Here is a 141025-nt window from a genome sequence, read left to right as displayed (position 1 = left end):
TTACACCCACATTCCCTATGATCACGTTTTGTTTCTCTGCATCCTTCTGGTGGCTTTAAAAAAAGAACAAATAAATAAATAAATAAATGAATAAATAAATAAAAATAAAAAAAGAACAAGCACACACCTTTATTGAGGTAGAGTTCACATACCATACAATTCATGCAAAGTGTGTGATTTAATAGTATTTCAGTGTATTCACAGATACATGTAACCACCACAGTCAATTTTGGAACATTTTCATGACCTCCAAAAGAAACCCTTTACCCTTTAAGGATTCATACTCTCCCACCCCACACCCCCAGCCCTAAGCAACCACTAATTTACTTTCTGTCTCTACAGATTTACCTTTCTGGACATTTCATGTAAATGGAATCATATGATATATAATCTCTTATTATATATTAACATATATGAGACTGGCTTCTTTTACTTAACCTAAACTTTATACGGTTCATGCATGTTGTAGCACTTATCAGTACTTTTTCCTTTAAAAAATTTGTATTTTGATAAAATATATATAACATAAAATTTGCCATTTTAACTATTTTTAAGTGTGCAACTCGGTGGCCTTCATTGACATTTGAAATGTGCAATCATCACCACGATTTCCAAACTATTTTCATCACCTTAACAGAAACGCTGTGCCCATTAAACAATAATTCCCCATTCCTTCCTCCTCCCGAGCCCTGGTGACTTCCAACTTGCCTTGTATTTCTACGAATTTGCCTATGCTAGATAGTTCGTATAACAGAATCATACGCTATTATTGGTCCTTTTTGCCCGGCTTGTGTCACTCAGCATATTGTTTTCAAGGATCACCTGTATCATGGCATGCACCAGAACATTCCTTTTTATGGATGGATAATTTCCCATTTCATGTACCTTCCACATTTCGTTTGCCCATTTATCCGTTGATGGACGCTTCAGCTGTCTCCACCGTTTAGCCGTCGTGAATAACACTACAATGAGCATTGGCACACAAATGTCTGTTTGAGTCCCCATTTTCAACTCCTTGGGGGTATGCTTCTAGGAGTGGAATTGCTGGATCATTTTATGTTGATCTTTCGGAGGAATCCTCACATTTTTCCACAGTAGCTGCATCATTTTATGTTTCTGTCAGCAAGGCAAGAGTTTCAACGTCGCTACCCTCTTACCAATATTTGTGATTTTCTGCCTTTTTGATTATAGCCCTTGTCGCAGGTGTGCAGTGGTATCTCACTGTGGTTTTGATTTACATTTCCCTAATGACTAAGTATGTTGAGCATCTTTTCACGTGCTTGTTGGCCATTCGTGTATCTTTGGAGAAATACCTGTTCTTTACCCATTTTTACATTGTGTTGCGTCCTTTTGTTGACTTATAAGCGTTCTTTATAGATTTTAACTATTAAACCTTAATATATATATGATTTCGACATATTTTCTAGGTTGTCTTTTTCACTTTCCTGAATAAGGTCCTTTGATGCACAAAAGGTTTCATGTTGATACAGTGAAATGTATCAACTTGCTCTAATGTTTATTTATTTTTGATAGAGAGAGAGAGAGACAGAGCACGAGAAGGGGAGGAGCGGAGAGGGAGACACAGAATCCGAAGCAGGTTCCAGGCTCTGAGTTGTCAGCACAGAGCCCGACGTGGGGCTCGAACTCACGAGCTGCAAGATCATGACCTGAGCCGAAGTCGGGCGCCCCACGGACTGAGCCACTCAGGCGCCCCTCAAATGTATCAATTTTTCCTTTTGTTGCTCATGCTTTTGGCGTCATATCTCAGAGTCCACTGCCAAATCCAAGGTCATGAAGATTTAGTTCTATATTTTCTGCTGAGAGTTTTATAGTTTCAGCTCTTACATCTAGGTCGTTGATCCATTTTGAGTTAATTTTGTATATGGTGTGAAGCAGGAGTCCGGCTTCCTTCTCTGGCATGTGGAAATCCAGCTGCCTCAGCACGGTTTGTTGAATGGACCCGGCACCCTTGTTGAAAATCAATTGGCTGTAGATATATGGGTTTATTTCTGGACTCTCAGTTTTATTCCATTTGTCTGGATGTCTGTCTTCATGGCAATGCCACACTATTTGGATTACTGTAATCTCATAGTAAGTTTTGAAACTGGGAACTGTGCGTCCTCCAATTTTGTCCTTCTTTTGCAGGTTGTTCTGGCTGTTTGGGGCCTCTTGAAATTCTATGGGAATTTGAAGATTGGCTTTTCCATATCTGCAAAAAAGGCTGTTGGAATTTTGATATGGGTTATATTGAATTTGTTGATCGCTTTGGGGTGGTATTGATATTTTAATAATGTTAGGTCTTCCTATCTATGTGCCTAAGATGTCTTCCCATTTTTTTAGGTCTTCTTTAGTTTTTTCCAGCAATTTTTTTCAAGTTTATTTACTTTTGAGAGAGAGAGAGAGAGAGAACACAAGCAGGGGAGAGGCAGAGAGAGAGGGAGACAGAGAATCCCAAACAGGTTCCGCACCGATAGTGGGGATGCAGGGCTCGAACCCACCAACAATGAGATCACGACCTGAGCCGAAATCAAGAGTGGGCCACTTAACTGACTGAGCCACCCAGGTGCCCTTCCAGCAATGTTTTAAAGTTTGCAGCGTATAAATCTTTCACCTCCTTGGTGAAATTTATTCCTAACTTTTATTCTTTTAGATGCTATTGTAAATGGAACTGATTTCTTCATTTTCTTTTCAGATTATCCATTGTTGGTGTATAAAAACACAACTATTTTTGTGTGTTGATCTTGTACCCTGCAGCTATTAGCTCTAGTAGCCTTCTTGCGGGTTACTTGGGATTTCCTATACACAGGGTTATGTCATCTGTGAATAGAGGCAGTTTTACTGTTCATGGCTTTTATTTGTTTTTCTTGTCTAATTGCTCTGGCTAGAACTTCCAGTACAATGTTGCATAGCAAGGGTGAAAGCAGGCCTCCTTGCCTTTTTCCTGATCTTAGGGGGAAAGCTTCGGGGGAAAGATCATAGGTCTTGCACCTATGAGTGTGATGTTAGTTGCGGGTTTTTCTTTTTTTTTCTTTTTTTTTTTCTTTATTTTCTCTAATCATCAATGGCATTTTATTTTTTTTTTGTTTTTTTGTTTTTCAATATATGAAATTTATTGTCAAATTGGTTTCCATACAACACCCAGTGCTCATCCCAAAAGGTGCCCTCCTCACTACCCATCACCCACCCACCCCTCCCTCCCACCCCCCATCAACCCTCAGTTTGTTCTCAGTTTTTAAGAGGCTCTTATGCTTCGGCTCTCTCCCACTCTAACCTCTTTTTTTTTCCTTCCCCTCCCCCATGGGTTTCTGTTAAGTTTCTCAGGATCCACATAAGAGTGAAACCATGTGGTATCTGTCTTTCTCTGTATGGCTTATTTCACTTAGCATCACACTCTCCAGTTCCATCCACGTTGCTACAAAGGGCCATATTTCGTTCTTTCTCATTGCCATGTAGTACTCCATTGTGTATATAAACCACAATTTCTTTATCCATTCATCAGTTGATGGACATTTAGGCTCTTTCCACAATTTGGCTATTGTTGAGAGTGCTGCTATAAACATTGGGGTACAAGTGGCCCTATGCATCAGTACTCCTGTATCCCTTGGGTAAATTCCTAGCAGTGCTATTGCTGGGTCATAGGGTAGGTCTATTTTTAATTTTCTGAGAAACCTCCACACTGTTTTCCAGAGCGGCTGCACCAGTTTGCATTCCCACCAACAGTGCAAGAGGGTTCCCGTTTCTCTACATCCTCTCCAGCATCTATAGTCTCCTGATTTGTTCATTTTGGCCACTCTGACTGGCGTGAGGTGATACCTGAGTGTGGTTTTGATTTGTATTTCCCTGATGAGGAGTGACATTGAGCATCTTTTCATGTGCCTGTTGGCCATCTGGATGTCTTCTTTAGAGAAGTGTCTATTCATGTTTTCTGCCCATTTCTTCACTGGGTTATTTGTTTTTCGGGTGTGGAGTTTGGTGAGCTCTTTATAGATTTTGGATACCAGCCCTTTGTCCGATATGTCATTTGCAAATATCTTTTCCCATTCCGTTGGTCGCCTTTTAGTTTTGTTGGTTGTTTCCTTTGCTGTGCAGAAGCTTTTTATCTTCATAAGGTCCCAGTAATTCATTTTTGCTTTTAATTCCCTTGCCTTTGGGGATGAGTTGTGGGTTTTTCTTAAGTGTCCTTTAGAATGTTGAGTAAGTTCCTCTCTATGCCTAGTTTTCTGACTAGTTTTTTTTTTCACAAAGAGGTGTTGGATTTTGACAAATGTCTTTTCTCCATCAAGATGGTCACGTGGGTTTTTGAACCATTCTTTCTACTACTATGGTATGTTACATTGATGGATTTTTCATATGCTTAACTACCCTTGCGTTCCTGGGATAAATCTCAATTGGTTACACTGTATAATCTCTTTAATATGCTGTTATATTTACTTTGCTAATATTTTGTTGAGGATTTTGGTATGTATATTCATTCATAAGTTACGTCAGTCTATAATTTTCTTTTCTTGCAATATCTTTGTCTGGCTCTGGCGTTAGGATAATGGTGCCTTTGTAGAATAAGTGAGGGAGTGACTTCATTCCTTTTAATGGCTGAATAATGTCCCATTGTTTGAGTATGCCACATTTTGTTTATCCATTCATTAGTTGATCAATATTTGGGTAGCTTCTACTTTTTGGTTACTATAAATAATTCTGCTGTAAACATCCATATACAAATTTTTGTGTGGGCACACGTTTTCTCTTGGGTATATTGCTCATACTGGAATTGCTGGGTCATATGGTAACCACATGAGGACCTGGAAAACCGCTTTCCAACGTTGGCATGTTGTGTCTCTTCTTCGGAGAAAGGCCTATTCAGATCCTTTGCCCATTTTTAAATTGTTCACTATTATTATGTAGTTGTGAGAGCTTCCCGCATATTCTTTATACAGAACAGTATCTTCTACGGATGGACCCACACCTGCAAAGACTTCCAAAGACTGCCCTCGGGCTCCTGGACCCTGCTTAGCGCGGCACATTTTGCACACAGCCCGTGTGCCTTGCAGGTGTAAAATGCCCTCCAGCGTCTCCGTGTTACCAGCCAGAGGCTGACGCTGCTCTGCAATTACACCTTGGCCTCCTTGCCTTTCTGTCCTGATCGCCTTTTCGACAAATCACCCGCACCGGAGCCTCATCTCCAGGTTCTGCTTTTAGGGGAACTTGACCTCAGACGGAGCTTGGAGTGGCTGAGGAACTCAAAGGACGTCAGGGTTGCCACAATTCAGAGAGAATGTGGAGATTGGGGCACATGGCGAGGCTAGAGTGATAGGCAGAAGCCTGACCACACACAGCTTCGTGCAGCACAGCGAGGGCTGGGTTTACGTCCGGAGAGCCATGGGATGCCACTGGGCGGTGACATCGACGTTATCTTACGTTTTGTAAAGGTTCCTCTAGGTTCTGTGGCTCGGGAGGACCACGGAGGCTACGGTTACAGCCGTCCAGGGGAGAGAGGATGGAGGCTGGGAGGACGGTGGGGATGTGGAGGGAGACAGAAATGGAACATCAGAGAAGGATAGGCCGGCGGATTGCAGGGCCGTGGGGAAGTTCAAGGACAAGCTGCAGATTTCCAGCCTGAGCACCTGAATGCGTGGGCAGTGCACAGAGGAGGAGGCGGCGTTGGGACAGTAGAGCAGAGTTCCATGTGCAAGACGACCCCAGCTTGCCATCCGTTTGGGGCCCGACCCCCTCGTTTCACAGGTGGAGGAAGTGAGGCCTGAGGGGTGCAGTGGTTCCCCCGGGGCCCCCCACAATGCCCCAAACAGAAGGGACAGGACTTCAGGAATCCTGTTGCCCAGACAGAAGACTCACTCTCTGGGGGACCCACTGGCTCCAGCCTCAGAAAGCTAATTTGTCAGCTAGGAGAGGGCGGGGGTTTGAGCCAGACGGGTTTGTCCTGGGCTGGAAGCCAGTTCACAGCCCCCAGAGAACAGAATATCTCTGTTTTATGACAGCTGCCTGCGCCCTGACTCCAACCGGCTGCCCTGTCTGGGTCTGGTGTGGGTAACTTGACGGCAGGAGGGTGTGGGGCACCCCCTTCCGAGTGGCTGACAACTGAAGGCTTATCTGCGCCCCCAGATTTGGCGTTGACCAGAAGCGGGACAAGATTCTGGGCTTTCCCCTTCTTGCCCTGCGACCCCTTTCCTTGCAGTTTGACCTTGGGGACGTCACCTCCCCTCTCCGGTCTTCATTGCGTCTTCTCAACTGCAACACGGGGACATCCCAGAGTATGACTTCGGTGCCCTCGGGGTTGCAGTGACTCTCAGAGGAAAAAACCGACGGACAAAAAAAAAATACTTTGTAAACTGTGAAGTGCCTCAACTTCAATCTGGGCTCATCCTGCTTCTTGCCACGGCCCAGTGGATTCCTAAGGCTTTGCTCCTTGACACGACAGTCACCCCCCTGGAGAAGAAAAATGCTTGGTATGGAGCTCGGGGATCCGGAGATCTTATCGTGCTGGCCCGGGAGGCTTGATAAACCCATTGGAAGGTGGGGGAAACTGAGAGGCTGCCCTGCTCACAGCCGCCAGGCGGGTAAGCCTGGATTCAAAGGCAGGGCTCTCTGAGTCCAAAGGCAAGAAAAATCCTTATCCATTTAGTGATCTGATGGGACGGATAGGGCAAACTGAGGGCCAGAGGGGAAAGCAACCCGCCTGGGGTCCTGCAGGCGGTCTGCAACATGGTGCGTCACCTGAAGCCCCTGCCTCCCAGGCCGTGCTCCTCCTGCAACCCCTCAAGCACGAGAAAGGGGCTCCTGTCACCGTCATGTCACTGGCGGACTCGGGGTTCCTTAACGGTCCACCTTCCTCCCACCGGCACAGAGGGACCGCACCTTCGCCTCTGCGCAGCAGCCTCTTGGGGCTGAGGCTTTGCTGACACAAAGCTCTGTTGTCACTAGAGCGACATCTCTAGGGGGAGGCCACGCCACGCCCCCGCCACGGGTGGGTCAGGGCAGAAGTCAGTTAATCAGAAAATTAATTAAGAGATCCACACGATTCAAAGACCAAAAAATTCTTTGGGAATCTACTGGTGGCCTCTGGAGAAATGTCTCCCTTGGCTTGCTAGATAATGAAAGCAGGGACTGGCCGGGCCGGGGCTAAAGTATAATACAAGATACCCATTTAATGAGCACTTACTATGCTCCGGGCACCTTTCTAAGGACTTTCCACATACTAACTCATGTAACGCAGCAAGCCTCTGAGATCTGATTATTCTCTCGAGAAAGGAAACCATGGCACGGAAAGACCACACAACTTGGCCAAGGACTCACAGTTCACGAGCCGCGGAGCCTGGGCAGAAATCCAGTCTGTCCAACTCCAGAGCCACGTGACTGACCACACTGCCACACTGGCTCGCGCACTACCGGAGACCAGGTGTGAAGGGCCCAAAGGACCAAGCCTGGGCCAGCCTAGGCACACAGCTGGGCACACAGCAGCGGCCAAGCTCCACAGGACTTCCGAGGGGACAAAGCTGCGACCCCCGCGGAAGCAGCGATCGGCCCGGGCTTGTCCCGAGGTGAGTCCAAAGCATCAGCGTGTCATCAGGTCCTGGCTCTGCCACTCTCTGCGTGGCGCTTCTCGGAGTCTGTTTCCTCCTCAGTAAAACGGAGTGAAATTGGTATTGGCCTCACGTGACTGTCGCGAAAGATTCAGTGAGCCCTGTACAGCTTTTCAGGTGTTTAGCACCGAGCTAGGCAGGAAGAAAATGCAGAGTAAACGTCAGCTATTACATTATTATTTTATTCGTTATCATATTTCGTTTCGGCCTCCCCTCTCCATGGGCTACTGTGATGGGATTTGGCTCTCTTTAGAGAGCAGAGGGATGTGCAAGATGGCTTTGGGGAGCCCTCCCTTCCAAGAATTCCAGGACCATCCGTCCCCTTCCTCAGCCCCCCTCAACCCTCGCAGTGTCTGTATTCTCTTAGAAGTTACTTTGCATCCTTGCACCCCAGGTGCCCTGGCTCCCTGCCTGTGGTCCCCACTGGTCGGATGCTGTTGCTATAGCAACAGCATTTTAAGAGCCTTCGCCCCCCTGTCTGAGGCGACAGGCATGGATGGAGGGAGGCGGGCTTATCAAATGCCTCCTGTATCCTCAGGCCCGTCTGGACTGCAAGGCAGGAGAGTGGAATGCAAGAAACAGAGCTAGCCTGGGGTGGGGGGCCAGCTCAGACCCCAGCCCCAAGTGGTGCCCAGCAGCACCCCACCTCGCTGTGTCACATGGGAAACACCTGAGCGGTCGATTATAAATGCAGATTCCAGCCATGCCCTGGCCCCAAGGGCCTGATTTTAATTATCTGGGCGGGACCCCCTAGGAGGCTGCCTTTGATCAGCTCTGCTCGTGGTCCTAAGGCAGGCAGGCCACAGACCACACTTGCCAAAATCTTAAGTCCTAGAAGACTCCTGAAAGCCAACTTGGGCACTGAGGTTTGTGTTGCTTTCCCTGCTGAGCTGTCTCCGGAAAAACTCGCCTTGTCCTCCACACCAGTGCCGCCTCCCTCTCCTTCCACAGATGAGCTAAGGGCCCCACCCTCTGTCCGAAGCCAGGAAAATTCCAGGGCCGGGCTGCCAGGGGCCACCTTGGTAACGCACCGGAGGTGGAGACAGGGGTTCACAGTTTCTCAGCATCAGGACATTCCGGGGAGGTGCTGGCAGGGGTTACTCTGGGCCATGTGAAAGGCCGGCTGTCTTCTGGATACTCTGAGATCAGAGGTGTGAAGGCCTCCCCACCTTGACCCCCTGCTGGACGGGGATGTGGTTCCCCACTCTCACCCAGTCCCAACACCAGCAGAACCCCATGACGCTGTGCCTAAAGAGCATCCTGGGGTCGGGGGAGTGGACCCCACAGAGTCTGAGAAGACATGTGGGGAGGGGAAGCGGGTTCTCTCTGGAGGGCCAGGACAAGTGGGGTTCCTGGAAGGTGAGACAGAGGGCCCTCGCCGGTGGGAGGAGCAGAGCGGAGAGTGCATTCTTACTCCTTTGGGGTGTGCTAACTGGCTTCTAGAAGATGATTCTCTTCGCGGAGGCCAACGGCCCAGAGAATAAACAGCCGGCTGTGCAGGGATTTGCCGGACAACACACCCTTTATTCCCTTCCCAGATTCCCCTCTACTCCTCCACCAGAGGATCCTGAATTCACCGCCAGATAAACGGGCACTGGAATCCGTGTCTCAGATAAGAAGCCACTCCCGAGTCCCCCCGCTCACGACAAGGGTGCCCCACGGGGAAGCTTGTGCACCCCTGAACTCCAGGTGGTTGCCTCTGAGACTTCTGGAAGGGTCTGTACCAATTACTCTTTCCACGACGGGACCGGGGGTTATGCAGTCGGTCCCGGGGTCCCGGGCTCTACTCTGTCCTGCCCTGCCCTCCATACTCCCTATTTCTATGTGAGTCGGGTCTTCCTGGAGTTTCCTGGAGCTCAGAGCGGGTTCAGGCTCCTGCCCTCTCCTGGCGACACATACAGCAAGGGTCAGGAGCCACGTCCAGAGGGGTTCAGCCAGGGCTCCCGAACTGCCTCTTGTCGCTGGGCCCCTCCCCAGCCACCCCCTGGAGCCTGGTGTGAGTGGTGGGGGTCCTAGCTAGACAGATGCAGGGGACTTGTCTGGGTGAGTCCTCCAGAGACGTCTGTGAGTCTGTCCCCTCTGAGGAGAAGCTGCTTCCAGCGGGGTGGGGGGTGTGACTCTGCCTGGGGAGTCACTGCCAGGAGACGAGAGGGGCAAGGAGAGGCTCCGAGGCAGGATCAAAGGGCTCACGGGGACCTTTGCCTTCATCAGCCTCTACAGCCTGGCCAGCTTCCTGGGCCAGAAGGCCGGCCTGGAAACTTCCATTCTGCCCCTCTCGGGGGGCCCGAGGCCAATAGGAATTTGGCGGTCGATCCAGGCCCAGGGAGTCCCCGAGGGGCAGGCCCCGCCTTCCCCTTCCCCTAGAAGCGACCGCTGCATTCAGACCCCGACCCTCGGCCGCTGCCTTTCTTAGTTCTGGGTGTGCCGAGTGGGCGGCGGGCCCCGCTGGGCACGGACAGTGGGCCAGTGCCCTCTTCAGGAGGGTCTGGATCTCCTCGTGTCTCACCCGGGCCTCCTCCCACAGGGCCTGGCCGGGGCCCTCCTGGCTCAGAGAGGCCACCTGCAGCCCCATGGCGGTGAGCTTCTCGGCAGGGAACTCGGATGCCAGTCGCCGCAGGTAGCGGTGGACGAGGCGCTGGTCTCCGGGGCTGGCCCTTTGGGTCTTGCCCAGCCTGAGCTGCCTCATCAGGTCCTGACAGTCCACGTGAAACCAGGTTATCTGGGGGCGAGAAGAGAGGGATGTGGGGTTCAGGCTGGGAGGGGGGCCGTGGGGCTCCACGAGGACGGGATGTGCATCTCCGAGCAGAAAACACGGACTGCCGGGTTGAATTCTTAAGACGTTGCCCAGTCGATGCCCCGGCCTCCTCTGTGGGGTCATGAGAGTCTCTGCCGCCAGCCAAGGCCACGGTTTCGCTCTCGCCCCTGAGGTCAACACACCTGCGACCAGCAAACAGCCCCCGGCCCCCTGGGGATCCTCAGGCATGACCTGGGGGCCAGCCAAGCCTCACCCCTCTCGGGGGGCGATCCAGAGCGGGCCATTCGGCTCCTCGGGTTGTCCTAACGACTGCATTCACCCCTCACGACTGGCGCAGAGGGAGGCGTCGCCCTGATGTTTATCGAGCACCTTCGGCTGGCCAGGCTCTGTGCGTCTCACGCGCGATCCCACTGAACCGCACCCCGCAGCCAGTTTTACGGAGGACGAATCTGAGGCTCAGAGACAGGAAATCACTTGCCCCGGGGTCACACTGCAGTTCAGTGTGGGATCTGAACTCAGATGTATCCAGTCTTTGACAGAGTATCTTGCAAGCACCTCCCTGCCCCGGGCGACACGGGCCCAGGCAGGGCTGCGTCCCCGAGCAGTCGCTGGAGAGACCATCAGCCAACCCGGCCAGGGGTGGGGGGGTGGGGGGGTGGGGGGGTGGGGGGGGGGGGGCCCTCCTCCCTCAGCCCGGCCTCTGCCCCACTGTGGGATTCTGCGTGTCCCTCTTTCACCCACAAAATGTCTGCAGGCTGCAAAGGAGCCAACACGTTTCCCAGCAGCTCGTGAAAAACATAATCTTTCTCTCCATTAATTTAGAACCGACAGCGAGCTGTTAGCTGTGGGGATTGGAGAACCGTTTTCTCCAAGGAAACCATCTTTGCGCGGATTAAGGGAACTTGTCTTTAGATAAATGGCTTCATATTCGCGGAAGCACACGGAGCTCATGGCTGGGAAAGGGCTCCATAAATCTCTGTTAGCGGCGCGATTGTGTTATTATTATTTAGTGCCAAAGCCGCCGCACGCGCGCTCTCTGCCCGGGGCTGGGCCCAGCACAGGGCTGTCCTGTCTGTCTGTCTGGCTGGCACTTGATCTTCCAGCCTGAGCTGGACAGGGACGGGGGCAGCCTGCCGAACCCTTCGTTGTGCGGATGAAGATGCGGGGCCGGAGAGGAACCGGGTCAAACAGCGAGAGGGCCACGCGCAGGGGGATTCAAGGTCAGGGTGCCACCTCCTGTAGGATTCCCAGGCCTGGGTGGGGCTCTATCTTCCCACATGCCCCCAACCTTCCTGCTCCCTCCTTCATCCACTTGGTCACTGACAACAGACAAGCAGGTGAGGAGGCGACAGGAAAATTCCAGATCACGGGGAGCACCGTGAAGTGAGAAAAACGGGGGGGGAGGGGAGAGGGAATCGGGGCCAGGGGGCCAGGAGGGGCCTCGGCGGGGAGGGGACATGTGAGCTGAGCGCTGAAGAAAGTTAAGAAGCCAGCCGGTCTTAGGGAAAAGCGTTCCCAACTGAAGGAAGGGCAAGTGAGAAGGCCCAGAGGTGCAGCAAGTGTGTTTTATGGGGCTGAGATCAGCCGGAGTCAGCACGCGAGGAGAGAAGGGGCCAGCTGCCCTTGACGCACGGGACTGCTGCTAATGATAATAATATTGGCGTTTATAATAATCATCCCAAATTTGAGTAAAGCCTGGGGGGGTTACTTACATTGAGCTTAATTCTCTCCCTACCCAGCAAGAGCCAGATGATCTGCGTTTTAATCTCAGCTCGGCCATTTCCCAAGCTGTGTGACCCTGGATGCGTTATTTGACCTCTCTGTGCTTCCTTGTGTGTAAATTGGGCATAATAACAGCACCTGCCTCAGAGCATGGGTGTGGCAATAAAATGATATGTGAAAATGACAGACAGGGCCTGCCACATAGTAAGAGCTACAGAAGCCTTGGTTATTATTACTATTTTGATCGTTATTATTGACGAGGAGCTGAGGCCCAGGGCAGTGAAGACCGTGGCTGCGGTCACACAGCCTGGGCGGGCAGGAGCCGCCCCTGGCTCTAAGCCTCAGGTTCTGCCACTGCCTGGCTCTCTTCTGTCAGCTGGGAGCGGGATCCCCTGGCTGCCACCGTCCCTATCCCTTGCCCGCTGCGCCTCAGAGGCAGAGAAAATGACCTGTCCTCCCAGCACCCCAGGGGGACTTGAGCAGAGTCCCTCTCGCTTCCCCTCTGAAGCATCCTGACTTCTCCATCCTTTGTGCGCTGAGCCAGCCTGACAGCTGGGAGGCTGCGGTCAGGCTCTTCCCCCGCTCTGTCCTCAGGGGCGAGTCTGGGGGTGCTGGGCCTGGACCAGAGCTGTGGGTTCTTGTCCCATCCAGGGTACAGCTCTCCCAGGCTGCTGTCGGTCCCCCTAGGCCTCAGTGCCCCCAGGAAAAAAGTGAGAGATTTGGTCAAATGGATCGGGGGGGTGGGGTCTCTTAAGTCAAATCCTGCTTGACCATCGGCCCTCTGGGGAACCTTGTGCAAGGCACATTCCTCAGTTTCCTCATCTGCAGAATGGAAACAATGTTTGCGCCCCTCCCCCATAAAGATACGGTGAGATTAGGGGAGCCTGGCTGGTTCAGTCAGTAGGGCATGTGACTCCTGATCTCAGGGTTGTGAGTTTGAGTTCTTCCACGGTGGGCATAGAGCCTACTTAAAAAAAAAAAAGAATTGAAAAAAAGAGAAAGATATGGTGAGATCAAATCAGGTAAGGTTTGTGAAGCACTTAGAAGAGTGTCCAACAGGGAGTCCACAGTCACGAATGCGGGCTACTCTCATCATAATCCTATCATCATCACACCTGATTGAACATGGGAACCTGTTACCATCCACCCCCCCCCCCACCTTTGGAGAAGAACACAGAGCAGGAACGCATCTGTGTTCAAATTCCAGCTCTTCTTTTCTGCAGCTGTGTGGCCTTGGGCAAGGCCCTTCTCTTCTTAGGGCCTCAGCATCCTCATCTGTAAAATGGGACCACTCTGCCTTGCCACACTGGATTGCCCAGAGACGACCGAGGCAAAGCAGCGGAGTTCGTCTCGCCTCCGACCCCAGCACTGCCCCCGATCCCCTCCCCCGGAGGAGCCCTGTCTTTTCCTCCCCACGGCTGGCCAACCTCTGGGCTCCTGGCCAGGACTAAGGCCTCTGTTCTGGGGGTGCTCAGAAAAGACTCCGGGCCCACCCTCCGCCAACTGTCCCCTCCTTCCCCAGCTCCCACCCACTGTGTAAGGCAAGGCGAGGCATGGAAAAGAGCACTACGATGGTGCCATGGGCTTCCCGTGTGACACTGGCTAAGTGTCAGTCCTTCTCTGATCCTGTTTCCCCAACTCTGCAGCGGAAGTTTCTTAGGCTGGTCTGGTCGCCTGAAGTTGTCTGCAGAGAGCTATGCGTAGAGAGGAAGTCTATGGCTTTGACTGGATTCTCGGAAATACCAGGTCCCCTTCCCCTAATCCCAACGTTTAAGAGGCAGATGATATCTGAGTGTCCTTTGAGAGCTGACTTCTAGGCTGCTGGGAGGCTGCCTGGTGTAATGGGACAAGCTGGGGTCCGAGATCGGCTGGGACTGACTTAAGGGGTCACCTATCCTCTCCAACCTTGCTTCTCTTCTGGAAAATGCAGGTGACAATAGAATGAATCCTCCAGAGAGCCTCGTGCTGTGTGTGGGCTGCTCCCTGCCCCCTCCCCCCTCCCCTCCCAGCTGGGCGAGGGTCTGTGCGGGCGGCCACAGGCTCACCTTCTTGCAGAAGTGGTGTAGACGGAGCAGCGTCTCCAGGTCCGTGCGCTGCCGCTCGGCCGCCATGTAGAAATGGGTCAGCTTGGCCTGGAAGGCCCGCTGGGTGGAGGTGAAGGCCACCAGTTCCGGGAGCTCTGCTCCTCCGGCTGCAGCTCCCAGCTGAGCTGCCTGCTTGGACAGCTCCAGGCCCCGGCGGTACTGGGCCTGAGCGGGAGAGGAGAGGTGTCCGTTCGGGTGCCATCTTAGCTGAGGCCTCCCTCAGAGGCCAGGAACCTCTGCCGCCCCACTGCTGGGTGGTCGGGCTTCCCAGACCTCTGTTGTGTCATCTACAAAATGGGCACCGGGCCTCCGCCTCAGCAGTCCATGCCTAGCTGGGACTCTGCTCGCTGTCACCTCCTTCGGGGAAACTTCCCTGACCCAGGGTCTGGGTTAGGGACGCCTGCCCTGTGTCCCCACATTTCTCCCTTTCTGTTTGTTGCCCTGTTTTTCTGGCACCCCTAGCCCCCACTGGCCTGGGAGCTCCCTGAGGGCTGAGAGGGGCTGAATCACCCGTGTCCTAGGCTCCCGTACGTCAAGGGTGCAAGTTCCTTGCCCCTGACCTGTGAGGCTGACTTAATAGGTCTCTGGCGGGACCCTGGAGTCTGCATTTTATAAAATCTTCCAGGGATTCTGAGATAGGTCTTCTTTTGGATGTGGTGATCCAGGAAGGCTTCCTGGAGGAGACAGCATCTAAGCGGAACCCTTTCCGATCCATGCTGGTCTCCTCACTGTCTCCGGACGTTTCCTTGCACTTTCCCACCTGCACACCTTTGCCCTAGCAGTGCCCCCCCCCCCCCACGGCCCTCTCCATTTGCTCTGATCCTGCTCCTCCGTCTTTAGGAACGCACCGCGGCCTGGAGAAAGAAGTCCTCAAACTCCGCGTGGGCTTTCTCCACAGTCTCCAAGCTTCTGTCTTTGGGGGTCAGCATTTGCAGGCACCGGCTCCCCTCCTGCTCCATCCAGTTGCTGACCTGGGGCAGGGGAGGGAGGTGCGGACATGAGGGGTGCCTGGGGAGACGTCCCTCGGCCAGCTCCCCGCTCCCTTGGAAGTGGGGATCGTGTCCTCACTGATTCGGTGGCGGGGCCTGCGCCCGTTGGCCTGGACCGAGACCCTCCCGGTTCTGGGCAGAAGGGACAGTTGGGGAGGGTGGGTGCATTGTCACGTTCTTCAAGTAGCTGAAGGGGACAGGCCTCTCCGAGTGGGACCCCAGGGGGCATCTGGCCCGGCCAGTGCCATGCACGAAGTAGGCCGTCCGTGCGCGCTTGTCTGAATGAAGTCTCACGGGGGCAAATTTGAGCTTACTCTAACCACTCAGCGCTGCTACTCAGAAAAGAGGCAGCCTTGAGAGTGATGAGCTCCTCATCCCCGGGGCTATGCAAACAGGAAATGCTGCCTTCTGTAGAGCAAGGTGCGTGGGCCCGCTGTGAACTAACTCACTGTGCGAACTGGGCAAGTCGCGTCCCCTTTCTGGGCCTTAGTTTATTCAGTGGCAAGGTGGGGTAGGCGTGAGGATTCGATGAGGGACAGAGGGGATAAAACGGCCCTCGAACCCAGGAGCAGAAGTCCCCTTCTTACCCTGGGATGCCTTAAAGAGTATGTACTCACTGCCTTTACCCTCGAAAAGCCCATTCGTGGCAGGCACTCCTGTTATCCCCCCATTTGACAGATGAGGAGACTGAGGCAATGAATAGTTAAATAACTTGTCTGGGGTCCGGGTCAGTGCTGGAGCCAGGACTAGAACCCAGGCCGTCCGTGTGCCCCCCAGCCCCCAGCACGAAGGGCTGCACTGGTTCTAGACGCCGGCAGTCGGGTGAGGTGATGCCGGGGGTGGGCTCCAAGATCAGATTCCCAGGTGTGTGACCACAGGCAGGTGACGTAATGTCTTCCGGCCTCAGTTTCCTCATCGATGAGTGGGAGCAGTCCTAGCATCTTCCCCCATCCCTGGTAGGCGGTAAGGTTGGAAAATCATTGTATACGCAAAGGCTCTGGCCCGGGGCTCGGCAGGATGAGAACAGCTTTCGGGGTTACGTCTTCACCCGCGCGGCACTTCCGTAGTGCCGTGTCATACGCCGTGTCACAGGCCGCCCGCCTGGCTCTTGAAGAACGGCCAGCCTCGTGTCCTTACACCAGAGCAGAGTGCCTGGCTGGGGCAGGGCCTGGAGCAGGGCCTTCCCCCACCCGGAGGCCAGCCTCCCCTTTCACCTGGTGGATGGCAGCCTCCAGGCGGCCGAGGCGGACGCGGAGCTCCAGCGCCCCCAGGAGGTGGTTAGAGGCAGTGACCAGAACATGCAGCTGTTCGTCCACGAGGCCGTACCAGGCGACAGCTTCGGCCAGATGGCTCCTGGGAGGTGGAAGAGGGTGCAAGAGGGCCCAAGATGCCCTCCCCACCAGTACGCCTGCCCCCCCCCCCCGACCCCCACCGGTTCCGTGGCTCCAGCCTGGGTATTCCAGCTGCCGACTTGCTGGGTGACCTTGGGCAGGTGCCTATACCTCTCTGGGCCTCAGACTCGGCCTTTCCTGGGACAGAGAAGGCCAGAGGCCACAGTGGGAAACACAAAGACCCTCCCCTTCCCTGGGAGATGCCCTGGGAATCCGAGTTGGACAGACCTGGGTTCAAATCTCAACACCCACCCTAAGCCAACTGAGTCAGGCTCTGAGTGCAGCCTGGACATTCGCACTTTCTAAAGCTTCTTAGATGGTTTCAGGGGGGCAGCAAGGGCTGAGCACCAGCCCTCACACATTCAAAACTCTTAACAGTATCCAACACCCACTGTTAGTGCTTATTATTCCTATTGTAATGATGGTGAGTGGCTGTGACCCGCCTTTCCACCACAGCCTCCATTTTACAGATGAGAAAACCGAGGCCCAGAGAGAGGAACTGACTCTCACGCATCGCATTCTGAATTGGAATCCAGTCTACAGCTTTTTTTGCACATAATTTAAAAAAAATAGTCAAAGCCGGCAAGACATAAGTGAAAGGGAGCAGACGGGAGTCAGGCACGGTGACACTCCGGTGAGGGGAGGACTCTCCGGAATCCCACCCCACCCTCCTCTGCCCTACAGGGTCTTATTTCAGATGGAAAAGGGAAAAAGGGACATGGAAGGAAAGCCTGCCATCTTTGCTCTGGGCCTCCCCCATCTGACTGCAGCTTCCCGCAGATCACTGCCTCTCCAGGAAGGGGTGAAGGCCCAGGGTCGGGGCGTGGAAAATGCCAGCCAGCCCGGCGGACACCGGGAGGAAGGGGTGGGCAGGCGGGAGCTGCAGGGACCCCTCTGCAGAACAAGCGCAGCGGCTCATGTGGGACCACACCGCCCCCTGGTGGAGCTGCTGGTGGCCAACAGTCTGGGGAGGCCTAGGGCCGACAGGGACAGTGAGGCGGGGTCACGCCGGGAAAGACAGTGCCAGGCTGTGTGACAAGCACCAGGACCCACATCAGTGCGAATCTGTCCGTGGACGCAGCTCAGGGCGGTGTGTTCGAGATTCTGGGCCAGGCTGCCTGGGTTAAGTCCTGACCCCCACACATCTCAGCTGTGTGACCCTGGGAAAGTCACTTAACCTCTCTCCGAGCCTCAGACCCCTCCACTGTAAAATGCGGATACTACGAGACTCCACCTGGTGGGAATTAGACATGTTAATATTTGCAAAGCCCTTAGCACAAGGCTATGCTCGTACTAAGCGCTATTCAGCCCAGTGTCTTAGAAAGTCAGAGAAAGTGCTTGGGGGTGACTGGAAACGAGCAGGGGCTGTCCTCTGATGCCCACTTTGGGCTGAAGATGGCCGGGGCTGAAGGAGGGGCAGCAGAGAAGGGACCTTACCAAAGGCTCAGCCCAGGATACGGACCCTGCAAATGCCCCCATGCTAGGCATCCCTAGGGCCCACCCTATGCGCTGCCAGCTCCCAGGCCAGTGGACAAAGCTTGGGGAGGAAAAACCTGGCTGTTCATACCTGACGTCAGGGTTGAAGTCCAGCCTACTGGCTTCCTGCCGTAGCCTGGCCAGAGTGGCTCCCCCTTCCCGCTGGAGGCCCAGCAGCCCTGGGTCCCTCAGCACGGTCTCCATCAGCTCCTTGGACTTGCTCAGACACCTGGAGGCTTCCTGCCAGTGTAGGGAGGTGGCCTGAGGCCCCATCCCCACTCTCCTTCTACAGCCTTCCAGGGCTCCCCACACCCGGATCATGCCTGACTCCCCCAGTTCGGCATTCAAGGTCCTGCACCAAGTCTATCCTTCCTATCGCTAAAACATCTCCTCGAGCCACGCCTCCTCTTGTCACCATGGCAACCTCACGGGAGCAACCCCCACCAACCCATCTACATCTCTTGTTAGGACACTCACCCCTGCCTCTTCACTGGTCTCCCGGCTGCTCTCTGGCTCCCCCTGCAGTCTGTTCCCCACATGGCAGCTGGCAGGATCTCAAAGCGGCTATGTGTTCGCCCTGCTGCTTAAAATTCTCCGGGGCCTTTCCTGCTGGCTTAGAGTCGAATCCCAACCCAAGTCCTTGATACAACCTCTTCTGGTTTCTTCTCTTCTGGTTCTTCTCTTCTCTTGCCCTGCTCCCACCGCTCTGTTCTACATTGGCCTCCGTGCTATTCTCGAACATACCAGAACCACCCCACCTCAGCACCTTGGTACGTATTTGTTCTCCAGGTGGAGCAGTCCCCCTCTGTTCCCATGGCCAGCTCCTTCTCATCTTCAACCGAAATGCCATCTCTTTAGGGAGGCCCTCCCTCCTTCCCCTTGTTCTCAATCTTATTTTCATAGCATTTGGAACTACACACTTGTTTCTTTGCTTATTTTCTTAATGACTACTCCTACCTCTGCACCCTAAACCCTATGAGGGCAGGGACAGGACAGTGTGCCCCAGGCTGGGTCTCCAGGATATGACATATAGCGAGTGTCCAGTAAATATTAGTCAAGTGAGCGGATAAAAAAAAAAAAAAAACAAAAACGGGATGATGACGCCCACCCCGGCTGCCCCCCTCACTGAGCCCTTGGTCCACGGAATCTGGGGTATAGTGAGGCTTCCCCACCCCATGCTCCTGGCTCACCTGCACCCCTCCAGGGAGGTCACTCTTCTCAAACTGCTTGATGGAAGCCTTTAGCAAGGAGGAGACCTGGTGCAGGTCAGCAAGGAAGGGGTCCAGCTTCTGCACGATGGAAAGCCAGAGTGCGAGTGTCAGCCCAGGCCAGTGAGGCCACCTGCCCACTCCAGGAGGACACAGGGCGGGCATTAGGCAGTGGTTCTCAAACTTCAGCTGCACCAGAATCACCTGGAGGTCTGGAGAAAATCCGGACTGCTGAGCCCTACTCCCGAGTCCCCGGTTTCATTCCTTTTGGGTGGGGCCTGAGAATGTGCACCTAACAAGTTCCCAAGTGATGCCGATGCTGCTGGTCCAGGGACCATACTTTGAGAACCACTGGTGCTGGGAATGAAAGGAGGAGGAGAAAGAAGCCCCCCAAGGGGATACTTTGGGGAAGGGGAAGGAGCAGATGGGGGAGGGCAGAGTTAGGGGGCGTCTTCTGCCGGGTCCCACTTCGGCCCAGCCTCCCCGCCGACTAGCTGTGAGACCTTGGGCCAATCGCCTAACCTCTTTGTGCCTCGGCATCCTCCTCTGCAAAATGGGATCCCAGTCGTTCCCACCTTAGAGGCTGGCGTGAGGATGGAACGTGTGCATTTGTGTGAGGTGCTCAGTGTATCCTATCAGCCAACATCATTATCAGTTTCACATTCTGGGTCTACAGGTTAGATGTCATTTCGAGGGAAGGTTTTAAAGTGAAAATACGGTTCAAAGGCCACTGGATTCACCAGAGGGGCGCTGGGGGGCGCCTGTGGGATGAGTAGGAAAGGAGACCACTCAATATATACCCTTTAGTACCATGTGAAGCTGTCACATACTGCCTGTTGAAAAACAGACACATGATAAGCGGGAGAGCACCGGGGCCGAAAACAAATAAACAAAGCACCACATTAGATTGTTAGTGGAGACGCGTGGCTCTCACTGGGGTGGGGGAGGGGGGGCGGATTTCGATCCCCAGGGGACAACAGGCAATGTCTGGAGATGTTTTTGCTTGTCATCATTTGTGAGGTGCTCCTGTCAGAGTGGGTAGTGGCCAGGGATGGTGCTAAGCACGCTGCAGTGCACAAGATCGCCCCCCAACAACAAAGAAGCAGCCAGTCCCAAACGTGACTGGTGCCGAAGGGGAGCAGCCCTGGTCTAGGGAAAGTCCAGGGCAGCACTTATGGGCACTGCTTTCTGTGCGAGCTAAGCCAGGAATCTTTCGTGTGTTCTTGTGCCAGCCACCCCTGTCCTGTGTGTCCTCATGTACTAAAGTGGGCATGAAATGCCCCCTCCAGGGTTGTGCGGAGAAGAGCCTGAGATCATAGGGAGAAGGAGTTTCCTTATTCCCTCCCTCTTTCAGGAGGGAACGAGTCTGCCTCCCTCACCAGACCCTGACCTCTCTGAGCTGCGTGGGTCCACAGAACGAATGTCCGTCAATTTCATTGGCACTTAGCGTAGACACAGCTCTTAGCGTGCGCCCGACACTCTTCTAAGCTCTTCGCCCACATGAACTCAATTAAACCTCACAACGGCCCCCTCGAGAGGTACTGCCATTACCCCCCATTTTGTAGTGGAGGAAGAGGGCTCAGAGAAGCTATGTGACTTCCCCAAGTCCTGGGACTGGAACCCAGGCAGTCTGGGTGCAGAGCTTGAGCTCCTCGTTACTGGACTCTGCACCCTCATCATAAATGTATGTTGGATGACTGTCTCTGGGCCTGACGGGGTCACGAGATCCAGGGGGCAGGAGAGTGAAGGGAGGAAGGGAAGGAGTTAGGGTGGGCGGTAAAGGCTTTGAGGGTAGGCACCTGGAAGAATTGCACCCACTCGCTGTGGCAGTAGGGGAAGGGGCCTTCCAGGGCTGTGGGCAGCTGCCCGGGGTCCACGTGGTGGCTGAGAGCTCTCAGTGAGGTCACCACCTCTACCTGCAGGTGAAAGAAGACAGTCAAGATGACCAGGGGGCTCAGCGTGGGCACACCTGTTTGAGAAGGGCCTGCCAGATCCCTGCCCCAACACCACTCCATCTGCCACAGGTAAGGCTGGCCCTGGCGTTAAGAGTTGCTTTTCCGGGCAAGGATCTTCTCTGGAAAGTCTGACAAATCAAAATTCAGAATGAGCCCCTGGCTAAGGAATGGTAAGTAAACAGCACTCCGACTGCCCCTTCCCCAGCACGTGCCCAAGGCAGACATCGTTAATCAATCACCGCACTGACTCCCTCTAAGCTGGGCTCTTTCCCAACACAGATCTCCAGGAAATCACACAAATGGATGAAAGCTGACCCTGGTCACGTAACTTCTTTGTTGTAATCCTTGTTCTGTTCTCCAGTGACCCACCAAGGTGCTGTCTCCTTCTTGGGGCTGAGAAAGGTCACCAAATCCTGACCGTATCCTCTAAGACATGGAGGAGGGACAAGGTGGCTGCTTCTCCCGGACGGTGAAGTTGGAGGTTTATGCTAGGAACAGCTCCAGATACCTAAGCTTGGGATTGGGCGGATTCTGTTTGTTTGGGCCCATCTGTTATCCTCGGTACTCAAAGTGTGGTCCACGGACCAGCAGCATCAACATCACCTAAGAGCATGTTAGAGATGCAGAATCCCAGGCCCCATCCAGGGCTACTTCATTAGAACCTGCGCTTTGACAAGATCCCCAAGGGATTCACTGGCACATAAACCCTTAAAAAGCACATCTCTAGGGGCGCCTGGGTGGCTCAGTCGGTTAAGCATCCAACTTTGCTTCAGGTCATGATCTCAGAGTCCGTGAATTCGGGCCCTGCATCGGGCTCTGTGCTGACAGCCCGGAGCCTGGAGCCTGTTTCAGATTCTGTGTCTCCCTCTCTCTCTGCCCCTCCCCCGTTCATGCTCTGTCTCAAAAATAAATCCACATTAAATTTTTTTTAAAAAAAAGCACATCTTGGGGCGCCTGGGTGGCGCAGTCGGTTAAGCGTCCGACTTCAGCCAGGTCGCGATCTCGCGGTCCGGGAGTTCGAGCCCCGCGTCGGGCTCTGGGCTGATGGCTCAGAGCCTGGAGCCTGTTTCCGATTCTGTGTCTCCCTCTCTCTCTGCCCCTCGCCTGTTCATGCTCTGTCTCTCTCTGTCCCAAAAATAAAATAAACGTTGAAAAAAAAAATTAATAAAAAAAAGCACATCTCTAGCTCCCAATGCGACTCTGCACCAACGAGGAGGAGGAAGGAGGCCTTGAAAATCCTTTCCCGAAGCAGGGCAGAGGGCAGGGGGCCCACGCTCATGAATGCGGTACACGGCGCTAATTAAAGAAAACTGTAGGGCTCTTTGCTGTAAAGTCCCAAATCATCTCAGCCTCTGAGCTGGCGATGGTGAGAGAGAAACCAGGGAGAGAAAGGCGGGAAGATCAAGGCCGCAATATGGAGAAGGCGTCTCTGCCTCTAGCTTACTCGGTGGCCTGGGGCCTCAGTTTCCCCATCTGAAAAGGAGGGAGGGGCCGAGGAGCTGAAACTTTAAAAATCGGTTTCATGCCACAGGCACCTCTCGGTCACGTGGTAGAGCCCACCAGGAGCTTCTGGGATTGCCAGAGAGCGAGCACTAGATGATTGATTTGGCCACACCTGCCACGGAGGCAGGGCTGACAATTGTAACGCCCAGCCTTGTATGTGTTGACCTCCACTAGGTCACTCCAGGCGGGTCCCAGCTGGTGAATTCTGCACCCCGGCTCAGCTCAGCCTCCCCCTCACCTGGACGTCAGGCAATGTTTCCAGCTGGAGGGCAGCCTCCTTCTCTCCCAGGTAGAACACAGCACGGATGGAGGCTGGGGCCAGGGCCTGTCAGAGAGAACCGTTTCAGAGGTGCTCTGTCTAGACCTTCACTGAGCCCCCTGCTAAGACTCAGGCAAACAGCTGGGGCGGGGTCGGGGGGGGGGTGCTCGGCTGGGACGTTTCTGTGGTATGTTTGGAAGATGAATGGTTGGAAGTCAATAGAGCACCAGGTCCAAGCCGAGTTGCAAGCTTCCTAGATGACCAGTCCCCTCTGAGCCTCAGTTTCCCCATCTATAAAGTGAGGAGGGGAAGGAAGAGGAGGGGATCAGACCATAAAGTAAGTGTATGCCAACCTTCCACTTTCTCCGCTGCCTAAGCCAGCAACTTACAAACCTCTTCCTTGCCCCTCCGTTCGTGAGGCTCATGGGACCTAAGTCTAAGCCCATCGGGGTGGCCACAGAGATCGGTTGGTGGATGAACACCTGAGCTAAGGAGACAGAAAGAAACCTCCTGGGACCTCTGGGAAGCGAATCTCTCACTCTTTCCCACTGGGTGGGCTTCAATGAAAAACCATGGGAAGTGAGAACCAGACTGCCACCAGGGCGGGAAGCCTGGCTGAGAATTGCGCCCTCCCGGGAGAACTCGGCCAGAAATGGAGGCAGGAACCAGGTCTTGGTGACAATATCTGAGCCCCTGAATCCAGGCATTTCACTTCTGGATTATCAAGTCACACGGACCAGTGAGCTCACTCTGTCTTCAAGGCTGGGCTGGGATTTCTGTATCTGCAAGAAGAGTTCCTGCCTGGGGTTTCCGGTCCCAGGTCTGTGCCCCTTGGGGCCCGTGCATGTCAAAAGTCCCCCGGAGCTCCCAAGCTCCTTGCTAGGCTGAGGCTGTCCGCCTCCCACTCACCTGGGTGGCCTGCAGGGCACTGACCAGACCAGGGTGTGGAGGCTGTTTCCTGGAATCAATCATAACCGCCAGCCCCTTGGTTTTATCTTCAGGCCTGTGGGTGGTAAACGGAATCGGCAGTCTTGCTGGATGGATGGGACTTTCTAGGGGGAAGGACCTCGTGGAAGGGGAGGGGGCTGGCTGCCAGAGCCTTGATGTACTGGTGAGCTCTTCATCTCGCAAGACCGCCTGCCCATGGCCAGCCCACTCCAGGAAGCCCTCCACGATCTTTCTCCAGGCAGAGTCCATTGCTTCTTCTGTGGTGTTCCCACAATACCTCACACAGCCCTCTCTCACACCCTAACAATCATAAGCTATAAGCCACCATCCCAGTTGCGGTGGGTGAGTCGCCCAGCGTTTACCCCACCCCCTTCCCATGGGCAGAATTCTGGTTTCGTTCAAGAATCCAATTCCCTCCATAGAACAGGTCCCCCAGGCGCTGGTTTCTGATTGGTTGAGGCCGAGAGCAGCGAGCCAATTCCTCTGGCCAATGGTTGCTTTACGTAGGGGTCACGTGACATGTTTCTGTCCAATGAGGAGTGAGGAGACGTTTGCCAGGGGACTTCTGGGAAACACAGGCTCTCCTTGAAGAGGCTCTTACTAAGAGCTCTAAAGCAGAGACCAAGAGAAATAAATTTCCTTATGAGTAAAGACATTTGGAATTGGACTTTGTTACTTGCAGCCGAAACGCTGTCACTGGTTCAGTCTGTACTTTTCAGCGATTACGTTAGGATTTCCCAAACTGGCTCAATGGTCAGGAGTTGTTAAAAATATCGATTCCTCACCTCCGCCCCTACCCCGAGCCCCCAGACGTCTGGCCCAGCACGTACAGGGTGGGGAAGGGCGTCTGTGTGGTTCCAAGTGCCCTTGGCCATCCTGATGATCAGGCAGGTTGGGAAAATAACCCCCAGGGCCTTCCAGCCTTATGTCCAGCCAGTTCATAGATAAAACCAGAGATCGCCAGTGTGGAGGTGGGGTTTCGGCACTGCCATAGTACCTGGTCACCCCGGTAAGTTGTTTCATCTTGCCGAGAGCCAATTTTCCCATCTGTAAATGGGGAGAATGGTAGTTTGGGCCCTGTGGGGCTGCGGTGAGGACCGATGAATTCATGAGCCTAAGGCACTCAGTGACTGCTGTAGAGTAAGAGGAATATAAATGTCTTCCGTTGCTATTCCCCTAGAAGGGAAACTGAGGCACAGAGCAGCAACGTAGCAGACAGTGAGAAGAGGCTCTTGGAGGTGAAGCCCCTGTGTTCATGTCCCACGCCTCACCTGCCTCTGGCTGTGTTCGTGCTGGGAGAGCGGTCTGTTTCCACCCCTGCCTTGCCACCAGCCTGGAGGCCCCTGGAGGGCAGCGGCCGATGTGAGGAGTCAGAGTCTCTGGCATGTCCCAGCGTGAAGCTGGGCCCGGCACCCCACAGTTTACACTGCTCATCGGAGTCCACTTGGTGTTTCCTTTTGATCGGGTGAGTCTCAGAGGGGGAGGTTACCGCCCCAAGGTCACACGGCAAGTTGGTGGGATTCCAGGGCTCTGTTTACCACACTGGCCACTTCTCAGCACGGAAGAGGGGGTCCCATCTCCCCCCTCAGGCCAGAGAAGCCACACCACTTTGCAGAAGAGGAAGAAAAATCTCAATGGCCAGCAGGTGGCAGTGATAGCTCCCATGAGATGGAGCACGGGGAGAAGGTTCCAAAGGGTTCCACGAGTCCCTCCACCCCCTAGCCCTCGCTGCACAACCTCTAGGTTGGGTTGGGGTCTATCGCCACGGTCCTGAGCAGACACCACTTCTGAGACCCTCCTAGCCGGGGGCTGGGACTCGCGAGGAAAGATGCTGACTTTCCCCAGCCGGTCCAATGTGAAGTCTGAGCGGTGGGAGAGGAGAGGTATTAGCATCAGCCTGGATCGCCCGTTACTCACAACTTCTTTCTTTCACTCTCTTACTCCATCCACGCATTCACACCCATTCGCCCTTCATTTGCTCAACAGTATTTATGATTATCACCTGCCAGCTCAGTTATGACCTCTTCGGAGATGCCCTCCTTGCTTGATTTCCCAACCGAAATTCGTCACCCACCCTTCCCACTCTACAACCGTGGTTCTCCAAATGGGTCCCTGGCCAAGCAGCATCAGTAGAATCAGGACGTTTGTTAGAAATGCAAATTCTCGGGCCCAAGACCTAGCGGCCCACAGAAACTTGGGGTGTGACCCGGTGATGTGTTTTTAACAGCGCTCAGGGCGACTCATGCCATGCTCGGGTTTGCGAGCCACTGATCTACAACATCCCCCCGTTTTCTTCACCACACAGACCCCCCTGAGCGCTTCTTGTCCATGCTGTCCCTTGCACACCATCCACCTCCCCATCAACCTGGGAACCCCCTGATGGCAGGGACTAAGTTTGTCCTGCTTTACCCCACCCCCCTGTCACCCCAGCATCGGGCTTGGGACTGGCTCTGCGAACAGAAGTTCCTGGGGTCTCTCCCTTCAGTCCCCGGTCCTGGGCTCTGGGCCAAGAAATCGACGGGGGACAGAGCGACCAGCTGGCCCGACCCCTTACCTGGGGACAGTGCACAGGTAGGAGAGCAGCTTGGTGACTTCCGAGGCCGTGCACCACGGTGCCTCCCAGGCCCCCTCGGTGGTTGACACCAGAAGCAGGCGCCTCCCGGCCCTGTCCCGACCACCTGGAGGAGACAGGACACACGTGAGCAGCGAGAACTTTGGTGGAGCCCTCACTCCAGGCATCTGCTCTGGGGCCTCCGGGTCTCTCCACCTGGGATGCCCTTTCTCTCGTCCCCCATGAAGTCTGACCTCTTAGTCAGCCTTTAAGACCCAGCTTGAACGCCACTTCATCAGAAAAGCTGTCCGAGTGCCCCCCTGCATGCAGAATTAGCCTCCCCCTCTGTGGACCCTGCACAGGGCACCCTGGGAGGCACAGGTCGTGGAACAGACTGCAGCCACGTGGATGGGTTCAAGTCTCAGCTCTGCACTGACTCACTGTGTGTCCTTGGGCTGGTCCATGTGCCTCTGAGCCTGTTTCCCCATCTGCTAAATGGGGAGAATAAAATGCTGAGCTTGTTAGGTGATTTCGAGGACTAAAGGAGACAGCTCCTGAGAAGGACGCTGAGCCGAAGGCTCGGTGACAGGGGTTGTTATAAGGATCATCATCCTGTCCTCGTCTCTGCCCCCCTGCATGGTTGGTATGCAGCCACGGCCGCCAGCTCACTATTTACTGTTGCAGACTTTTACCCACGGCTTGTCCACAGACTATTTCCTGTTCCGGGAATTGGGGCTGTGTGACCCACTCTCCCCACGGGGGTTGAGAGTCCGGGGTCCGGGGAACCAGCACGGCCCGGTCGCACCGGGGCGAGGGAGAAAGACGATGGGAATAAGAGGCTCAGACCCGTGGAAACGGGGCCTGTCTCACACTCAGGGCTCAGAGCCCTGCCCCCCCCCCCCCACCCAGAGTCGCCTCACACAGAACTTTCCTACAATGGTCACCCCCCACTCCACGTGGGCACAACCCTCCACAGTGTGTAAGTGTGTAAGACCCTTTGTGGCTCGTGAAGTCTCAGACACAGACTTAACTACCTTCGCCAGTGCTGTCATACACAGGGGTGCAGACCTTGAACTTTGCACCCCAAACTTTGAGGGGTGCCTCTCAAACTTCCATGTGCCTGAGGATCCCGCTAGAACGCAGATTCTGACTCACCGGGCCCGGGAGTCTGCATCTCTCCATAGCTCCAAGGAAATGCCGACATAGTTGGTCCCCAGACCACACTTTGAGTAGCAGAGAGCTCAAGAACTCGGAACATTACCCACGGGGACACGGCTATCTGTTCATGTGTCTGGTCCCCCACGAAGCCCTGCCTGGGGTAGGGCCTGCACACCACCAGGGCTAACTGAGCACCCAGATGCTGGCTGGGTCCACTCGAGCCATGGGCAGCTGTCCCCCGATGTGCCTTCAGCTGGGAGGCCCTTCTGCCCCCAGATGCCTCCCTCCGCTGACAGCTGGAGCCAGGGAGGCCTTCACTCGCGCCTCGGAGACCTGGCTCAAAGCTGCATTGTTCACATTGGGTTCGGAGTCTCGGGTGGAAAGTTGGCCTCGCTGGGAGGCCTTGCTGGAGGGGGGCGGGGTACCGAAAGCCACCAAAAACCTGTTGCAGGGCACCTGGGTGGCTCAGTCAGTTGGGCGTCTGACCCTTGATTTTGGCTCAGGTCATGATCTCACGGTTGTGGGATCGAGCCCTGTATCAGCCTGTACACGGAGCATGGAGTCTGCTTAAGATTCTCTCCCTCCCTCTCCCTCTGCTCCTCGCCGGCTTGAGCTCTCTCTCTCTCTCAAAAATAAATAAACATTAAGAAAAAACTGTTTCACTTTTCTGCAGCATTATTCACTCCCAGTTCGGGGGGGGGGGGAATGGTACGTGATCTAACTGGCCAGCAATTTAGAGCATTTTTTTCTAATACTGAAACACATACGGATGTATTCTTAAGTAGCATACAAAATGGACAGAAATTTTAAAGACGGAAAAGATTTCAAAGATATGTGCAGAGCAACTGAGAGCTGGGGGTGAGGTCTCAACCCCTGGGACCCTGTTCACTTCTGCATCCTGTTCTAGAACGCTGGCTGTGCAGAGGCCAGAAGGTAGCTACGTGGGGCAGCAGGAGTTTGTAGCCTCCTTTGGGTTGCTTCTCCTTGCTCATTGAGAGATAGAGGAAGGTTCTGGGCTGAGAGAAAAGCTGAGGGAGGCAGTGGGGAAGGTCAGAGAAGTGGAGTGCAAAGTCATCGATGAGGCCGGTGGGGGAATGCACTTAGGACTCGGGAGGTGAGGGGATCCACAGCACCACAGGGCCCCGTGGCCGGTCAGCGGTCACTAGTCTGACGGGCCACCGGTCAGCGCCGTTGTGTGAATCCCGGGCTTTGTCCAGCTATGAGGGTGCGGGTCGGGGACAGGCAGGGAGCTGGACTTAATGGAGGGCCGGGATGTATCCAGGGAAGCTGGCAGGTGGCAGGGAGAGGCTAGGGGCCTGTGAGCGAAAGGGAGAGATTGTCATGAGCCTGGGATCTACGCTGGGAAGGAGGGAGCACAGGGTGGAGGTGAGGAGGGACAATGAGAAGGCGGTCGGACCGACAGGTGGAGGGCCTGGGGGACCAAAAGAGGGTTAAAATTGGGCCCGTGGGGGAGCAGGGAAGAGGGGCAGTATGGTGTAATTATGGAGGTGGCTGTGGCAGGAGTCCCTGGGGGAGCGAGGACAAGATCACCGAAGACGAGGAGGTCAAGGGAGGAACTGGAGGGAGCATCTACATGGAGAATATTCATTCACTCAGCGTATGCCTTTTGAGCACCTACTATGTACCAGACCCTGCTCCAGGCACTTGGGACCCATCAGTGTATGTTGCAAGTCCCAACTTTGCAACAAGAGCCGTTGTGGAAAGAGTGACGGTGAGCCAGGTCGTGTCTGCTGCTTCTCCTTTTACACAAGGAGGAGCCTGAGGCTCAGGGAGGGCAAGGGACTCCTCCAAGGTCACACAGGAAGCTGACAGATCCGGAATTAGAATGGTCTCCCACCTCCCAGAGCAGGGCCCTTCGACGGATAAAATCTGAGCCCTTGGAATGGGACAGCCCTAAAAGGGCTGTGAGTTCCCTTGTGTGCAATTAATATGGGGAAAAAACAGCATGAGCTTCAACCAAGATGACCAGGAAGAAGACAGACAGTGCTCCCCGAGGAGCTTCGAAAAGACACAGCACTGTCCCGGATCCTGCGGAGATGCCGAAGTCGATAAGGTAAAACAGAATTTCAAGACAGTGGGTCCCAAAGACCACTGTGGTCTCTCTTAACCCCAGACATTTGCACATCCTGCTGCTTTTGTCTGGAACACTGTTCCCACCCCTTCACCTGGATAACACCTACTCATGCCATAGGACTGAGCTCTATATTGCTTCCTCCTTCCTCCCTGACCTCTCCTCCACCCCAAGCCTGGGCCACGGTGCGCATCTGTCCTCCCACAGAGCCCTGTACTGCCCCACAGCTGCGATATGTTTACACGGGGTTGTAATAACCTGCTGTAAAAACCTGTCGAATTTTCTCTACCACTAGAATATAGCCTTCTTGAGAGCAGAGCCCACATCAGACTTGTTCCCTGCTGAGTCCTCAGTGCTAAGCCCAGAGCCTAGCTGTACACGGCAGGTACTTAAAAAATATTTATTGCAAAGATGCATAAATATTAAACAGGAGTGATAACACCGTCTGTATTGGATGCTGGTAACACCCCTCTCCGATCCCTTTGCCAGACCAGACTACCCATCCCCCAGAGGCGGTTGGCCGTTGGCGGTACTGGCTCACAGATGTTCCCTTCTCTGGAGAATTGCCCCCAACTGAACCGGATCGTGGGCTCAGGCATCATTCATGCATCCTGGATCATGCACCCCCATCCCAGGATCAGCCTGGGGTGGTGACCAACGGACCCAAGCCTACAAAAGCCCAGCCCCCTACACCTTAAAATGGAACCCCCTACACCTCTGTGGTATGAATTGATGCTCCTCACAGGGTCAGGCCACATCCTTGCTTAGCTCTTCCCCTTCTCCTGAGAGCAACCTTCAACAAATCGCTTTCCCAGGGAGCTCTGTCTCAGGCCCTGCTTCTAGGGAACTGACCTAAGACACCTGGCTGCCTCACTGAAAGTAGGCTGGCTGGCTGGCTGGCTGGATGGACGGGTATCTAGAAATTGCTTCATAGAATCCAACTCCTTCGCTGGAAAAATGAGTCTCAGAGAGGCTTGGCCCAGAACACAAGCCTCTAGGACTTTCCCTGTCTCTTCCACACCCACCAGCACCAGGATGCTCAGAGGCCGCCCTAGCCCCACCCTACCCCCCCCCCCACCAGCACCCTCCCCTTCACCTCCAGCTGCCCTGCGACCCCCGAGACCTGGCAGGCATGCCATCCTCGACTGGAGGATCTCCACACTCAGAGCCCCAATCCTAGGCTCAGGCCCTGGGGGCTCCTCATCCAGAGGGGGTTCTCTTTCTGGAGGGACTTCTGGGAAGCCGGCCTTTTCCCCAGTCTGTGGGCCTGAGTCAGCAGCCGGGCCAGATGTTTCGGTCTGAGTCTTTCCAGCTGGGGATGAACGACAACAAAGAAAAGGGTATTAATCCTCTGGGTTTTCCCAAAGGAAATGTCTTCTCTTTCACCTTCTGACTGATGATGAAGCTTCCGGCTGTTGATCTCCTACTGGGTGGCCGGCGTTGTGCTAAGCTCCTTACCTCTGGCGTGTCTTTGAACCTCAAAACGACTCTGGGAGGCAGGTGAGGCCCCCACTGCACAGAGAAGGAGCCCTTGATCAAGGTCACCCAGACCCAGCTGGGCGAGGACTCAGGCCCACTCAACCCAAGCCAGTTCCAGACCCATGAGACCTCAAGCCTCTCGACATGCCACCTGTGCACCAAATCCCCCAGACTGAGCCAGTTCAGAGGGGCTCCGTCCCTGGTGACCCGCGCCACCTTGTCGCCTGGTCACATCCAGAGAACAGCACCCCCGTCCGGCTGAGCGAGCGGACACCTTACCTTTCCCCACGCTCTTGGCTCGGTTGGTCGTGGGAGATGAGGGCGAACGCAAGACTTTCCAGGGCCTGTTGGGCTGGAGGGAGGCTTTCTCTGGGGGCCCAGGGGCTTGCCTCTGCCCTTTCAAGAGGGAGAATCTGAGCCCAGAAGTAGGGGATGTAGAAGAGGAGGTATTCTGACTGGGGCCAGTCTCAGGCTTGGGAAGTCTCCCGTGCCCCTGTTTGGCCCTCTCTTCCAACTTGGTTTCAGGGGCTAGAGCAGCAGGAGGGGAAGCCGAGCACAGGTGCAGGGAGGACGCTCGTTCTGGTGCAGGCCTGAGTTGCGCCATGTTTTCTGGACTTCCCAGAGGTTCCTGCATCTTGGAGGAACCACCTGCCTCAAGGCCAGAGGCACAGGGCGGTAGCTCCTCAAGGACGCGGAGGTAGGGCTCCTGGGGCTGGGGTTCTGAGTCCTGGGTAGATGCGTTAACTTTATAGTTGACCTTTCTCCTCGAGCCCAACCTGCAGGGCTCCTCTTCTGAGCTTGCTGGCTTCTCACAAGCCCATTTTTCCAAGGAAGGTCCCCTCCTGGCCCCTGAGAGGGGCGGCATCCTTTGAGAGAGCAGGATTTCCTTAGTTCTGGATGGTTCCTCCAGTGCCCCCAAAGGACACCCACTGGATGTCTCCACTTCCCTACTGGGAGGCCCTCCTCTGCTCTCCAGGAGGGCCACATAGTCTCCTTCTAAGTCCTGGCTGGCCACATCGTCCATCCTAAAGGCCACCTCCCCCGGCCTGGCTTGTTCCACCTTGATGAGTCCTGGGTATTTGTTCCCATATGTCCTGCCCTTACCCTTGGCCAAGCTCCGGGCAAGCAGCCCCTGGCTGCCGGAGGGCCTGGGCTGATGAGGCTCTGGAGGGCTGCTCAGATCGAGGGCCTCTAACTCGAGGGACCCCCAGGCCCGGGAGAGGACGTTCACTGCTTGGGGTCTGTCATCCACAAACTCTGGGCTGGCTATCTTGGTCCAGGGCACAGGGGCAATCCCATCTTCGGAAGCTACCAGGCAGCTGTGCAGAGGGCTTCCCTCAAAGTCACTGTTGATGGCCTCCAGCCACGTTTGGGTGAAGAGTGTAGGGTAGGATGACGCGGAAACAGGCTTTGCGTCCACTGTGCGGAGGTCCAAGGAGAGGCACTTGACCATGATGCAGACGGACTGCTCCTCCTGGGGCTCCACTTGGAGGTAGAAGTCTCCCTGGCGCAGTAAGAGGGGGTTGAGGGGGGCCAGGTGCACCACGACCTCATCTCGCAGGCACAGTGGCCAGCCCTCATGCAGGAAGAGGCAGTGTGAGTACGGGGCCTGTGGACAGAAGGGCGATGTCAGAGAGCCCCGCCCTGAAAGACCTTGCCCCTGCCCGCGGGTCTGCTCCCTTCCCTCTCCCAGATGGACTCGAGCAGGTCGGGCAAGAGAGGTGCCTGGCCTCTAAGAGGCGCAGCACCTAAGGACAGCCCGTCTCTTGCAAGTCACACAAACCTGAGAGTGGGTGCCTTCTCTTGCCTCGCCCTAGTCCCGGCCGTGACCTTGAAAACGCTTGCTAGCCTACTGGCCCAAGGGAGAAAAGCTCTGCGTGGCAGGCACCAATTAGCAGGTGCCCTTCCCATGAAGACCGTTCTGCTCAGGTCACAGTCCCTTCTCCCCACCTGTTTGAAACCTCTCTCAACCTCGCTCAAGTCTGAGCCCCCCATTTTGGAGCCAGGAGACGTGCGTTCCAAGGTCTGAATCACTACTTTGTACAGATGATATAACGGCTTCCAGCCTCAGTTTTCCTATCTGCAAATAGGAATAACAACATGTATCATATGATTGGGTTGGCAGGAGGATTAAGTGAGATTATATGTGTGTGTGTGTGTGTGTGTGTGTGCGCGTGTGTGTGAAAACAAAAATCCACAACCATATGCCTGGCATACACTACTTAAGTGGATGTTCAACCAACATTAATTTCCTCTCCTCTCGTCATTTGCCCTTTGAAAGATTGTGGGAATCTTCAATTAAAATATAAAACAGTCTGGGGGCGCCTGGGTGGCTCAGTCAGTTAAGCGTCCGACTTCAGCTCAGGTCATGATCTCATGGTTGATGAGTTCGAGCCCCGCGTCAGGCTCCGTGCTGACAGCTCAAAGCCTGGAGCCTGCTTCGGATTCTGTGTCTCCCTCTCTCTCTGCCCCTCCCCTGCTATGTTCTGTCTCTTTCCGTCTTAAAAATAAATAAAAACATTAAAAAATTTTAAAAAATAATAAGACAGTCTAAGGGCACCTGGGTGGCTCAGTCGGTGAAGCGCGCAACTCTCGATTTTGGCTCAGGTCATGATCTCATGGGTTGGTCGGTTCAAGTCCCACGTCCGGCTCTGTGCTGACAGCTCAGAGCCTGGAGCCTGCCTCGGATTCTGTGTCTCCCTCCTTCTCTGCCCCTCCCCCCCCTTGGTCTCTCCCTCTCTCTCAAAAGTAAATAAAAACATTTTTAGGGGCGCCTGGGTGGCGCAGTCGGTTAAGCGTCCGACTTCAGCCAGGTCACGATCTTGCGGTCCTTGAGTTCGAGCCCCGCGTCGGGCTCTGGGCTGATGGCTCAGAGCCTGGAGCCTGTTTCCAATTCTGTGTCTCCCTCTCTCTCTGCCCCTCCCCCGTTCATGCTCTGTCTCTTTCTGTCCCAAAAATAAATAAACATTGAAAAAAAAATTAAAAAAAAAACATTTTTAGAAAATAAAATAAATAAAATAAAATAAAACAGTCCAGGGGCGCCCCGGGTGGCTCAGTCAGTGAACCGTCCAACTTCTGATTTTGGCTCAGGTTATGATCTCACAGTTCGTGAGATTGAGCCCCGTGTCAGGCTCTGTGCTGACAGCCCGGAGCTTGCTTGGGATTCTGTCTCTCCCTCGCCCTCTGCTCCTCCCCCACTCAAACAAAACTTGAAAAAAAAAAAATAACATGGTCACTTACTGCATTTATACCATTCTATAATTTTTTTAATGTTCTTTTTGAGAAAGAGAGACAGAGAGAGAGAGAGCGTGCAAGTAGGGGAGGGGCAGAGAGAGAGGGGGACAGAGAATCCAAAGTGGGCTTTGCAATGACAGCAGAGAGCCAGATGCTGGGCTCAAACCCACAAACTGTGAGATCGTGACCTGAGCCAAAGTCAGACGCTTAACTGGCTGAGCCACCCAGGCGCTCCAGGCACCACCACCATTCTCTAATTTTTATTTTTTTTTTTAATTTTTTTTTTCAACGTTTATTTATTTTTGGGACAGAGAGAGACAGAGCATGAATGGGGGAGGGGCAGAGAGAGAGGGAGACACAGAATCGGAAACAGGCTCCAGGCTCTGAGCCATCAGCCCAGAGCCCGACGCGGGGCTCGAACTCAGGGACCGCGAGATCGTGACCTGGCTGAAGTCGGACTCTTAACCGACTGCGCCACCCAGGCGCCCCATCTAATTTTTAGGTAAAGAGATTACAGAGGGGTCAAAACAATACTGAGAGAAAGGTCAGGAAATCTGACCCTGCCACTAACTTGCTGGATGACCGTGAAAAAAATCATTCCATTATTCTGGGCCTGAATGTGTATTGTTTCCTGGTTTAGGATCGACTTACTTCCTTGTTTATGTCCCTTTCCTGGGCAACAACGTGGCAGGTGAGGTGAAACTGAAAAAAAGCTTCGTTTACACAGAAGGTGCCAGCAATTCTCTGTAGAGACACAGCAGGGCATCCAGGAGCCCTTCTGAACGCAACCATCCCTCTTGGTGGGACCGCTCCACTGGGTGGTGCGGGACCCGCGTCCAGCAGTGATCCCACGTGGCAACAACAGCCCCGCCAGACTGACAACAGGTCTCTCGCTACCTGGCTTTTGGAAAAGGGTCGGATTCCTGCGGATTGAGTAGAACCCGGATAATCTTATGTAATCTGGATGTGTCGGGGCGGGGAGACCTCCACACGATGACGCTGACGTTCCCGCTAATGAAGCAGGTGCTTCCTGGGACTATGAACCCAGGTTGATACGCCGGTTCACGTCAGTGACCCTGTAAGTTCAGCTGCCTCGGGGAAACTTCACATCCATCAACCCCACGAGTCCGTGAGTTCCTCCACCACTTTCGTTTAGTGCTCTGTTGTTGACAACGTGCCGTCCCTCACCGTCCCATTGAACGAGGCCGGACAACCCGGCCGTAGTTTGCAAACGGCAACGCACCGTAGAGATGATGGTGATGATCGTCTTATCTGAACGTCGCAGTAACTCAGTGGGGCAGGGAGTTGAGGCGTCACTGTCCTCACTTTAGAGACGAGGAAACTGAGGCTCAGGGGGCGTGAGGCTCGGACACCTGTGTCTGTCCCTAACCCCCAGGGGACGTCATCTGAGGGTGCTGGCTGCCTCTGGGTGCTGGCGGTTACAAGGACAGACTGAAGCTGGCGCATTTCTTCCAAGGGAGAGAGGCGAGAGTGTGTTAGTAAACGGCCAACAGCTACTAAGCACTCACTGCACGCCAGGCTCTGTGCTAAGCTGCGCGCATCATCTCCGTGAGGTAGGGACTGTGTTGTTAACATTCCCACTTTCCCATTAAGGAAAGTGAAGCTCAGACAGGCGACACGGACCCTCCCCACCCCCCCCCCGCCCCAGCTCCACAGTGACGGAGGCTGGGTTTGAACCTGGGGCACCTGACTCCTGAAACCAAACTATTGATCCCACCCCTGGCTCGGAGGTGATAGGGAGTCACCTATAATTATAATTAAAGTCGCCTGTCGTTGAAAATAGAGAAATTAAAACGTTGTGACCCTTGTTCCCGGGAGAAACAGGGAAGGAGACCGTGAAAATGCAGTTTTAATGACCAGAAAAGGGAAGCGGGAGTTTCTAAAGCTTGCCACGGGGAAGGCGTCAGGAGGGAAGGACGTACGTGAAATAGTGTCGGGGTGGATATGTGGGAGTCGGCAGCATAAGCTCGGTGTGAGTCTTCCCTCTGCAGTAACCATGACTGTACCTCACTGTTTCTCTGTGCCAGGAACCATCCCGAGCACGTGAGATGAATGGCCTCCGTCTCCTTCCAGGTCCAACATCTCTAGTTCTGGCTCCAAAACCCGAGCTTTTAGCTACTGCCACATTCCATTTCTTTCTACCACTGCAATGATGCACACAGCCTCTGCTCTTACTTTTTGTGCCTGAGGTATCGTGTCCCTGACGCACATCAGCCAGCAGGACCTTTTGGGACCCTCTGGGACCCTCTTAGTGATTTCTGAGGCAGGAGCCGCAGGGGACCGAGCAATCCCGTGGAGGGTGTGCACAAGTTCCTGGGTGTGGTCTCCAACAGCCTGTCCCCATCCTTACAACAGTCACCACGTCTGACCATAGATGTAGGGGTATGATTCAAGCCTGGCCAATCCTGCTATCCCATTTCTCTGGCTGCAGTGATTGGCCCAGGGATGGACATAGAACCCAAGCCTGGCCAATCAGGATCCTTCCTTGCAACTTTTCTATCTGCTGTTGTTGGGGAAAAGTTCTTTCTCCTCCCCAGGACAAGATTTGAACCCAGAGCTGCCCTGGGCTCCAGGCGTGTGGAGACAGCCTATAAGAATGATGTTGGCAAGGGCCGCCTGGGTGACTCAGTCAGTTAAGCGTCCGACTTCGGCTCAGGTCATGATCTCACAGTTCGTGGGTTCGAGCCCCGCGTCGGACTCTGTGCTGACAGCCCGGAGCCTGGAGCCTGCTTCGGATTCTGTGTCTCCCCCTCTCTCTGCCCCTCCCCTGCTTGTATGCTGTCTCTCTCTCTTCCTCTAAAAAATAAATAATAAGCATTAAAAAAAAAAAAGAATGATGTTGGCAAGCAAGGAGAAGCAGAGACAAGAGACAGAAACCCCTTAAGGCATTTGATTGGTGCATCAACTTGGGGCTGAGACCGATTACCTTGTCCCGGTCTGAGTAAAGAACGGGTTATTTGCAGCCAATGAGCCCTACCTAAAACACTTTTCTTTCCACTTTGCCTTAGAGAGGCCTCCCTGAGATCTGGGTTCAAAGGGGTCTGATGGGAAGAAAGTGAGTCCTGAGGGCTCAAGGGCTCCAGGAAAGATCTGGAACATTCTCTATTTCCACTGAAGCTGACCCGCTTCGGCCAAGGCAGCCTGGTGTTGCCCACAATGCCAGCCCCAGGGCAGGCTCCGAGGGGCCATCACGCAGGGATGTCTTTTATCCAGGACTTCCTCCTGGATAAAAGCATAGGCGTGATTGGCTCCTAGCTGCCAGAGAGCAGAGGGTCAAGTGAACCTCCCGTTCCACTGGGGGGCTGACGTCTCCCTTGGGCGAGCAGTGATACCCGGAGAACCATCCCGTGTCCTCAGTTCTTGCTCTGAGACAAGACACGCACCGGCCCGCTTCCTTCTCTGCTCAGCGCCAGCCCCGCGGTTCTGGGAGAGCTTGTCCCCCGGCCCCACTGTCGCTTCCAACTTACACAGGCTGCTTCACGCACTTGCTCACACAGGCGCTTGGCAGGAATGAGGAAATCCAGGAGGAAGCTCAGCCCATCCCCCTGGAAGTCAGAATCCAGGAGACGGAATACCTGCCCCAGGATGGTGGGCGCTGTGGCCTCAAAAGGGGGATAGAGGCCCGCCAGGGCATGCTGAATGGCTGTGTCCAGGGACGGGGGGTCCTGTAGGGGATAGGAGGAGAGTGTGAAAAGTGACAGTAGCAGCAATAATAAGGGTAGTGGCCACTTGCCATGGCCTCCCGGGCCCCCTATGACCGAGGCCCCTGACCTCCCCTGCGCCCCTCAATCATGCCCTCCAGCCACACTGGCCTTCTTTCCTGTTCCTCAAACACAGCGGGCACCGTTCCACCTCAGGGCCTTTGCACCGGCTGCTCCCCCTGCCTAGAATACTCTTCCTCGAGACATCCTCACTCCCTCACCTCCTGCAGGTCTTTGCTCAAATGTCACCCACAGGCTCAAGGCAGAGTGGAGGAAGAGTAAGGGCGGATTCAGGTCAGGGCACGAAGGAAAAAGGAGCTCAGCGTCCGTAAGTCCCACCGCCTGACAGACCTGCAGACCTTGTCTGAAGCCGAGCGGTCAGTGAAGCCCAACCTGCAGTTGACACGCAGGTGCGTCAGCATGCGGGTGCGTGAATTGATAATAAATAATTGTTGCTTTTTACCACTGAGTGTCGGGGTGGTTTGTTACACAGCGGTAACTGATGAATGGAAGTTACTGTAGCCGCCTCGTGAGTTCCTGTATCCAGACTCACATAACCAGGTGCCTCCTGGATGCCTCCCCTAGATGTCCATCGGGCACAGATCATCAACACGTCAAACCCAACTCAATACCTCCCTAAACCTACCCTTCCCCCATGTCCCTACCTCAGTGATGGCCCCACGGTCCACTCAGACTCCCAGAACTCTGCTCATCATCCCGCCCCTCCTCTTGCCTCCTCTATTCACACACAATCCTCAGCCATGTCCTGTACCTGTCTCACCTCCAGAGTTCACCAACTTGCCCACTCAACCCTGTTGCCCTGTGCCCGCCCTGACTCAGGCCTCTGGCTCTCCCACTCAATCCCCTGCTCATTGCCGTCCAATCTCTAGGCTGCCTCACTTCCAACCATGCTAGACCAGGACCCCACAGTGACTTCCTCAAACGCAAAGCTGATCACGGATGTAACGTGCTCAAAACCCTCAAAGGCTCCCTCCCCACGGCCTTCAGGAAAGCACTGGCCTCCAGGCATTCAGGTCCCCTGTGACCTTGGCATCCCATACTCAGCCTCCCCACCCCCTCCCCGCCCAGCCTCTCTGCCTCTCTCATGCTTCAGCCACGGTGCATTCTCTCACTCACCTCTGGGCCTTTGCACATGCTGTACCTTCCTCCTGGGATGCCTTCCACTTCCACTCCCTCTCCACCTGGCTAACTCACCCGTCAAGATTTGGGTCAGCCCTCATCTGTTCCGTGGGATTTTCTCTGACTTCCTTCTCCCACACCACCCGAGTCAGGCGCCCCCTTTCCTGGGCTTCGATGGTGCCCCTATCATAGAAGTTTCCACCCTGATTGTCCCCCCTCAAGGACTCTAGACTCCCTGAGGACGGGAAAGGTAAGCAGAATAATGCCCCCCCCCCCAAAGGTGCCCGTGACCTAATCTCCAAAACCTGTCCATATGCTACCTCATAAGGCAAAGAGGAATTGAAGCTTCAGATAAAATCATCATTGCCAATCCACTGGCCTTAAAATAGGGACGGTTTCCTGGGCTTTCCAGGCGGGCCCCACGCAATCGCAAGGGTCCTCCAAAGTGGGAGAGGTACCGGAGAGGTGAGCGTCGGCGGGGGGAATGTGATGAAAGGAGGATCCGAGAGATGTGATGTCTCTGGCTTTAAAAACGGAGGACGGGCCAAGGAATGCAGGCTGCCCCTAGATGCTGGGAAAGGCGAGCTGACTCTCCTTTGGAGTCTCCTGGAAAGAATGCAGCTTGCCGACCCCTCGATTTAAGCCCAGCGAGCCCCGCGTTGGACTTCCGAGCTACAGAACCGCCAGGCAATAACTGTGTGTTGCTTTAAGCTACCGAGTCTGTGACCACCCTCAGCAGCGACAGAAACTACCAGAGCAGGCACTGGCTTCTCTTCATCTGGGGTCTCCCATTCCTGGCACAGGGCCTGGGCCAACATAGGGGCCGAGTCGATGTTGTGGAAGGACAAACAAAATGTCCCTCTCTGAACCACAACGTTTTCCATCTGTAAAAACAGCTTGGACGAGACCAGAGGTTTCTGACCCAGTGTAGTAATAGAACCCATGGGTTATGGTTTTCAAGTCTTAAGAAGCCTAATGGAAGCCAGGCCGGGTGGCCCAGACTGATTGCAAGCTCTGGGTCCATCTGTCACGGAGGGATGTAAGGGAAGATGAGAGTAAATAAGATTCCCGCGCAAAGGAGCTTATTTAAGACAGAAAAATCACTTTTTTTTTTTTTTTTTTTTTTTTTTTTACAAATGAGGTCCCTTGAATCGGGGAGATTAAACAGGGACTTTGAGGAGGAGGAACATGGCACTACTCTACTTCAGTAGGAGTCCAAAGCCAGGAGGCTGGGCCTCTTTTGTCCTGTGCACATTGCATCGGGCTAGGTTTGTTTCATCTTGGTTTTGGAAATTTAATCATTCACTGGCATCGTCACGAATTTTAGCATCTCCAAGTACCATTTGCATTATGGGCGCTTACTGGTTTGTCTGTGTGTTGTGTTTGCGAACCCACTCACTTTGTAAAAGCTTACATAATTGCATTCTAAATGCCTCCATACTGGTTATGAGAATGCAGCCCACCTGCCCGAGTTCAAATCCCGGCTCTTGCCACTTCCTGGTGATGGGACCTTGCAAGCTGCTGAGCCCTCTCCGCTTCAACTTCCGGGAAATCGGAGCCTGTGAGCGCACCTGCCTTAAAGAGCTGAGCGAGACAGAATGAGCTGGGACACGCAGGGTCTCTGCACAGGCCTAGCGCTTCGCAGGTGCCCATTCAGCCACAGCCATTGCTGCCATGTTTCTGGCCATTACCAGGGCTGTCATCGTGTTCAAAGGAGAAAATCAGCATCAACCGGCATAAATAGAATGGAACTCCGAAAATAAGCCAACGAGGCTTTGGGTGGTTTTTACATTATTCCATTTGTATTTATTATATATACTTCCTAGAGAGCTGTAGGATATACCTGGTGTCAGTATATAGTTACATCAATAATGTACTCTATATAACAAATACGCATCTGTTATGTAAAATATATCCCATCTTTACTGTTCTTGATCTACAAAAATAAATTACTTTTTAGCAGAACAAGTAAGCCATGAGAACACATACATTTTCCAAATGAACTTCTAGGACATCCAGTCACCTCCTGAAGGCTCATTAAGGGTCTCTTTGCGTTAGAAAGGTGGTAATGGTAAAGACATCGCATCATGAGAGGGGGCTTTTCGCTGGGGGTCCTCAGAAGATCAGAGGGAAGCTCAAAGGGACCGAGTCTCCCAGCACACGGTCCCCCGCGTTATTTCGCTCCAGTCCGTGACCGCGTGTGGCCCAACCGTGGCCTGCATGCCAACCTCTGGGCAACGGCAAACTAAACCATCTCTGCCATGACATGCCTCAGTTTGCCCATCTATAAACGGGGATTCTAGAATTATCCTATCTTGCTCCGATGATTGTTCTGCAGGTGCCGGGGCGCTGACGGATGTAGGGGTCCCACGAAAAGGGAAAGGTACGACCGCCTGTTTTTTATTTTTACTGCTCCTGTCACACCGGCCTAGAGTCCCCGCCTCTGTGTGAAGACAAGGCCCCCTCTTGATCCCTTCCTGAACCCACTACCGCTACCCCAAGAACAGCAACAGCTTCCAGGCACCTGCTGGGCACCAGGCCCTGTGCTCACATTCTCTCGCTTCCGCACATGATCGGACTGGAGCAGGGAAGGAACATCCCACTTTGCAGATAAGGAAGCCAAAGGTGATCGTGTCCAAGGTCGCAGAGAGGAGGGGAAAGACAGAGCCAGCATCCAACGCAGCCTTGGCCAGTCCGGTGCGCTCTCTTCCCCTGCCCCCAGTGCCTCGCCTGTCTTGGGGCCACGAGCAGCCACCAGCCTTTGGGGCGGCCTTCCCAGCTGCCTGTCTTCCAGCGTTTCAAGCGGGGCCCGAAGAAGAAGCTGTTTACTCCTCGCACACTAAAGCGCACAGATGGGACGCCTTTGGCTTTCGCAAATTGGCTCACTGGCCACACGCTGTAACCGTTTAAGGGGCGGCCAGTAAAAAACAAGAATGTTCCAAGTTAATGGGGCTCCAAGCTCTTGGCCAGAGCTTTACCTGCTATGGGCCCGCACCCCAGGGCGTCATAAGCTGTCCAAGTACGGGATAACGAGCCCAGGAGCCTGCAGGAAGGAAAGCTGGCCACTCTCCCCTCAGAATCACTCGGGCAGCCCTGCCCGGGACCGCAGGAACCCAAACACCGTTGGCCAGACGCGGGCCCCTCAAAATGATTTCCGTGAAACTTAATCGATGTGTTTCCATTCCTTCCCACTGAGTGTAGCCGGGCTGGGCCTTTAACTGTTCCTCGGCAGAAGCCAGCGGGAAGCTGGAAAGGGAGAAGGTGAGACAAGCCAGAGCCGTCTGTCCTCAGCCCTCCAGCCCCTCCCAGGCAGGAGACAAGGAGCCCCCTGTTGGGGGCGGGGGGGGGGGGGCGCAGAACTATGTGTGACGTGCAGGGGCCTTCTGGGTGGGCTCGGGGAACCTGGTATGGAGCTCAAGGCCACATAGAAAAGTGTCTGTCCCCAGTGGTTCCCTCTGGGTATGAGAGGAGCGGGGAGGAAAGGGGTTTCTAGAATTCTGTGTCGGCCTCTTGCAAGGAGCCTCCATTATTATTTTATAGTAAAATAGACAAGGTCGATGCATCTTTACCTACGTGCATATCCCTGTGACCACTACCCCGGTCAACGCACAGGATCTCACCAGCTCAGAAAACGGCTCCCTCCCCGGCACGGCCCTCACCCCGAAGGTAACTACTCTTCCGACTGACTGTTGGGAGTTTTTAAAAGAAAAGTTCCCATGCAGTGTGATCTCCGTTGCGTAAAAACGCGTGTAAGCCAAGAGGCCATGAAATAAAGCGTTAACTGTAGTCACCCCTGAGCGCTGTGAGGGGCAGGGGCCTCGTAAGGCACCGTTTTAATTTTCTTCATAGTTTGCTGGATTTTCCGAACGTTCTGTAACCGGCCTGGGTAGCTTTTATAATCAAGGGGGAAAAATAACAGTGCGATCGCGTGTGTTTTTAAGGCCTGTTCCCTTTTTAAATGGTCTCACCAGATGTTGTTAGCTGGGCTTTCTGAGATGTGTGCTGAACTCTTCTTAAAGGCCCAGATTTACCCATCTACCGCAAGATACAAAGCTTTTTCGCATCACTTAGCATCAGCACCTCCCAGCTTGGGAAAAGCTGAGGCAGGCAGTGTCCCAGGGCTGCTGTCATCCCCTACTGTCCTCTGTGGCAGAAACATCTAGGGAAGGTGACATTCCACGCCTGATTCACGGGGTGACCATGGCCTCAATTCCCCCATCTATAAAATGGGGGCACTGGGCTTATCTATCTCTAAGGGTCCTTCCAGTCGGGGCCATTCTAGAATTCAAGCTGTGATCGGACTCCAGAAGGTCTGGAGCTGGGACGTGGTTTCTAAATGGGACCCACGTAATCCTCAGTTGGTGGGAAAGCTCGAAAAGACCCTTCTCCATCTCTGTACTCAGCCCAGGAAGAGTCTGCACCACCAGCCACAGACACAAATGCCCACAGGGGACCGACAGGTGACAGGGAAGACAGAAGCAGGCCAAGTGTGAGAAAATCACCCCTCCGGTCCCTCGGTGAGTGGCCCTTCACAGTCAACCTCAGTGTCCGGGAAGCAGTAGGGAGTCATGGGGCTGGGACACATGCCCCACCTCATCAGCTCCTGCCCAGCCTTGCCTTGGCCCAGCGTTGCCGGATGTGCTGATATTTTAGTAAAGCCTCCCAATGTTTTAAAGGTTAGCCAAGCCAAATACGTCTGTGAGTCAGCTACAGCCCAGTGGGTATCAGCTTGTGGCCGCCAGGCTCAACGATCGGGGACTCTGCCCTTGAACTTCTCCAGGCTGGAAGTCCCAAAACCAGGGTTCTGCTGCCCTGGCTGCCAGGAAGTGGTTGATCATGTCCAACTAAAACTTCTCCTGCTTTAAATCCCTTGTCTTTGTGTGTGGGTGGAGGTAGGAGTGAGAATTGGCTCCTCATTAAAAAAAAACAACAAAAAAAAAACCTTTCAGAAACTGGAAAAACAGCCCAGATGCAGTGAACTGAGAAGCAAGTAGGTGTTAGAAGACCCACATTCAGAAATCCAGGTCTGTCATGTGTCGTCTTGTGGGTCACCTTGAGCAAGTCCCTTCACCTGTCTGGGGCTTCGTGTTGTGTTTGTTCTTTTCGCTCCCCGTCCCCTTGGCCTTTGCTTTGGGGCTCACCGTCTGCCACCCAGAAAGCATAATGATAATAGCACTTATAACTAGAGCTGTTTACTGAGCAAGCTTCTGTATCGGGTTTTATCCTAAGGGTTTTCCATTCTCTTATTAACATTAATTTTTTTTAATGTTTATTTCTTTTGAGACAGAGCCACACAGAGTGAGAGCGGAGGAGGGGCAGAGAGAGAGGGAGACACAGAATCCCAAGCAGGCTCCGGGCTCCGAGCTGTCAGCACAGAGCCTGACTCGGGGCTTGAACTCATGGACCGTGAGAGCATGACCTGAGCCGAAGTCGGACGCTTCACCAACTGAGCCACGCAGGCGCCCCCTTTTATTAACACTATTTGATTTCCTCTTCCCAATAGTTCTGTGGGATACGTATTATTATTCCCATTCCATAGGGTAAGAAACTGAGCCCAAGGCTCTCTACCACCAGCAAATAGTAGAGTTGGGGTATCGACAGGCGCACATCACCACCAGCTCCTCTGCCCCTTCCCCTGCTCCCTCCCACCAGGCCAGGCTCTCCTTTGGCCACTACGATGGCCTTTTTTTTTTTTTTAATTTTTTTTCAACGTTTATTTATTTTTGGGGGGACAGAGAGAGACAGAGCATGAACGGGGGAGGGGCAGAGAGAGAGGGAGACACAGAATCGGAAACAGGCTCCAGGCTCTGAGCCATCAGCCCAGAGCCCGACGCGGGGCTGGAACTCAAGGACCGCGAGATCGTGACCTGGCTGAAGTCGGACACTTAACCGACTGCGCCACCCAGGCGCCCCTACGATGGCCTTTTAACACACAGACCCGGTTGTGACCCTCACTGCTCAACAGTCTTGAGTGGCTCCCCACCGTCTTAACAACTCAGCCTGCCAATAGCGGCCATCGGTCCACACCAGCCCACCTTTTCCGCTTCTCCTAACACACCTGACACCCTGGCCCGGGGTTTCCCAGTCACCCGTGCGCCTCGCACATGAGTTTTGTTTGCGGTTTACATACCCCAATTTATTTTACTTGATATGGACTGTTGCTTACTTCACGCTTGTCTTTTCGGCCAATTTGTTTCCGACTCAAATCCACTGATTTTTATTTATTAGCACGGGTTTGTGCTGCTTAAATTACCTTCCAAACACTAAGCCGAAAAATCGCAGAACAATAAATGTGTAGCCAAAGTCTCCCCCTCCCCCCTCCCTCCTCCCCCCGCCCCGGGACCCATGGCAGGTGCCCCACTTTGAAAGCACTGCCTGAACTCGCGCTGTGCCCCTCCCTGGATCGGGTGAGCTCCTTCCCACCCTTCAGAGACCCACGCAACCCGCATCTCTCTTTTATGACACTTCTGCTTCCAGGCAAAGAGAGGAACTCCCACCGCCCATCACCCAGCCTGGAAATCTCAGTGAGTGGGCACTGTGACCCCAGGCCAGGGCCCAGGGCTTCGTCTTCTCTCATTCGGGTCCTTACACAGAGCCCGGCACCTCGGGGGATCGCCATGAGGTGAGTACTTTGGCAATGTTAACTGAATTCAATTGGATTCAACCGGTTTTTCTCAAAGCTTGGGATAGGATGTCAGGTAACCACAGGACGAGTTGGGGAGGACGTGAACTCTATGTGAAACCACAGAAAGAAAGTTAGCCCAAGTCTCATCCAGTCCTCACGGTAACACCAAAGAGATGGTCTCAGTTCAGCCGGTATATCTTAAAATACCTCCCAGACACTGAGCGATTATTCCTTTTAACAAAAAGAAAGCAGCCCCCTGGCTTGGAATCATCCACAGCCGACCTCTTCCGGCCAGAACTGACGGATACAAATTCGCCTTCGTGGTATACATTTTCATAGTGACTTTGTATTGATGACAATGGATACAGATTTTTTCATGGTCTTGATATAAAATGTCTTGTTTAAATATATCTTTACGTTTATAAAGTGAGTTGATTCAGAGAGACATAGTAAGCAAAGAATAAATAGTAGATTGTGTTCTTTCTTTGTAATACCTTATCCAGTAAGAGAAGATGCAAAAAATTTCACGATGATACTAAAATTTTGGGAACGTGAACCTGGACAAGCCCGAAGCCCCTCTGCCATAAGGTGCTCTGACATTGGGCTGCTTCGGAACACTACATAGCCTTTAATCAAATTGTCCCATGAAAAGGACAACTGTGGTGGGGCCACGAAGGAAAGATACATGGCATGCTAGAGTGGGACTTGCCTGAGGACACGATATTGGGGTGGAGATTTATAGGAGGGATAAGAATTCTTTAGGTGAAGGGGTGACACCCAGCAGGCACGGCATATGCAAAGGCCCTGTGGCGGGAGGGAGCTTGAAGCATACGAGGCTCTGAACCAATGTCAGAGCAGCTGAAGTACAGAGGTGAGAGCAGAGAGGTAGGTGGGTGGTGGGAGAAAAATCTGTCCGTCATTCCTATTCAGGAAGGAGTTGCTAAACCTTTTCAAGGAGCCCCCCAAGGCCTGACTCTTGATCTGAGAGTTTGGCGTCCAGCAAGGAATTTCTGGATTTTAAAAAAGTAATCACGGAGTTAGGTCCAAAACTAGGTAAAGCTTAGCAAACACTGCTTGGTGCAGGTGTGGCTCTGGGGTGGCCGTGACAGCTATCCTACCTCCTGCTTTCTGGTTGGGTGACCTTGGGCAGCCACGGAAGCTCCCAGAGCTTCAGGTCCCCATCTGTGGGGGTGGAGATACCAGCAGGTGTATTCTTAGAGCTGGTGTGAGCTACGCGAGCTCCTGCACACAAATCCCACAGCACAGGACCTTGCCTGTGGTGAGAGGTGAATACCCATTGGCGTATGAAGGTTACCGTCAAACAGCTCCAAGAGCGATGTGCGAATCCACCTGTCCCGCGGGCGTGTGGATTTAGCAGCCTGGTTTTGCAATAGGTCTGCGGCACGCACGCCGGTGTGTGCCCATATTTCAGCGGTAGAGAGAGCAGGTGGGTAAGGCTTGTGTGCGCGAGAGGGCGCGGGGGTTCGGCCACGTAGGTCAGTGGAACGCGTTTTGGTGTGCTCAGCCTGGGTGCACACATGTCTCTAAATAGAAGTCCGCGTGTGAACGTGCACCCGGTGAAAGCCCACACCAATTCGACACGCTCGATCACAGCTAAGAGGTTAAAGCCTTGGCCTGTCTTCAGAGCACTTTTCCAAGTCCCCACGGCTCCCATGAATCCGCCCGGGGCTCGGGGGCCTGTTCGGGGCTGGGCTGGGATTCCCTGAAAACAGACTTTTCTTTCATGCCCTGTTCCCAGATACTGGCATGCGTGAGGTGCACACACACACACACACACACACCTCTCAGAGCATCCCAACCTTATCGAGGTGCCAGCTGAGGAAGCCGCAGTGTGGAGGTATTGCCCTCCCCCTGCCCTCCTCCTAGGCCTACCTCCCCACCCGATTCCCACGGGGCCACCTCATGTCAGGACTCTGTGCACATCTGACTTTCCTGCCCTGACTCTCAAGTGGCAAGAGCACCCCAAATTTTGGTGAGCAGCTCCCTCCTCTCCCTTGGGCACCCTTAACCCACCTTGCCCAGCTCTGTGGGACTGGGAAGGGCCTTTAACCCCCCTCTCCATCCAAACCCTGCGCGGGGACACTGGGCATACCCGACCCTCCACCCCAAGTCTAAAATGCAACAGCCCCCCCTGTTTCGTCTAAGGCCCAAGGGCTGGAGTTCAGTTCTGATCTGTGCCTGCGATGGGGCGACATCAGAAGTTCCCAAGTCATCCAATCTTATCCATCCACTTCGCGCCTCGATCGACGGGGCCCAGAGAGGAGAGAGGACGTGACCAGAAGGGGGGTACCCGGCACCGCCAGCCCACCTCCCTCCCAACCCCCCACCCCGCCCCGCCCCGCCCCGCCCGGCGACCAGTTAACACGGACCGGACCGGTGGTGAGGTGCCGAGGGTCATAGTATAAAAGGTCGGGGTCTGCCCTGACACCCCCACCAAAAGGGGACAGCGCCAGGTGGTCCAGGCCTTGGCAGGCGTTACCATGATGACGGGCTTCTCCTGTAGCTGGTGCCGGGTCAGTCGGTCCGCGGGTCCGTCTATCCGGTGCGCAGCCCCAGCCCCCACCTAGCCCTGGAGCGAGCGGAGCGGGCTGGCCGGGAGGGGAAGGGGAGGCCTGGGACCCAGGGAGAGAGCCAGAGAGAGGCGGCGGGCCAGAAGAGACTGGCGGCAGGGCGAGGCGAGCGGGGGCCGCCGGCGGCCGCAGGGGCGGGTAGAGGGCTGCTCCCCGCGTGGGACGGGGCGGCGCGACGGCAGCCCTTTTGTGCCGGCGCCTCGCCCGCGCCCCGCCCGCCGCGCGGGATGACAGGCAGGCGCCCCCCTCCCAGCCAGGGCCTCGGCTGCCAAGAGGAGCTGGGCCGCCCGCCGCCTTTCCGACCGCTCCCCTGCTCCCCTCGGTCCTCGCAACCCCTCAGCTCCCGCTGCACAGACGGGCCAGGCCCCCCGCCGGGTGAGGCACGCACCGACCTGGGCATCAGCCCTGGGTTCGAGGCTCCTCCTCGTCTACTTCCCAGTTGGGCGATTTGGGCAAGTGACGAAGTGTCGTAAGCCTCAGTTTCCTCATCTGTAACATGGGGGTGATGCTGCTGGCGATAGTGTGATGATGGTGATAGTATCTGCCTCCTAGGGTTGGTGGCGAGGAGTAGGCATCTGTCCCAACGTCCTTCCCCTGTGAAGCCCACGTTGCACACCATCAAGATGGCTCAATTCAAGCTTAGAGGTGACGGTGGCTGTTGGCGAGTTCTGGGCTTCCTTCTCCTAGAAAATGACAGCTTTGTGACCTCGGTCAAGCCATTGTTCCTCCGCTTTGGAGGGAGACTAGAAACTAAATGATTTCTGGTTGGATCATCTGGGATTCATCCATATATTGACCAAACAGGGTCCAAGCCCTGAGCCAGAATAAGTCAGAGTCTCTGCCCTCAGGTAATGTATAATCTAGTTGGACAAGGAAACAGAGAAACTGGAAAAAAATAATAATTGAGTGTGGTAGCTACAAAGGCAAAGGCAAATATTGGCTCTGGGAACTGTGGGGGACCATCCTGGAGCTGGTGGTCTAGGAAGGGACAGAGAAGCCGAGATCTGAAAGAGGGTAAGGAATTAGGTGAAGAGTGGAGGTAGGGTTGGGGGAAAGAAACAGAGTTCCGGGCAGAAAGAACAGCATGTGCAAAGGCCCCGAGATACCATTAAGCTTCAGCCCAGAGAATCCCCCAATAGTCTGTATTAAGCAATCAAACAAGCATCTCCAACCTTCAGGAGCCAGTCTGCTTTTGGTAACACTGCCCCAGACATGAACTTGGGAGAGAACAGCCCTGTTGATGTCAGGTGCAGAATTTACTGGGAATTGGAGGGATCGCAGCTTGGAGGGACCAGAGTCCCAGCTTTGCAGGGAGACAGATTTGACATGACATCTACATCTAGTGTTCTGGGGTCGCAGGCAACGGAGACTGACGCTGAGTTCGTTTATCAAGAAACAATGGATTAGCAGAATTTCGGGAGCTCACAGGACCAATGAAAAGGCTTAGGGACCCGCCCTCTGGAAAGCACAGGAACCAAATGAGATGCGCCGGGGGTCTCATTGTGGGAATGAATTGCAAACCCTTGAAGACTGATGGCAATGCAACAAGACAGAAAAACACGCCAAAGGAGAACCTTCTCTGTGTCGAGTACTTCTCTACGTGTGTAACATTTATGAAGTCGATTCTATTATGGTCCTTATCTTACAGATGAAAAAAACCAGGGCACAGAAAGGTTATGTAGCTTGCCCAGGGTGGGATAGGTACTGACCGTGGAGCCTGGAATTGAACGAGGCTGTCCATTCCCAGAAATCATGTTGTCAGCCACCTTCCTGCGCTACCTGAATGAATCCCAAGCCGCGTGCCGCTCCCTGGCAGATTCAGAGACTTAACGGAGGGATTCTAACCGGGCCGTGTGCGCAAGGTCCCCTAACACTGGACATAATCGGGAAGAGCTGGTCACCTAAAGGGAACTTAGGCTGCATGAGAAGGTGGGATTGGATCTGAAACGGCTGATAAATATCAGTACTCAAAACAGTCCAGCCCTTGGGCCCCTCAACATCCTTGCACGTCTGTTCCCATCCACACTCTCCCAAAAATACTCCCTGTTGACCTGGTGCTGTTCCGCACGCAGCCAAAAATGTGCACACACCTACCTACAGCCTTGTATGGCTTTGGCTCTGTTCTGGGTGTGACCTCAAGGAAGTTCACCTTTCTGAGCGTCAGATCCATCCTTCGTAAGACAGAGAGCATGTAACTTCCGTCCTCACGAAACCATGCTGGACATCAAACGAGCTAATGATTGTAAAGCGCTTTGCACCATTTCTGGTACCCAGCAGAATCAATACAGAACCCGGAAAAATGGTGTTTTTATGTTAGGGGCCAATGGTTGTGAAATCTGTCTCCAGCTACACAGGCTTGACTATTGGATTGGATTTGGTGTATTTCTCAGGGACTTTCCAGAGGACTTTCCAAGGACTGTTCAAAGTATTTCCTCTCTCTTTGGCAAACGATTCACTGAATACTGCTCCGCTTGCTACACCAGATTCAGAGAAATAATGAAAGCCATCATTGGTCTTACACATGCTGGTGTGGCGTATATGGGGGAAGCGCTGTAGAAATGGGTCTCTGCTACTGATTCGCTGGGTAGCTTTGCACAGATCCTTCCTCTTTGGGGACCACAATTTCCTCCGCGTAAAATGGAGGTTCTCATCGTTTCCTCATGAGGCTCTTGGGAGAATCCCAACGAGATAATGATTGAAAGAGCTGAGCTCGGTGCCCGGCATAGAGTAGGTCCTCGGCAAATGCCAGTTGTCCCTATGATTCTGAGATCCCCAGGGCCGGGTGCCGGGACACCTCACCCGGAGACGGTCTCACTTGGGGGAAGAGAGTTGCCTACTTCAGAATTCATTCATTTTCAATACATATTTATCTGTTCCTTCCATAAGAATAGCAAACACTCGGCACACATTTGCACGCATCACCCCTTCCCTACCCATGGTAGACGTCATTAACGAATCATGGAACTTCCTGCAGAACTTAGAAGCAGCCTCGGAACGCCCCTCAACACAGAGCCCAGGCAGCCACTACCAATCAATATGAGTTGGCATTAAGACAATGCTTATTTGTTATTTACGGTCCCTGATGTATAAGGAAGATTAACTTCCTTTCGCAGATGCCAGGACTGTGGCACGGTCTGCGGGCTCTCCCGGGCTCTTCCTGCCCCCAGCTCCCCTTCATCCTCAGAGGCATCACCCCCAACAAATTGCTTGCCCTTCTAACTCCGTCTCTGACATCTGTTGCCGACGACGCGGTTCACACAGCGCTGAGCTGCCTGAGTCTGGGTTACGAGGGAGTGTGCTCCTCTCCGGGATGCTGGGACTAAGGGGAGGCACAGGGATTATTGTCAGGCCCGGAAGCAAAGACCCAGAACAGGGAAGCTGACGAGTAGAGAAACAACCTATGGCCCGCCCTCGGTGAAATTGGCCTTGCCCATATCTTGGTTGTAAATGACAGAAGTTCAACTCAACCTAATTAAAAAAAAAAGGGGGGAATTTAGGGTCTTCAAAGTGAGAATGGGTGCCAGATATCTGGCATCATTCTTCTGGTAGTTTCTCTCCTGTCCCATGGAAGATGGCCGATAGGAATTCCAGGCCTACAGGATCTCAACTCAGCACCCCTGGCACCAGCCCCGCCCCCTGCCACATCTATATACTAAGCCTAAAGAAGAGACCCTGATTGGCCTTGTCTGGGCCCCATGGCTATTCCTAAGCCAATCACCATGGTCAGGGGAGCGAGGATATTCTGCTTCATGGGAATAGATTCTATGCCCACCCTTGCGTGAGAGCATATGATGGTACCTCTGTTAGGACTCCACGGTGTGGGGAGACGTTCCTCAAAGAAATGAAATGGAGGGGGACGGAAACACAGGTTAAGCCATCTTAAGCTTGGGGCATCATTGCCCAGTTCGTAAACAGTGGGAAGAGAAAAGACGGGAAAGACTTGGTGTTATCCCTCAAGGACCTTCTCTTCTTGGAGGTGAAAGTGTGATGTTTCAATGAGCTTCCTGATACCAGGTCTTAGACTGTTGCTAACATTGCTTCCTGGTAGGGGAGCCCATGATATATATCCAGGGCCCTGAGTTCAAGTCCCTGCCCGCCCACTAACTCACTCCCTGGGGGTTCATGGGGGGGGTTACTTAAATCATCCAAATCTCAGTTTTCTCAGCTGTGCCACGGAGCCAAGAATCTCTGCTTTGCTTCCGTCCCCTGTCTGCTGTGAGGCAGTAGTCATGAGCCCTGGCCGTGTCCTACAAGAGGCAGAGATGCATTTATTGATCACCCCCTGTATGCCAGGGACAGTGTCCTGAGTGCTGGGAGTAGCAGGGTGGACGTGGCAGACGGGCCCTGCCCTCGTGTAGTTCACAGGGCAGTAGGGGATCGTGTCGTAATAACGAAGCATCAGATTGTGGTATGGAAAGGCACATATCAAAGGGACCCAATAGATTCCAAGGGTCTTGGAGGGCTCCTCTGAAAACTTAAGCTGAGATCTGAAGACAGAAAAGAATGAACTAGTGAAAGAAGTCAGAGGAGAGCATTACGGTCAGAAGGAACAGCATGTGCAAAAGTCCTGGGGCAGGAGAACGGTTGGAGGCACAAAAGAGGCACAGTGGGAGGGACAGGAACACAAGAAGAGGTGGGGGAGGTTTTTCTCCTTAGGGCCCCCGAAAAGCCATGGGAGGGAACAAAGAAGAGAATAATGTGATCAGGCTTTCTTCCCCAAAAGATTCCTCTAGCTGCTTGGGGGTGGGGGGTGGGGCAGAGGCTGCCAGGACACCCACCAGCAAGGGGTTGACACGAAGAGCTGGAGAAAGGCAGAGCTCTAAGGACAGTGGAAACCAAGAGCCAAGACCCCAGGGCAGGGACCACCGAGGGCCACCCCACTCCCCCAGCCCATCCTTTAGCCCCCACCCCTCTGGGCTTGCACCCCAGCCCCCCAGGCCTCTCTTTGCCTCCCAGTCCAGCCCTTTTCTTATTATTGTAGGACAGACTCCATCCATGACTCATCCAGGACTTGGATTTCTTGTTCCAGCCCCCTCCCCCTCCCCAGCTACTTAGAGCTCCATGAGCCCCTCACCATCTAGGAAGGCAGCCAAGAGCCCCTCCAGCTGGGGAGAAGTCTGGGGAGGAAGGAGCTGGGGCTCTGCCAGCTCAGGCGCCACCCACGCTTTCCTGCCTCTGATTTTGTTCATCTTCCCTCCTGCAGGGGGATTCCCAGTCTGCATCTGCATCACCCACCCCCCCAGGACCACCTCCTTTGGGAAGCTCTTCCCCACGCGCTACCTCTGATCGCGCCCCCTCTGCTCAACAACCCCGTCCCTCCACGAAGCCCTCAGGAGCCCTCTTCAAGGTGAGGGAGGCAGGGGAGTACAAAGATGGCACTGGGGACACAAATATGGTGACAGGCGGGAGTAGGTCGTAAGAGACAGGCGACTTCCGTGGAGGAAGTGATGGCACTGGACTGGCGGGAGTAGGTCGTAAGAGACAGGCGACTTCCGTGTTGTTGGGACGCTCGAGTGACTCTGCAGAAACACCCACGTGGCGGGGAACCGAAGCCTCCGGCCGGCGGTCGGTACCAACCTGCTGGCCGTGGGAACGGGCCGCACGTGGACCCTCCAACCCAGGATGGGTGGGGGGGGGATAGATAGAATGAATGGATAAAGAGTGTGTGAGGTAGGGACAGAGAGTCTACTGGGAAAGCAAGAGGGGGGTCAGATCCTGGAAAGCCAAAAGAAATTTATAATCCGGGACTGCCACAGTCATATCTAAGTTTTAGGTGGGCCATTCAGGCAGAAAGGTAGGGGACGATGGAATTGACGAGCCTTGGGGCTGAGAGCCAAGCAAGTGGCTGTGTCAGTCATTCCGGGGAGACGGGCTGCCTCGTGTCTCCAGACCCAGCTTCCCCCAGCAGCAGCCTGACTCTATCTATCCTTTGCACCCCGTGTTTCTGGCCCTGCCATTCCCCAGCCCCGACTGGCCCTCTGGGCTGTGGAGGAGGTCAAGACTTGAGCACTTCTCGGAGAGCAAGTCACCCTCCTCACTGAGTCTTCTTTGTGCGGAGGAAGCAGTTACCCCCTTGGCTCAATCTTCTGTGGGGACCCCATTGGCCCCCGGCGTGATGGGGAGCCACCGCCACCAGCCCCTCATGGGTTAGGTCAACCCTGAGATCCAGTCCGTCGGGATTATTTGAAATAGCCCAGCATGTGTCCCAGGGAAACGTATCTACAAATGAGCCTGACACATAGGAAAAGCTTTAATACTCATCCACCCGCGCTGAAATGCCATTTCTTGTCTATCAAGTTGGCAAAGGCTCAAAAGCTCGACAACACATGCTGGCGGGGCTTTGAGCAAACAGGCACCTTCACACATCACTGGTAGGAACGCTCACTGGTAGAAGGGAATTTGATGATACCTCGCAGAATGACAAACACTGTACCCTACGACCCAGGATTTTTATTTCCAGAACTTATCCTGAAGATACAATCCCAGAAATACCAAGCAACAACAACAACAAAAGACCTCGTGCACACATTTATTCACAGAGGCATTTTCTGTAATAGCAAAATATTGGAATAGCCATATCCATGTATAGGAAACGGGGTGAATGAACTATGATACCAAGCAAGGAATATCACACAGTCATGTAAGCAGGCAGGAAGGTCTCTATGAACCTATATGGTGATTTACAGCACATATGGTTAAGCAAAACCAAAGACAAAAGCAAAGTATAAAAGACTGTATATGGTGTGTTATTTTCCATGTAAGAAAAAGTTTTTCAAAACCATGTATTTGTGCTGTGTGTGTGCTTACTTAGTTAACTATGCAAAAATGTATCCAGGAAGGATAAATCAGAAACGTATTGAAAACCGTTACTCATGGGGCGCCTGGGTGGCTCAGTCGGTTAAGCGTCCGACTTCAGCTCAGGTCACGATCTCGCGGTCCGTGAGTTCGAGCCCCGCGTCGGGCTCTGGGCTGATGGCTCAGAGCCTGGAGCCTGCTTCCGATTCTGTGTCTCCCTCTCTCTCTGCCCCTCCCCCGTTCATGCTCTGTCTCTCTCTGTCTCAAAAATAAATAAACATTAAAAAAATTTTTTTAAATAAAAAAAAAAAAACGTTACTCATAAGGAGCTGGTGGTAACACCATGGAGAAGAAAGAGGTGGCAGTAAGATTTTTCTGAATATATTTGTATAATACAATCTTGACGTTTTGACTATGTAAACACTTTACATTTTCAAAAATTAAATAAAGGTACGAAAACCCAAACTCTAAACTTGAAAACAAAGAGAAAACATGAGCTTAACCATATGTCGAGTAAATAGTATAGCCACACAAAGAAAAGAATTCATTCAAGTAACTTTTGGCCAAGTAACTGAGTCCTGACCCCTTAGTGGGATAGACTTTATGGATAAAGAGAACAACAAAGAAATCCGAAACTTTAGGGGCGCCTGGGTGGCTCAGTCTATTTAAACATCCAACTCTTGACCTTGGCTCAGATCATGATCTCATGGTTCATGAGTTGGAGACCTGCGTAGGGCTCTGCACTGTCAGCATGGAGCCTTCTTGGGATTCTGTCTCTCCTTCTCTCTGCCCTTCCCCAACCTCAAAATAAATGGATAGACTTAAAAAAAAAAAAAGTAAAAAGAAATCCTGAACTTTAATATGTAGAAGTTGGCAGAGTATCAGGGCTATAATTCTGAAGCTACTGTGTGTGTTGAAGAAATGAGCAAATATGTTGACCTGGGAACCCAAGCCCTCATTATGGGAAAAGGAAATTAAAACTATGGAATGGAGGAAAGATCTGTGGCTCTGAGTTTTAACTGGAGACGTCAGTATGAGATCATGCTTTTTTTAACGTTTATTTATTTGTATGAGAGAGAGAGAACGTGAGTAGGGGAGGGGCAGAGAGAGAGAGAGAGACAGAGACGGAGACAGAATCCAAAGCAGGCTCCAGGTTCTGAGCCGTCAGCACAGAGCCCGATGCTGGTCTGAAACTCACAAGCTGCGAGATCATGACCTGAGCCGAGGTCAGCCGCTTAACCGACTGAGCCCCCCAGGCGCCCCTATCTCATGCTTTAAAAGACACGCACAGGGATTAAGAATCTGACTCTTGATTTCAGCTTGGGTCATGATCGCATGGTTGTGAGATAGAGCCCCACCTGGAGCTCTGTGCTGGGCATAGAATCTGCTTAAGATTCTCTCTTTCTCCCTCTACCATTTGTGCTCTCTCTCTCTCTCCCTCTCTCAAACAAACAAACAAACAAAAAACATACCATTAACCCCTCCCCCCCCCATACACACACCCCCTAGTTCTGCCCACTGACAGGACTAGGGAATTGCAAATACCCTCACAGCAATTAGCACACCCAGTGCCCAGATCTTGGTTCCTAAATACCAATCCTCACTAAATAAAACCCGCATCTTTAAAGAAGAGACCGATCCCAGGATAGAACAGGGAAAGCACAAGGTGAACCTGGGAGATCTCACATCGGAAAGCAAGGAAGCACCCAAGAATGGTGAGGCCAAGTGAAAGGGTCCGACTTAAAGGGCTTCCACTAACCAAAGTTCGGACCATTTGACCATCAAAAGAAGAATGATGTGGTTTCTCCCTGTTGGAGTGAGAGCTTACAGATAAGCAGGGATGGTGTGAGCTTACAGACAAGCAGCTAGTAGGTTAGAGCCAGAGATGGTACGAACTCATGCTTAGTTTAATATAGATAAAGATGAAGGGAGATTGAGAGACACGTATAGAAAATTACAGATATGTGTGTATACGGAACTCAGTACATACACATATATTTGCTTGCTCTATTAACTGAAGGAGCTTACAAGCTAATGATACCCCAGCAGCAACAAGCACACGTAACACCCACATCTTGGTTTCGAATATCATTCTCCAATAAAAGAAACCAGAGGGGGAAATCACTGATTCTAGGACTGAGGTAGGAAATACACAGTGAGCCTGGAAAAAGTAAGGAAGTGCTAAAAAAAACCAGACAAAACCCACAATGATGGAAGTATGGCACAAAGACCCAGGAACCCACTGGAAGGGTTCCTAATGACCAAAGCTGGGACGATCTGAGCAAGAAAAAAAACTGGATATCAATAAATGGGAGAGAATAGACAAATCTCCCACACACAAGAATTCCAAAGAACTTATGCAGATACCTAGCCCTTGAGGAGATGGAGAAGAACTCCCCAGTCCTAAAGCGAACCGTACTTGGTGACTTCCTTCCAAAGAGCATGTGTGGAAAGGAGGGAACAACAGCTTTACAGGGTATAGACCTGACCAGGGGATCAAGGTCAACATCAACACTGATGAGTCATGTTGATAGTTGATACTCCCGATACGCTGTAAGAACGGGACAATTAAGTTACAGACTGTCTCAGCCACCCTCCATTCTGACCCTACCTGCCTTGCAAAGAGGCCCAGAGACGGCAACAGTCTTCTCCAAGGCCACACAGCATGTCCATGGCAGCGTCAGGATAAGAATATACCATTCTGACCCCTAGCCCAGGGATCCACCCCAAAATCTGAGTGTTGGGAATGGCAGGGACCAGACAGGCCACTTTAAAGCATCACCAGAGCTGGCACAGAGAAGGCAGGGGGTGCTCAGAGGGTTAGTGGACTGTCCCCACATCACCTTGGAGTGTCAGAGCTGCCAAAAAGGAGGAAGTGGGGCTCCCCAAGCCACACCTGCCTCCAAGGCCACACCTTCGCCTGATTTACCCCCATCCCTGGGAGTCCCAGCAGTGCTGTCTCCTCCCCCGAAGTGCTAGTTCCCTCTGAGTCCTTTCTCCTGGCGGTGGCCCCTTCCCTCTGTGGCCCCACTCCAGGGATCTGGGGCCACCCAAGGACGCCCTGGGCCTCTTCCTGGGGTGAAGGGGTCTGGACAGTGTGAAAACACTGGGCAGATGGTGCTGTGGGGACGGCAACGGGGAGGGGGCAGGGTCATCCTGCCCGAGAACTTAGCTCGTCATGAAAGAGCTAAATTGTCTTGTGCAGCTGTGCTGGTCTTTCTCCCCCTTTCAGTCTCACAGCCCTGATAGGAGAGGGGACAGCCGCCTTCTTTGTGCCCGCACCCTCGTACCTCCCCCCCAGCCCTCCAGGGGCCATCAGGCGCCACCGTCCCCTTCTGGTTTCTTGTCAAAGCGGCATCTCGGGTCTGCAGGGCAAGACGGGGTCTGGAAAGCCATGGTGTCTAAGCTGTTGCCACATCAGAGTGGCCCTTGAGGGGCGCTTCACGCAGATATCCCCCCTTCACTAGGATCAGAACCCCCAGGGCTGGGACCAGAAACTGTATTTTTAATAAACACAGCCAGCTGGTGAGACATTTGGTTACACGGAGGAGAAAAACTAGGGTCCAGACAGGGACACAGACTTGCTCAGGGTTACAGAGCAAGTTTTATGGCTAGATCCAGGCTCATTCATTCATTCATTTACTGTATGCCAGACCCTATTCAGGCACTGAGTTTGGGCACGCTGAACAAAGCAGACAAAATGTTCGCCCTCGCGGACCTTACTTCCCGGTACGAGAGGCAAACCCACAGGGCTGGAGTGGTTGCTATCGCTGGGGGCAAAGGAGGCCCAGGATGGTATCAGGTTCCTGGTGGGATGCCACTCGTGATGGAGGCGTACCCGGATGAGCCAGACTGACGAGAAGGTGCCTTTGGATCGCAACTCTGGGCTCGAGCCTCGTGGGGGATGTCCGTGACCAGGAGGATGACGACCTGGGGCTCCCGGGAGATCTGAGATGGAGAGGGGGTTGGGGAGCTGGCAGCACAATGAGGGGTGGGGGAGACCCTTGACCCCCTGGTGGTTTGAGTTGGCTCATGATTGTTGAGTGGGAAGGGAAGGGGGCCCAGGATGGAGCCTCAGGAAGCCCCGGGGCTTAAGGGGTGGAATAAAAGCCCCCAAGAAGCCAAATCAGGAGTTGTCCGGGCCCCCAGGAGAGTGAGGAGAGAGCTGGGTGAAGGCACGGATGCTCCAGGCGGAAAGAGAGGCAGGCAGTGTTCAGGCTGCTCAAAGACCCATTCAATCGAGGGCTAAAATACGTGGTGGGAACTCGGCCGGGTGTTGAGCCGAATGACAGTGCTCTCGGTGCACTGATGTGGAGCTGTCTCCAAGGTCATGTTCCTTATATGTTGCTGGGTAGCAAATGGCTCCTCAACTCGGCAGCTTAAAGCAACAAGGAACGTTGACTGTTGCCCAGTTTTCTGTGGATGAGGCACTCAGGAATGGCGTAGTCGCACTGTCGCGGCTCAGAGTCTCTCATGAGGCCGTTGGCCAGGGCTGCGGTCACCCGAAGGCTTGACTGGGGCTGGCAGACCCGCTTCCGAGGCCGCTGGTCCTCACGGCTGCTGGCTGCTGCTGGCTGTTGGCAGGAGGCCTCAGTTCCTCATCCCGCGGGCGCTGCCTGAGCGGCCTCACAACATGGCGGCTGGCTTTCCCCAGAGCCAGTGACCTAAGAGTATGGAAACCACCGTGTCTTATGGCCTAACCTCGGAAGTCACACCTTGTTATTTCCTCCATGTCACAGTCCTATTCGGTGTGGGAGGGCACTCTGCACGGAGGCAGGGGTCCCCGGGGGCCACCGTGGAGGCCAGCCTCCACAACGAAGACAGTAAGAACACCGTATGTTTGGTGCACAGTGGTTTGTGGAAGTCTTTAGAAGGTCACCCATCTACCTAAGCACATGGTGCCTGTTTCAGTGAACACCTCTGAGAGGAGATGCTCTTTGTGGCTTGTCCCTTTGAATCTTACAGGTTCTTCCCAGTCTAAGAAATATATTAAAAAATAATAGGGGCGCCTGGGTGTCTCAGTCAGTTAAGCGTCCGACTTCGGCTCAGGTCACGATCTCACTGTCCGTAGGTTCGAGCCCCGCGTCGGGCTCTGTGCTGACTGCTCAGAGCCTGGAGCCTGTTTCAGATTCTGTGTCTCCCTCTCTCTCTGACCCTCCCCTGTTCATGCTCTCTCTGTCTCAAAAATAAATAAATGTTAAAAAAAAAAAATTAAAAAAAAATTACCAGGTGAGCAACAGGAGTGTCCACTGAGTTTAGAAAAAGGCCTTTCATTCCCTCCCACAACAAATATTTTTACTGAGTTCCTGCTATGTGCCAGGCATTGTCATTGGCACCAGAAACACTGGAGTGAGAAGAGCGAGGTCCCTGCTGTCACCATCTAGATCAGTCTGTAGGGCTGTGGTAACCAAGTACTATAGACCGGATAGTTTAAACAACAAAAACTTACTTTCTCCCCATTCTGGAAGCTAAGAGTCTGAAATCAAGGTGGAAGCAGGGAGGAAACGGAATGATTTGTTCTAGATCTCTCTCGTTGGCTTGTGATTGGCCACCTTCATGTTCGTGCGACGTGTTCCTGTGAATACACGGGCTCAAATTTCCACTTTTTATGAGGACACCAGTCATAGTGGATGAGGGCCCACTGTAATGACCTCATTTTGACTTCATCACCTCTGTAAAGACCGTATCTCAAAAGGACACATTCTGTGGTCCTGGAAGTCAGGACCACAGCATAGGAATCCAGCAGCAGGGCTGGGAGAGCGGGGAGGACACACAATTCAACAGGGTGAGGGAGACAGACAAGACACACAACACCTCTGGGGGATGAGGGGTGTAACGGAAAGAGAGAAAGCAGGGCGCAGGGGTGAGTTGGCCAAGGGAAAGGTGTTGCTCTCATCTATGGGATGGGAGGTTCCAGCGGCTGAGTGGAGAGGGTGGCCTGAGGGCAAGAAGCAGAAGTCAGCCCCCCCCCCCCCCAGACAAATGGGGCTTTGAGGAGGTTTGGCCAAGGAGAGGAGGAGGAAGGGGTGGCAGGAGGGAGGCGTGGGATCAAAGAGAAGGTTTATCTGATGGAGAATTTTGTGAGCTGAGAAGACAAAAAAAATCAGAAAAGGCAGGAGCCTCTTCTGGGAGCTGAGAAGAAGGGAGGGAGGCAGAGGGGGGAGAGGCAGGTGTGTGCGCCTGAGCATCGGAAGAGAGAGAAAGGAGGGGAAGGAGGCCACTTGTTGAGGGTGGAAGTACCAGAGGTGGGAGGCTGGGGGGAGCAGACAGCCCCAGGGTTTGACTGCAGGACACAGGAAGTTGGGGGTGGGGGGGCGTTGTATGCTCAGTTCCCAGGCTTCCCTCCCAACCCCACCAACCCCCCGCAGCCTCTGGCTCCGCGCCCCCCCCCGTTTCCTCCCTGTGTCCCCCAGGACCCTGTGACGACCGGCTGTGGGACTCTCCCTCCCCACCCGATGTCCACTCTGATCAATGGATGCTGTGTTCTCCCTGGCTCGCCTCCACGCGTCCCCCCGTCACAGGGACTCACAGGGACCATGGTCAAGGCAGTCTCCATCTGGCCGAAGGGAAGTTCTGCCTCCACATCTCTGACAGTTTTTGAGACTCTTAAGAAGCTGTGTTTTGTCTTTTCACATCCATTGGACTCTGCCCCACCTTCTGGAAACCCTCCGTTGACCCCACGGCTCACAGAACAGAATCCAAGTTCTTCAGAGGAGTTAGTCTCCAAGTCTCTGCATGGCTTGACTTCTGCAGGACTTGAACAGGAATCTTTTTATTTTGAAATAACTTTAGGCTTGCAGAACAGTTGCAAAGACGGTATAAAGAATTCCGATTTATCCTTCACCTCAGTTCTCCTAATGATAACGTCTTGCACAATCATAGCACGTTTGTCAAAACTAAGAAGTTAATGTTGGTACAATGATGTGTTGCTTTTACAGGAAATAAAAATGATTATGGATTTTTTTTTCATTTTTATTGTGGAACGTACCACAGAAAGAAAGGCGTATGTGTGCAGTTTGGAGAATAATGACAAATGTTCCTTCTTTTATGAAATTTCTGCTCACGTTTTTTTGTTCATTTTCTATTGTGTTATTTATTAGTCTCTTTGATTCATAGATGTTGTTTATATATTATGGATGCTACTCTTTGTCTAGTAATGAGAGTTGCAAACATCTTACTACAGATCGTGAACTGGTCTTTTTATTCTTTTAATGGGGTTTTTGATGAATGGAAGTTTTCAACTTGAAGGTGGCCAAACTTACCAAATATTTCCTTTATGGTTTAAATTTTTGGAATAATATGTTTAAAAGCTTTCCTCAAGGACCTATCTGTAAAGAGGCTGTCCTATATTTCATTCCAAAGCTGTAAGTTTCACCGTTTACATTTAAATCCTTAATCCATCTGGTATAGAGTTTTAGTGTATGGTGTGAGTTAGGGGATCACTTCCATTTTCTTCCGTCTGAATAGCCAATTATTCCGGCACTGTTTATTTGACAGGCCATCTTTTCTTCCCAGATTGGCAACGCAGGTTGGGCTGAATATCAGCTGCTCGTCTATGCAAGAGAAAGAAAAATATTAAAGAAAAAGTGAAATGAAATAAACTGGCCTGTGACTCTTAATGTCGGCAAGTCCACATCTAGGAATTTATCCAAAAGAAATAACTGTCAATGTGAAACAATACTTAGTTGCAGGATGTTGTTTGTAAGAACCGAAAAATAAAGACCATCTACTTGTCTGTCCAACAAGAGGGGATTGTTTAAATACATTTTTGCGTATCCATACAACGGTATGTTGTGCAGTAACCCAAAAAGATGTGGTGGGTTTTAACGTGGTAACACGGACGTACTGAAAACAGCAGGTGGTAGGACCACATATATAGTATAATCCTCTTTGTGTACTCCAGAAGATGTCTATACACGCATTACAAAGAAGAAAGGATTTACAGTAAGCTGTTAGTTGTTCCTCTGTATTATTTGAATTGTTATAACAATATGAAAAAAACACAAATAAAGGACCCCTGGGTGGCTCAGTCGATTAAGCGTCCAACTTTGGCTCAGGTCATGATCTCATGGTTCGTGGGTTTGAGCCCCGCATCGGGCTCTGTGCTGACAGCTCAGAGACTAAAGCCCGTCTCAGATTCTGTATCTCCCTCTCTCTCTAACCCTCCCTTGCCTGTGCTCTGTCTCTCTTTCTCTGAAAAACAAACATTTTTAAAACTTTAAAAATTAAAAAAAAAACACCACAAATAAATGCAATTCGTTCTTTTACATATTCCCCCCCCAAAATATGGTGTGTGTTTAGGCTCATACCATAGGATCTGGCAATTCCAACCTAAGGAATTTCCAAAAGAGTAAAAAAGCATAAGTTTACACCAAAGCCTGCACATGAATGTTTACAGCAGCTCTAATCATAATCACCCAAAGCCGGAAACAACCCAGATTCCTTCACCTGGGGAATGGATAAACAAACTGTGGTATATCCATACAGTGGATTATTACTCAGCTCTAAAAAGAAACACTGCTGATAGATTGTAGCTCCATGGTTAACCTCAGTGCACTATGTGAAGGGACGGAAGCCAGACTGAAAGGCTGCATATTCTGTGATCCCTTTTATATGACTTTCCGGAACAGGCAAATTTCTGGGAAAAGAAAACACCAGGGGTTGCGGGGGGGGGGGGGGGCTGGGGAGTTGGGCGGGGCTGACTACACAGGGGTACAGGGAACTTGTCGGGGAGGAAGGCGATTGGTGTTGATTATGGTGGTGATCACACGGCCGTGAGTCGGCTCCAAACTGAGACCTAAACGCTAGAAAGGGTGGCTCTTCCTGTAGGCGAATGACGCCTCAATAACAAAATGCAAACTGTAAGACGTGCCGCATGTTGTAAGTGAAATGAGCCAGCAATGTGAGAGCTAAAAAAAACACCTGCTGTGCGAGAACAATTCAATGAGATGGAATTAACATCCACAGTATCGTCAGATGAATATCCATGTCGTACAACTGTAAAATGAGCTTCCGTGTGTGTGTGTGTGTGTGTGTGCACATATGCACACACTGGTAGAAAGTCAAACTGCCAGATAAGCATCCTAAACGGTGTCCAGGAGTCTCTCTGAGCGCAGGGGTTACAGCTCATCTTTATTTTCTTTTGCTCCTGTGTTTGCTCATTTTCCCACGATGAGCACACTTTGTCCTGGCTCCTTGGAGCCGCTGGAGTCCAGGGCTGGCTTGGGGACGCTGGGAGGAGACGGCCACTCTGCAGCTGGGAAAACAGCAGCCCCCGAATGAACCCTGAGTCTCGTCCTGTCAATGTTTATTTTTCCTCCCTGGGCAGACAAGGCCGGGGACTGGAAAGAGGGACAGAAATTCAGACTCAGAAGTCTCGTTCAGGGCAGCCTGCCCCTAAGAGCCGGCTCACCCCTCCCTCGCTCCCCAGGCTCTTGTAGATAACTGTTAAGGTCAAGAGGGTGGCCTCTGGCGCCCGCCAGATCAACTCCCACTTCGTTACTTAGCGCTGTGTGTCCCTGGGCCAGTTACCTAACTTCTCTGTGCCTCCGTATCTTCCCCGGTAACACGGGGATAAAGATGGTGTGGACATCGTCAGGATGTTGTGTGTGCACATGTGCGTGTGTGCACGTACAAATAGCTTAGAAGGATACCTGGCTCATTTAAGTGTCAGTAATGCTTAGAAGGATTGTTGCATCGGGCGCCTGGGAGGCTCAGTCGGTCAAGCTTCCGACTTCGGCTCAGGTCATGATCTCAAAGTTTGTGGGTTCGAGCCCCACGTCGGGTTCTGTGCTGACAGCTCAGAGCCTGGAGCCTGTTTTAGATTCGGTGTCTCCCTCTCTCTCTGCCCCTCCCTCGCTCACACTCTCTCTCTCTCTCTAAAATAAATAATAAACATTAAAAATTTTAAAAAATAAAGGGATTGTTGTGGGAATCTAGCCGATAGATGTATGAGCCTACTGGCCCCATCCCAGGGCATGTGGCGGTCTCAGGGTCGCAGACCCGACACCCCCCGGATGAATTTAAAACGGGTCAAGTTCTTCACGGTGATTTAGAGCATCCTGAAGGGAATACGCGCAGTCTACAGAAACACTTTCTAATCTTTCCGTCTCTTCAGCCAGCCGCTTCCCTCGCCTCCATCTCTCCCACGTCTCTCGGGGTCCTCCTGCTCCAAACTCCCTTGGTTCAGCCAACAGGCATGTACTGAGCACCTACTGGGTGCCAGGAGCCATACTTAGGATAAATCAGGAAACAGGTAAGAATCTTCGCTGTTCACATGTAGATTCCAGATCTGTCCCCAGAGGGGACCCTAGCACCTAGAACCTTGGTCCTTCCCCACCCTCTTCATCCAGAACTCCAGAAAACCCTGCAGCCCCCTCCTCAGGTGGCAGGGGACAGAAGAAGCTGAGTCGGCAAAGCCAGACTCTTTTTAGCAGGCAGGGCTTGAGCAGAGACTGAGTTATCTCCAGCCATCAACAACGGTGTCCCATTACGCATGCAGAGCGCCAGCTCTGGCCCAGCAAGGGTGGCCCCAGTTTACAGCAGTCACCTCATCCCCAGTTGGACTGGCAGCAACTTGCGGGCAGAGCCCCAAAGTTGTTCACCCTTTGAGGAATGCATACCACAGGACAAGGGGCCCAGTAGGCTCTTGATGGCCGGCAGGGCTCTCTAGGGCGCCCCATGGACTGATCTCTCTTGGAGCCCGTGGACGGCCCACGTCAGAACCCACTGATGTGCTGGGAGACGTGTGGTGGCGGGGGAAGGGAGGCGCTCACTGGCCCAGCCAGGGTTTCCTCTGGGCAACGTCACAGAGCTCTGTCTCCGTCAACACCCACCTAGCTACCTCTCCGGCCACTGAGCCCTCAGTGCGTCAACGTCACGGGGCAGGAAGAGGGTGCGGTGGGAGGAGGCCGGGATGTGGACTTCTCCTCAGCCCCACCCCCTAGTCGCTCTGAGACCTGCCAACCTTCCCGACCCTCAGTGTCGTTATCTGTCCAACGTGAATGCTAACCCCTTCCTTGATGGAGAGAGTTAAATGAGATGTGGCATATGGAGCCATTTTGTGAAGGCTCGTCTGCCTTTTCTCTCCAAAAAGAAACCACCTTCAGACTCTCAGGCACCTGGGAACCGACCCGAGGACACTGCCTGTGGCGGGGCTTGTCCCTGTGGCCGCCTCAGGTCCTTAGAGCCACACGTGCGTGCCCTTGTACACAGCACAGACGCGGGTGTTGTTCCTAAACTGCAAGCAACAGAGAGCAACTGTGGCTAATCGGAGCAGAAAAGGAATTGCGCCAAGGATAAGAGCTTGACTTGTGGAATCACAGGAAGTTCTCCAGGCCTCTACCGCGAAGGCAGAGTGAACTTCTTAAAAATGAATTGAGCGGCTCGGGCGGCCACTGTGTGCGTTTGCGTCGAGTTCGTGTCCCATAAATGTTACCCGATAACGAAAGCACATCTCGGTTCCAAGTCCTTCCATGGTCCCAACTGTCACCAAGGAAGCCTTGGCCTCTAGGCTGTGGGTGCTCGCAGTGGGCACGGGGATAGAGGCTCTGACTTCTTTCCAAGGGTCTGCAAAGCCACGTGGCCATGAAGCATTGTCTGGGGGCCTGGCACACGTCCTCAAGTCAGGGGGAAGAAACACTCACCCCACCTGCCTCTCTGATCTCTGGCCCTTCCCCGACCCCTAGGAATTTGGAATTACTGCTCCGATCAGTCGGATTTAGGACGCCGCTAGGCCTTGGTGTCCTAGCCTCTGTGGCTGGAGGCCCAGGGTCCCTTTCTCTGTTCTTCAAACCGTGCGACTGGTTAGTAATCGCAAACTCTCTCCCTCTCTCCGCCACCAGCCAAGCCAGCCATCCTTGGGATTCCTCCCCCCACGCAGCACAGAGGCCAGCCCAAGGCCGGGACGAGAAGGGCTGGGCAGGGGGAAGAGGCCCGTCCCACTGCCTTCTGGCTCCTGCCCAGCCCAGCCACTGGCCACTGGCCCAGATGACAATGAATCAATACTTTGTTTCTGAACACGACGGTCTCTGGGTTCAGCTCCCAGGTGTAGTGAGGGCCGGGCAGAGTGGGGGGGTGGAGGGGGCAGGGAACGGGCAGGGCAACTTTTGGGCATTCAGAGGTCCCTTCGCCAAACCATCAAATATCATCAAAACACGCCCCCGGCTCCTCATGTCAAATGCCTGCAAAGGGGAGGCCAGAAAAATGCAAATTCATTTAAGAGTTGCTAAATTTGCGGTGGTTTTCGTCGGCCCACCAGCTGCAAATCCAGCTACGGGTCGTGGGCCGACGACCTTCGTACTTGAAAAACTTGGGTGGTCCCTGGTCCCCAAGAACAAGACCACGGCCTGGCCCCACGGCCCTCCCCCAGCACCTTCCCCCTTGCAGTCCACACTGCGGCCCCTGGGGATCTTCACCCTCCGTGCCTCGGCTCAAGCTGTTCCCTCCACCTGGTCTGTCACCCCACGACCTGGCAGGACGTCCTCTGTCCCCTCATTCAGAAGCCCTCGACATCCCTTTGCCACCTCTCAGCTGTGTGGCCCTGGGCAAGCTGGTTCACTGTTCTGAGCCTCAAGCTTCTCATCTGTGAAATGGAGCCAAGGAGACCTACTTTCAGGGATGGGGGAGGATTAAAAGGGAACGTTGGCCAAAGGCCTGGCTTCATTCCTGGCGCGGTTTAAGCCCTCCAAAGATGGAGGCTGCTCTTATGGATGGGGACCCTGGAGTCCAGAGAGGCAGGGCCACGTAGCGGCAAAGCCAAAGCCAGGCCCTTGTCCGTCACTGGCTTCCTCTCATCCCCGCCTGTCTGTGTCCCCGGCCTTGTGCTCTTATCACCCTGGGTAGGGCCAGGCAGGGATCATTTGCTCTTTCCCAGCAACAGTTCTCCTTGGGACCACCACCCTCGGCCCCCGGGGCTGGCTGAGCACAGGCGCCGATTTCCGCATGTGGCCGAGGGGACTTGGCCTTGGCTGTTGGAGGCCCTTGGCCATTTGGCAACCGTATGTTGCCTTACTTCCTGTGACCTTCCCTCGGGCTGGAAGAGGCCCAGCCTGCCAGAGCCCGTGTCGTAACAGAGGTGAAGCTGTTCGGAGAGAAAGAAGTGAGAGCCACGCTCTGTCCCTGCCGTCCCCTGGGAGGGCGACTCAGCTCTTTGCAGAAACTAACCTCTGTGCGCGGCCAGCGCCTTCAGTCTCAGAGGCCGGCTTTCCGCCAGCACCACACCCGGGTGGGCTGGCACTCCAGGGCCAAGGTCGCCTCCTTCTGGAAGCCTTGGGGGATCGTCAGGTCAGGCTGCGCTTGAGCTTCTCAGGCCCCAAACACGCATCATCTGGAATTCATGCTCTGGGTTCTGACCCTCCTTTCGTTTGTTCACCATTAAATATATCTTGTGATCTACTCTGGGCTTTGAAGCAATTACAACCACCACCACAACAATAATAATAATAGGGGCGCCTGGGTGGCGCAGTCGGTTAAGCGTCCGACTTCAGCCAGGTCACGATCTCGCGGTCCGGGAGTTCGAGCCCCGCGTCGGGCTCGGGGCTGATGGCTCAGAGCCTGGAGCCTGTTTCCGATTCTGTGTCTCCCTCTCTCTCTGCCCCTCCCCCGCTCATGCTCTGTCTCTCTCTGTCCCCCCCCCCCAAAAAAAAATAAACGTTGAAAAAAAAAAAAGAATAATAATAATAATACCATAAGGAAGATCTGCCCACACCTCCCCGACCAGGGAACCCCAAAGGGCCCGTTTATGAGACAGAGGCTCAGAAGGAGGCACTTCCTTAGTATTACAAGGTCGGGGAGACACCCTCTCAAGGGGTCATCCACACAGTGCAGCGTCTGATTGCCTTGTACATAGTGCACGTTGAGGTCAGACCTCCACGAAGGACTCTTGCTTGAGGATAAAGTGGGGACCCCGGGGGAACGCGGGGTTCAGCAAGGTTAGGCTACCAGCCGAAACTCACACAGCGGGCAGGCGGCGAGCTGGGATGTGGGCCCAGGTCTGTAAGGTTCCCAGCCCACACTCTCGACTGCTGTGTGGCGACCGGCCACTGCTCACAGCACCAGGAGGCTCCCAGAGGGGATGCGAGCCACGGAGTCCTCTCTCTTGCACACGTCAAGCCCAGATCCAAAGCTCAGAGGACGGAGAGCTCAGTCTGTAGCGCCCCTGCCATGTTTTCCTGGCGGTTTCGGGACGCTCCAGCCAGCCAGTGACTGAACTAAGACTACGTACCGAGCGCCTTCTCCGTGGAGACTGATTCACACATGAGCTCAGCCCTCAGAACACATCACACGACTGGCGCTGTCTCCCCATCTTTCAATAAGGAACCTGGATTTCGGAAAGGATTCTGTGATCAGGGTCGCACAGAGAGTGGGGTAGCCTGGTGGGCACGGCGGACCCACCAGCTCTAAACCCGATGCGCTTGCCTCTGGGAAAAGCTTCCCAAGGACCACAGAGTAGAAAGATGGACAAAACCTGAATTAACTATCTTGGATCCACCCCACCTTGGAATTCCTGTAGGGATGCTGTATTTTCCTTATGCTTGCAGCAATGGTGAGTCGGGACAGGAGTTGAGAGGACGGTGGGCAAATTCTAATCCTTACATATAGCTACACGTGTATTAAAATTCACAGATCGGAAAGAAACTATAGGAGGTAAGTATGGCATAATGTGAAGATTTTATAACCCTGGGTAGTCTATTCCTATCTACATGTGTGGAATATTTTACAGTAATGATAAGACCCAACAAAGAGGAGGAAGAGGAGCAAGAGGAGCAGAGGAAGAGGAGACACTGGAAGAGGCTTGCTTAGCTGCAATGGCTGGAGCCGCTGCAGCCATATTGTAGCCATGAAAGAAGCCAGGGTGAAGGTAGATCTGAGACGCCAGGATGACAGAGCAGAGAGGTGGAGAGATGGCAAATGTCTGCTAGCTGCTGAATCAGCGTAAACCTTCCTGTCGCTTTGGAGTTCTCTGAGATATTGTGCCTGTTGTGGAAGCCAATGTCAACTGGGGATTTCTGTGACTCGGTAGAGAGTCAGATGTGAAGCAGTGAGGCACCTCCATGGCCAGTGGCAGCACTGAAAAGGATTTGGCTGGGCGTGGAAGTGGGGGGGGGGGTGGCTTGTGCAGAAACTCTGCCAGTTGGCTTTAAGATTTCGTTTTGGTGGCAATGGAAGTCACAGTCACATGAATTCCATCATAACGCTCCTTTCCTGTCTGACACCCTCACAGATGCAACATCTGCCTGGGCCCAGGGGACTCGGGAATTTGGGGGCAGTGAGAGCTGCAAGTGTTCAAATCTGTATGAGATCATTTTTTTTCAAAATCTAAGTTTTTGACAAATCATCAGTCTAGGTGTCTCGGCTGCTGCTCAGCGCTCTCTTCCTTGTACAGACACAGGCATCTGACTCTGGGGGGCCAAGAAGGTAGAGCCAGGGTGAGGGCCCAGGGTAACGAGTCCTCCTGGCCATGGCTCCAAGTAAGCGGAAGAAGTCTTCTCTCCGTGAAAGGCGGTGTGACCTTGCCAGGGACACGATCGCTCAGTTTCCTCATCTCCAAAATGGAGAATAATCACCCCTCCCTCTCATCCCTCCCTCGAGGGCTGTTTTTAGGCTTGGAGATAATATATGCAAAGCGTCTGGCACATAGTAGATGCCAGGGGTGGCCACCGTTTTTTATTCTTAAGCAAGCCAGAAGGATTCTTGTTGTGGATGGGGGCAGGAAGGGAGAGCCTTTTAGCAGCAGGCAAAGAGAAGGAGAAACAAAACAAAACAAAAACAAAAAACCTCGGGTCTCACATCCTCCCGGCTCGGCGGGCGTCATTAGACCTTCATAAAATTAGAGGAGATGAGGAGGAGACAAGGAGACGGGGCACCAGGGGGCTGATGGGGACCCAGCAGGAGAGAAGCTGGCCTCCCCCTCAGCAGCCCCGCCCCTCCTCTCATCACCATGGAGACTGAACCGGCTGCCCGGTGGGGTTCCCGCCCACCCAGGGCCTGAGGCTGCGGCAAAGGGAGGGGCAGGGGCGAAGAAGACGGAGACCTGTCTGGAAAGCTGGGGTGGGGGTGTGGGGAGTGGCTACACCTCCCCCACCTCCCCACCCCCTGCAGGCGCTCAAGGACTCAGGCTGATGTGGAATATGCCTGACAACCTGCATTTGAGTCCCAGCTCTGCCAGCAGCTAGCTGTGTGACTGGGGGAAGAACACTTCCCCTGTCCAAGCCTCAGGTTCCACATCTGTCAAAGGAAGGGGGAAAAAGGAGCAAAAAAAAGCTTGGTGCAGAACACTGTGGGGCGTGGAAGCAATGACATACGGTGCGCGTAGAAGCATGTGGGGCGTGGAAGCAATGACATATGGTGCGCGTAGTGCTGGGGGGGGGGGGGGACATTCACTATGTACAGTTCATTGGAAAAAGGGAACTTTACAAAACTGACCAGTGTGGGCGCGCCTGGGTGGCTCAGTCGGTCGAGTGTCCGGCTTCGGCTCAGGTCATGATCTCGCAGTCCGTGGGTTTGAGCCCCACGTCGGGCTCTGTGCTGACAGCTCAGAGCCTGGAGCCTGCTTGGGATTCTGTGTCTCCCTCTCTCTCTGCGTCTCCCCCGCTCATGCTCTGTCTCTCTCTTTAAAAAATAAATAAACATTAGAAAAAATTTTTTTTAAAAAACTGACCAGTGTCATCCCATTTTTCTTTGTTCAAAAAACACGGAAGGGGTACTCTAAAACTCACTTCTGCTTGGTGTCTCCAGAATTGGGGATTGCATGCGATTTTTCTTCTCCTAGTTCTCAAATTTTGGCCAATGAACACGGATTACTTTTAAAGTCAGAGAGGCATTAATAGCTACCATTTCTGTGCTTATTATGCGGGGGCATTGTGCCCACTGCTTTGCATGATTTAAAGCCCTCTCTGTCTTCACAACCATCCCAGAAGTGAGGGTACTCTGATTACCCCCACTTTACCAAAGAGGAAATTGAGTTTCAGAGGGGTTAAGGGGCTTGACCAAGGTCAAACCACCAGAGAGTGACGGGGCTCAGATTTAAAACCACAGCGAAGCTACTGGCCTCCAAAGTTCGAGCATTTCATTATCCCCTACTGCTTCTTAGGACAAGAAAATACCAAAGAGTCTGTTTTTGAAAACTGTTTTACTATGGGAAATATCAAGGATATCAAAAGTGGAAAGAAAAATGTAACTGCCAGTTATGACGCGAATAAATTCTGGGGAGCTAATGGAGAACATGGTAAAGTACAGTTAAGAATACTATATTGTGGGGGCGCCTGGGTGGCGCAGTCGGTTAAGCGTCCGACTTCAGCCAGGTCACGATCTCGCGGTCCGGGAGTTCGAGCCCCGCGTCGGGCTCTGGGCTGATGGCTCAGAGCCTGGAGCCTGTTTCCGATTCTGTGTCTCCCTCTGTCTCTGCCCCTCCCCGCTCATGCTGTCTCTCGAAAATAAGCATTAAAAAACAGGCATACAATTTTGTGTGACCATTATGCCTCAAAAGGATGGGGGGGGGGGAGGAAAAGGTAATGAATCCTGATGTTCCTACCCCACAGCTTCAAGAAGGTTTGTAGGTGGAGGGATTTGGGCGGGGGCTCAGAGAAGGGGGTGGGGATACTTAGGGAGGGGATGATGCCCAGAGCCAAAAGTCTCATCCTGTTACACACAAGCGTGCGCACACACACACACACACAGTGCCCCCCTCCCCCGCTACCCCCCCCCCCCCCCCCCCCCCCCCCCCCCCGCTCTCAGGCTCCACTCTGGCCACCTCTGGGGCTGTGGCTTCCCCCTCTCCCTCCCCTGCCTGGGTTCCTTCCTCCTTTCTACATTTTACTGGTTTGCATTCCCCACCCCACCCCCCCTCCCCCCACCCCTGCCAGATCCTTTATAGATGCCTGGCTCCCCTCCAAGGCCTCGAGGCTTTGGCGGCTCTGGAGGACAGAACATGGCCAGGGAACCTGACCAGGCACTGACACGAGCGACCCTGGTGGTGCTGGCCACCCTGGGCACAGCTGTGATCGCGACCACGAACCCCGGCGTTGTGGCCAGGATCACCCAGAAAGGCCTGGACTACGGTAATCAGACGCCTTCCTTCCCTCCTCTCCTGCCCCTAAGGAGCACTTATCGAGCACCTCCTGTGTGCAGTCCTTTAACTCCAGTGCATGGCCTGCTCACAGCTCCTCAAAGGAGGCCCTCTGACCCCTGTCATGTATATGAAGAAACCGAGGCAAGGTGAGTGGCCCAAGGTCACAGAGCTGCAAGGTGGCAGGCAGGGTTGGGATTGGAGTGCCGATCTGGAGGACTCCACGTCCAGTGCTCAGGCCCCTGAGGGTCCTCATGGTCTCCTCCCTCTCTCTACCCAACTGCCAGCTCAGGCTTCTAGGCCCTTCTCTTCCCCCCAAAGCTGATTCTCAGTCTTGAGATTGAGTTTTGCCTTGAGATTCCTGGCTCCGTCTTCAGCGTGGGCAGAGCCCAGGCCCTGTGAGGAGGCTAAGTGACGGGGATGGGGGAGGAGGGCCCTTCTTCACGGTCTCCCCCCAGGGCAGGGGCTTGGCAGGCACACTGCGCACATTACCCATCTGGATGTACCAGAGAGGGTCCCCCCAGGCCATTCATCCGGGTCCAGACAGAGGAAAGAGTGGCATAAAACAGCCCCTGCCGCTCCAGTCTGTGCCGGTCATTTCATCTTTATTTCAACCCTGGGTAGGACATACCCGTCACCAGCAACATCCACAGATGAGCAAACCGAAGCTTGGAGGAGGCACTAGGGAAGGGCGCGCCTAGATCTCGCCTCCGGTCTTGACTTATGCCCCCCACCTTCCCCGCGCGGGGCTGCTCGACGCTGCCCCCAGTGGCAGAGAGATGAACTGTGGAACAGTGCGGGAGACCCAGGCGCGCAGAGGTCAGCCCAAGGAGAAGGCAGACCCTCGTGGGCTGGCGTGCCGCTGAGGGAATGGGGACAGAACTCAGGGGGACCTGGCACCCCACCCCCGAATTCCTTCCCCCACCCAGGCAGGACATCTCTGAATCCCAGGTGCAGGCAGAAGGCTCCACGTGAGCTCAGAGACAAGAGTATGGGGTGGCCTTGAAGGCTTCCTGGGAGCAGAGGCCCGGGCTCAGCCTTTAAACCCAGAAGTCTTCGCGTTCTGTCACAGCAGACTCAGTTTCCCCATGTGGCAACCAGAGTGGGTGTCCTGAAATACGGCAGATCTGCTCGTGTCCCTGCCTTCAGAAGATGTCCTGATCCTTTAGCATGGCATTTGAGATCCTTTAAGACCTGGCCCAGTGCACAGGCTCCGGGACCGGAAGGGCCAGGATTCAAATCCTGACCCATCACTTGTCAGCTGCGTGGCCGCTTTCCCAAATTTCCTCCTCCTCACCTGTGACTTGGGGGTGGTGACAGGACCTCCTCCCGGGGGTTTTCAGATTCAATAGCTTAATACGTGTACAGAGCTCAGAACAGTGCCTGGAACAGAATAAGAGTAAATGTGGGGGGAGACGTCATTTCCACTGGCTGTTGGAAAACACAAAGCCTGGGATCCCTCTTCTCACCACTTCCTCCTTCTCAAGTAACATGGCTGCCTTTCGACGGGTCCTTGGACGCCGTTAGCCACCTAACTGATGGCAGGATTCCTGACTTCGGGCGTTCGTTCATTTATTCACCCAATACGAAGTGCCTTCTAATAGTAAGTGCCGATCACTACGGTAAATGGAGGGGCCACATTCATCAACAAAACCGATGTGGCCGCTGCAAGCCTCGAAGGGTTCCTGTCTAGCAGTTGGGAGGGGTGGTAACCACAGCATCACATGCGCAGATGTACAATTGCAAACAGTCATGCCCGTGGCATCACGAGAATGATAACAAGGAGGATTGCTTTCGTCTCCTGGGTCAGAGAAGGTTCCCGGAGGCAGTGAGGATCGGGCGGACCAGAAGTTAACCAGGTGCAGGTGGGAGGGAAGGGTTTCCTAGGCAGCAGAAATGGCACATGCAAAGGTCCTGTGGAGAGAGGCCAAAGGTTAGAGAGATGGAGTGTTTGCGAGGGCACAGCACAGAGCGAGGGGCAGAGTAGGTGTTCCGTGAATACTCATAGAATGCATGACTGGGTGTTTGGGGTGATATTTTATTTTATTAAAAATGTTTTTTAACGTTTATTATTTTTGAGAGAGAGCGAATGACAGCGCGTAGGCAGGGGAGAGGCAGAGGGAGAGGGAGACCGAATCCAAAGCAAGGCTCCAGGCTGTGAGCACAGAGCCCCACACCAGACTCGAACCCATGAACCATGAGATCATGACCTGACTGAGCCACCCCGGTGCCCCTTGGGGTGATATTTTAGACCAGGGATTGGCAAACGACAGTCCTCGGGCCAAATTTGGCTGGCCGCATGTTTTTGTATGGCCCGTGAACAAACGATGGCTTTTACATTTTACATTTTTAAGCGATTGAAAAAAAGTCAAAGAATAATATGTGAAAGTTATCTGGAATTCAAATCTCAGTGTCCGTAAATGAAGTTTTAAAGTTTTATTGGAACACAGCCACACCCATTCGCTTACTTATTGTCTGTGGCTGCTTTCGTTCAATCGCAACAGAGCTGAGTGGTTGTGACAGAGACCGCGTGAGCCACAAACCCAAAAATAGTTACTATCTGACCTTTACAGAAAACCCTAGCCGACCCCTGATATGGACAGGGACAGGCTGTGCCTCTGACTGTCACCCCTTTTCTCGCCCCTCAGCCTGCCAGCAAGGAATGGCCATGCTGCAGAAGGAGCTGGAGAAGATCACCATCCCCACCTTCTCAGGAAGCTTCAAGATCAAGCATCTTGGGAAAGGGCATTATAGCTTCCACAGGTGAGGCCTGTCGAACTCAACCCTCCGTGTACAGAACTTGTAGTGTCCCGGGGCCACCAAGACCTAGAATCACAGAGCCACAAACTCCTAAACTCAGAGAGGTTAAGACTCCCAGTCTAGCGTTGACCCCACCCCGAGGGATCTAGTCCCCCAAGCTGAGTGTAGAGGAGGCCACAGAAGGTGCTCACCATGACTCCCAAGGCAGGGGGAATGTGTCACGAACCCCAAAACTCTGCGCCAGGCCCATATAGCAAGCAAGATTTGGAGGAGGGGGTTCAAGAGCAGAAAGCTTAATCTAAAAATGGCTCAAACCAGAATTTATTGGCTCATGTGTCTGAGAAGTCTCTGGAGTAGTCTGGCCTCAGGTTCAGCTTGAGGTAGCCCCAAATGACATTGGCCCCTGTTTTCTCCTTGCCACTTCTCAGCATCGCTTCCCTCGAGGCGGTCCAGTTCTCAGGCGGGGTGTCCCCTCAGAGATGCAAGATGGCGACCGGCATCTCCTCAGCACTCCGAATCCTGTGGAAGGAAAGCACTTTTCCCTTGAATCTCAAGCAAAAACACTAAGATTCTCACTCAGATCGTCCCACCTTAGGTTATGTACACGTCCCTGAACCAATCACTGTGGCCAGGGGATACCCTACACTACCTAGCTCATGCCCAAGTCAAAAGCTCCACCCTGTGAACATGGAAAGTCAACTTCCTTTGCAGTGACATGGAGTAGCTGTGTGGAGCCCCAAAGGAAAAAGGAAGTTCTGTTACCACAAGAAGGGAGTGTGGGCGCCGGGCAGAAAACCCATAAATGCCCACTACAGAATTTTATACACCTATTCACTCAACAGATATTTTTGAGCACCTACTATGTGTCTGACACAACAGGCTTGGCTACAACAGTGAACCAAGAGAAACACATTCCGCCCTTTCATAGAACTTGCAGTCAGGCGAGATTACATCTGTTATCCTCGTCGATGGTCACACTTCCCGCAAGATGGAGGTTATTGTGCCCAGAAAACCGAGCCTCAGGATGATCAAGTGACATACTCAGGGTCACACAACAGTACACTGAGGAGCGGGATTCAAATGCAGATTTGTCTGACGTTAAAGCCTAGCCACTCTGCCCAATGCCCACAGAGTTTCCAAGGTGGCTCTCGTAGTTTCCGGGTTCTTCTGCAGTGGATGTGGTGAGGGGCTGGGGGTGGGATGAGTCTGCACTAACCATTAACTGAGTTCTTGTGTGGGCCCTCAGGAGGCTAACTGAGCATTTCTTCTTTACAGCATGGCTATCCGTGGATTCCAGCTTCCCGTTTCCCAGATAAAACTAGCTCCCAGTGAGGGCCTCGATCTCTCCATCGCAAACGCCAATGTCAAGATCAGTGGAAAATGGAAGGCACAAAAGAACTTCATGTGCGTTTCCAACCTTGGTGTTGACTGAGTGTGTGGGTGAGCTTTAGGTGATTCTTGGAAGGGGTGAGGGCCAGGACCTCAGGAACACTCAATTTTTGCCTTACCCATCACCACTTGTGCCCACAGGGCTCCTGGGGGGGATTTTTCACGTGTGAAAATTCAACACAGCCCCTGGTTAATAGCTGAGCATTTGTCCGTGTCACAACGCAAGACATTGACAAGATTGAGTTTGGTACGTGAAGCGTAGGATGGAAGGCTTAAGCGGGACCTATAATTTACCCCTTTATCAGTTAGCTATGGCTGTGTAACAAAACACCCCAACTCAGCTGCTGAAAACAATAGTCATATATTATCACCATGTATCTGTGTGATAGCTGGGGTTCCGCTGATCTGGGTTGGGCTCAGCTGAGGCAGCCCTTCTCCACACGTATCTCTTCGTCCTCCTCCTTAGACCTGTGGGCTACTCAGAGCATGTCCTCGGTGGTGGCAGACATGCGAAAAGGGCAACCAGAAACATTCTAAGGTCTAGAATTAGCCCGTGGTCACTTCTACTCACTTCTACTCACTTACGCCATTGGCCAACGTAAGTCACGTGGCCAAGCCCAAAGGCAAGAGCCTGGAAATGCATGCACCTCCCCCCCAAGATAGGCAAAGGAATGGAAAATTGGGGCAAATCACCCAAACCACAACTCTGAATCGAAATACTGGGTTCTCACCACCGTGAGCCTGCCCTCTAGGGGTGGCGGCTCAGAACGACCAATCACTTCAGCGACTTTGTGGCGATTCCAGGGGGATCACGGAGGAGAAGACACTTTGGGGAGAGGGACGTGAGTCTGCCTTCCTGTCCCTTCCCCACAGTAAACACTGCTTAGTTCTTCGCGTGGGCTCTTTTGCATCTATCATTTCACTCGCTGATGGTGCAAAAGGTAACCTTACTTCCTTATGTTAAAGGAGAGTTGGCAAAACACACTCACGCCCACCTTCTTACCCCAAACTCGTTCCATCCCTGAAGGAGGAGCTATTGACCCCATTTCATGAATGAGGACATTAATTAGTGAAAGTCTCCAAACATGCAGATTCTTAGGGGCAAAGCCGGTGATCAACAGCCGGTCAAGGGTCTGGGCGAGGAAACTGGAAATCAGAGCAGTTGAGAAACATACCCAAAGCCACTCAGCAAGGGCAGAGGCAAGGGGAGAGAGCAGCGTTCTGCTGGGCAGACACGGATCCACGCGTCCCTCCGTGCTGTGTGACCTCGGGCAGGCGGCCTCCCCTCTCTGAATTCCATCTCAAGCAGCAAAACCTACCTTCCGGCCCAGGCTTGAAGTTTGAATGGCACTGGGGAAGAAACCGCTTGCTCTGACTCTTTGATCTGTGTTTCCCTTCAGCAAAACCAGCGGCAACTTTGACCTGAGCGTGGAGGGCGTCTCCATCTCGGCCGTTCTGAAGCTGGGCTTTGACCCCGCCTCCGGCCACTGCACCGTCTCCTGTTCCAGATGCAACAACCACATCAACAGTGTCCGTGTGCACATCTCAGGCAGCAGCCTGGGGTATGGTCTCCTAGGGCCGTGGGCGGGAGGAGAGACCTTAAGAAGCACTGCCCTGCATTCAGAGAACATCCCAAGTGCACCTCTTGCCGGGCCTTGTTCAGAGGCCTCCGTTGTAGGGGAGGGGCAGGGTCCGCAGACAGCACAGAGACCGCCCCCGCCTCCAGGAGTCACTTGGTCACCCGACATTCATTCAACAGACTTTCCTGAGCCCTGACTATGCCCCGGGCTCTGGCTAACCCCTTGACGTGCGTTGAACCGCACAACCCTCACCACAGATCTGTAGGCGTTGATTCACCCATTCAACAAATGTCCACTGAGAATCTGCTGTGCACCAGGAAACAGCAGTGGCCGATAAAGACTTAGCAATAGCGCACATCAGCGGGACGTCAGCTAGCATTACCGTGAGCCGAGCGTGCTTTTCAGCTTGTGAATTGTCTCAGTCGAGCCGCACGGGGAAGTTAGTCCGTTATGGCCCCCGTTTTCAGAAGGGAAAACCAAGGCAGAGAGGGGATAGAAAAGAGCCTGAGTTTTCATACCTCGTGGGTGTTGAAGAGGGCTTCAGCCCACGGCTATCCGGCCCCAGACTCCGAGCCACTCAGCCCCTGTTCTCTTGAAGCTTCCGGCCCACTGGAGGAGATAGACATTAATCAAATCATTGCGTTAATGAAGGATTCACAAAGGGTCACAAAAGAATGTAAGAATTAAGAGAAAGAGGTACAAAGTGCTATGAGCACATAGACCGGAAGGGTCTGACCCAGTCTGAGGGCTGGCTGCTTCTTCCTTGATGAAATGACATTTGAATTGAAATGAAAAGAATAAGTAGGAGTTAATTAGGCAGATGTGGGGGACAGGGGGTGTTTTCAGTAGCAGGAACAGCATGTGCAAAGGCCTTGTGGTGGGAGGCAGCATAGAACACAGGAGGATACTGCAGAGCAGTGCGGCTGGAGTGTCACGGGGGAGAGCAGCAGCGACGAAAGAGGCTGAGACGGGGTGGGGCCCCAGCCGTGCACCAGCTGAGGAAACAAACTCATGAACAAGTCACTGCACCCCAAGGGCCAAGTATCTAATGGGGGTGTGCCCAGTTAAAGCCCGGGCACGAGGGCGCCTAGGTTACTTGAAGGAGGGAGGAAGGTGTCCCAGACGAGGCAGCCTCCAACGCAGCCCAGGGACACCTCGGGAGCCTCATGCCTGTCCCCACATGTCAATCTCCAGGTGGCTGATCAACCTCTTCCACGAAAAAATAGAATCTTCGCTCCGAAACAGGATGATCGGGGAGGTAAGACGGGCTCAGAGTGGGCGGGGCCCTCGGTGCAGGCGTCGCTGGATCCTTCTGGTCTCGGACCAGAGGACTGGAAGCCGTCCTCATAGCTCTTGGAGACCTCCGGCTCGGCTCTAAAAACCAGTCATGAGGAGTCCGGCAAGAGACTAAAACGAGGGTCACAGCACACACCCACAGAGCGTGCACTCGCCCCACGCCCTGCCTGGACCTCCTCTGCTCTTCCCCCTGCCTTCCTCCCGCAGGCAAACGTCTTTCTCCCAGCTCTCTGGCCTCCTCCCCCATCCCTGCCATTCCCCAATCCCCCCTCTTGGTGCTCCCCACCCGGAAACCACACGATTGATGAAGCTGCTAGGCTAGCGTGCCAGCAAGGTATCCCCTGGGGCTGGAACAGAAAAGGGCCACTGGCTAGCGTTCCCCAACCCTCCCTCGCCCTAAATCCACCCAGGCCAGCTTCTTTGGCTGAGAAAAGGGGCCATTCATCGGGCTGGTTTTCCATGAATAAACCATTAGCTGCCAGGAATGCCCTGCGCCTGTCTCCCAGGCCAAGTGAGCCGAGGAAAGCGGGGAGCCACTGAAGATTTCAGGCAAGGGGGTGACCCGGCCAGACCTGTGCTTTGGAAGAGTTTCTGTGGCTGCCGTGAGAATGACTGGAGGAGCCAAAAGATGGGGCAGGGGACCTCAGGGAGCCCAAGGAAGCTGTACAGTCTTCTAGAGGGCCGCCCCTGGGTTCTCGGTCAAAGGCACTGACAGTGGGGACAGGGAGACATCAGTCAGATCAGATCATTGGTCTGGCGGCATTCTGTCAAAGTTGTAAAACAGAACAAAACAAAAGCAGTGCGCGGTTGTCACAATGCGCACCACAGCAGATTATAAAATGGGTTTTAGCGGCAGAATCCGGCCCCCGGGTCTAATTCGCTTTGCAACTTTGAGCAAATTTCAGATCCTCGGTGGGACCATCAGTAAAATGGGGACCTTAGTACCTCCTTGCACCCAGCTGCTCAGGCAATGCAGGCGGTGCGCTCACCCACCAGCCTGACTGACCCGTGGTTCAACTGTCCTGGTAATTAAGTCATAGTACAGGGCAATGGCAGCATTTCACATTGGAACTATTAAAACAGAGTATTTCTTGGTGACACCTTCAGAGTGGCCCTCTGGAGCAGCCACGTTAAAAAGTAATGATGCACCTGTTGTTAGACAACAACGGTGAGGAGGAGGAGGGGGGAGGGGGAGGGGAGGGGAGGGGGAGGGGAGGGGAGGGGGAGGATATCTGCATACACAGAGTGCTTGCAGTGAAATTGGCCCTATGTCTCGAGCTCCCTACAAGGATCCCAGCATTTAATCCGCACAAAATCCTTATGCTAGGGGGTGTCATGGTTTTCTCCATTTTACCGATGGGTAAACTGAGGCTCAGAGGGGGAAGTGATGGGACTGGGGTTCAAACCCAGGCTATCCCCCCCGCTCTGAGGTGAAGCTCTTGATCATAGCAAGATACTCTTTAGAAGACAGTACTGGCTTGAGTGGACAGACGGATGGATGGATGGATGGACGGATGGATGGATGGATGGATGGATAAACGAGGTACCAGGGTGTCCATGATCGTAGCAAGGGCTGGAAATGACGAGGAGTGAGCTGGGCAGTTAACTCCCGGGAATACAGAGTGAAGGGTGGGCATCTGAGGGAAGGAAGAGCCCCGGTCTACGCAAAGTGTGTGGGGGGCGGAGAGCAGGGGATGACACGAGCAGCCGCTGGAAGCTGGGCTCTAGGCTGTGATGCGATTTGCTGTGGTTTGGAGCCATCTGGTGGCCCTCGTCGGGGAGTGGCACCGGAGGGCAGCAGCCCAGGGGCAGGCAGCCCCAGCTCCCAGATGTGCCACCCCCCCCCACCCCCTTCCCCAGACCACTCGCGGCAGAGGTACAGGCCCCTCAGAGGACGATATTCTAGGCGCGTGCAGAGTCTTGCGTGTGTGATAGAAACACTCAGGGCAACCAATTTTCTCCCTCCGCCACGTTCCTCCCTCCTACCCTCCCCCCTTCCTTCGAAGAAGCATTCGAAGAAAGCAAAACGTGCCCGGTTCCTCATTCCCGAAAGACATTTTCCGCCACGGGAAGCCCTCACTGGCCACTTCTTTGGTTCTCTCCAGATCTGCAAGGTGGTGACCAGTTCCGTGTCCTCCAAGCTGCAACGGTATTTAGAGACGCTGCCAGGTGAGCGCTGGGCGAGGTCAAGGAGACGGGGAGAGAAGGGGGAGGGGCACAGAACAAGGAGAGTGTGATGGAGCCACCAGGTTTCCCAGACAGGCTTGGGTCTGGGTGGAAACGGGTAGAATGGACGATTTTCAACCGGCAGCTCGCATCGGACCCCAAATGGGCCAGGCCCTCGCGGCAGGTGCGAGAACGGCCCACGCCCATTCATTCCCCCACCGGTGCCGGGGCCAAATAACAAACAGTCCCAGCTCTCTGTGGTCGGGCCCTCATAGCTGCCCTGAGATCTGATGCTGGTCATTTCGCCTCTCTGGGCCCCGGTTTTCACATCTTTAAAATGGGGACAATCAGGGGCGCCTGGGTGGCGCAGTCGGTTAAGCGTCCGACTTCAGCCAGGTCACGATCTCGCGGTCCGTGAGTTCGAGCCCCGCGTCAGGCTCTGGGCTGATGGCTCAGAGCCTGGAGCCTGTTTCCGATTCTGTGTCTCCCTCTCTCTCTGCCCCTCCCCCGTTCATGCTCTGTCTCTCTCTGTCCCAAAAATAAATAAACGTTGAAAAAAAAAATTAAAAAAATAAAAATAAAAATAAAATAAAATAAGATGGGGACAATTCTCCATACCTCCCAGTAACTGAAGAGCTGCAGGTTGGGGGGCAGGCTCCCACTGGCTGAGTGCTTCCCATGTCCTCGCACCCAGAGGAACTGTCTCCTCTCAGCCTCCCAACGCCTCACGGAGGTCGGTGTGGTCTCCCAACTTTACCGCGAGGAAACTGAGGCTCAGAAAGGAACTGTGACTTGCCCGAGGTCGCAAAGCCGGAAAGAAGCAGAAGCAGGATCCTAATTAGGGTTTTCTTACTCCAGAGCCTGTACCCCAACCTGCTAGCCAGGCTCCCTTCCGGTGGAGCAGTCACGGCAGCCCATGGTGCGAGCCCATTCAAGATGCATTCCTTCCCCAGGCACGGCCCCAGACCCTCCAGGGATGGGCCCTACCTGGGCATGTTCAGTGCAATGACACTGTCCACGGTTTGGCCTCAGCAGGCAGGAAAATGACTTTGGTTTGAGTCCCAGCTCCATCACTCTCCAGCTGTGCCATCTTGGAGGAGTGACATCTCCGAGCCCCGTGTCTTCCCCTCTGATGTGGGAAGGAAGGGCTTAAGGAGGGACCGGCATTTATTTCATTCTCATTCATGACTGCTGGGAACCACACACACTGTTCAGACCTGAACCAACCTGGGCTCAGCCTGGGATATTATCACTGCTAGTAATGGTCCCTTTGGCTTTTGAGCCCCTCCCATGTCCAGGGCATCTGTGGGGTCACCAGTACTGCCCCCTTTCTACACGTGACAAAAAGTGGCTTAGAGTCATGAAAGCAACTTGTCCAAGGTCAGATAGAGTTCAATTCAAGGCCAGGTCTCTCTGCTTCTTGACCCTGTGTTTTAGCTACATCTCGGGGCTATGGAAGCAGGGGAAGAGATAATGTCTGTTTGTGTCGGGTGGGGGTTCATTTTCCCTTAAAGGGAGCCCAGGGAGGGCTTCGTGGAGGAGGTGGGAATGGAACCTGCACTACAGTTCTTTGCCGTTCAACTCTGGCAGATGCCAACACTGCATCTCAGGCCCTAAAGATGCTGCCAGGGCTCATGCCAGGCAGCTCATGACTCATCTTCTTCCCGTCTAGTGACAACTCGAATAGATCATGTTGCTGGGATCAATTACTCACTGGTGGCACCTCCAACAGCCACGACTGACAGCCTGGATGGGCAGCTGAAGGTGAGACTTACACGGGGGAACTTATACCCTCATGCCTTTGCCACAGGCCCTCCTGGGGCTCCCCAACATCCTGATCTCGGCATCTTCTCCCTGCTCTGGTCACACTGGCTGGCCTCCCGCTATTCCTGAACCACTCTATCCCTGCTCGCTCCCTAGGGCCTTTGCACCTGCTCCCTCTCTGCCCAGAATGCTCTCACCCAGATATTCACATCAACTCTCCCTTCTTTTTAAGTCTTCACTTAAATATCCCTCCCACTAAAGCCCACTCCCACTGAAATAGCTCCTTCTTCCCCCCCATATCCTGATTTATTTTTCTCAACATCACATATTATTAACAACCCCCCAACACACACACACACACACACACACACACACACACACACAGAGTCACATGTCTATCTCCCTCACTATGATGAAAGAGGAGGAACTATACCTGCTTTGTTCCTGACTGTAGGTGCACACCCAGAACCATGCTTGGTATCTATTAGCTGCTCAGTAAATATTCTGCTTGGACAGACAAATGGATGGATGGATGGATGGATGGATGGATGGTGGATAGATGGAGTATCATTTCATGCTACTTTCCCCCCACTCACCACCCTCCAACCAGGCACATGGGCTTTGCACTTTATCAACACACCAAGCTCGTTCCCACCTCAGAGCCTTTGTCTTACCCATCCCCTCTGCTGGGAACCACACACACTGTTCAGACCTGAACCAACCTGCCTTCCCTCGCATGCCCCCCTCTACCCACTGGCTTCTTCTACTCCAGGTGAGTCTGTGCTTGGATGTCACTCCCAAAGCAGCCTTCCCTGACCACCCCAGCTGGAGTGGGTCCCACCCTTGAATTCCCTCTGGATGTACTTCATTCAGTCCCTCCACGATTGGTGATTGGCTGGTTTACTGTTTACTGGTTTGTGCTAAAATACATTTGATACAAAAAAGAAAAGTTAGAAACTACAGAGAAGCATAGCAGAGAAATAAATAAATAGGAAGGAAAGGAGGAAGGAAGGGAGGAGAGGGAGAGAGATTACCCAAATATTACAACTCAGAGGCTAAAATTAACAACTCAGGAAACAACAGATGTTGGCGAGGATGTGGAGAAATGGGAACCCTCTTGCACTGTTGGTGGGAATGCAAACTGGTGTAGCCACTCTGGAAAACAGTGTGGAGGTTCCTCAAAAAATTATAAATAGACCTACCCTACAACCCAGCAATAGCACTCCTAGGAATTCTTCCAAAGGACACAGGCGTGCTGATCCAAAGGGGCACATGTACCCCAATATTTATAGCAGTGCTCTTAAGAATAACCAAATTATGGAAAGAGCCCACATGTCCACCAACTGATGAATGGATAAAGAAGATGTGGTTTATATATACAATGGAATACTCCTTGGCAATGAGAAAGAATGAAATCCTGCCATTTGCAACAACATGGATGGAACTGGAGGGTATTAGGCTGAGTGAAATCAGTCAGTCAGAGAAAGACAGATACCATATGTTTTCTCTCATATGTGGAACTTGAGAAACTTAGCAGAAGACCATAGGGGAGGAGAAGGGGAAAAAAGAGTTACAGAGAGAGAGGGAGGCAAACCATAAATAAGAGACTCTTAAATACAGACAATAAACTGAGGGTTGATGGGGGGAGGCAGGGAGAGAGGGGAAAACGGGTGATGGGCATTGAGGACAAGGGCACTTGTTGGGATGAGCACTGGGTGTTGTATGTAAGTGATGAATCATGGGAATCTGCCCCCGAAACCAAGAGCACACTGTATACACTAACCAGAACTGCCGTGAACATCCTTGTATCTGGGTCTCTGCCCACCCTTGGCTATCTCCTAGAAGTGGCATTGCTGGACCAAATAGTATACTTTAAAAAAACAGTCTAAGTGGTACAATGGAATAAAGGTTGAGAATAACCTGTTTATTGACCCCCCCCCCCACCAGGCTCCTGCCCAGAGGTCATGGCTGTGAGGCTCAGGGTGTGTTATATGTGAATCTCCGGGCTCCCTGGTTCTAAACATTCACATAAATGCAAGCCCATCCGGTTTTGCTGGTAATCTGTTTGCATGAATGGATACATATCATCTTTTCACTTGCTCTTCTCGCTTAAAAATCTGCATTAGAGTTGGCACATGGGTCCACTTATTTATTTATTTTGAGAAAGAGAGAGAGAAAGTGAGCGCAGGCATGTGAGCAGGGGAGGGGCAGAGAGAGAGAGAGAGAAAGAATCCCAAGCAGGCTCAACGCTGTCAGTGCAAAGCCTGATGTGGGGCTCAAACTCGCAAACCATGAGATCATGACCTGAGCCGAAATCAAGAGTCGGATGCTTAACCGACTGAGCTACCCAGGCGCCCCTCACTTATTTATTATTTTGAAGAGTTGCATGGTATTCTAAGATAGGTGAGAGGGTGGTTAATTTTTTATGATGAAATGATTCAAAGGTACAGAGAAGATTACACACTGACGTACCTACCACCGAGCTTTAAGAAATGTTACCATTAAGGGGCGCCTGGGTGGCTCAGTCGGTTGAGCGTCCGACTTCGGCTCAGGTCATGACCTCACAGTTCATGAGTTCAGGCCCCACGTCGGCCTCTGTGCTGACAGCTCGGAGCCTGGAGGCTGCTTCGGATTCCGTGTCTCCCTCTCCCTCTGCACGTCCTCTGTTCACACTCTGTCTCTCTCAAAAATGAATACACATTAAAAAAGAGAGAGAGAGAAAGAAAAAAGGAAAAAAAAAAGAAATGTTACCATTTTGCTGTATTTGCCTCTGATTTTTTTCTTTGAAACACTCGAAAAATAAACACTGAGGCTTCCTTGGGCACCTGTACCCCGCAGGGAACCCACACGGATAAGACGCCCGTGTGTATCCTTCTTACCTGTGGTGTTTACACTTTTACTGCTTATCTATGTGTCGATAATTCTTAAATAGTACATTTTATATGCCTTTAAATTTTACATAAATGGTTTTCTACCATATGTATCCATCTACAACTTACTCTTTTATAACTCAGCATTGGGTTTTTTTAGCTAAATAAATGATCTGCTTTGGCAACGTGTGGCCAAGTCGCTCTTCAGAAACTTATAAACATATATTCCCCCACAGCATCTGAACACTCTCCCCCAAACCTGGATGGTGTGAGCTTGAAATATGCATACCCTTAAAACAGTTTACCTCTCCCTTTAACATTTTGCTAATTTGACAGATGAAAGCCAACAAACAGAACCTCGCTGTTCTTCTGGTAGAATTTCCGTGCTTGTTGGCAAGGTTGAAGCTGGGCCGACGGAGTGGCCGGGAGGTTGGGAGTGTCGCACGAGCGGCCTCAGGCAAGCCTCTTGGGCTCCCGGGGCCTCAGTATGCTTTCCTGCAAAATGGGCATAATCACATCCCCCTCGCAGGACTGGCAGGAAGAGCCCCTAGAAACTAGCACCGAGGAGGCGTAGGACATTCTTGTTAGTTTCTGCCATGGCTTCCTCCTCTGTGAGTGCGTGATTGGTACCCCCAGCCCATTTTCTCCTGGAATGAAGACGTTGAATTATAATTCCTGAAGGAAGCCCGGGCTCACCCTGTCGCCTCCGCCCCCAGGGGGAGTTTTTCAGGTGGGCCCACCCCAGTCCCCCTCCCTTTGCCCCTCCGCCACTGGCCTTTCCCAGCGACCACGACCGCATGGTGTACCTGGGCATCTCCGACTACTTCTTCAACACAGCGGGATTCGTGTACCAACAGGCCGGGGTCCTGAACCTGACCGTCACGGACAACGTGGTAAGGCCAGGCTGGGGGTGGATGCGGGTAGAGCACGGGGCTCGGAGCACAGCAGGCCCGTCTGGACTTGAACTTGTGTTTACACCGGGGAGATCACGGTCCAGCCTCTAGGGGCAGCCAGACCTGAGTTGGAATGTCAGCCCCCTCTTTTCTAGCTGGGTGACCTTAGAGCAGTAGGTCAACCTCTCAAAGCATTCAGCACGGGCTTAGCACGTAGGAAGTCCTGGACGAGGATAAAAGTTACAGCCAGCTTGCCCTCGCCCTTGCCCTGATCCAGTCTTAGCCTCAAACCACCATTATCATCAACCTCGGTGTCTCTATCCGAGTTTTTCAGGGGAAAAAAAAAAGGGGGAAGCTGGCAGTCCAGGCTGTTCCAGGCTGATGGCTGCAGAAGTTGGGGGTCCCCATTCTATTGTCACGTGTAGACTGGCCGTTGTGCATTTGTGGATTCAGTCTTTCACCCCTCCTACGGACCCCCCCCCAATCTGTAACATAATCCCACAAGATCTTTTTCTCTTCTTTTCTTGCTACAGATACCAAAGGAATCCAAATTCCGACTGACCACCGATGTTTTTGGAATCCTCATACCCCAGGTGAGAAAGAGTCTGTTCCCTTTTTGTCCACTCATGAGGCATCCTGGGGGTACCAGGGAGTACTAAGCTCTGCCGAATGGCCTGATGAGAGCCCCCCCTCTCCAGATCTAGAGACAACCCAGCCTGGGAGTGGAAGTAGCCTTGTGTAGTCCGTCCTCAATGCAGAGAAAGGCTCCGAGCACCCAGGTGACCAGGCGCGAGGGTAGACACTGGGGGCTTTTCCACGCAACAAATATTTATTGGGGGCTCACCGTGTGCCCAGGGCCCTGTTCTTGGCGGCTAGCAAAGCAGACCATCTCCCTGCCCTCCTGGAGCTCCAGTCCAGTGAAGAGAGAAAATTCTTATTCAGGTACCCAAAACAAATAAGAAAATGCACGCCAAGATAAATGAAGCCAACAGATTGATGAGGTCACTTTAGACAAGGACCTCTGTCTCAGTCTGCTCAGGCTGCTATGACAAAGTGCCACGGACTGGTGGCTGACACAACAGAAATAAATTTCTCATGGTTCTGGAGGCCAAGAAGTCTAAGATCAAGGTACCCACACATTTGGGTTTGGGGGAGAGCCTCTTTTGGGCTAATAGATGGCTGCCTTCTTGGGGCGCCTGGGTGGCTCAGTCGGTTGAGCGTCCGACTTCAGCTCAGGTCATGATCTCACAGCTCGTGAGTTCGAGCCCCGCGTCGGGCTCGGTGCCGACAGCTCAGAGCCTGGAGCCTGCTTCCGGTTCTGTGTCTCCCTCTCCCTCTGCCCCTCCCCTGCTTGCGCTCTGTCTCTCTCTAAAATAAATAAACATTAAAAAAATTTTTTTAATAGATGGCTGCCTCCTTGCTGTGTCCTCACATGGCCTTTCCTCAGAGCAAGCAAGCTCTGGTGTCTCTTCTTAAGAGGACACTAATCCTGTTGGATTAGGGCCCCACCCTTCTGACCTCGTTGAATCTTAATTTCTTCCTTAGGGCTTCATCTCCAGCTACAGCCATACAGGGGGTTAGGGCTTCAACGCATGAGTTTCGGGGGACACAAACATTCCATCCATAACAGCCTCTCCAGTGGTGGCCCTTCCAGAAATTTCTATACAGGAGGTACTGGTGTGGGGAAGTGTGACTGGTAGGGGGACCAGGGGACTCTCCTTGAAGCTTTATGACCTAACCGTGAATTGCCTGGGGGAGGGTTGGAAGCTAGGAGAGGCGGGGGCAGTGTCACAAAGCCCTCCTCAGTTCCCCCAGGAAGCCACCACTGCTCTGTGACATTTGAGCTGACCCCTGAAGGAAGGGAAAGAGCCAAACTGGGAAAGAACGGGGGGGGGGGGGGGGGGATGAGCATTCAGCAGGGGAACTTGCACAGGAACAGAGTGGGTCATATATTTGAGGAACAGAAAGGTGTCCCGTATGGCTGGAGCTGGAGAGTAGGGAGTGGGGCCCATGGGGTGAGGCCATGGACACCAAGTGCAGACAGTGCAATCTTTCCAACAGCAATGGGAAGGGGTACCTGAGGGGCTCAGTCGGCTATGCATCCAACCCTTGATTTCGGCTCAAGTCATGATCTCATGAGTCGTGGGATCGAGACCCATGACGGGCCGTGCACGGAGCATGGAGCCTGTTTGGGATTCTCTCTCCCTCTCTCTCTCTCTCTCTCTCTCTCTCTCTGCCTCTCTCTCTCTCTCTCTCTCTCTCTCAAAAATAAATAAATAAATGAACAAATAAATAAACTTTTTTTTATTAAAAACAATGAGAATACATTGGAGGTGTTTATGCAGGGCCAACACAAGATAGGATTTAGAAACAGTTTAGTAAAATCGTCACTTTGTTTGTTGTCCCCACTGGGGACTGCAGGTGGCCAAGATGTTCCCCAACATGAAGGTGCAGCTCGTCTTCTGGGCCTCCTCCCCGCCACACCTCACCGTGCACCCCGAAGGCCTTGTCCTCACCCCTACCCTGGATGCCCAGGCCTTTGCTGTCCTCCCGAACTCCTCCTTGGCCCCCCTGTTCGTGCTTCGCCTGGTAAGCGGTTCGCAGGTGTGGGCAGACGAGGGCAGTGCCCTGGGAGTTGGGGGACCCCTCCAGGGTCTGAGACCAGAGCCACGGTACTAACTGTTTCTGGCCTCTGCGGGCATTCATACATTGAACTCTTCATTCTGTCGCTGCCTTGAAATACGTGTACCGTTTCAGATTCATTCGCTCGTATCTTTGGTCATTCAGTTACACGTTTGTGTATTTGCTCATTCATTCAAGTATTCATTAGATTGCTGACTTGAAATGCGCTAGACCTGTTCTGGTGCACACATGCATTAATCCGTTATTCATTTATTCATTTACTTAAACCTTTGTTCAATTAAACATTCATGTGTATATTTGTGCCTCCATTCATCTTTTATTTGTTGACGCACATCTCTGTCGATGCCTTCATCTGCGTGTGTAAGCCCTTGCTCGTTCAAGTTTGGGTTCTATTGCTGGTGTGCGGGTTCATCCTCTCTCTGTCTCCCCATGAGCATTCGGTGGCCCCCCGCTGTGACCATGGAGGCGAAGGCCAGACCTTCTCCCCACCGGGGGGTGCTCACAGGCCTCAGGCAGGTCTGCCGTCTCTCAAGTCGAGACCCATTTCCCCATTTTGCGAATCAAATGGGCTCCCGGGGGGGTCGTCCCGGGTCTTACAGACAGTGGGCAGGAAAGCTGAGGCGGGGAGCTCGGTTTTCTGGCTTCGTCCATATTTGTTGAATGAATGAATGGATGGATGAATATCTTGACATTAGGGCTGGCTTGGACTCCAGCCCCGAGGTCTGTCTCACCTAGCCTGTGAGAACGGCCTGGGAACTCTGGAATGGAATCCAAGAGTGGTAAGTGGTAAGTGGTTGACAACCCAGGACTCACTGACAGGCACGGAGCAAAAGGAAGAGCCCCTCCCCCTCGGGTTCTGCGTGGGCTCGGGGACCTCACTCTTCGGCTTGCTGCTTTGCAGAGCATGAACATTTCTGTGACGGTCGGAGCCACGCCTGACAGGCTTGTGGGACAGCTCAGTTTGAACAGGTAAGTGTGGGGACGACAGGAGTGGCTGCCCATCCGTTCTCGGGGCCCGTGGGCCAGCAGTGGCCCCACAACACCCCGAGCACGGTGTCGTTGCTTTCTTGTTCATCGGTGGCAATTAGGCCTCAAATGGTGCACAGCGGGCCCCATGGCCCTGTTTTACAGACAGTGAAACTGGTGTGCAGAGGGGAAGGGCCCCGCCCAAGGTCGTACACGTAGGTGACCGGTCATCTTGGTTTGCCCGCAGCCCCCCGCCGTTAGCACTGAAAGTCCTGCACCCTGGACGGCCCCTCCGTCCTGGGCAGACGCGTGGCTGGGCGATGCCAGCTGGTGCCTCCAACCCCGCGCTGAGCCACGGCAGCGCCCAGCCACCCGCATCCCTGATCCGCCTTAGCGCTCGGAAAACCCACAGCGATTTCCTCCTACCCCATCCTTGGGACTTTGTCAGCCGCCTCGTGTTGGAAGAACCCCAACAGAGGCGGCTGTGGCTCAGCGCGGGCTCTGGTGTTGAGGCCGCCCGCCCTCAAAGCACAGCTCACCTTGCAAACACTGAACTCACCAAGGTCCCGTTGCCCTGGCTGCAGAAGAGGCCCAGTGATTTAGAAGAAACAAATAAGTAAGCCCAATAATTGTCCCTGGCCAGCAGCGCTATAGGTGAGAATGAAATCAGGTATTCAAACGCGTCGAGGTATTGAGGACACAAGAAATCTAAGTGTTCAGCAAGCAAGACAGAGGCACACGCGGAAAAGAGAAAGACAGCAATAGGGGAGAGACAGAGAAAGTCAGAAACGGAGACACATGGAAAGACTCTCAGAGAGAGATACACACAAAGGGAGGGGGGGAGAGACAGAGAGGGACAGACAGATGATGGAGAGGCATGATAAGAGAGAGACCTAGAGAGAGAGAGAGAGAGAGACAGAAGGGGGGAGAGAGAGAGAAGGACACACACACACAGCAGAGAGGGAGATCCTCAGAGAGCAGATGTGATGGCCCCAACCGCTAGACCTGCTGTCTGCCTCTTAATCACGCTCGCGCTGCTCGGATTGAGTCTTGACCTACATTCCTGCCCATTTCCGCCCTCTCTCCAGCACAGAGCTGTCCTTCTTAACCTTGAGACTGGCTCCTGAGGTTTACACGCGGCTTATTTCTCCGGGCGTCATTCTGACAGGTGTTACTGCCTCAGATACATGTGGATTTAATTTTCCTTGAACGCCCATGGGCCTCCCAAGTAGGGGAGCCGGAGAGGATACAGCTGGGTGAGGGCTGAACAGACTCTCAAACACGCGGGGCTGGGGTGCGAGAGTCCACAGGGCAGGAGTCCTGGGGCTCCCACCTCTCACCGAACAAGGGCGAGTTTGCAAGCTCCCCTTCTAGGGTATTCGAGACAAGAGCTCAGGCATCAGAGAGATTGGATTGAAATCCCGCTTTGCTGATTGTTAGTTGTGAGACCTTGTAAGTTGCCTAGTGGCTCCGTCAGTTTCCTTATCTCTGACCTGCGAGTGTGATGGCCCTTGTCTCCTGGGGGCTCTATGATTTCCCATGGAGGATAGCACACAACATAGTGAGGGATGGAGGTTCAACAAGGAGCCACGTGGTCCCCCCCCTCTTTGATCACTGTTAAAATGTCATAAAGACTGTAAAGAGGGGACAGTTTATTGGTAATTGAGAAGTCTAAGGATTTCAGGCAAGGGTGGATCCCAGTGCTCACATGATATCCTGAGGATTCTGACTCTCTCCATTTCTTGGCTCTGCTCTCCCGTACGCGTGATCCATTTCACAGCAGGCTGTCACCAAGGGGCCACAAAAATGGCCACCGGGAGCTCTCCTTTCCCGGAGGAAAGAAAACACCTCCTCCCCAATGTTTCCAGAAGTCCTAGGGCCAACTCTCGTTGCACCAGCGTGGGTCACAGGTCCCTCCTTCCAACAGTCACGATGGCAGGGAAGGTGGACTCTGCCCTTTCGCCAGACTACCCCAGAGCTCAGGGCTAACAACGTAGGATACCCTAAGTACCCTAAAGAAACAATCAGGGGGCTGTGACCAGAGGAAGGGGAATGAATACTGGGTGGGACAACCAGACGGCATCCACCCAGAGAGGGCCCCTTCTCCCCAGCAACTGGGCCCTAACACAGCTCAGGCAAGTGGTGGTCTCAGTTTCTTCCTCCCCTTCTCACAGGCTGCTCCTAGAACTGAAGCACTCAGACATCGGCCCCTTCTCGGTGAGTCTGAGGCCCTTGGTGGCTCCTTCCGTCCCCCTGATTTGGAGAGAACTGTCCTCAGGGCCACTAAGGCTCATGAACTGTCCTCAGAGCCACCAGGGCTCATGGCATCCGGTGTGGAGGCCACCTGTCCGTTTGCATATAATTTGCATGTGACGTCACGGCGGCGGGTGGAGCTTCGTGGGCCCACAGACCTAAGCTCCAATCACTGCTCCACACTTCCCCTCTCCGAACTTCCAACCTTCCCCCAAACCCAGGATGATCCTTCCTAATTGCGCGAAGAACAAAATGAGGGTGGGGTAGCAAGTCGCGGCGAGGGCTGAAGGCTAAACCATGTGATCAGGGAAAGCCTCTCTGAGGAGGTGATATCTGGGCTGAAAGAGCCAGCAAGGTAAAGAGCTGCTGCAGGCAGAGGGAACAGCGGGAGCCAAGGCCCTGTGGTGAGAACGAGTTCCACATGTTTGGGGAATGGAGGGAAGCCTGCGTGGCTGGAGCGGAGCAAGTTGGGCGTGGGGGTATAGGAGGAGATGCGGCTTGAGAGGCAGGTGGGGCCGGCTCATCCTGGGCCTTCTGGCCTGGAGTAGATTGTGTTCAAAGGGCAGTGAGAAGCCGGTGAACTGTTCCACACAGGGGGCGGCGTGCTCTGGTTTGTAGCTTGATAAAAGATGCCCCTGGCTGGGGGGGGGGGGGGGGGGGGGGGAATGGATTTGGGAGGACAAGAGCTAGCCCGGGTGGATCAGCAGGGAGACGGAGTGCATTTGTGGGTGAAGAAGAAGAAAAATGGTGGATTGGAGCCACGCTTTGGAAGCGGTGTTCGAGGCCGCGTGGTGAGGACTTTGATGTGGGTGGCGGGGGTGGTGAAGAATGAGTCCTAGTTTTTCGGCTTGAGCCGCTGGGTGAGGGGCGGAGTCATGCAGAGGTGGGGAAGGGCAGGCGGGAGGGGAGACAGTAGGTATCTCGCCAGCCTGCTAGATGATTCCACGACCTGCAATCACTGACCATCATTAAGCAGACTCACCCCTGCCCACCCCCCTCACTCCCTCTAGGGCACGGGAGTTGCCCAGGTAAATAGCAGCTTAGCACCCTTCACCAGCCACCTTGAATGAGCGTCGCCCTCGTGACTTCCAGTTGCCCTTGTGACTTCCATTAGAAGCCACGGCATGCTGATTCTGTCCTACACACGGCCCAGTCTCCCAGGGGGCATCCTGTTGGACCCCTGGAGAGCATTTTCTTGGATCCCTGAAATGCCCCCCAAGAGCCCCACCAAGTGGGTACCTTGGCAGCCACCTGGCCCTGACGTCAGACCATCCCAACATCCCTCCCCATTGGATGGAAATCCAGCCAGCCATTTCCACCCAAAAGGACAACGAACAGAAGGACCCAAATTTCCTCATTGTATTTTCACAGACTTGCTGGTGCCAGGGTTTTGTGGGCCTGCCTCTTCCCAATATTTCCAGAATATTGGGAATATTCCAGATATACGGTGGCTTGACTCAGTCGGTAACCAACGTCTGCTTCTGCATGAGATCAAAATTTAAAGTTCTCAGATTCATGGGAAGAAGGGCACCACATTTCATGAGCCCAGGGATTTACAGCCTGGAGAAGGAAACTCAGTTGCTCCCCAAACAAAAACGTACATATTTACAAGCTGTAAATGTCACCGGGCAATCATCTTGAGGTGCTACATTGCCTTTGAATATTGTTTTACTATCGCAAAAGCAAAACATGTACGTTATAGAATAATCAGAACCTACAGGTGTGCAAACCAAAGAGAATAAAAGCCAGTTCTATTCTTACCACTTAATCATTTGGAGTATATCCTACCTGACCTTTTGCTATGCATAGCCAACAACACAACAGAATTGTGTGGTTTCCATAGCCTGCTTTTCCTCACTCAAAAATATAACGTGAATATCTCTGTGTGGACAATTAAATTTCTACGGTACTATTTTTAACAGTTGCATGGTATTTCCTAGAATCAAAGCCCCCCGGGCCCCCTAGGAAATTCCCCCATTTGTTAGACATTTCGAGCCCGATGCGGGGCTCGAACTCACGGACTGTGAGATCATGACCTGAGCCGACGTCGGATGCTCAACCGGCGGAGCCACCCGGGTGGGCACACACATTTTTTTTTAATTTTTTTTTCAACGTTTTTTATTTATTTTTGGGACAGAGAGAGAGACAGAGCATGAACGGGGGAGGGGGCAGAGAGAGAGGGAGACACAGAATCGGAAACAGGCTCCAGGCTCCGAGCCATCAGCCCAGAGCCTGACGCGGGGCTCGAACTCACGGACCGCGAGATCGTGACCTGGCTGAAGTCGGATGCTTAACCGACTGCGCCACCCAGGCACCCCGGGCACACACATTTTTAAGGCTTTTGCTGAACATTGCCAAACAGAGCCTCAGAAGGGTTGAACCAGTTTGCCCCGTAGCCGGCAGTGTCTGAGGTGATGCATTTTCTTACACAACGGTTTTCATGGTTAAATACTCTCTGATGACCTTCCTTTCCTCAGCCTGGTACCTTCCGTCTAGAACACGCTTCACATCTGGAACCTTTGGGTGCAAAAGAGATCACTTGGGTGACCTGATTGGGCTGCGGAATCTGCCCGGCATCACCTGGGTCCCAGCTCGGAGGTTGCCCTGTCGGGGAGGGAGGCTGATGCCCGGGCGCCCTGACATGGCTTCCGTCCTTCTGATTTGCAGGTTGAAGTGCTGCAGGCTGTCATGAACTATGTTGTACCCATTGCTGTGATTCCCAAGGTTAACGGTAAGGCGCTTTGGAGAAACGGTTGACTTTCAGTCCTAGGGGAGGCGGAGGGAGTTAAGTCCTACAGCCACCTAACACCTGGCCCCAGTTATGGAGGCTGGAGGGTGGTCACTCAAATGAACCTCACGTGGCATCTGACCCAGAAAAGGGGATGGAAAAAGGGGACCCCACGGGCTGAGCTCCTATCATGTGCTCACCCACCACTTCACCCAGTCTTTAAGACCGCCCCATGACATGTGGATTAGTAATCTCTCCAATTTTTGTGGGAAGAAATGGGAGATCCGAAAAGTCACAGGGGGCTGGTTGCAGGTCCCGGGGGAGGGTGAGAGATGAAGCTGGGATCAGATCCCAGCTCTGAAGCCAGAGCCCTCAGCCCCCGTCCACCTCTGGGAGAAGGGCCAGGGAAGAAGGGCTAACCTCGGCTAACGGCTTCCGCTCATCGCCCTGATAAAAGCCTAACCTTTGCAGAGCCAGGGACAAGAGAGCACATACCTCTCTTAGAGGACCACATACCACGAGACTAGGATAGTTAGAAATTGTCAATTAAGACAAAAGTTATGATATAGGCTACAACATCTCCCACCTTGGCAAATGTAGCTTCCTAATGATCTGGGAGGCCAGGTTTGAGTTTAGAAGTCTCCAGAGGCTCACATCAGAATATGGTGGTATGGGGGGGAGGGGTCCCGGGCTACCACCCGTCTCTAGTTTCATCCTAAACATCCAGGGGCTTCGTGTGCACACGGGTAGATCCCCCCAGTCGCATGCCACGGGCTGTCTACCCCTCCCCCACCCCCCCCAGCAAGCAGCCGCCCCTGACCTTGTACACCAGCACTGCCATCAGCCTCGGGAGGGGGGTCTTGGGGAAGAGGTCTGCACGCATCCTGAATGTGGGCTGGGGGCTGATGGGACGAGAAGGCAAGGCTCCGGGACCCTGCCCGTGGTGAAGAGCGTCTCTGGGGCAGCCTACTTGTCCAGCCTACAAGTAGTGCCAGTCCCTACCCAGAGCCGGGGACGCTGGTTCAGGGAGGCCGCCCCCTCCCCTCCCCCCTGCTGACCTCCTCCTCCACGGCAGAGCGGCTGCAAGAAGGCTTCCCTCTCCCGATGCCCAACAACGTCCAGCTCTTCAATCTGGTGCTTCAGTCTCACCAGGTAGGTCCGAAGGGCTCTTTCCGCCAAATGTCCCTCAACACCAGCAACCTGTTGCCACAAAGCTTCCCGCAGGCAAGCACCCTCTGCCCTTACAACACCCCGCAAGGTGGGGGACTGTTCACCCGCAGGGAAGAGGAAGGCTCAGAAAAGCCACGTGGCTATTCAATGGAGTCCAAATTCAAAGCCAGGTCCCCCCTCCCCGCCCCCGCTTTGAACCACTGGCTTGGAAGCGTTCCCGCACTGTGTTCGGTAAAAACGGAGCTCACTTGGTGGCCACAGGGCCTCTTTTATAAGTGGATGTATTTAAATACTTGGCAAGTGGGTATCGCATGACTCCCTTGGCGGCCTGGCAACATTCTAGGCCTGGGGGAGAGGAGGGGGAGGGGTGGTGGTAAAAAGTGAGGTACCAAGAGGGGACTTAGTCCCAGAATGGAGACCTCCTTTTGTCTGTCCCCCAGCCAGACCCACAACAGCATCTGAGACTACTTAGGGATGCTTTCTTCTCCTCAAAGCCTCCCTCTCCCGATTTCCCAGCTGCCTCTCACGGGGTCAGTGCCGGCTTCTTTCCTGGCTCCTTCTTCCCTTTCCTTCCCCTTCCTTCCTCCCTCCCCCTCCCTCCCCTTCTTCCCTTCACCTTCCCTCCCCCTCCCTCTTCCCCTCCTCCGCCCCCTGCCCTCACCCTACCAGCAGGAGTTCTCCAGAGTTCCTGCCCAGGCCTCTGCCCTCCCCCACTCTTGGCTTTCCCTGCCCACTTGCCCCAAGCCAGCAGCCGCCTTTGGGCCACCCAGTGACCCAGCTGCACTTCTAGATTCTTCCATGCTCCCAACTTGTGCATTCGCTGGTGTGCCTGGAGTCTTGGCCCTGAGGCCCTTTAACCCAGCATGTCCACTGAGTAATGACGCTGCCACCCCACTATAGCGTTCCGTAACTTGCTCAGTGGCTTTCCTGTTAACCTCGTGGCCTTCGTGGGGCCTGGCCACGTCGCCCAGATTCCCCGCCCTCCCTCACCCCCAGTCCCCAGGTCTTCAGGCAGGCTACCAATGGGGCTGAGACTACAGAACAGTAGCCAAGAAAGCAGAGGCCGCACATCCCCCCATGTTCCCCACGTTTTACCAAGTTCATCCTTAAAAAAAAAAAAAAAAAAGACTCCATGGTACCACGGAATTTCTTCATTTCTGAAAATGCTGAGCGAAGGGCAGGAAGGAGCAAAGAGAAGTGGTTTTGCAGCCTTGATGGGAAGGAGGCTCCCTTGAGCTGCCATGAGGCAGGGATGACAAATGAAGGCCTCCGCCGCAGCCCGCGGTCCCCCACCCGTGTCTGGGAGGGGACAGCTACCAGGGCGGCTGCTGATAGGATCACGGCGCTGACATGCAGCCCCCGGCGGCGACACCCCGAGTGCCCGCCCCCCCTCACTCCTGCCTTTCTGTCAGCAGACAGGCCCCGCTCTGCTCTCCTTCCCGTCGGGCAGGCTGCTCCCAAGGTTTCCTTCAGAAACCCCAGCAGCCCCGCGCTCACCAACCAGGGCGCACGTCCCGCTGATGGCAGCGTTCTCCTCTCTCCCTAGAATTTCCTGCTCTTCGGTGCAGATGTTCGCTACGGCTGAAGTGGCCGTGGGCGCCAGGAGGGGAGAGGTTGTCCGCACCTGCTCCGGACGTGCCCGTGGGGCAGAGGCTGCCTTTCTCCAGCCCTTGCACCAGAGGCCCTTGCAAATTTCTCGGAACTCAGATTCGGAAATGACCTCCATACAGGAACTGTGCTCCTTGAGAAAGCGTGGGATGTGTATTTCAGGGATTATGAGCGTCCTGCGAGGTCTGAGTCCCCCCTCCCCGCCCCCCAAAAAGCACTGCTTTCTCTGTGGAATTCTGTGTGATGGTGTTGTTTCTTGTTTTATGTCCATTCTTTTGTTCACCGTCTGTACCCAGCATGCTCTGCCGTGCTGACAGCACAGCCCCCACACGCCCTTCTCAGTAGAAAGTCTCCTCCCTTTTGGGGACACCCCTCATGCCACACTTCCCAAGAGTACTTAGAGTTTACTCAGTCCAAAGGGAGCGCATCTTGCCTCCTAAGTAAGGTCAGGCCTAGTGGATCCACCTGCTGGGCTGTTGTTTCCGCCACTGCCACAGGGTGCCGCTGTTGAACAGCTATCCTGTGCAGCCTGTCGTCTTGACTACAACCTCCGGAGCCTGTTGCTCCTGTCACCACCACACGGTGTCGCTGTTGAACGGCTATCCTGCGCAGCCTGTTTCCTTTCCCCACCCTTTGGCTCTGATGTGGCTCCCTTTTCCCAAGCTCTCCTGCTCAGCCGTTGACCCCAAAGCAGAACACGGGGCCAGGGCACAGATGCCATTAGAGGTGTTAGTCACAACCTTAGCTGCAATAGCTCTCCCCCATGACGTTCAGGGCTGGCACAGGCACCAGACCCCTAGCCCAGACTACCCTTGGGCCCTTGGTGAGTTTCCTTGGGGGCTCTGGGCTATTTCCCCTCGTGGCATACCAGCGGTGGCCATCTCGGGTCACTAGCCGGGTCCTGCTACCATTGACCGAGCAGTCCTGGAGGGCTCTTGCACTGTTGACATCTGGTCTGAGACCAGAAAGATGAGTTCGAAGCAGGCGGTGGGGTATGGGATGACATAAGCAGATTTAGTTTTAAAAATGTTTGCTTGTGACTCCTGAAAGCATTTGGAGGGGCAAGAGCGGAGGGAGGTGGGCACAAATTAGGAGTCAGACTTCATCCAGACTGTTTCGTAAAAATGGAGAGGAGCGTTTGTAGTGAGGAGAAGCGGACAGAAGACTTTAAACATTTCTTGTTTTTAAAGAAAAATGCATATGCTCTGCTAACATCATTGATTCGCTGTTAAGTGGAGGTGGGGATTCTGGGGCCGCACAGGGGCAGGGAGGGACACTGATCAAGCACAGCACACCAATGATTTCATTTAATCCTCAAGGCACTTTCCATCCGCCAAGGTGGGAATCGCTCAATCCTTTTAGACTGAGTCACCCTCCCTGAATCACACAGCTGGCAAGTGGCAGAGCTGGGATTCCCCACCATCTGCCCTCGGAGCCCACACTCTGTCAAAATCTTGTCTGTTGGGGGCTTGGCGTATTTAAAGCAGGACTGCTGTGTTCAGTTGCATACGTTGCGTACTATAAAAAGGCACCAGGCTGAGAGAACAAAATCCTTCCTCTAATTTGTCCACCAAGAGGGTCCACATTTTTTTCTCTTTCCCATGGGGGCAGACTACAAACAGAAAAGCAGCCTGTGAGGCTGGAAGAAAGACCATGAGTGGGAGTAGCAGCAGGACGAAACTGATGGCCTTCAGACTACTAGGGACTCTGGCTTGCCTTCCAAGAAAGTAAGGGGGCGGGGGGGTCATTGGAGAGTTTGAGCAGGAAAGCAACAGAATCCAATTCACATTTGCAGAAGAGCCACCTGGCTTTGGTGGGGGGACAGTGCTGTTGAAGATGGGGAGCCCTGCCTCCCCCACCCTCACATCCTCCCCCACCACCTCTCTGAGGATAGTTGCCCCCCCCCCACACACACACACACTGACCCTCTACTTTCTGACATTCAGGCAGCCCCTGCCCCACTCTCTACAGAAAAAAAAAAAAAGGCTGGGAAAAAAAAAAAGAGGTTAGGGTGGAAGAGAGCCAAAGCCTAAGAGACTCTTAAAAACTGAGAACAAACTGAGGGTTGATGGGGGGGGGAGGGAGGGGAGGGTGGGGATGGGTATTGAGGAGGGCACCTGTTGGGATGAGCACTGGGTGTTGTATGGAAACCAATTTGACAATAAACTTCATATATTTAAAAAAAAATGCCATTATTTCTTGGACCTAAAGATCGGTGAATGGAACACACCGAGCCCCACGGATGGCTCTCGAATGGGGGAAACAGGCAGTTGTCTGAGGCGTGATTTGAAGGGTATTCCCCACCACGCTCCAAATGATCCGCCGCGCTGTCCCCAAAACCACTGTTTGATCAACGTCTCCCTGCAGGCTAAGCATTGCCCGCTCCAAGTGATTGCTAAAGTGTAGGGTTTCTTTGGGGGGTGTTGGAAACGTTCTAAAGTTAGCTAGCGGTGCTGGTTGCACAACTGTTTGAACACGCTACAAGCCGCTGAACCGTCCGCTTGAATGGTGAATGTCACGGTGAAATATGTGTCAATAAAGCCGCCCCCCAAAAAAAAAATCGCTACTCCAGACTGCCTGAAAGCTCACCATTCAAGCAGCTTCCCTTCTGGGTTAAGCATTGCCTTTGGGGGTTCCTTTTGGAAACGGTGAGTTGTTAAATATGAAGGGAGGGTACCCTACCGGGGGAGAGAATGGGAAGCGGTCCCAGGGAGACTAACCACTATGTTCACCGTTTGCCACATCCCATTGGTGGCCACGGGTGGCCCTGCCTTGAGCCAATGTCCTCAAACTTTAATCCTCATGGCCACATCCAAAGGTAGACGGCCGGGTGCAGGCCGGAGGGCGTGCGAGGTTTAGACAGTCTACGTGGCCCTCTCGAGGTCACTGAGCTCAGAGCCTGGTTTCAAACATCAGCCCAGCCCCTCGTGGGTTGCACAGCTTTCCAAATGTGACTTAACCCCTCTGATCCTTCTCTGAAAAGTAACAATGAAACCTTGCCCTCCTCTTTGGCGGGAGACGGTTGGGAGAAATTGGTGATACAATTAGTAAGTTCACGGCATGGAGGTTTACAGCATGAGCTACGGTCCCGGACGTGGTGGTTTCAAGTCCCAGTTCCGCCACTTCCCGCTGTGTGACCTTGGGCAATTAGCTGGCTATGAGGACACAGGAGTCCCTACCTCACCGAGTCGTTATGAGAATCAAACATACGTGTGGCACGGCACCTGAGGAATAGAAACCAAAGCAAACTGAGGGGAGCCAGAGTGGCTCAGGCAGTTAAGTATCCGACTTCAGTTCGGGTCATGATCTCGCGGTCTGTGAGTTCGAGCCCCACGTCGGGCTCCGTGCTGACAGCTCAGAACCTGGAGCCTGCTTCCGATTCTGTGTCCCCCTTTCTCTCTGCCCCTCCCCTGCTCTCTCTCTCTCCCAAAAATAAACATTAAAAACATTTTTTTTTTAAGAAATCGAAATAAGCTGTAAAGATTAATAAACCCGGAAATTCTCCCTGTACTCTAAGGACTGTATCTGACGTGCCACAGTTGAATTCCTAATGCCTGCCCGACAGTTGGTGCTCAAGACTTATTCCTAATTTTTTTTTTTTTCATGATCTAGGATTTGAATCCAGCTCCTTGTGACTCAAAGCCACCGTGTTATGATTTTCAAAGTATGATCTGGGCCTGCCTGCCTCGACAGGCTTAACCCCAAGCATCAGAACCATCAGCTGGCCAGAAATCTGGGTGCAGTGACGAACTCATGGTATGGTCAGTCCTTCTCCCTCTCTGGGCCTCAGTGTCCCCATCTGTAAAAGCCAGGGCCCTCTGGAAATCCAGGAAAGGAATCCACTAAGGTGGGTTCTGGCAAATACCAAAGAACCTTTCCCTGCTGAGGAATTTTCATTTTAACAGAAGCTCCTTAGGGTCCCCAAAGCTAACAAGACCCAGTGAAACGAGGCTACGGCTGGGATTTTTAGATGCCGCCACAGTTGCAGAGGCAAAGGGAGGGCGGAGGGAGAGATGGGAGGGTCCTCAGGCTCCTTAGAGTCCCCCTGGGGTGAGGGGCTACGAATCCACACGCTGCTGCTCCAGAGGGCCTCCCGGCAGCGTGAGTAGGCGACGCAATTTTCAAATCACACTGGCTCATCACCGACCGTACTATTCTCTTCTGTAAATCTGAACGCCCAGATCTGCAGATGATGGGGCTGGGGAGGAGGCCGCCATAAATATCAAACTCTCCACTCCAAAGTACCCCGCAGAGATCCAGAACCACGGGCCTTTATCACATCGGTCTCTTCCAGCTAGAGCTGACGTTCTCAGGAGTGTGGGCCCTGTCACAGACAGCTCTGCATGAAATAGGAACGAACAGAGTTATGGAATCGCCGAGCCTGGAGGGACATCGGAGCTGGTTTTAGTCCCTTGTTCTCAAAGCACAGTCTAAGGTGGGACCACCAGGGAGCTTGTTAGAAATGCGGAGTTTCAGGGGTGCCCGGCCGCCTCAGTCTACAGAGCATGGAACTCTTGATCTGGGAGGTCGCGAGTTCGAGCCCCACCTTGCATGTAGAGATTACTTTAAAAAAATTTAAAAATGAATAAAAAATAAAGACAGAAGAAGAAATGCAGAGTCTCAGGCCCTAGAGGAAACTGATGAAGCAGAATTGCATTTAACGAGATCCCTGGTATATATATATACAACTTTTTAATCCATTCATCTGTTGGAGGATTAGATCGTTTCTGTGTCATGGCCGTTGTAAATAATGCTGGAGCGAACATGGGGGTGTAGACATCTCTTTGAGATCCTATTTTCATCTCCTTTGAATATACACCCCAAAGTGGGATCGCTGTACATAGGGTAGTTCTATTTTTTAATTTTTTTTTTAATTTTTTTTTCAACGTTTATTTATTTTTGGGGGACAGAGAGAGACAGAGCATGAACGGGGGAGGGGCAGAGAGAGAGGGAGACACAGAATCGGAAACAGGCTCCAGGCTCCGAGCCATCAGCCCAGAGCCCGACGCGGGGCTCGAACTCACGGACCGCGAGATCGTGACCTGGCTGAAGTCAGACGCTTAACCGACTGTGCCACCCAGGCACCCCTATTTTTAATTTTTTGATTTTCCACAGTTGGAAAAAGTTACCTGTCGCAATTTGCATTCTTACCAACAGTGCACAGGGGTTCCTTTATCTCCACATCCAAAAGTTGTACACACACACACACACACACACACACCCCACAATGGAATATTATTCATCCAAGAGAGAGAAGGAGGTCCTGCCATTCGCAACAATGGCATTGTGCTAGGTGTAATTAGACAGAGAAAGACAAATACTATATGATACTACTGATATGTGGAATCTAAAAAAGCCACACTCAGCTCATGATCTCACAGTCTGTGGGTTCGAGCCCTGCATTGGGCTCTGGGCTGACAGCTCAGAGCCTGGAGCCTGCTTCCGATTCTGGGTCTCCCTCTCTCTGTGCCCCTCCCCCACTTGCTCTCTGTCTTTCTCTCTCTCCCTCTCCCTCTGCCTCTCCCCACACACTCTCTCTCAAAATAAATAAATGAACATTAAAAAAAAATAAAAATAAAAAAGCCAAACTCCTCAAAGCAGAGAGCAGAGAGGCTGGGGGTGGGGGAATTGGGGAGATGTCAATTAAGGAGACACATTTGGAACTAGTAGATAAGTCCTCTTAAAGGACTTCACAAACTTCAAAGTTGCTAAAAGACAAGATCTTAATTGTTCCCATCGCAAAAAAAGAAATGATAATTACGTCACCTTGTAGAGGTGGCGCCTAACTCTACGGGGGTCATCATATTGCAAAATATAAACGTATCAGATCGACACACGGCACATCTTAGATTCATATAAAGATAAATTTAAAATTAAATAAACAAGATTCCTGGGTGATTTGAGAAATGCTGTCCTGGTCCAACGCCCTCATCTGCATTGGCTGCGGAGGAAAGTGAGGATCAGAGAGGGGCACGGTTTGTCCCAGGTCACACAGCCTGTCGGGAGCAGAGCCTAGACGAGGACCCAGGCTTCCTCGCTGCTAGTCCTTCCCATGTTCCTATGGCTCTATGTCTCCAGCACACGCTGCTCCCTCCTCCTGGACTGCCCTCTGCTCTCTCCTCTGCAAAACCTCAGTGTGACCGGCAGGACGCGGCAGGATGCTACCTTTCTAAGAAGCCTTCCTCGGTGGCCCGCAGAGACTCCCTTGGGGGCAGAGCATGGGTCACTGTGTATTTTTAGTGCCGTCTTTTGCAGCCGAGTCTCCCCACAAAAGGCCCGTACAGACTTTGGAAAAGAATTCAAAGCTTTCCACAAGAGAAAGGCATTTGCTACAGATCAATAAATGCGGGAGAAATGCTCAGGGTGGTAATGGTGCCCATCGGGGCCCAGGCAGGAATAAAGAGTCCGACTCAGATGGTTCTCGGGATTTGAATTAAGGGGCTATTTATAGAGGTAAGGGACAGGCTTAAGGACACCGGCAAAAGATGCTGAGGCCCCCAGGAACTAGCAGCCCTGGATCCTGGCTTAAAGCAGCAAAGAAAGGGGTCCGGTGTCCAAGCCCAGGGAGGGCTAGAGCCACTTTCGGGTGGAAGGGACACAGCCACTGTCAGACTGAGATCCAAAGCGAAGAGCGAGCGGACAAGTGCCCTATTCCCTCTCTCTTCCAGACCTCTGACTTCCTGCCATACCGCCCTTTGGCTGAGCCCAGCTACAAATGAGGAAACTGAGTCACAGGGTGCCCAAGGTCACGCAGGGGGCAAGTCAGGATTCAACCCAGGCCGTCTGGAGCCAGAGGCCACACCCCTAACCATTATGCTGCTTCCTGCTTCCTGTTCGTTCCCTCTTTCAACAATGACCCGCTATGTGCTGCTCAGTCTCCAGGCACTGCGGTTTCCAAATGCTGGGTTTTCCAAACTCTTTCAACCTGTCCTTACGAGAAGGGAGGGCGCTCTCACTGCTGTGGGACTTAGCAGTGGCAGGAGCTCAGTGGCACCCATCACTGTCACGGAAGCGGATGGACGGCCTGGGAGAAGAAAGGCCCGGGGCATCTGAGCAGTGTTGGAATCACGCTGGCCGCAGGAGCCTCTGATGGGTTCTGGGTCACCAGCAGGGACCTTGAGCGGGGGGTGGGAACCCATGGGGGTGGAGGCCTGGCCCGGGACCATGGGGCATGTGGCTGGCTGGGCAGGTCTAAGGTCCAAGGGTCACTGCTGTGGGAATTCCCACTTCTGCAGACGGCCCCCAGCCCGGGACATCCTCAGACTCCTGCCATAGAAGGAGTGACACCTGTGTCCCCAGGAGGTCCCCACTCTCCAGACTGTCCCCCCCTACTCCACATGGGAGTCACCCGTTCTGTCTCTGTCCTTTTACAGAGGCAAACTGATGCACCAGGAGGACGCGGACTTCAGGCTTGCCGTGGGTCACGCCAGGCAGGAGCTGAGCCACGTCAGAACCCGGGTTCCCAGCTCCCGGCCCAGGACCCCTCCCCACCACCACAGGCTGAGTCCCGGAAGCAGGGCCTCCTGGCACGTGGGGGAGCCCTTGCTGGCAGGCTGCTTGCTTCTTCGCTCTCTGCTCAGCCTGAACCGGCTCTTCCAGAAGCCTGGCCCTCTCTCATCCTTGGGGGCTCGGCTCAACACGTCACCTCAGAGAAGCCTTCCTTGACCATCGTATTGGAATGGTGCCCACAGATCTGGGTTCGAACCCCCGGCGGCTGACTGTGGCCAAAATCACCTCACCTCTCTGAGACTCGGATCTTTCCACTGAAGTAAGACTGAGACACCCACGCTAGAGGGCCGACAGGTGCACACGACCCGCGCAGTGTCCCGCACAAGGCAGGAGCTCGCAGCCTCTCGTCCCTGCCCCGCCCCGCCCCAGGCTGCAGGGCTCAGGGATTCGGAAGCCTCGGCCCTGCCCTCAGGAGCACCCAGGCTGGGGCACAGGGGACAGAGGAGCCGAGAGGCCTGGGCTGGAGGCTTCCTCTGTGCTCATCGCAGGAAAGTCTGATCCGAACCCCGATGCCAGTGCCGTTTATGACCCATTGGGAAGAAACTGTTCCTCCCACCACATTCGATCTGTTGAGGCGGTCGCAGAGACCCGCCCAGGGTCAAGGGGAGGATATAGAGACTCCAAGTTTTGATGGCGTGTATAAAAGAATTTGTGGACATATTTTTAAAGGACCACAATTACCAAGAAGCAGAGAGTGGTTAATGCTATGAGGGAGGAGGTGCAGATATTCTGGGACCTCAGAGGAGGACCTCTCTCTAATCCAGGGAAACGTGGGGGTGATCAGGGAAGGCTTCCTGGAAGCGGAAGCAGAACAAAACTCACAAATATAGGATCCGTGGGGTGGGGGCGGGGGGAGGATCCTTAGGTATCAAGCACAATCCCTACTATAAATTTTGTTCTCCAAAATGAAATGTTATGACCTTTACTTACTGCGGATGCAATGTATCCCCAAGACAATAAAAATTTTGAATATCCACAAACAAAAAGATTTTCAAAACACGCAAAACCCTGCCCACCCAAACAGAGACAATTCCTCAAAACTCCTTGCTAAACATTTTCCAGACCGGCAAACGTGGGAACAGGACCTCACTCTGTCGTGTCATTGGAAACTGTCCCTCCTGAGCATCTTTCTGCATCAAGAAATAAATATACGGAATCAAGAAATACACTTATGATACATTCAAGGGAGGCATTACTTTCAATGTATGATAACTAATTTGGCCAATCCCCTTTTGTTGGACACTCCGGATTGGGTCCACTGCTCCCTTGCCTGTTTCATGCCGCAGAGCAATGAGCATTTTGTTGCGGTGACATATTTCACGCTGACTTTGATTATGTACTTACGTTCCGGAGGTGGCACTGCGGGTTACCGGGAATGCAAGTGTTTAGAGATTTGCCAAGTTGCCTTCCAGAAAATTTTACCACCAGCAAGGTTTGAGAAAGCCCATTTTTCCATGGGGGCGTGGGGGAAAGATTTCTTCATACTCAACCCTGTTTATTTAAAACGAGAGGAAAGGGGGCACCTGGGTGGCGCAGTCGGTTAAGCGTCCGACTTCAGCCAGGTCACGATCTCGCGGTCCAGGAGTTCGAGCCCCGCGTCCGGCTCTGGGCTGATGGCTCAGAGCCTGGAGCCTGTTTCCGATTCTGTGTCTCCCTCTCTCTCTGCCCCTCGCCTGTTCATGCTCTGTCTCTCTCTGTCCCAAAAATAAATAAACGTTGAAAAAAAATTATAAAATAAAATAAAATAAAAAATAAAACGAGAGGAAAGCATTTGGGTGGTGCCCGACCTGGCTCGGACTCCCAGCTCCGCTACCTGTCAGGTGTGTGACCTTGAGGGACGGACGTGGCCTCTCTGAGCCTCGGTTTCCTAGTCCGTAACATCGGGCCTTCCTAGCAATGCATGTGGGGTCTTTCTGTGGGAAGGGTGGGCGGAGATTGTCACCCAGGGTCAGGCCAACCCAACCTCTGACCCGGGACAGCAGCAACCACCTTCTAAGCATGACCCATGACCCCAGCAATGTTGCAAGCCGGTTCCAGTCTCTGTACCTCCCATTCCCGTTGCCCCGAACCGGATCCCAGGAACCCGCCCCCACTCGGGAGCCACCCCTGCCCCAGCCCTCCTGCTATATGGGAGCCGGACCCGGCCTGGGCCACTCCACTGGGAATCCAGGATGAGGGCCTTGGCCGGGGCCCTGCCCTCTCTGCTGCTGAGGTTGCTGCTTACATCCTCCCCTGAGGCCCTGGGTGCCAACCCCGGCCTGGTCGCCAGGATCACTGACAAGGGACTAGAGTACGGTAAGAAGCTGCCGCTGTTGGCTGGACTGGGGACCCGCTGGGCACCAGGCTGCTCTGGGAACGGTGGAGGACACCAACGGGGTGCTCTCCCTCGGGGCGGCGAGCCGAGGCCAGGCCTTGTCACCCACCTGCTGTGCCACTCGGGCACGTTATTGGTCTGAGCCAGGGGTCTCCCCACTAGCCAACGGGGATAAGGATTTAGAGCAAGCAGTTGATTTGGGGGAGGATGCCAGGAAACAGCACAGGAGAGTGGGAACATGAGATGAGAAAGGAAAGGCAGCCGGGGGACAGGAGAGGTGTGTAAGGACAGGAGAGGTGACTGGGACAAGTCCCCTGGAAAGTTCTTGGTAGCGCTTGGCAACCTCTGTCTTAAATCCAGAAGTCAGAATGGCGGTTGCCTCCAGAGAAAGACAGTGACCCGGAGGGGACGGGAGGGAGCCCGCCGGGTGCTGGGAATGTGCTCTGGGTGGCGTATACGAACATTTAAGAATTACCCGGCAATGCCTTGTATCTATGTCATAGCTCACTCTTAAAAGAATGAGAAATAGGACTGCTTTGCTGAAGCCAAGCGTCAAAATTAACCCATCCAAGGGCCAGGGTGCTGAGGTATTTATACACCAGTCCCCGCAGTCACCGCACGGCTGTCCTCACATTCATGGAGCCTCAATTGCCTTTTCTGTTAAAGGGGGTGATAATGTTCCCTCAGGCAGGGCTGCTGGGAGACGAGAAAAGGAAATCAGGGAAGGCTTCTTGGAGGAGGTTGGGGGGGCACAAAAGGTGAGTGGGAATTAACCAGGGACGAGGGGTAGCGTTCTGGCAGACGGCCTGGCACACGCACTCACTAGAGACAGGAGTGCAGCTGGAAAAAGGGAAGACCACTGGTCCTCTGTGCACACATGCCGTCCTTGAGGACAGAACCCTGGGTCCCTCGTGTACCCGAACAAAGGGGCCTGGTAAATGCTGTGTGTTTTGAAACCCTAAGTCAGGGGCGCCTGGGTGGCGCAGTCGGTTAAGCGTCCGACTTCAGCCAGGTCACGATCTCGCGGTCCGGGAGTTCGAGCCCCGCGTCGGGCTCTGGGCTGATGGCTCCGAGCCTGGAGCCTGTTTCCGATTCTGTGTCTCCCTCTCTCTCTGCCCCTCCCCCGTTCATGCTCTGTCTCTCTCTGTCCCAAAAATAAATAAACGTTGAAAGTGAAGGCTGAAGGCTTGCTCAAGGTCAGCCAGCTAGAAAGACATCCATGCCGGGATTCCGTCCCTAAGTCTTTACATCTAGCACAGGCTAGATGCCGGGAAGGACAGGACAGAGGACCACCCACCCACACCCACAGCACTCCTCCCCTGGTGGGGTTGCTGACAAAGACAGTTTCCTCACCCATCAGCTGGGCACCCACATAACAGCACCACGTGAAACGGGGGGATGCTCCTGTTTCCTGAAGTCACGTGGTACGCAACAGGGGCTCAAGATTCCGTAACTGTCATTAATACTTACAAGGAAGTCGGCCTGTCTCCCTAGAGCAGGTGGGAGCCACTGAAGGGATTAGAGGGGAGGCAGGCAGGCAGGCCAGGCTGACTCATAGCTTTTTCCTGTCCACAGTGGCCCACGAGGGATTGGTGACCCTGCGGGAGGAACTGCTCGGAATCACGCTGCCTGACTTCACCGGGGACTTCAAGATCAAGCCCTTCGGCCGTGGGCACTACGAGTTCCATAGGTGGGACCTTCCTTCTGCAGGGGCCCTGAGAGGGTGGGGAGGGGTGGGGGTCAGCAGGGGAAGGAGAACCCCAGGACCTCCCTGGGGCAGCAGTGGGAGAGTTCACTGCAGCATTCAGAGGGAGGTCCTGGGGAGGAGTTGGGTTCCCCCATTCATTCATTCATCCAATAAATATCAAAGAAGACCCGCCAGCTGTGTGACCTGAGCCTCAGTTCCCTTATCTGTAAAATGGAAATGACTCTGTGATAATCTAGGCTCCAGTCGGGCCCCTGGATGTAGTCTGGAAGGGAAGATAGACCTTGAACTTTAAAGACATTAGGGGCGCCTGGGTGGCGCAGTCGGTTAAGCGTCCGACTTCAGCCAGGTCACGATCTCGCGGCCCGTGGGTTCGAGCCCCGCGTCGGGCTCTGGGCTGATGATGGCTCGGAGCCTGGAGCCTGTTTCCGATTCTGTGTCTCCCTCTCTCTCTGCCCCCCCCCTCCCCCCGTTCAGGCTCTGTCTCTCTCTGTCCCAAAAATAAATAAACGTTGAAAAAAAATAATAATAAATAAATAAAGACATTAGCCCAGCTCTTAGAGCTGAGGGTTGTACATCCGGGGGAGTCAAGGAAGGCTTCCCAGAGGAGCCAGCATTGGAGCTGAGCCTTCAGAGGATCATTAGACATGAGCAGCTGATGCCAAAAAAGGGCATGAAATGCTTGTTGAGGCACAGCCAATGGAGGAGGGCAATCCAGTCACAGCTCATCACCCCCTCCCTGCCCGCTACCACTGATGGCTTCATTCTTTCTTTTATTCAGTCCATCAGCAAACATTTATTGAGCACCTACTACGTGCCGGGCAAATAAAATGAAACGACCATTGTTTTCCCACTGACGGCCCCACGATATGTGTCGTCTTGGTTTGCTTCTCCCAGCACTCTGTGTCTTTTCTTGAGGCTGGCCCCAGCCTTCCCTGGATCTGATCCCTCAACCCGGATCTGTCAAGGGAGCTGCAAAACGCCAAGGGGTGTGCCTGTGGGCCCAATTCCAGATCCTACCCAGGACCACGAGATTCATGGGCTCTGATCCCAGCTGCGTGACTCTGGGCAAGTGCGGCCCTTTCAAGAGGTTCTATTTCCCCCTCTGTAACAAGGGAACGAGGACAGTGCTGTCCCCCTTTGAGAGGCCTAAGTGACATAAGGGATGGAACGCGCTTAGCATGGCCGCACAGTCAGGGGGAGCCACACACCTGCCCGAAGCAAGTTCTGCCCGCCAAGGGTGGGGGTAGGGGGTGGTGGAGATCGGAGCAAGAGCCCTGCTGAGGAGGGACCCAAGCTGGGGCTGACATGGCACTCCGTGCCTCTCTCTCCTCAGCCTGCAGATCCACAGCTGTGAGCTGCCCGGCTCCACTCTGACACCCCTTCCCGGCCAGGGCCTGAGTTTCACCATCTCTGACTCCTTCATCAGAGTCCAGAGCGAATGGAAGGTGCGCAAATCTTTCGTGTAAGTAGACTCTGCTCCCAGGCTCTTGGGACCTTGGCTTTGGTCTTTCTCCCATCCTTCTTGGGCCCAAGGCATTCCCGGCTCATCAGAAAGGCCACTGGGTAGATGAAAGGAGCCCACAGGGGCCTGAGCCCTGGCTCTTGGTTAAGACTTAAGCTTTCCTGGTGGGGTGATGGGCGAGCTGAATGAGAGAATGCTGTTTCTTTTCGGTTTGCTTGCCCCAGGAGCAGACCCCAAGGCTAGAATTCAAGTGCAAGTACTTTACCTGGGAAATGACCGAAGGAAGCGGTCCGTGGGGGTGGAGAAGGGAGGCAGGAAAGGAAGTCAGCCTGGCAGCTGATGGGAGTTCAGCCCTCCTGGGGACTTCTGGAAGCCATGCAGGCAGAGCAAACCTCTGAGTTACCCCAGCTCAGCCATTACGACCCCTTCTTCCTTATTTGCTGTCGGTCAAGGGCAGCTCCCAGGGGCACAAATCTCTGGCTCTTTGAACTGTTCTCCGACCTCCAAGGTCCTTGGATGGAAGGTGGATGAGTCTACTTGGGCTGCCATAATGAAATAGCACAGACTAGGTGGCTTAAACAACCCTTCCGGAGGCCGGAAGTCCAAGATCAAGGTGTCAGCAGGCCTACTTTCTCCCGGGGCCTCTCTCCTTAGCTTGCAGACGGTGACCCTCTGGCTGTGTCCTCACATGGTGGTCCCTCCGGGTGTCCCTCTGTGTCCTCTTTTCAGTGTGTGCTTTTCCTATGAGCACACCAGTCACATCGGATTCGGGCCCACCCTAATGGCCTCTTTTTTTTTTTTAAGTTTATTTTTTTAAGTAATCTCTACACCCAACATGGGGCTGGAACTCACAACCCTTAGATCAAGAGCTGCACGCTCCAGGGACTGAATCAGTCAAGCATCCCCCTAATGGCTTCATTTTAATATCATCACCTCTTCAAAGGCTCTGTCTCAAATGTAGTCACATTCCGAGGTCCTGGGATTCAAGCCTTCAACATTTGAATTTGGGGTGGGGACACACAATTCAGCCCATAACAGGAAGGTTGACCAGTCTCTTCTGGACGACCTGACTGTATTGATACTTTAGACCTGCGCTGTCCAATATGGTAGCTTCTAGCCACGTGTCTTTCCAGAGTACCTGAAAAACAGCCAAGGGCGCCTGGGTAGTTCTGTCGGTTGGGCGTCTGACTCTTGGTTTTGGCTCAGGTCATGATCTCACAGTTTCGTGAGTTCGAGCCCCGCACCGGGCTCTGCGCTGGCCAGGAGGCTGCTTGGGATTCTCTGTCTCCCTCTCTCTCCGCCCCACCCCCACTCGCACTGTCTCTGTCTCTCAAAATAAATAAGTAAACTTTTAAGATTTTTTTTTTCAACGTTTATTTATTTTTGGGACAGAGAGAGACAGAGCATGAACGGGGGAGGGGCAGAGAGAGAGGGAGACTCAGAATCGGAAACAGGCTCCAGGCTCCGAGCCATCATCAGCCCAGAGCCCGACGTGGGGCTCGAACTCACGGGCCGCGAGATCGTGACCTGGCTGAAGTCGGACGCTTAACCGACTGCGCCACCCAGGCACCCCAATAAGTAAACTTTTGAAAAAGAAGAAGAAGAAAAGAAAAGCGGCTGGTACCAGTTGAGATCTGCTGTAAGTGTGAAACACCAGATTTGAGGATTCGGTACAAGAAAGAACATAAGAAATCCCATGAATGATTTTTATGTTGTTCTATGTTGAAATGATAATATATGCTGTTAAAATTAATTTTACCTCTTCCATTTCGCCTTTTTAAATGTGGCTACTAGAAATGTTTTAATTACCTACGGGACTCACATTATATTTCTACTGGACAGCGGGGCTTTAGAAAGACGCTCAGTAGACAAGTCACATTTATTCACTTCCATGAAAGGAATCGAGCCGTGCTCTTCTGTCCTGGCTTTCTTCAGTTAAAGATCTCAAAGATCTTTCTGTATGAGCATATGAAAATCTACCTCATTCTTTTTTTTTTTTTTTACCTTTTTTAATGTAATATTTTTTGAGGTGAAATTCACATAGCGTACAAGTAACCATTTTAAAGTGAACAATCCAGTGACATTTGGTACATTCCCAACGTTGTGCCACCACCACCTCCATCTAGTTCCAGAACGTTTTCATCCCCCCACGAGATAAACTCCAGGCCCATTAAGCAGTCACGGCCCATTGCCTCCTCCCCCGGCCCCAGGCAACCACCAATCTGAACTAGATCTCTCTGGTTTGCCTACTGGGGACATTTCATACAATTGGAATGATATCGACATGGGACATTTTGTATCTGGCATATATTACCATCATGTTTTTGAGGTTTGTCCACAACATAGCATGCATCAGGGCTTTATTCCTTTTTTTAAATGTTTTTAATGTTTTTTTTTTTTTTACTTTTGAGAGAGAGAGATAGCACACGAGGTGGCGGGGCAGAGAGAGAGGGAGACACAGAACCCGAAGCAGGCTCCAGGCTCCGAGCTGTCAGCACAGAGCCCGACACGGGGCTCCAACCCACGGACCGCGAGATCATGATCTGAGCCGAAGTTGGACGCTCAACCGACTGAGCCCCCCAGGCGTCCCAGTGCTTTCTTCCTTTTTATTGATGAGTACTATTTCATTGTATAGAGAGACCACATTAGCCCTCACTCTTTTTAAAGGCCGCATGGCATAGATGCCCACGGCTTGTTGAACCTGTGCCCCACCAGTTGACATTTAGATTGTTCATCACCTTCTGCTATTACCCATGATGCTTCTGTGAGCTGCCCCACGCATATAACTTGGCAGGAAGAGCCACAGAGTAAAGTTCTAGAAACAAAATCTCTAGGCCAAAGATTGCGTGTGTTAGGATGGATCCCACCAGTCTCCCAACCAGATATGCTCTCCCAACCACGGTGTCTGGGACTTCTGTTTACCCGTTACCTTCACAAGCTTCAAAAACGTTCACCAATCTGATAGGTAAAAACTGGCATCATTTTATTTTCATTTTTAATAACTTTTCATATGCTTATTTGCAATTGAACTTCCTGTTTGAGATCTTTGATCCCTTTTTTCTTCTCTTGGGTTGTTTTGTCCTTTCCTTATTAATTTGTATAAGCCTGTTCTTTGCGTATTAAGGAAATGAGCTCATATGTTACGGAAATTAGCTCTTCGGCTGGCTCACCATGAGATTTTTTTTTTTTTTCCTTTAATACGGAAGGTTTTTTTGTTCACTGAAGTTTTAATTTTCTATGCTGGCCAGTTTATTAACCATTTCCTTTATGGCTTTTGAGACTTGGATCCTACCTAGAAAGGCTTTTGCCCACTCCTTCCCATAAATAACTAGACCCAGTCTTTCTTCCTGATCATTTGTGGTCTTATTTGTAATAAATCTTTACTTTGTAATAATTTTTGTAATTAAAGTTTTGATCCAGCTCCATTTATTTTGGGGTAAGAATTGAGCTTCCTATTTTCCCCCCAGATGGTGGCTGATCTTAGTCTAGGAATCAATGACTGCTTCTCTCATTTCCTCCAGGAAACTACACGGCTCCCTTGATGTGGAGGTCAAGGGCATTACCATTTCAGTCAACCTTCTCTTGGGCAGAGAGCTCTCTGGGAGGCCCACCGTCAGTGCCACCAGCTGCAGCAGCCACATTCAAGATGTAGAGGTGGACGTGTCGGGAGATTTGGGGTAGGTCATCATCGGAACCCTGGCCAACTTGATCCCTGGGTGCAGCCCGAGATCCACCCAGCCCGAAGCCTGGCTTCTGATAAGCATAAGTGTCCAGGCGTCATGCACAGGCACATCACAGGCACTTAGAGGTCATTCCTTGGAGGACCCTGCTGAGATGAACAGAGGTAGTTTCAAGCCAGGAATGCTGGTGGGGACCACCATCAAGGGAGTGAAATCTGATTATTGGAAGAACACAAGGGCCTTTGGCCAAAGGAGAGGGTGCGGACAATATACAAGTGCTTGAGTACATCTCTTTGAGTCTCAGTTTCCTTGTTTAGAAATACATGGATTCTCAAGCCTCTCCTCCAAATCTACTGAACCTGATCGGGGTGCAGCAGGGGGCTGGGAGACCAGATGCGCTGAATCAGTGAACATACTGGGAGCTGGGGACTCTGGATGTCCATCCTGTCCAGAATTCTGTCACACAGCAGGGCACCGAGACGGGTTGAGAGGGCTCCGTTGGAGACTGGCCTGGCCCCTCTGCTGCCTCACTGCCCCTGCATTCGGCGGAACACAGCTGACCATCCTTTGTGCTCCTCTCCCCAGGTGGCTGTTGAATCTCTTCGACAACCAGATTGAGTCCAAGTTACGCAAAGCGTTGGAAAACAAGGTAGGAATGTCCACGCGGCTGGTATCCCGCCGTGCCATGCAAGGGTGAGGTGTGATTCCTCACCGAGTTCTGGTCCTAGATGGTCAGGAGGGCTGGCCCAGACATACTTAAGCCCAAGGCCCAGAAAGGACTTGGAGCCAGTGTGCAGTCAGGCTGGGGCAAAATGTGGGTCTCTGGACTCCAAGTGGGTGTGGTCAGGCAGAGAATGGTAAGAAGTTCAGCCAATGGTAAAACAGCAGGGACCGAACAGAGACTCCTCCCCTTCTCTCTGCTTGACCTTGCTCAGGGCGTGCTCCCCCCCACCCTCATTGCCCTGCACTCCATAAGGCCAAAAAGGAAATTAACACTTGGGTGCCTGCAGACAGCAGGTAGGAAACTTGGGGAACGTGAGAACCGGGTGTTCCTGAGCGCCTGCCTTGGACGGGAAGGCAGCCACAGAGTGTCGGTTTTTCCCATTAAAAAAAAAAAAAAATTACGTGAAATCTCCAAATTTTGAAACCTCTGGCTAAAACAAAGAGGTTTCACGTTAAACACTCATTTCATCCCCAAAATTCCTGAGGTATTATGAATGTGGAGCTGTGTCTGTAGCAACGATTGTGCTTGAGAAGGGAGAAAGTAATGAAGGAGGAAAGAGGAAAACACAGACACACACACACACACACACACACACACTCACACTCCACTTGGTCCAACGTCCGGTCTTGTTTCATAAGTTTATTTATTTATTTTGAAAGAAGGAGAGCACAGGAGGGGCAGAGAGAGAGAGGGACAGAGAGAATCCTAGGCAGGTTCTGCACTGTCAGTGTGGAGCCCGATGCGACGCTCGAACCCACGAACTATGAGATCATGCCCTGAGCCGAAATCAAGAGTTGGCCATTTAACCAACTGAGCCATCCAGGTGCCCCTGGTCTTGTTTTGAGTGCCCCCTGGTGGTTGAAGTGGGAATAGCAGAGAGACCCCACAGATGGGAATGGCAAACTGGATTCTGTTCCTTTCCTTTTTCTGGAGTCCTGGGGTGTAGGTGAGCTGGGGACATATGCTAACCTCCTTGTGGGCCCCATTTCCAGCATGCCATGGCTTTCTGAATAGGACACAGTATTCTTCCGCAGTGTGGGTGCAAATAATGACTAGTAATATTATATAATATAGTAATACATAACAAGTAGCGTTGATATAATAATTGTCATGGTAATTTATTAATTATTGTTTTGATCAGTTAATATAATGTGAACCGAATATATCACTGTATAATTATTCTTGTTTTAAATTTTTTTAAACATTTATTCATTTTTGAGAGAGGGAAAGACAGAGACAGAGCATGAGTGGGGGAGGGACAGAGACAGAGGGGGACACAGAATCCGAAGCAGGATCCAGGCTCCGAGCTGTCAGCACAGAGCCCGACGCGGGGCTCGAACTCACAAACTGTGAGATCATGACCTGAGCCGAAGACGCTTAACTGACTGAGCCACACAGGCGCCCCTAATTATTCTTATTTATAGCAATGGCAGCTATTTACTGAGCCTGTGGTTTGGCCAGAGGTAGTGTGCTAAGCACTGAACCATTGATATGCCATTGAGTCCCAACCACAACCTTTGAAGAAGGTGCTGTTTTCTACATTTGATAGAAGAGGCTCTGAGAGGTAGAATAACTTGCCCGGTGGTCACCTTGCTAGTGAGGAGCTAGGTGGGGTTTCGAACTTCCTAGAACATGGAGCATCTTGTACCAAAGGCCTCACAGGGGCTGGGTGTCTCGTGAAAGATGGAGATCTCACCTGACCCCTGACCTTTATGGGTCTTCAGAAATCTCCTTCTTCCAAGGAAAACTAAGAGCCTGATACAGGACCTTTCAAATTCCTCACTCAGGAAGGGATATGGTATCTGACCAACAGGGTTAAGAATAAGCACTTACTGGGGCGCCTGGGTGGCTCAGTCGGTTAAGCGGCCGACTTCGGCTCAGGTCATGATCTCGCGGTCCGTGAGTTCGAGCCCCGCGTCGGGCCCTGTGGTGACGGCTCAGAGCCTGGAGCCTGTTTCAGATTCTGTGTCTCCCTCTCTCTGACCCTCCCCCGCTCATGCTCTGTCTCTCTCTGTCTCAAAATTAAATAAACGCTAAAAAAAAATTTAACAACAACAACAAAAAAGAATAAGCACTTTCTACATGTTTGCTCTCTGGGCCATATATACGCACTGTCTCATTCCCTAGTCCCCCCAAAATCCCTGGGAAACAGGGATTGGCCTTGTCACTGGATCCTGTGTGTGAGGACTCGAAAGCAGGGAAAGATTCTTCAAAGGTCACACAGCCAGCGGGGGGACCGAACAGGATTTGAACCCAGGTTTGCTCAGCTCACATACTACACCCTTACCCCGCCTCCCTGGGAGGCCCTACTACAGGTCTGGGCCTGAGGGCCCAAGGGCCTTCGCTCCCCCCATCGTGCAGGTCCCCTCCGGGGGGTGGGGCATCCAGGGGGGCCTTTAGGAAGATCCGATGGGCCTTTGTCTGAAGGAAAACCAAGAAGGGGACAGGCTCCAGTGAGGCCAGCAGCGTTTCCTTGTTCCCGTGAAATCAACCATGACTATTGTTCACCACACCTTTCTTTGCTTTTTGGCAGCAACCTGATGCCAAGGTCCTCTCCCCAAACTGAGCCAGCTACAAAGGGAGGCTACGATCTCACCTCTTGCCTGCCCTGCCCCCAGCGTAGTTCCTTCCCCACAACCTTGTGCCTGATTTATGTCTGCTCACCCTTTAGCCTGCCCTTAAAATGTCACCTCTTGAAGGAAGGCACCTGCAACCCCCACACAAGGCCAGGGCCCCACCCCATGCTCTCAGAGCCCACCCCGCCATGTTCCTCTCCTTCCTATATGCATGGATCCTTTTTTTCTTTTAATTTTTTTTTTAACGTTTATTTATCTTTGAGACAGAGAGAGATAGAGCATGAACGGGGGGAGGGTCAGAGAGAGGGAGACACAGAATCCGAAACAGGCTCCGGGCTCCGAGCTGTCAGCACAGAGCTCGCTTCGGATCCTCTGTCCTCCTCTCTCTCTGCCTCTCCCCCGCTCACGTTTTCTCTCTCTCAAAACACTGAGTAAAACATTAAAACAAACAAAATGAAAATAGTCTCTTGACTGATTGACAATGGACTTCGTCTTTCTTGCATAAAACATTGATCTGCCCCAAGTTCCGGCTCCGATTTCTCTAACCACAATGAGAATTGGAAGACCTTTGCAAAGCAATCCCAGTGCAGAATCCTTCTAGATTTTTATGACTTTTTTTCCTCCTAAGCTTTTTCCTGTTCACACCAAGAACGTCTCCTGGTTCTCTCAGCATTTGCTTTAAGCAGCTCACCTTTCCAAGGCATTTATCTTTGGGTTTCTCAGCCACATTTTGTGGGTTTACATAATAAATAATTTGAGCGATTACAAGAGCATGTATGGCAAACTGGTTTGGGAACATACATTCCCGACGGTCTAGTTCTGCTATTCAATTCTAAATTCTGGGAGGCCAACACCTCCCAAAGGAAAGTATCTTTCGAGGTAGTATTTCAGGAAGTGCCTCCGGCCGACGTCCCCTCACCAGGCTGGGTCACGGACCACCCAGCTCAGGTGTCCAACCCCGGGAACTACTTTGACAGATCCAGTTGGACCCTATTGAGGTCCACATGGGACCTACATGTTTTTGATTGTTTCTGTTTCCTGACGCACGGCACATGGTAAGCACTGATACGTTTTTGTAGAATCGTTGGTCAATGAGCAAATACGTGAAAGGCCGTGACTAAAGCGATTAGCACGATGGCAGACCAAAGCCGGGGGACCCGCTCAGGCTTCTCCTCCCGTGTTTTTCAGATTTGCGAAAGGATCCAGAAATCGGTGGCCTCTGACCTACAGCCGTATCTCCAAACTCTGCCAGGTAGGCCATCCCACCCGTCCCTGGGATACTCGCGCATATACATACCTCGTAAAACATTAAACGGGACAGAAACGTGGAAAGTAATCATTCTAAGTCCCCTTTTCTCCCCCAGTTTTCTCCCAAGAGGTAACCTCTGTTTAGGTTTTGTATATGCAAATTTTCTTTTGTATATGCAAATATAGATATACACATGCAGGGGCGCCTGGGTGGCTCAGTTGGTTGAGTGTCTGACTCTTGATTTCGGCTTAGGTCATGATCTCAGGGCCATGGGATTGAGCTCCGCATCGGGCTCTGTGCTGAGGGCGAAGCCTGCTTGGGATTCTCTCCTTCTGCCCCTCCCCCGTGCGCGCGCGCACGTGTGTAACCCTGGAACCCATTCGGGCCCCAGGCTGAGCATACTACCCTCTTCATGGCTAATCCACCAGTGGGACAATAGAACCATGTCATCTCTTTCTTGGAAAAGCAGCTCTTTGCTGTGGGGCTGGGCTGGGTAGAAGGTCTGGGGGCAGAGGGGCAAGGAGCCATGAAGAAAGTTACAAGGGTGTGGGTCAATCAGGTCCCCCATCACCTGGCTCCTGATTCCGCCCCTCTCCTGGTTCACAGTCACAACAGAGATCGACAGTTTCGCTGGCATCGATTACAGTTTAACGGAAGCCCCTCGGGCAACAGCCCAAATGCTGGACGTGATGTTTAAGGTGAGAGGCCCAGAGGAGGGGCTGGGGTGGGCTGCGCCCCAGGGTCGCATGCCCTCAGGGCCGGCCCTCACGCGGGGCCTCCTGTCTCTCCGGCTTCAGATCTGGCCCCATCTCCCCAGCGGTGCCCACTGTGTTCAGGGCAGGGCGATATGGAGTGATGGGGAGGGTTTCAAGAGCCAGAGTTCCAACAGGCATCTTACAACCCTTAGACCTTGAAACCCACGCTCTTCCCTTCCTTCATCTTGACCACCATGCAGGTGAGGTCAATCAGAACCCGGCTAGGTGGTGTAGACGGTGGTGTAGAGGGTACTATGGGTTAATATGCCAAAGCTGGGGAGCTTGTCATTAAGGGATTCTGGACCCTTAGGAAAACGCCTTTCGTGGTAGAGTTTCAGGCAGTGACTCTCGCCAGTGCCCCCGCATCAGTCTATGCGAGCGATTGCCTAGCTCAGCCGTCCAGCTCTGAGACGGACTTTGAAAAGTTCAAATGCATCCTATTTCTCTTTCCAGGGTGAAATTTTTAACCGCGATCGCTATTCCCCAGTCACCTTCCTTGCTCCTGTCATGAGTCTTCCTGAGGAGCACAACCGAATGGTCTACTTTGCCATCTCTGATTATGTCTTCAACACAGCCAGTCGGGTTTATCACGAGGCAGGGCACCTGAACTTCACCATCACAGATGACATGGTGAGGGTGGTGGCAGAATAGCACTCACGAGTGACAGTGTAACCTGTCCTTCTTCCTTCTTTCCTTTCTACCCCATTTACATCAGTGAAATGGGAAGCTGTCGTGAAAAAAGATTAAGACAAGGAAATATACAAATTGGCACAATTTCCCTTTTCTCTTTGGCCGCCAGAAAGCTCAAGTCAAAATTCTTTCTCCCTTAGAACTGTGAAAGCCTGTGGCTTCCTTGTCTGTGTTTTACTTTTGCCCCAGTCTAGACCTGTTGTTCTAATTCATATTTTCTCTCATGCTTGGTTGCGGAGGTTTAAAAAAAAAAAAAACTGAAAAAAATTTAGTAAATGAGGCAGGATAGTAAATACCCCGATAAATGCATATAATTACATGGAATAGGAAATTAAGACCAAGTTACAAGTAAAGTACAATTAAAGAAAACACTGTGCCCCTAAGTTGATTTTTTTTTAATAAAACATCTCTCTGGGAGCTTCCTTGTAGCCAAAGTGAAAAAGGTCCGTGATCTAGTGATTCATGGTAGAAAGAAAGACAAAGTCTTCCTAGGACTTACCTTTAAAACACTTGTCTTAAATGGGACTTTTTGTCAGGAATCTTAAATCTTACCATGGATGACATCTTTAATAATTCTCGAGTTTCTTTAGTATTTCTGGGTCTCAGAAAATTATTTCTCGTCGCTTTTTGTAAAGCTGAGGCCTCGTGAACAGCATCGGGATGATGAGGGAAGCACAGAGTGCGGGCCGGCCTGGAAGGTCCAGCCGGCTCTGATGGTAGATGGGGGCCGTGTGGCGGGTGGCGGGTGTGGCTTTTTGTCTTTTCATTGATTTCTCACACATGCACACAGGCCTTTGACTTCTGTTATCATATTTGAGTAACCCACCCTGCCTGTGGTGCAGTCCCTTTTTTTTAGTGGATCGGATCAGAATAGCTGTGTTTGGTTTTTTTTTTCAACGTTTATTTATTTTTGGGACAGAGAGAGACAGAGCATGAATGGGGGAGGGGCAGAGAGAGAGGGAGACACAGAATCGGAAACAGGCTCGAGGCTCCGAGCCATCAGCCCAGAGCCCGACGCCGGGCTCGAACTCACGGACCGCGAGATCGTGACCTGAGCTGAAGTCGGACGCTTAACCGACTGCGCCACCCAGGCGCCCCAGAAGAGCTGTGTTTTATAATAGTTATGCTGGGCCTTGGGCGAGGTGTGTTGTTCACACTGTCCCATTTAGCCCTCACGATGACCTGATAAGCAGGGACTACTATTATGCCCATGCTACAGATGAGGAAGTTGAGGCTCAGAGAGGTGAAGGGAATGGCCTGAGACCACACAGTAACAAAGCCGGGAACCATACCTATTACATCTTTGTGACTGCAGATCGCACCCTCACTCAGGACACCGCATGTCGCCTGTGTCCCAAGGAGAGCGGCGGGGACCCCCCCCCCCCCCCCCCCGGCGACTGTTGCCATAGTAACACAGGCAGTCAAGAAACTACCGTCTTGAACATCTCCCCCCCCCCCGCCACACCTCCTTATTCTTATACCTTCAGCTCCAGCGGGAGGACCCTAAAACCGTGTCTCTTTGCTGCAGGTTCCTTCTGGCTCTACTATCCGGCTGACCACCAAGTCCTTCCGCCCCTTCGCGCCCCGGGTAAGCCTTCTCTCAGCCCTGGGCAGGTGCAGACCAGGCTCACTAGCCTCCGGGGGTTTCTCTCAGCTGACCAAGGCCAGCAGTGAAGCCCCCAGCGGGGGCGGTGCTGCGTTCTGGAGGCTTGGGGGCTTCTCTCCAAAGCCCAAACGACAGACGCCGGAGCCCCATGTCTCGTGGGGCCACAGGTGGCCCGGTCTTTTACCGATGGTATCTGAGAATCCCGAAGAATGCCAACACGTCCTGCCAAATGCACCCTGATTAATAACATCATTAATAATAACATCATTGTTAATGACATTAATAATTACAGCGGGCACGTGAGGGACCAGGCACCCTAACAGTAAATAAGAAATTTGTTTATAACCACACTAAATTCTCATAGCTCCACATTCCAAACACATAAAAGGTTCTAGAGTGGAAAATTTTCCCATCTGCTCCTGGCCCCGAACCCCCCCGTGCCCACCCCCAGTACATATCCTTCTGGGGATGTTCCGTGTGGATCCAAACAAACGCCGTGAGTCTTTTCCATTTTTTTACACAAACAGAAACGTACCACACACGTGATTTTGTACCTTCCTTTTTCGCCTTACTGGCCTGGGAGATCATTCCGTCGAGGTAGATAAGGAGCTTCCTCACTCTTGTTTCCATTGGGTATCCAGCCTGCCATCCGGTGGACTTCTGTAGCTTAGCCCGTCTCCCCTGAGGGACCCCGGGGGTTGTTTGCACTCATGGTTACATCAGTGCTGCAGGGACTATCCTCGCGACTCTGTCATCGTGGGGCTAAATCTCACTGTGCGCGGCGTCTCATCTAACCCGACAGCAATCCGCCTGTCCTCTCCCCCACCTTCCCAGCCCCCCGCAAGACACAGCTCAGACAGTCAGGAGTGTTGAACAGGCCTTGGAGAAGCCTTGCAGGTGGCTGAGGGGGTTATAATGGGAAAGTTTTTAAACTTAAGGTCCTGCAGTGCCTGGGTCGCATCCTTCCATAAGGTGCCCCCCATAGGCTCCTTCTCTCTCTTGAGCTCCGGAACCGCTTATCAGGGTACCAAGTTGTCAGATTTGGAGAGCCCTCGGTGGCTCCAACATCCTTTTAGCCCTAGAAAGAGGAGCAAACTCTTCCCCTCCCACTTCCTGCTTACATCAGCCTCGACGATGTGGCAGATGCAACTCAGCCCAGCTTCTCAGTAAAGCCTTTTACCTCCCCAACCTTCTAAATATCTCCCTTTTACTGTAGGATGCAGGTTTTATATTTGCATAACAAAAAAGGCTCACAGGGACTGTTGTTCTTTCCCCTAAAAAGGAACGAGTCTTGCCCCCCAATTAAATTCCAGTTAAACAGAAAACCGTGAGCACTGGTGAAACTGTGCCATCTAGTCTGGTCATATTTCAAAAACGGAGGGCGGGCGGGGGGGGGGGTCTGGTCTCCGCGTGCACAGTTTCACCGGGTGCAGGGAGGGCCCGAGACGCAATAGGTCTCTCACCTCACGCCCCAGGAGGGATGGGGCATGAGAAAATTGGCCCGACCTTTCTGGAGGACAGTTTGACAATACTTGTCAAGAGCTTGAAAAATATCCCTCCCTGCCCTTTGACTCAGCAATTCCACTTCTAGGAGCGTCTTTCACCCACCTCCCCAAAATAGCCAAAGGTACACACAGGGGTGATCGTTATCATGGCGAAACCTTGGAAACCACCTGCTTTTCACTGTGGTTAGATCAGTTACAGACCCACGCACAATGGACCCAGTACAGCCACAAGATACATGATGCAGACTCCAGATGTCTGATGACAGGAAAGATCTCCAGGTGACCCATTAAGAGAAAGAAGAACAGAGCATTATTTTGTGAAAATAAAATCAATCAAAAAGCATTCTCAGCTTTACCTGACTCCCTTTGGGGCGCCCTTGGCAAACTTGCATATTTCCTTCTCTTGGCATAATCTCCTCATTCTGTCCCCCCAGTTAGCCAGAATGTACCCCAACATGAACTTGGAGCTCCAGGGAACAATGGCCTCAGCCCCATTCCTGAACCTCAGCCCTGGGAATCTGTCCTTGACCCCCCAGATGGAGATTGAAGGCTTTGTGCTCCTGCCCAGCTCCGTCAGGGAGCCTGTGTTCAGGCTCGGTGTGGTAAGGTTCAAAGCCTTTGCAAATGCTGTTCCCTTTTTCTGCACGCTCTTCCCCCTACTCACCACCTGGTTAATTCCTTCAGATCTCAAATCTCACTCCTCAGAGAGACCTTTCTTGATTACCCCTTACCCTTGACCCACCTTAGGCCCCCTGTCATTTTTTTTCCTTAAAGCACCCTATTATTATAATTGCATAGCAATTATAAAGATACGTATATAGTTGTTGGCAGGTTTATTTGTTTAATGTATGTGTCTCCCACTAAGTGAGACTGGGCTATTGTTAGAAGGAGGGTGGAGGGGGTCTTTGACCTGTTTACTCTGCATCTATATCTGACCCCTGAAGACATGTCCCAGGCGCCCATGAACCCTGGTTTCAGGCGAGGTCAGCCAATGGAATGTACCATCAAGAGGCTACAGGTGGGAGGAAGGAAGAAGCCAGAATATTTCTTCCTCTTTCGATTCTGGACAGAGACTCGGGCATTGACTATTTCTCCTCGGCGGTGGCTTTCATAACCCCAATTCCTCCTTCGGTTCTTCTAGTCCTGGGGTAGAAGCAGCTTTCTGCCTTTGCTAGTCTCTGAGTCAGCCCTCTAACTTTTTTTTTTTTTTTTTGGCTTCTTGTCAATTGCATCACTTGCATAACCAATTCCCTCTATTAAAGTCCCTCTGAGTTAAATATTGAGAGTGGTCTCTCCTTTCTCCTGTCCAAGAGAGAAGGGATTCTGAGTCCTTTTGGGTACCTGCCCACCGGATGGAGAACTTTGCTCTCTTGTTTCAGATCTGAAACTCAACCACACCGATTTCTGGAAGGGTAATTGCTTCTAGATGCTGTATCTGCAGTTTGATATTATCGTTACAATTATCAAGTGTGTTGTTTCATGGATTGTACATTTAATATATTGTACATATTGTAAACTAAAACAAAATTTTATCATTATTATTTTTTATTATTGTCACCACTAGGGCTGATTCTTAGCCCTGAGATAGCTAAAAGCGATCCCTTTAGAGATATCCAGGGACAGGCACCCTACACCTTCTCGCGGTAGTCTGTTCATAGTTTAAACGCATTCATAGTCAGCAATTTCAAGTAAAAAATGTTCAAGTCCAAGTTCAAACATTTATCGAGTACCTGTGATGAGCCTTCTAGGAGCCTACAGTCTAGTGGACAAGTTCCTGCTTTAACTTGCTCAGCTGTTTGTTTAAAGGAAACAGTTGGTACTAATAGGTGTCCTTCCCATAGGGGACAACCTTTCTCATATAAAAACCTGTTTTCGGGGTGCCTGGGTGGCGCAGTCGGTTAAGCGTCCGACTTCAGCCAGGTCACGATCTCGCGGTCCGTGAGTTCGAGCCCCGCGTCGGGCTCTGGGCTGATGGCTCAGAGCCTGGAGCCTGTTTCCGATTCTGTGTCTCCCTCTCTCTCTGCCCCTCCCCCGTTCATGCTCTGTCTCTCTGTGTCCCAAAAATAAATAAACGTTGAAAAAAAAAAAATTTAAAAACCTGTTTTCTTCTACTGGAATTCCCAGGCTACCAACGTGTCTGCCATGTTGACCTTCAACACCAGCAAGATCACTGGGGCCCTGAAGCCAGGAAAGTAAGTCAGCCTCCCGCCCACATGGGGACACTCAACTAGGCTTCGTCCATCTGGACCCTCTAGCTGATTCTCTGTAGCTGGGGATGGGGCTGTGAGCAGAGCCTCTGCTCAACGTTGGGGCCCACGACTGGGGAAGGAAACTTAAATTTTACATGAGTTGTTGCCCCATGGGTCCTGCCTCCATAAACTTCCTTCCCACCTAATCCCCATTACTTCCAAATTTCTAAAGAATTTTTGAAAAAATTTTTTTAAAAAATGGGGCGCCTGGGTGGCTCAGTCGGTTGAGCGCCCAGCTTCGACTCAGGTCAGGATCTGTGGTTTGTGCGTTCGAGCCCCACGTCCGACTCTGTGCTGACAGCTCAGAGCCGGGAGCCTGCTTCAGATTCTGTGTGTATCTCTCTCCGCCCCTCCCCTGCTCACACTCCGTGTCTCTCTCTCTCTCTCTCTCTCTCTCTCAAAAATGAATAAACGTTAAAAAAGTAATAGTAAATAAAGAATTAACTAATACTGCTTTTGTTTAGCCTGTGAATTTTAAACATCAGCTCTGTTGACATTCTAATATCAGATAAAGATTGAGTTCCTCTACACGACCCATCTCCCCTCGGCAAGCCTTCACAATAAGGGGGTATCACAATAAGGGGGTTTTGTTATTTAATCATCTTTTTCAGTCCCATCCTTACCCCATCCTTGGCTCTGTGTCTTCTCAAGCCAGTGCCTCCTTTCTGGGGACCCCCACATCACTTGAGTGGAAATTCCCACGGGCATAATGACCACGTCTCTGAATCTTCTCGGATTTGTTACAGGGTACAAGTGGAACTGAAACAATCTAAAGTTGGAGTATTCAATGTAAGTTCTTATTGTTTTTATTGATGAAATGTTTAAGGTATTAGTTAATTTCAGGCATTTACTAAGCAATGCTATGGCACCCATCAGTAGAAAATAGAAGAATTAGGGGCGCCTGGGGTGGCTCAGTCGGTTGAGTGTCGACTTCAGCTCAGGTCATGATCTCACGGTCCGTGAGTTCAAGCCCCGCGTCGGGCTCTGGGCTGACCGCTCAGAGCCCGGAGCCTGTTTCCGATTCTGTGTCTCCCTCTCTCTCTGCCCCTCTCCTGCTCATGCTCTGTCTCTCTCTGTCTCAAAAATAAATAAATAAATAAATAAATAAATAAATAAAATTTTTTCAATAGAAAAAAAAATAAAATAGAAAAATTAGAAGAGCTGCTTTCTGCCCTAGAAAAGGGTAGAAGTTCTCGAAGACTTGAAACATAGGGCCAAGGAGCAGTTACATCCCAATACAAGATATCGGGTGCTAGCTCTCATTGGATTAATCTGAATCACGTGGCCGTTCTTTAGACACTCACTGTGGTTAAAAACTGGACAAGGCCGACTGACCAAACATGGGTTTCATCTGGACTCCTGGGGCCAGGATGTGGGGTCTCAAACCGTAGGGACTGAGCCTGGAAAGGAGGGGTCCCCAGGGGAAAATAGAAGCTCCGTTATTAAAACCAGAGGAATGGATTGCGGGGCGGGCTAAACCAAGAGGTGATTCCACAAGGAGGAACAAACAGTGAAATGGATGGCCCCATATTGAAGGAAGAAAGACCGTGGGAACATCAGTATGGGAAGAAGTAATCAGGGAAAAGTCTCTGACAAGAGGGAAGACAGGATGACGGCAGTTCCTCCTCAGGCCAAGCAGGAGATGGATAGGCTTTAACCTGCAAACACCATCCCGCCCTCACTGGCCCCTCTGGCCAGCCACCCCCTGCCCTCTGCTGCCCAGACCTTCCCTTACGAACTTACCAAGTAGAAACAAGCACATAAACCGTGGGGAGAGATGCTACCCCCAAAGACCCCAAACGATGACCTCTTTCCGTAACAAAGGAGGAAGGGAATAATGACACGCTAATATTGCTTCTGTGCGTGGCATGAAAAAGTGTTCCATGAGGTGGGGCGCCTGGGTGATTCAGTCGGTTAAGCGACCAACTCTGGCTCAGGTCATGATCTCACGGTTCATGGGTTGGAGCCCCGCGTCGGGCTCTGTGCTGACAGCTCGGAGCCTGGAGCCTGCTTCTCATTCTGTCTCCCTCGCTCTCTGCTCCTCCCCCGCTCATGCTCTGTTTCTCCCTCTCCCTCTCTCTCAAAAATAAATAAACATTAAAAAAATTAAAAATGTTCTATGAGGTGAACCGTCAAATGTAAAGATTCACAAAAAGTCATCTTACCAGAACAGAGGATGTAGAAAGCAAGAATGATAGAATCAGATAAGTTCAGGTTCAAATGTGGCCCCTGCCGCTCAGTTTCTGAAAGTCACTTTCATTCTGTGGGTCTCGGTTTTCCTGTCTGTGAAATGGGGGCAGTAATATCAACTCCAAAGGGTTATTGTGAAGATTGAATCAGATGTATACGTCATGCTCTGAGCCCTATACCGGGCGCATGGTGAATGTTAAAAGTTGGGTTTCATAACTTCCGTTTTGAAATTTTTTCCAAAAAAAAAATTCATTCCGGAAACCATTCTGTGAAGGAAAAATTAAATTGTAAAAAAAAAAAAAAAAAAAAAAAAAGAAAGAAAATTAATACTAAAGATAAGGCTAAGCCAAACCCTGATGTTCTTTCTGAGGAAGGACAGTTGGGTGTGTAATCTTTCAAATGTTTCTATCCCTCTGCACGCACGGAAATGTGCATCTCAAGATAGTTTTATCTCATAAAATAGTAGCATGATGTAGCCATCTATGTGAAATTTGCTTTTTTCCCGTCTTTTTTGCCATGGCAGCACGTAGAGAATTAGCTGAGCCCAGGCAAAATGGCGCGTGTGGTCACAGTTGTATCTCTCCTGTTCTCCACCAGGTGGAGCTGTTGGAGGCGCTGCTCAACTACCACATTCTCAACACCCTCTACCCTCAGGTCAACGGTAAGAATCACTATGGATTTTTCCAAATCAAGGACAATACTCTTGGGGGGAAAGGAGCTGGACTTGGAGATGGGAAACAGGGCTCTCCTGCAGGTTGAGTGACCTTGGACTAGTCATTTCTCCTCTGAGCTTCAGCGGCCCGTCTGTGAGATGGGCCTATTGGAGGTGGCCTCATCTCCCTCCGAGGCTCTAGCGAAATTTGGACACTGAGGCAGCTCTTTGGAGCACAGGAAACCTCCTCCTGAGAGAGAAGGAGGGGCCCACAGACGTGCCCCCTACACCCCGAAATGGCAGGCAAAAGACAGAGGACCAAGTTAATACAGAGGGCACGAGGCGGCCCATCTCTGAATTTCCCAGTCAATTGCCAACTCCCTAATCAGAAAATAAAGCATAAAGCCCTAAACACTGTTTCCACAAGGACCTGCTTCATTTGGCTGCCACAGAGGGCAGGACAGGGGCAGAGGGCAGAGAGCAGGTGCCCGCTAGCTTCTTCGCATGAGCGTGTGCTGCCCCATCCCGGCCACTCCTCCCATACGGCACCGTGGCTGGTATTTCAGGCTCCTATAGCAGCCTGCCTGGGTTGACATTCCACCTCTGCCAGTTTCTGACCTCGCACAGGTTCCTTGGCCACTCTGCGCCTCAATTTCCTTATCGGTGAAATGGAAATAATAGTCTTATCTACCTCATAATCTTTGCTGATAATTAAATGGGAATATACCGTGTATAGAGTTGGCAGAGAGGAACTTACCTTACAATTGTTGTTTATTAACAAATCTCTCTCGATGTTATGCCTCAACCTCCAGAGAAGTTGGCAGAAGGCTTCCCCCTCCCTCTGCTGAAGCGCATTCGGCTCCATGACCCTGTTCTCGAGATCCACAAGGTCAGTGGGCTCAGGTGGGCTTTTGAGGATTTGGGGCAGAGGGGTGATTAGTTTTCCAAGTTCAGGGGCCATAGCTCAGTGGGTCGGAGCCAGCCCAGCCTTACAGCTCAGAAGGCCTGGATTGGGGAGGGATGCCCCGGGCATGGCTAGATGCCGTGCAGTGATCGATGTGTCCTTCGGAGGTGGTACCCCTACCGGGGCAAGAGGCATTTGACACGGTCTGTTGTCCCCACTGCCTCCCACCCCCTCCCACCATGGGGAACTTCAAGACCGGCTCATTTTGAAAACACTGCCATGGCAACAGCCCAGGTTATGAAAGCCATTTGTAAGCTTTGAACATTTCCTCTAAATTCTTAAGCGGAGGAACGTTATTATTAACATAGGTTTGATGTGCTCCCCCTCATAGACCATCACCCCATACCCCCCCCCCCCGACAGTTACTCGTGGACCGCGAGATCATGACCTGAGCCGAAGTCGGCCGCTTAACCGACTGAGCCCCCCAGGCGCCCCTCTAGGTATTTCAAAAATGCGTTCGTTCGTTTGTTTGGGACAGTTGCACTCCTGGTGCCCAGACCCTTTTTCTTTCTTTGCTGTTTTTCTTTTTTGTTGTCGTTGTTGCAAACTAGTCCTCGGCGCTCCCGTGTTAAATACCGTTCTATCCATCAGAGACCATAACCTACTGAACGATTTCGATACCAAGGAACACATCTTGATCGTTCACTCTCCTCTTCACTATGCTGTCCAAGCATGTTCTGGTCTGTCTGTGCCCACGGTTCAGGCTATCTTTCTAGAATAGCATCTGCAAGGTGGGACGACTGGGTCGGCAGCCCTGTGAGCAGCAAAGGAGATAGATGCCAGATCGCGTCTGGTCCATCGTCAATATCCAGCAAATAACAGTCACTGAAGAGAGTGAAGGGCAGCAGAGTGGTCAGGGACACTGAGACACTGACCAACTGCTATATTTGGAAAAACCAATATCCAAAGTCCTTGTGGGCCCAGAGATGCTCAACGTCCAACTCCTGCTGAGTGATTACAAGGAGTCAGACAGCTCGTTATTTAAGTCAAAACTGACAATTCACACAGCTGGCCTCAGGATGGCACGTGGGAAATCATCAGAAGATTTATTCTACGCTATCATGCTCATTAGAATTTTGAGGTCATTTGTTTGACCTCCAAAGGCACGGGATGGGTCACTGTGGGAGAGAATCGGACTTCGCCTGGAGTTCAGAGTTCCCGCCCCTTCGGGTGATGGAAAGTTACGAGGAGGTAGGAGAGTAAATCCCAGCCGCGCACAATTTTGTGTTATTCGCGAAGGAGGGAAAATTTAGGTGACACAAAGGACATTTATGAGGCCTGCCAGGAAGCAGCAGCTTGGGAAATGACAGATAAATTGCCACCTTAGAGAAGGTGGCTGGCAAAAGCTGTGCTTTATGGAGACCTTGGGGATGGAGGTACGTTCGCGATTTATGCACTGACCTGTTTCTGCCAGAGCTTGTGTTTCCCCAGACGCGGGCCTCCCTTTAAGCGGAGATACATCTTTTCGGAGTAGAGGAGGCTTTTACCATCTTGTCCTGTCTTGTCTCTCCCAGGACTTCCTGTTCCTAGGTGCCAATGTCCAGTACATGAGAGTTTGAGGGCAAGGAGAGAGACGGGGGCTTGGAGGCCACAGCTAAATCGGCAAGTTGCTTTTCCAGATGTGCAGCATATTCCCGGAGATTCTGAGAAGACGAAGATTTTTCCGTTCTCAGATCTGGGGGAGAGGTCTGCCTGGCCCCGGCCCCCACACCGCTCCTCTTCAGCAGGTGCACCCACACCTTCTCTGACTCTGGACTTCACTTTCCCCCCAAGATTGGACCATCTTCCCCCACTGGCCTATACTATCTTTAAGGGCAGACTCCATCAGGTCCCTGTGCCTGGCATGTAGTAGGTCCTCAATAAATATTTATTGAATGGTTCAATGAAGGAACCACTTGGTACTCTCGCTGAACCTCCCTACCACCCACCATCTTTTGACTGAGGGGTCTTTGGATGGTCAGCCCCATCCATGTTCTCCAAGGCTCAACCCTGACCACATTCCCCTTTCTCACTGGCTGCTACTATGGGAAGTTCAATGAGGAAACAAGGGGTTCTGCTCCCCCACTCAGCCCTGGACCTGGTAGTGACGCCCGGTCTGTAAGGCACTTTGTCCATCACTGTGCTTGGGCAGCTCATGGGCGCACCTCAATATGTGCTCCCGTCCTCACTTCCTGCCTGCTGCAGCCGAGGGAGCCGCTGGGTCTCCCAGAGCAAACCCTCAGCCTCCCGCTGTTCTCCCCACTGAAATGGGTGTAAATTAGGAAGAAATGGATCCCTCTAGGTTTTCGGGTCGACCCCAATAAAAAGCTCATCCAACTGTTGTTTACGAGCCCCCAGCCTGGAGGAAGAGGCCATGATTTCTAATCACTGAACAACCAGCCCTTGATCAGACTTACTAAAGAGTCATTTCCAAGTTGTGTAGTTGGGCCCCCGGGGACTGGGAATCAGAAGGCTCGTTTGATATTTTTTTTTTTATTGGATTAATGAGCAGATGGATGGAGCTGCCGGCTAAGAGATAATTCACAGGGAATAGACCCATTTACCCAGTGTGTGACAGAGCTGCGTTCCGAGATGGGACAACGCTCTGTCACCCAGCTGCTGGCAGGGTGGGCCATGGTCTCACGTGCCCCCTCCTCTTTCCTTTTGTTCACTTGTCTGCCTGCATCACCCATCCCTATGCTGCACAGGTGACAGACCTGGGCTTCGTCTATTCCTAGCCACATGGCCTCGGTGTGGTCCCTTCCCCCTGCCTTGGGATCCTCATCTATAAAATAAGGATTGGGGCGCCTGGGTGGCTCAGTCGGCTGAGCGTCCGACTTCAGCTCAGGTCCGGATCTCGCAGTCTGTGAGTTCGAGCCCCACGCCGGGCTCTGTGCTGACAGCTCGGAGCCTGGAGCCTGTTTCAGATTCTGCGTCTCCCTCTCTCTCTGCCCCTTCCCTGCTCATGCTCTGTCTCTCTCGAGAAAGTCTCTGAAAAATGAATAAATGTTAAAAAATTTTTTTAATAATAAATAAATCAATAAATCAAATAAGGATAATAATAACAGTAGCCACTTCCTGGGGCAGTTATAATGGTCGTGTTAGGTAACCCACGTAAAAGGATTTATTTAGCTGTAGTGGGGATTCGACGTTTCTTGGCTGGACGTGATTACCGATCATCTCCTCCTCACAGGCTCAACTGACCCAGTTCCAGCCCCCACTTGCAAGAGTGTTGCCCCGGGTTCTGTGGAAGCCTGACTTGCTTTGGGCCCCCGGGCAAAGCCTGTCTGACTCTGTTTCCCCACCTGTCGACTGCGTCTGGGAATCCCTCCTTGCCGGGTGACGAGGGACTCCATGAGTTCACGTCAAGCCCTTGGGGGTGCGGGGGGGTCATACTAGGCCCTGGTAAATGGCCAGTGTGACTATCCGCCATCTTGCTTTGGGCTCCTCAGAAGCAGACCCTGACACAAGCACGTGAGTACAAGTCGTTTCTTTGGAAGAAGTTCCAGGAGGAGAGAAAATGGGATGGGGAAGGGAAAGCAGCCTAGAAAGGGTATGTGATCAAACCAACGGTGACCACAGCGTAATCCCACCGGGGAAACTCTGGAAGCCAGCACAGAACACTCCTCAGAGTATACACCCAAGGGCCAAGGGAGCGTGAATATTTATACACCATCTCCCGTCACTCGCTGGTTGAGGGGAGCTCCTGGTGGACATTAGTCCCCTAGTTCTTCTAGTCTTGGCAGAGAAGGTTCTGGCAGCCGTAGGAACCTCTCAGGCAAAGAAATACAAGTGCCGGCAAGCAGAAATGGGGTCGGTGTCCACGGCTGTGGGAAGATGGGTTGGGGCACTGATATGGTCCTACAATGGGGTAGGAGCTCACCAGCTTTAAAATCCTGGACGTGCTAGAAAACGGTTTGCTACCATGCCTGGAAAAGTTGTGGGTTGTTCTCCTATGCACGTGTTTAAGACACTCAGCCTAGTTTGCAAGCAAGCCTGCATTCTGAACATTCTAGGACATGCCAGAACATCCCAGGGGACGGCTCCAAGAAAAGACATCAGGCAAGTCCCTGATGAATGTGGGGCAACCGTTTTGCTATGAGACAGGGGAAGAACACTTACTCATAAAAGAACAAGATATTTGTGATTCCCAAAGCAGGGAAAGGCTGTTCTTGCCCAGTGAGACTGAACACGTTCATTTTGTAACAGGGTGTCATCGCACCTTGCTGGGATAGGTGCAGGGCAAACCACAGCTGGCCCATAGTGGGTTCCAACACCCTGAAATCTGACTGTGGACATACAACTGTTCAACTCAGACCTGCATAGACGAGCTGGCTTCGGGACAGGACATTCTGCTATTAATCATCAAAACTCTGAGCTGTCAAAGAACCATCCCGAGACCACAGTCTCAATGCACAGTCTCATCCGCACACCTAAGATGCACCCTGGAGACTCTCCTCTTGGCTACGAGCTCTTGCTTCTCCTCTGCTCTCCCTTGACTTCCCCACCACCCCTCCTTACAGCTACGCAGAGTTCCGTGCCTGTGAATGTACAAGACAACTTCCTCTTTCTTTTCTACTTTGAAGTTTATGTCTTTATTGTGAGAGAGACAGGGACAGCACAAGGGAGGGAGGAGCACAGAGAGAAGGAGAGAGAGATCCCAAGCAGGCTCCGCGCCACCGGCGGGGGAGCCTGACGTGGGGCTCGAACCCATGAACCGCGAGATCACGACCCGAGCTGAAATCAAGAATCGGCCGCTTAACCAACGGAGACACTCAGGTGCTCCACGACTTCCTCTTTCTGAAAGACGCATAGGATTTCCTGGCGGGGATCTACCACAACGTCTTTAACCAATCCCCTACTGACGGGTTCTTAGTTCGTTTCTAACACTTTGCTTTTATCAGTAAGGGGTCCGTCCACCTCCTCATTGTAACCAAATTCTGGCATTTTCGCCAAAAACGTACATGTGCTTTCTGAGGCCGGACCATGGGCAATTAGAAAGCCTTTCCCGGACAGGCCTCAGGGAGGAAGGCTGGCCTCCCCGCACCAGACCTGGTGAACAGCCCGCGTGTGGCAGCCCGTCCCGCTCTTAACATAACCTGCGTTCCTAGCCCAGCCGCCTGCGGTCCTAAGTGTCTCCATCTAAGACCTTCATCAGAGGGCTTCTCTAGATGTCTTTCTTCTTCCTTTGCGCCCCTGCCACACAGGGAGAGAAGGGGGGTGCCTGGCAGACAAGATTTCCGCCCCCCGCCCCCCCCTGGGGCCACTAAAGACTCAGGACTCGGGACTCAGGACTTTCTACCTCCAGCCCATCCCCCTGGCCCTCTCTCCCCTGGCCCAGGGTCCATAAAACTGGCAGAGGCTTCAGTGTGGGTCTTCCTCTCCAGCGAGACAGTCCCCACGTCTACACTGACCCCTCTGCATTCCAACCCACGGTGGAAAGGGAACAGGGGGGTGGCGGTGCTTTCTCTGGTGTGAGCCTCTTGCTTCGACGACCAGAGTGAATGACTGAAGACTTCACCGTCACTTTCATGTGGGCTCGTTGTCGCTTTAATCCACTACCCAGGCACACGGCAGGCCAGCTCCCTCTCCGGCTCCGCCGAGCTCTCGACAATAAATAGGGCTTCAGTGAAGAGCTCGGGCCATCCATCACTTCTCTTCACACATCCACTCATGTATATGTGCAGGTACATCGGTGAAATCAATATCCAGAAATGGGATCCGATAATTGGAAGAGACTCTTCCATGATTCAGCAATTGAGTATTTGCTCGTGGTCTCTCCTCTCACACACTCTCCCCTTCTCCTGAGGTGGGGCCTGAGCGCCCACGGAATCATGGCAGTGGAGGGGGGGGCGGGTGTTGGTAGTAAATGATTCAACCTTGCTCAGAGGGAGGTCTGATATTCGCCCTCAGGCCAAGAGGTAACCTTTAAGCCCTTGGGAAGTCTTGCTCCATCTGGGGGCGTTGGGCGTGTCTTCCAGTGTGATCTATGCTGGGGGCTTTGGGTCCCGTGGCATCATCTGGAGCCCCCAAGGGGCTGGAGACTACAGTCATTGACATGGGGCGGGGGGGCGGGGCGGTCAACCAGTGCCCACAGATGAAACCCTGGACAACAGGACTCTGGACAACAATGCTTGGGTGAGCTTCCTGGTTGGCAACACTCTGTGCACATTGTTATACATTGACGGGGGTTGGGGGGGGAGGGCGGGGAGGGGGAGTAAGGCCTTCGCAAATTTGCAAGGAGAGGTCGACCGGAAGCACTGTGTTTGGAACTTTCCTGGGCTCTGCCCTCCAAACCTCTTGCCTTGGCTGATTGTAATTGGTATCTTTTGTTTTCAACAAACTTCACCTTGAGATGCACAGCCTCCTGCGAGTTCTATGAGTTCTTCTAGCAAATCATGGAACTTACGGGTGGTCTTGGGGACCCTCAAACTTGCGAGGGGTGTCAGAAATGAGGGTGGTCTTGGGGACTGTAGCCTACCTCTAACTTCACAGGGGATCTTCTGTTCTCCGGCTCCTTTGGCCACGAGACACATTGCTGGCCTCAGACACTTGATATCTGTTTTCTCTGGCTTGGCGGGGCCTGGGGGACCCCCACTCCTGCTGCCAGCTGACTCATCCTGAGCTCTGCTCTTGTGGGCACTGCAAACTCTGTATTCTTCAGACTTCCTGACTACAAACTCCAGAATCCACTCCGGTTAGTATAGGCAGGAAGGCGGTTTCAGCCTCCAGAGCTTTGAAGATCATCTGTTGCCACGACCCTTCTGTATATGTCTCGAGTCCAGACCTCTCCTGAGACTCTGGCCTATCCCCTAACTACAGACTTGACATCCCCCTTGAACTAACTGTATTTGGGTGTGGGGGGGTGGGGAGGAGGGGCGGTGCACATGGCCCGTGTGACAAAGGGATCTGTAAAGGCATCCTGAGGATTTCCACTGGAGTCTGGTGCATAAATCCCACCCCCCGCCCCGGCACATCCGCCTGGGCCTGCTTCTCCCAGCCCGCACGGGAACACTGGTAGTAAAACACAGCAGAACAGACAACTGTTTTATGGGCCAGAAGAAAATGATTTCCCACCCGAGGCCACTAAAGAATCTAGGGTTCCGTTCTCCGCTTCCCTTAGAGAAGGCTTTCCTCCCGCCTCAAGTGATCTCGTGGGGCCCTAAGAGCAGACCTATCAGCAAAAATCCCAGGGACAGGCAGGCTGTGTTTCAAAGGATGCTCTTGACATTACTATGTCATGTTGGGGTACAGGGGTAGGCCCATCACCTCAGCCCCCAGACCCGATCAAGCCCGGGTCTCCTCCAGCCCCACCCCTCCGCTGCTAGCTAGCTTTCTAGAACCTGTCACGCCATCAAGAATGGTCCTCCAAGGGGCGCCTGGGTGGCTCAGTCAGTTAAGCGTCAGACTTCGGCTCAGGTCGTGATCTCATGGTTCGTGAGTTCAAGTCCCACACCCAGCTCTCTAATGTCAGCACAGAGCCCGCTTCAGATCCTCTGTCTCCATCTCTCTCTGCCCCTCCTGCTCTCTCCCTCTCTCTTAAAAATAAAAAAAAATTAGGAAAAAAAAAAAAAAAGAGCGGCTCTCCAAGAAATGCCCCTGCAGAGAATCATTTCAAGAGAAATATGAAAGGGGCGCCTGGGTGGCTCAATTGATTAAGCATCCACCTCTTGACCTTGGCTCAGGGTCCACGACCCGAGTTCAAGCCCTGCATCAGGCTCTGCCCTGGTAGCATGGAGCCTGCTTGGATTCTCTCTCCTTCTCTCTGCCCCACCCCGACTTGTGATTCGTGTATGTTGAGGGATCCTTGCATCCCATGGATACATCCCATTTGGTCAGGGGGTCTGGTCATTTTAGGATGAGACTGAATTTTATTTGCTACTACTTTGTTGAGGATTTTTGCATCTATAGTCATCAGAGTGGTCATCCTCTGGAGCGAGTCGTCCCGTGGTCCTGCAGCTTTCTTTTCTCGTGCTGTCTTTGTCTGGCTTTGGCATCAGGGTAACACTGGCCTCAGAAGCTGAGTTTAGAAGTGTTCCCTCTTCTTCAATATTTTGGAAGAATTTGATAAGGATGGGTATTAATTCTTCTTTAAATGTGTGGTAGAATTCTCAGTGAAGCTGTCTGATCCTGGGCTTTCTCTGTTGGGAGATCTTTGATCACAGATCTAATCTCCTTACTAGTTATGGGTCTGCTCAGACTTTCTGTTTCTTCCTAATTCAATCTTGGTCGGTTGTATGTTTCTAGGAATGTATCCTTTTCTTCTAGCTTACCCAATGTATTGGCATGTAATTGTTTATGGTGGTCACTCAGCATCCTTTTTATTTCTGTCATCGGTTGTAATGCCTCCTCTCTCATTTCTGATTCTATTTGAGTCTTCTTTTTTTCTTAGTCTAACTAAAGGTTTACCCATTTTTCTGATCACTGTTAAAAAAACATCTCTTGGGGTGCCTGGGTGGCACGGTCGGTTAAGCGTCCGACTTCAGCCAGGTCACGATCTCGCGGTCCGTGAGTTCGAGCCCCGCGTCGGGCTCTGGGCTGATGGCTCAGAGCCTGGAGCCTGTTTCTGATTCTGTGTCTCCCTCTCTCCCTGCCCCTCCCCCGTTCATGCTCTGTCTCTCTCTGTCCCAAAAATAAATAAATGTTGAAAAAAAAAATTAAAAAAAAAAAAACATCTCTTAAGTTTCATTGGTTGTCCCCGCTCAGTGAACCCCTCCTTTCCCCCCGGCAAGAAAATATGCACTAGCTAGATCATAAACAAACCAATGATATCCTTGTTCAGATTCTGAAAGCTTGTCACCAGATCCACAGTTCATTTGGCACCTGATCTTGTAGTATTGTGGATTACTATTTAAATATTTGGTTACGTAACTTCTCCCGAGTTTTACGTCTGACCTCCCTAAGTGAATTATAATTTCCTTGAAGGCAGGAAACAGATATTATGTGTCTTTGTGTCACCCATGGCTCATTGCGATACTGAGTTGGGCACTTAATAGGTACCTGGTGATTGGATTTGAAGTCTCTTATCACTTAACCTAATACTCCAACCTTTTCCCCAGTTAGGGGCTGCCTTAGGCCCTTACCACATAGCTCTGCCAACTCACAGTCAGTTGTTCATTATCTCCACAAGCCTCTGCTTGTGCTGCACATGCGCAGTTGCCCCTGCCTTTCTCTTTCATGGCACTGCTGTTCGGATCACAGAGCTCCTCAAAGAATTTCCTCACCGTCTTCTCACTCTTTCAGATGATCCTAAGCTCTCCGTTGGGGTTCCGGAGAGTACTTGGGCGGTGGGGGGAATGAGCCATGAAATGTCAAGTTAAGAAGATGGAAACCCGGGGCGTCAGAAAACAAGAGAGGACCCAGAGGACCTACATGTTGGAGACTGAGCAAAGGCTGCAGGGATGGGAGACCTGGTAGGTAGATTGAAATGACCTTTGCCATAGTTAATGTTTTGGTGAATTTCCTTAACAACTTTCCATTGTAGGGGACCCTGTTCATGGTTAAAGTCGTGTAGAGGGAGTACAGAGTGGGGTGGCTCCAACAGAAAAAGTCCCTCTTAGCTCTAACCTTCCCTGATTTGAAGCCCCTTACTGCTATGGGTTGAATCGTGTCCCCCAAAAAAGATGTGCTGAAGCTTTAGCCCCAGAACCTCAAAATGTGACCTTATGACCTTATGAGGAAGTAGGGTCTTGATAGACGTAATCAATAATGGGGTCATTAGGATGGGCCCTAATCCACTATGACTGGTGTCCTTAAAAAAAGGGGGGGAAATTTGGACACAGACACAGACA

The 141025-nt window shown here is 52.6% G+C and overlaps 3 protein-coding genes across 3 annotated transcripts; 2 read left to right on the top strand and 1 right to left on the bottom strand.

Annotated features, from left to right (window-relative positions):
* Window positions 1-7753: 7753 nt before the first annotated feature.
* On the bottom strand, window positions 7754-48620 carry KIAA1755 (KIAA1755 ortholog). The gene is made up of 14 exons (XM_043602396.1): window positions 48384-48620; window positions 37885-38082; window positions 31442-32771; window positions 30807-30995; window positions 26437-26560; window positions 23844-23937; window positions 22914-23000; window positions 21017-21133; window positions 19200-19298; window positions 18101-18249; window positions 16357-16495; window positions 15002-15124; window positions 14115-14318; window positions 7754-10311 (listed from the first exon to the last, which is right to left on the bottom strand). The coding sequence occupies exons 1-14, from the start codon at window positions 48384-48386 to the stop codon at window positions 9724-9726; spliced, it is 3444 nt and encodes a 1147-aa protein (XP_043458331.1). The 5' UTR covers window positions 48387-48620; the 3' UTR covers window positions 7754-9723.
* Window positions 48621-73179: 24559 nt separating this feature from the next.
* On the top strand, window positions 73180-99656 carry LOC122496286 (bactericidal permeability-increasing protein-like). The gene is made up of 15 exons (XM_043602395.1): window positions 73180-73328; window positions 75985-76099; window positions 77372-77500; window positions 78886-79047; window positions 80260-80323; window positions 82467-82530; window positions 84200-84291; window positions 87878-88054; window positions 88588-88647; window positions 90476-90643; window positions 91599-91666; window positions 93838-93880; window positions 96584-96647; window positions 97720-97796; window positions 99361-99656. Exons 1-15 carry the CDS (start codon window positions 73199-73201, stop codon window positions 99397-99399), a joined length of 1452 nt encoding a protein of 483 aa, XP_043458330.1. The 5' UTR covers window positions 73180-73198; the 3' UTR covers window positions 99400-99656.
* A 9400-nt stretch (window positions 99657-109056) lies between these two features.
* On the top strand, window positions 109057-133142 carry LOC122496285 (lipopolysaccharide-binding protein-like). Its single transcript, XM_043602394.1, has 15 exons — window positions 109057-109226; window positions 110821-110935; window positions 112287-112415; window positions 115937-116092; window positions 116681-116744; window positions 120584-120647; window positions 121251-121342; window positions 121853-122029; window positions 123618-123677; window positions 125635-125802; window positions 127325-127392; window positions 128196-128238; window positions 130237-130300; window positions 131104-131180; window positions 132770-133142. Exons 1-15 carry the CDS (start codon window positions 109103-109105, stop codon window positions 132812-132814), a joined length of 1446 nt encoding a protein of 481 aa, XP_043458329.1. The 5' UTR covers window positions 109057-109102; the 3' UTR covers window positions 132815-133142.
* Window positions 133143-141025: the final 7883 nt, after the last annotated feature.

Source organism: Prionailurus bengalensis, chromosome A3 (assembly GCF_016509475.1).
Source record: "Prionailurus bengalensis isolate Pbe53 chromosome A3, Fcat_Pben_1.1_paternal_pri, whole genome shotgun sequence".
Classification (NCBI taxonomy): domain Eukaryota; kingdom Metazoa; phylum Chordata; class Mammalia; order Carnivora; family Felidae; genus Prionailurus; species Prionailurus bengalensis.
This window is presented reverse-complemented; position numbering and strand designations above follow the sequence as displayed.

Excerpts from the sequence above, each read along its gene's own strand:
- KIAA1755 (XM_043602396.1), bottom strand. Across the intron at positions 26,561-30,806 it reads GAGGATGGCATGCCTGCCAG|GTGGTCGGGACAGGGCCGGG; the intron begins GTCTCGGGGGTC and ends TGTCTCCTCCAG. Across the intron at positions 15,125-16,356 it reads TGGAGGCTGCCATCCACCAG|GTCAGCAACTGGATGGAGCA; the intron begins GTGAAAGGGGAG and ends CCCCTGCCCCAG.
- LOC122496286 (XM_043602395.1), top strand. The coding sequence starts at position 73,199 with ATGGCCAGGGAACCTGACCAGGCACTGACACGAGCGACCCTGGTGGTG. Across the intron at positions 77,501-78,885 it reads AAGGCACAAAAGAACTTCAT|CAAAACCAGCGGCAACTTTG; the intron begins GTGCGTTTCCAA and ends GTTTCCCTTCAG. Across the intron at positions 97,797-99,360 it reads TGGTGCTTCAGTCTCACCAG|AATTTCCTGCTCTTCGGTGC; the intron begins GTAGGTCCGAAG and ends CTCTCTCCCTAG.
- LOC122496285 (XM_043602394.1), top strand. The coding sequence starts at position 109,103 with ATGAGGGCCTTGGCCGGGGCCCTGCCCTCTCTGCTGCTGAGGTTGCTG. Across the intron at positions 109,227-110,820 it reads TGACAAGGGACTAGAGTACG|TGGCCCACGAGGGATTGGTG; the intron begins GTAAGAAGCTGC and ends TCCTGTCCACAG. Across the intron at positions 110,936-112,286 it reads GGGCACTACGAGTTCCATAG|CCTGCAGATCCACAGCTGTG; the intron begins GTGGGACCTTCC and ends CTCTCTCCTCAG.